This window comes from Nelumbo nucifera, chromosome 2 (genome assembly GCF_055504915.1).
Source record: "Nelumbo nucifera cultivar China Antique chromosome 2, China Antique-T2T, whole genome shotgun sequence".
NCBI lineage: Eukaryota > Viridiplantae > Streptophyta > Magnoliopsida > Proteales > Nelumbonaceae > Nelumbo > Nelumbo nucifera.
This window is the reverse complement of record NC_142650.1, coordinates 53,238,131-53,382,309: the sequence shown is the minus strand read 5'-3', so window position 1 is coordinate 53,382,309 and position 144,179 is coordinate 53,238,131. Positions and strand designations below refer to the sequence as shown.

Sequence of the window (144,179 nt, the reverse complement as noted above, 5' to 3'; positions counted from 1 at the left end):
TTTATTTTAGTTCGTAATTACCAAGTTAGTGTTAGATCATGATTTTTGAATTTGTATTCAATTAGGATTTTTTTTTGAAGAGATCTATTAGTATTATAATAAGGAGTGTTTTATTAGATTAGTAAATATCCTTGTAAGAGATTTAGTAAGATTATAAAGAATGGATAGGGTAAAATTAGGGGAATTTATATTGATTTTCTCTTAATAATTCAATAAAGATTTCTCTTCCTGTTTATTTTCTCTGCACTTAATTTGTTTCCATACTACGCCATTCCCCATAAACTCTTGTGCGTTAAAAATACACTTCATGTATGCAGCTTGGGTTGTGCTCAATCCGAACCTCCTTTCTTTACATGGTGTAGACAGTACAATTCTGAGTCCAAACTCCAGACTTCAAATTCAATCCAGAGGTCCAAAGCCTGACTCACCTGGAGTGGGTCAGGTTGGTCGACTTAGATTAGGCCAGATTAATATATGGAAGTGAGGACACAGACAAACATTACTATACAGTCCAGAGATCTGGGTCTAGATTTTGTTCCTGTTAATATGAAGCAGGGCGGAACACTTTCTAAGGACTTACCAGCTCTACTTCATGTCCTCCCCTATTGACTGTTGATACCTACTCTCTTTTTTCTGACCTTTCTCCAACCTATTGGACAGGCGTCCTTCATAGATGATCTGAATCGCACCTTGGGATTTAAAACAGGCCAAAAAGTTTGGACAGTTCTCATGTTCAAAGGAATGAATGTGCCAATGGATGCATCCCATCTATGCTCCGTACACGAGACGTCTGGTCTGGAAAAAATAGTTTTACAGCTGAGCTGAGAAGTCCTCTCGTCAGTCTTCACTTAAATGACTTGAGCTGTAACTACCCAAATTCTCCATTTGGGCTGCTGAGAACAGGACTACTTGATCAGCCCAGCCCATTGGAATCCGTCCAGGCCCATTGGAATATGTATAAGGGTTTCAGATCAGTGCCATAATAAATTAAACCATCTAATGGCTAAAGGCTAATGCTGTTTTTCCTTCAGAATCCGTGCTACGTTTCTGCCCAGAAAAAGGAAAAGGAAGCAGTTCTGTGCAAGTTTTTTGACCTGAACAAATTGTGTCCTTCAGTTATCCCCTCTTCAAATTAGAATCGTCAATTGTATTTTCAGAGAAGAGCAACCCCTTTTATCACGTTTCATGTCTTTGATTGTTTATGTAACTTTTCACTTTGAAAAGAGTTTGCTTTCTTTGTCCTAATCATGCCAAAAAGGGGGGAAAAAGGTTTTCCTTTTGGATTAATTAACTATACAATCAATTCAAACCCTTAACTTAAACTTACAAAATAAGGCTAAAGAGGAGACTTCCATCCGCAATTCAATCAAATCATTGCTTTGATCTTCTTCATATTCATATTGCGTAAGAAATCTATATACATATATAGTAAGTGCTGGCTTCCCTTACGTTATCTAACATTTGCTCTAATTATTAGCCGAAGCAGCAGAAAAGAGAAGAAGAAGAAGAAGAGATGCAGGAATGTCGAACTTTCTATTCAGTCGACAGTACTATTATTTATATTATGGTGTAGTACAATGATACAGGAAGTTACTAGAATGCCCCTGATTAGTGATGGGACACCCAGACAACTTAAAACATTAAACAGGATTAGGCCCAGTAACAAAGGCCCAGTACAGGACAACTTAAACTTAAGTATAGACTAATAAGAACTCTTATCAGCCGAATACTCATACATACAAAGACTTCAATCCAACACTCCCCCTCAAGCTAAGCATGGATATCAATCATGTTTAGCTTACCAAGCATGTCCCTAAACTTTGCTGCTGCCAGCCCTTTAGTCAGTACATCCGCAATTTGCATCTCAGATGGAGTATAAGGCACACAGAGTTCACCCGAGACAATTCTTTCTCTAACAAAGTGCCGATCAATCTCAATATGTTTTGTCCTGTCATGCTGCACGGGATTGTTGGCAATGTTGATGGCAGCTTTATTGTCACAATACAGCCTGAGAGGACCTTCGGCCTTAATGCCAAGTTCATTAAGAAGAGTTCTGAGCCATAAGAATTCAGCAACCCCGTGGGCCATAGCTCGATACTCTGCTTCTGCACTTGATCTAGCCACTACATTCTGCTTCTTACTGCGCCATGTGACCAGGTTTCCTCCCACAAATGTACAGTAACCCGAGGTTGACTTCCTGTCTCCAACAGACCCAACCCAATCTGCATCAGTGTAGGCTTCAATTTCAATTCTATTGTTTTTCCTGAAGAGAATTCCCTTCCCTGGGCAAGTCTTCAAGTACCTGAGAATCCTTTCAACTGCTTTCATATGAGGAATCTTTGGAGAGTGCATAAATTGACTGACAACATGCACAACATAAGCAATATCTGGCCGAGTGAGGGATAAGTATATCAGCTTCCCTACCAATTTTTGGTATCTCTCTTTATCATAGTAGTCCTCCCCTACTGATTCCTACAGGCCATGGTTCTGTTCCATTGGAGTATCTGCTGGCCTACACCCCATCATGCCTGTTTCCTCTAGGAGGTCAAGAACATACTTCCGCTGACATATGTAGATTCCCTCTCTTGACCTGGCAACTTCAATCCCAAGAAAATATCTCAAATGACCCAAGTCTTTGATCTCAAATTTAGAAGCTAGAAACACCTTCAGTCTTTTTATCTCTTCCAAGTCATTCCCGGTAATTACCATATCATCCACATAAACAATGAGTGTAGTAAGTTTGCGATCCTGTCTCCTTATGAACAAGGTATGGTCTGCACCACTCTGAGTGTACCCCACTTTCTTCATGGCCCCACAGAGCCTCTCAAACCATGCACGGGGAGATTGCTTCAACCCATATAATGCTTTCCTCAATTTGCACACCTTTCTACTAAAGTCATAGCTTGGTGGAGGTTCCATAAATACCTCTTCATGAAGGTCACCATTTAAGAAGGCATTCTTCACATCCAGCTGATGAAATTCCCATGAAAAATTTGCTGCTAGTGACAATAGAACCCGAATTGTGTTGAGCTTTGCTACCGGGGCAAAGGTTTCTTTGTAGTCAATCCCTTCTTTCTGAGTAAACCCCTTTGCCACAAGTCTGGCCTTGTACCTTTCAATGGACCTGATGAGGGCAGATTTGGCCCTCCAGTGAAGTTGCGACACGTGGCACCTCGTGACAACTAGGCAAGCCCCCAGGCAACAACTTACCAAGTTGGTCCCCCCCGGGCACCGGTCTGGCTGGCCTGGCGCGGCCTGCGCGCGACCTGCGCGAACTGCGCGTGGCCTGCGCGACTTGGCCGGATGAGCCTGCCACATGCGCCGACCTGGCAATCTGGCCTGGACGCAGGCGCCGACCTGGCGATCTGACCCGGACACAGGCGCCGACCTGATGACCTGACCCGGACACAGGCGCCGACCTAGCAACCTGGCCGGACACCGACCCGCCGACTAACAAAGGCGCTGACGTGGCGATCTGGCCCGGCCACAGGCGCCAACCTGGCAACCTGGCCGGACACCGACCCGCTGACTGACATAGGCGCCAACCTGGTGATCTGGCCCGGACACAGGCGCCAACCTGACAACATGACCCGGACACAGGCGCCGACCTGATGACCTGACCCTGACACAAGCGCCGGCCTGGCAACCTGGCGCGGACACCGATCCGTCGACTGACAGGCGCCGACCTGACAACCTCGAGGAGTTCATCACCGTACCCCGGTTCTGACGGGATATGACGTCTTACCATTTGAAGGCTTTTTACCCACCTAACCCGCGAGGGCACCACTATATAAGGACTCCGACCCCCAAAGCCAAGGGGAGAAAAAAAAAGGGTATGGTAACCCCCGCTCTCAAGCTCTCTCATTTCTCTCCAAGCCCTCTGTAATCAGAATGCTAACTTATGCATCGGAGAGTCCTCGCCGGGAAAATACCCCCGGGTCGTCTGATTCAGTTCCCGCAGGTCCCTCAGCTCCCGCCGTCTACAAAGGAGAGAAAATCACCTCACGCGGGGGGTAGTCGGGTAGCGATGCACTAGGGAGCTCCACCATCCTCTGAGTTGCAGACCGCCTAGGAGCAAGTCAAGTGACGAGTTCGCCATCACGGAGCACTACCAGGTAGTTCGTCACTAGGCAGCTCGCCACCAGGCAGTTCGCCATCAGGCAGTTCGTCACCAGGCAGTTCGTCACCAGGCAGTTCGCCATAAGGCAGTTCGCCACCAGGGAGCATTGCCGGGTAGTTCGCCACCAGGCAGTTCGCCATCAGACAGTTCGTCACCAGGCAGTTCGCCATCAGGCAGCGCCACCAGGCAGTTCGCCACCAGGCAGTTCGCCATCAGGCAGTTCGCCATCAGGCAGTTCGCCATCAGGCAGTTCGCCATCAGGCAGTTCGCCACTGGGCAGTTCGCCACCAGGCAGTTCGCCACCGGGCAGTTCGCCACCAGGCAGTTCACCACTAGGCAGTTCGCCACCAGGGAGAATCACCAGGCAGTTCTCCCCCGGGAAGTTTGCCACCAAGTAGCTCATCACCAAGGCACGTCACCACCAGGTCAAACACGAGGTACTTAGCCAAAAAATGGTACGTGACCAAAAACGGTTACATTAATTGGCGCCGTCTGTGGGAATACGCTACGAAAAGCTAAGTTCTCATCCTACCAAAGCTAAGTCCTCACTTTTTTGAAGATATCACTTTATAGTTTACATTTTTTATGAACTCAAAAACTATGCAGGGGGCTAACAGACTAAGTAGCTCTACCAACCTTACTTTCGATTCAGATGATGCCTCATCAGTCCTCTCCGCAAGGTCCCCCTACAAAGATGAGCTCTTTGTGTGTTCCGCGGGAGTTGACGGCCAACAGACTACATAGGCGCCCTTACCGGTCGAGCCTTCCAAGGCTCCCGTGTGAGCTGGCAACCTAAAGTTAGTAGTGCTGCCCCCGAAGGTCGAGCCCCTAGCAGCTTCTTGTAGGAGTGGGTGACCGGCATTACGAAGCTGATGCAGCACAATCATAGCTCAACACCTCACAGAAAAAGCCTACGGGCCACATTACTGTATAAGACCCGGTCGCCCCTCCGGTACGGGCAAAAGTCAAAAAAGAGTAGACTACGAGTCACTCCCAAAAGCCTACGGGCCACATTACTGCTTAAGACCCGGTTGCCCCTCCGACACGGGCAAAAGTCAAAAAGGAGTAGACTACGAGTCACTCCCAAAAGCCTACGGGCCACATTACTGCTTAAGACCCGGTCGCCTCTCCGGCACGGGCGAAAATCAAAAAGAGTAGACTATGAGTCACTCAATAAGCCTGCGGGCCACACTGTTGCTAAATATCCAATCGCTTTCTCAGTAGGAACAAAATCAGCAAAAGTGAACTATAAGTTGCCCCAGAGCCTAAGCTTTACACTACTGAAACCGGCGGAGACCCCCTCGTCTTACTGGCAGCTCGCCACATACAGGCAGCTCCCAAAGCCTAAGGAATTGGATCAAAACTTACTAACTCGTCGACTTACGGGCCAAAAGAAATCTACTCCCTTCGCTGAGTTACTCTCAGCTCGGGAGTGGGGGGCAATTGATGAGGGCAGATTTGGCCCTCCAGTGAAGTTGCGACACGTGGCACCTCGTGACAACTAGGCAAGCCCCCAGGCAACAACTTACCAAGTTGGTCCCCCCCCGGGCACCGGTCTGGCTGGTCTGGCGCGACCTGGCGCGGCCTGCGCGACCGGCGCTCGACCTGGCACGGCCTGCGCGCGCGGCCCGTGCGAACTGCGCGAACTAGCCGGATGAGCTTGCCACATGCGCCGACCTGGCAATCTGGCCCGGACGGAGGCGCCGACCTGGCGATCTGACCCGGACACAGGCGCCGACCTGATGACCTGACCCGGACACAGGCGCCGACTTGGCAACCTGGCCGGACACCGACCCGCTGACTAACACAGGCGCCGACTTGGCGATTTGGCCCGGACACAGGCGTCGACCTGCCAACCTGGCCGGACACCGACCCGCCGACTGACACAGGCGCTGACCTGGCGATCTGGCCCGGACACAGGCGCCGACCTGACAACATGACCCGGACACAGGCGTCGACCTGATGACCTGACCCTGACACAAGCGCCGGCCTGGCAACCTGGCCCGGACACCGATCCGTCGACTAACAGGCGCCGACCTGACAGCCTCGAGGAGTTCATCACCGTACCCCGGTTCTGACGGGATATGACGTCTTACCATTTGAAGGCTTTTTACCCACCTAACCCGCGAGGGCACCACTATATAAAGACTCCGACCCCCAAAGCCAAGGGGATAAAAAAGAAGGGTATGGTAACCCCCGCTCTCTAGCTCTCTTATTTCTCTCCAAGCCCTCTGTAATCAGAATGCTAACTTAGGCATCGGAGAGTCCCCGCCGGGAAAATACCCCCGGGTCCTCTGATTCAGTTCCCGTAGGTCCCTCAGCTCCCGCCGTCTACAAAGGAGAGAAAATCACCTCATGCGGGGGGTAGTCGGGTAGCGCTGCACCAGGGAGCTCCACCATCCTCTGAGTTGCAGATCGCCTAGGAGCAAGTCAAGTGACAAGTTCGCCATCACGGAGCACTACCAGGTAGTTCGTCACTAGGCAGTTCGCCACCAGGCAGTTCGCCATCAGGCAGTTCGTCACCAGGCAGTTCGTCACCAGGCAGTTCGCCATTAGGCAGTTTGCCACCAGGGAGCACTGCCGGGCAGTTCGCCACCAGGCAGTTCGCCATCAGGCAGTTCGTCACCAGGCAGTTCGCCATCAGGCAGCGCCACCAGGCAGTTCGCCATCAGGCAGTTCGCCATCAAGCAGCGCCACCAGGCAGTTCGCCATCAGGCAGTTCGCCATCAAGCAGTTCGCCATCAGGCTGTTCGCCACTGGGCAGTTCGCCACCAGGCAGTTCGCCACCGGGCAGTTCGCCACCAGGCAGTTCGCCACTAGGCAGTTCGCCACCAGGGAGAATCACCAGGCAGTTCTCCCCCGGGAAGTTTGCCACCAAGTAGCTCATCACCAAGGCACGTCACCACCAGGTCAAACACGAGGTACTTAGCCAAAAAATTTTACACATCCCAAAAAATGGTACGTGACCAAAAACGGTTACATCAGGACCCGTCCTCCCTGTGCTTTACAGTAAATACCCACTTGCACCCAATAGTGGTCTTCCCCTCTGGCAGATCCACTAATTCCCAAGTTCTTGCTTTCATTAGGGCTTTCATCTCTTCATTCATAGCTTCTTTCCACCTTGGATTAGACACAGCCTCTGAGTACCTAGAAGGAACACGCACAGAGGAAAGAGCAGACACAAAGGAGTGATAGGCAGGAGATAAATGTGAGTAAGAAACAAAATCAGCAATGGGGTGCCGGGTGGTGCAAGAGCGGATAGGCTTACGGAGAGCAATAGGAAGATCCAAATCAGAAGTATGAGAGTTGAAATTACCTTGGATTGTAGATACAGATTGATCTGAGTCCAATTGATTGCTGTCATGAGGTTGAGGACCCCTTTTCCTTCTGTTGTATGTAAGTATCTCTTTTTGTTGCCTACTGGAGCCTTCAAGAACATCTGCAGCATCAGGAGAGGTAACCGGCACAGTGGGAGCCTCACTGGGTTGACCCGGAATGTCATAACAAGGAGTAGGAGGAGAGGATGGAAGACCCGAGGTAGATAGGGGAACAAAAAAGGAGGGAGAATGAGAATCCTCTTCCTTCCCACTAGTCTCCCCCTGAAGAGGATTCTGAGAAGACTGAAAATAGGGTTGAGACTCAAAGAACACCACATCTCTAGTGACATACTTTCTCTTGGAGATAGGGTCATAACACTTGTAACCCTTTTGTGTAGGAGAGTACCCCAAGAATATTCCCTTTGTAGCCTTAGGATCTAGCTTAGTCTTCTTTGGATCCTTCACATGTATGAAACATATACAGCCAAAGACCCGAGGAGGAAGGGGAAAGTCTGGAAGAGTGGGGCACAAAACAGAGAAAGGGGTTTTCATACCCAACACCTTAGATGGCATCTGGTTTATCAGATATGATGCAGAAAGTACAGCTTGAGACCAGTATTGCTTGGGGACTTTGTGTTGGAATAGTAAGGCTCGAGCTGTCTCCAATAGATGTCTATTCTTGCGCTCAACAACTCCATTCTGCTGAGGAGTATAAGCACAGGATGACTGATGTAGTATGCCAACATCTTCCAGGAATAAGTTCAAGGATTTTTCAAAGTATTCAACAGCATTGTCTGACCTGAATTGCTTAATCTTCTTATTAAACTGTGTTTCTATCATCTTGCAAAATGCCATGGTTATCCGTGGTACTTCATCCTATCCTTTTAACAGGTAGATCCATGTACAACGAGAGTAGTGGTCAATAAAATTGATAAAGTACCGGAAGCCATCAAAGGAAACAATGGGTGAAGGGCCCCAGACATCAGAATGAACCAAATCAAAATGAGCACAAATTTCATTGCTGGAAATTGGATACACAGTTCTACATTGTTTTGACATTTGACATACTTCACAGGTTAGATTCTGACTTGGAATGCCCTTAAACAATTCGGGAAACAACATTTCTAATGAGGAGAAAGACACATGACCTAGCCTAGCATGCCAAAGATGCAACTTAGCTATTGACTCCACACTTTCCGGATTACTAGCAGCAGATGCTTGTAAGGCTGAGCCGATGTCTGCATCAAGGTAGTAGAGGCCTCCATACTCATGACCGCACCCAATCGTTCTCCTTGTCAATCTGTCCTGGAAGACACAATGAGTAGGAAAAAAGGTTATACTACAGTTCAAATTTTTGGTAAGTTTTGAAACAGACAAGAGATTTGAGGTAAGACTGGGAACATGTAAAACTGATTTAAGAGAGAGGTCCTTGCTTAGGTCAACAATTCCCTTTCCAGAGATAGTGGAGAAAGACCCGTCAGCAACTCTCATCTTATCCTGACCAGACAACAAATGATATGAAGAGAATAGGGAAGACATATGTGTCATATGGTCAGTAGCACCGGAATCAATAACCCAAGAAGTAGAGTCAATAGAGCCAGTGGCACTGAAGGTAGAGGCTGTACCTGATCTAGCAAGAGATGTAGAAGCAAAAGAATTATTTCTTAGACGGGCTAATGCCCTACTGAGGATCTCAACCTCACTAGCAGAGAAGCCCAATGTACCAGTTCCAGAGGAATCAACAACCTGTCCCATAGGAGAAGAAGACACTGTTGGTGTATTTTGTGAGTTGTCATCATTGTTGCTGGTGACAAAATTCCCACTTGCCGCAGGCCTGTTATCTCTAGAAGAAACATCTCTGGGGATTGAAGACATCTTGACTGCAGCCACTATGTAGGTGACACTGATTGAGACTAGCCGAAGCAGTTCTGAAGGTTCTGAACCAGTTCTGGAGCAGATCTGATTAGCTGAAATGACCACAGCAGGTTCTGACAGCACTCGACACAGTTTCAGACTTGCCGAGACTGTCACAGTTCTGAAACAGTTCAGTTACAACAGCAAGCAAGGAGTTCTGGGCTGGTAACCGACCTGAAGCTAAGGGTTCTCAACTATTGTGCTATGCAGACTCCACTTGAACTTTGAGTACTGCAACTGTAAAGAGAGTGCCCTTCCTTGCGGCCAATACTAGGACTGCTGACATCAGTCCTCAACTAGGGTTCACAGTGCTGAACAATCTGGAGCTGGCAGCTCCCTAGGTAATCTCACAGCAGTGGTGAGGGGTTTCGGACTGATAACCACCCTGAACTTGGAGCTGTTTGCCACATTGCTATGATGGTAGAAGTGTTCACAGTGCTGGTAGAACACTAGATAGACTTCACTTGGGCTGAACCAAAAACTGCAACAGTTCGGGTACAGTAGTGAGTGAACAGTTCGAGGCCGCAACAGTAGCAAGTGAACAGTTCGAGGCCGCAACAGTAGCAAGTGAACAGTGGGCTCTGTAGAAGAAGCTAAGTCTGTGCGAGTCTTGCTGGAGCACCGAAGCTGTAACTGTAGAAGTAGCTAAGCCCCTTTCGGCTAGTGCTAGGACTGCTGAAATCAGTCCTCAACTAGGTCTGTCCTACACAGACCTCTCTTAGTAGCCAAATAGCTACTATTTGCTGGAAATAACCTAGTAGGACATCTACTTCTGGGTCTTACTTCCCTTGAGTCCCACAACCAAGAGAAACCCTAGGTTCGAACTTGCTTTACTCTTACACCCCTAGGTCTTCTCTACAGCAACCCAGAAAAGGGAGAGAGAAGATGAAAGACAACAAGAGAAGAGAGTGTGTGCCGGCTGAAACTAGGAAGAAGCTAATGCTCTGATACCATGAAAGCTAAATTACTGTAGCCAAAGTAGCAGAAAAGAGAAGAAGAAGAAGAAGAGATGCAGGAATGTCGAACTTTCTACTCAGTCGACAGTACTATTATTTATATTATGGTGTAGTACAATGATACAGGAAGTTACTAGAATGCCCCTGATTAGTGATGGGACACCCAGACAACTTAAAACATTAAACAGGATTAGGCCCATTAACAAAGGCCCAGTACAGGACAACTTAAACTTAAGTATAGGCTAATAAGAACTCTTATCAGCCGAATACTCATACATACAAAGACTACAATCCAACATTTTATATGCAGTGTTCAGTAATCCAACTTCCTCCGTCACTTATTTGTGCAGATATAAATAATTGATCCCATGTGAAGGTGGAACCAGTAATCCATTACGTGACCCAGAAGACAATTATAGCAATAAAAGAGTATTCAAAGGCATATCTCAAAATTCCCAATATGTTGATACACATCAACTTTGGAAAGAACATTTGCAAAACTATATTTTTTTAATTAATTCAAGTTTTTTTTTAAAATAATTATTGCAGCACTTTTTTAATTCTTATAATATTTTATACTATTTACATATGAATTAATTTGATGGGTTGGACTATATATATATGACCAAAACTTATGCCTAATCAACCAGTACCATAAAATCAGGGGGTATTCGTCAAAATTATTCATAATTGGTTACAACTCTTCCCATGCCATGTAGATTTTCCCTTAATTTGACTAAGATTCCAAGGTTGAGTTGTTAAATGGCAAATGGACAGACCCAAGTAGGACTGAAAAAACAGTAGAACGTGAATATGAATTGAAGGAGCAGTAGACGATGCGGATTGAGATATCTAATGCATGGAACTGGTATAAAATTGAGAAGTAACAGCAACAGAGTTACGAGTGTCGTTACTTCCTCAGTTCATTGTTTGTGCTTGCAGAATATGGATAGAATTCTTAAGACCCTCCGAATTGATTTCTGGTTTCCTTTCAAAGATTAAACATCAATCCGCTGGGCGTTGGCGTGTAGATTATTCCTAACGACCGCCGCTAGTTGAGCAGCGCCCAGCACTTTCCATCTTCTAAAGAGTATTAGACAACCTCTCTCTCTCTGGCTATGGAACAAAAGGGTCTTTATAACGTGATAATTTTGACCATATAGAAGTAGTTTAATTGGTTGGTGTTACACAAGCTCTTCTTTTCTTTATATTTATATATTTATTTATCATTTGTGAGTCATTCAATCCGCTATGAATACCTAATTGTGATCATCTCACCAGCTAGCCTCTTACACTCTTCAAGGCTTTAACTACGACTCGGGATCTGCTACCCACATCCATACCCACAGAGTACCACCATCATGTATTGCAGTATTGGGAATATCTCCCCATGAATGACAAGGGAGATATTCCAAATGCGTAGTTGTCATGTCTCATGGATAGCTATAGATGTGGGTAGTAGATTCAATGTCATTTAACTACACATCTAAGGGTATATCCCCACTCCAATAGTCTACCTGATGAAGGAAGATTTGGTCCGATCTCGCAAATCACGGCACGTGGCAAAAAAGCAAGTAGCTCGGCACTTAAAACAGCGTACCGAGGGTACAAACGCCAAAGGGAAGGGACCAGCAGGTCCGAACTCCCTAGCAAGGGGCCCGAACTCTCTACTTAGAGTTCAACCTCCATGCAAGGAGCCCGAACTCCCTGCAAGGTGCCCGAACTCCCTACTTAGAGTTCGAACTCCCTACTTAGTGGTCGAACTCCCTGCAAGGTGCTCGAACTCCCAACTTAGTGGTTGAACTCCCTGCAAGGAGCCCGAGCTCTCCCTTTGGCCCCAAGTCACACAAAGCAGAGACCAATAGAGACCCGAACTGGCTCGTCTTATGACAGTTCGGGGCCCCCCTTATCCGAACTCAAGACTTCGCCTCATGCACCGCTCCAGGCACTTCGCTTCCGGAGAATTGAACTGGACGAACCACACCGTACCTGACACCGAAGGAATCCGTATCTAGGGGCGGCGCACCTGACTGACTTGGGATCTGACGCTTGACGGCCGCATTTCAAACGGCCACCTGCCACCGTCACCTGTCACCGCTACCTCCAGTTACAGAGACGGCTCCGACAAAAGGGGTAGTGACGGTTCTGCCCCAGCAGAGGCGATGACGCCCGAACTGGTAGAAGCACGGAATACTCATTCCCGACTTGACAGGAGTCTAGGAGTGAGTGCGCGAGGTGGTTATAAAAGACTCTCCACCCCTAAAGAGGAGGTATGCAAACTTTGTGCTATCTGGTTTATCTTGCCTTTGAAGGATTCTAACTTAAGCTTTGGAGCCTTTACACCGGGTTCTCCCTGGAGCTTCCTCATCTCCTCCGTTTCAGGTTCTCTACTACTTGGTTCAGAGGCAAGATCGCTGACAACTAAGGCCGGCCGGATTGCGCATCATCAATTGGCGCCGTCTGTGGGAACGCTTCAAAAAAGCCTCCCCCCAAACTCTCATACCCCCTTTTCTTCTTCAAAAAACCCAACACTCATGGCCTCTTCCAGCAACGCCGGACGCGGCACGGAGACAAACACCACCGGGGAACAGCTTCAAGTTCCCGTGGTGTGCGTTGGACAGTTCACCATCCCCCTTTCGTTGGATGGAATCCCCAGTTTGAATGCGCCACAAGCAGTGGCGCTCGTAAACCTTCCCACCACAAGCATCCCCTTTCCTCCCCCTATTGAGACAACCTTTACTGAACTGACTGTCGTCCCCCTGGCAGCCAGCCAAAACCGGTTGGACGAACTGATGCAGTGCATGCGAGCAATGCAAGCCCAAATGCAACAGTTCCAGCAACACCAGCTTCACCAGCACCAAGTGCTACACAACATCTCCCAGTATCACTATCAACAGCAGTTCCCCCAACTGCCACCGAACCAACCACTACTTCCACCTCGCCACCCTGCTTCGAGGCTGGTCAAGGCCTTCCCGCAGGATGGGCGCCCCAACCAAGGAAAGGCCTCCAGGCCCCAGAACCCCCCTAACAGCCAGGCCTCATCCCCAGGCCAAAGAGAGAAAAAAGTCATCCCCGCCTCGCAGCTCGCAGGCGGGTCGGGAACCTCGCCCGCAAGATCGGCACCTCGGCACTCCAAGCCCGAGTTCCCACTCACGGAAAACTGATTCGGCGCACTGGCAGCAGCAGACTGCTAGCATTCCGGGCCCATCGAGCTCGGCAACACGGAGGCCAGCAGCGCCAGTACAAGGCCCACTCAACAGCGAAGGCGCCGAACCGCCACCCGTGTCCTGTTAGAGCTCAGAGGCAAAGAAGAGACGAGCTCGGACGAGGTAGGAGTTGCCCCGATTCTCCCAGTTCCTTCCCCCCTCGCATCAGAACCCCTGGTAGTCCCCTTGCGCAGAGATTTCAAGCTTCCACCTCTGGACAAGTATGACGGGTCCTTCGACCCCAACGACCACGTTGACGCCTTCCAGTCCCAAATGCACCTCACCAGGGTCAGCGAATCATGCATGTGCGTGGCCTTCACCACCACCCTCAAGGGGGTGGCCCGCACTTGGTACAGGAACCTGGCCCCCAGGTCGATAAAGTGCTGGGCTTAGTTCGTGTAGGTCTTCACCGCACACTTTGTCACCAGCAAACGGTGCCCCAAAGCAGAGGAAAGCATCTTCGGAGTAGTCCAAAGGGAAGGAGAATCCATACGGGGCTACATCAAGCGATTCAATGAAGCATACTTGCAGATACCGCGGTTAGACCCCGCGGTGCAGCTCGCGGCGGCAAAAAGAGGGGTAACGCACAAAGAATTCAAATGGCACATGGTAGCTAACCAGCCCGCAACCGTGGCCGAATTCCTCAAGCTCGCGGACAAGTTCATGAGGACAGAGGAAGAAATCAACCAACGAACCGAAGGCGGAAACGAGAAAAGAAAGAGGGAAGGCGAGCCCTCTAACCCAGTCGACCGGAAAAACCCGACCCGAGAGCCGAAGCCGAACCAGTCGTTCCGAGCTCCCCTAGCGGTTTGGACGGATTACACGCCACTGAACACAAGGCGGACCGAGATCTTAATGACGATCAAGGACGCCGCATACGTGAAGTGGCCATCTCGTCTAAAGGGAAATCCGAACGAAAGAAATAAGAATTTGTATTGTAGTTTCCATAGAGACCATGGTCATAGTACCGAGTAGTGTAATAATCTCCGGGACGAGATAGAGGGGCTCATCCGTCACGGATACTTGAGAAACTTTGTACAACACAACAAGAATAACAATAAGGCAGATCGGCCAGGGGAGCACGAAAAGGATGCCCCCGAATCTAGTAGCAGACCTGCCGAACCATTGCAGCGACAGCCTCCGGTGGAGAGGCCAGTTCGGGGAACCATCCATGTAATTGTGGGAGGTTCGGTGGTAGCAGGGTGTACCTCGGCAGCAGCCCGGACTTCAGTTCGCGAAGCGTCCCTCGAGGAGCGGAACCCTCCAAAGAGACCAAAGACCGAAGAACCAATTTTCTTCACGGAGGACGACGCACGAGGAGTCCGCTACCCCCACGATGACGCGCTTGTCATTAAACTAAGGATCAGCGACTTCGAGGTCAGACGCATACTCGTAGATTCGGGCAGCTCGGCGGACATCCTCTTTAAATCAGCATTTGACCAGCTACATTTACAGAGGAGCGAACTGAAGCCTGCGAACACTCCCCTGGTGGGTTTCAGCGGAGAGGAAGTCAGGTCCCCTGGTGGGTTTCATCAGGACCGTGTTCCCAAGGAAAGCCACCCAAAGGTATAAAATAAGCATACTCCCCGGGCAAGTAATGAGGGATTGGAGCTCCTCGGGCATCATGGTTGAAGGGCCGAACTTGTCTAACATTCGATCCCGGCGAGAGGTGGACGCCAAACTACCCGAAGCGCCACGGCCTACAGGCTCGAACTCTTCCTCGAGCTCTACCTCCGGCTCGCTAAGGCTATTGGGGGATGCAAATTGGTTCGTAGAACCTGCATGAAACCCGCTGAAATGACTATCTAAGCCATCCGAGCTAGACATTGGGAGTGACGAGACCCAAGAAAGTACTCACCCGGACAAAAGTTGTAGACCACAGGAGCTCGGACGAACGGAAGACCTTGAGCGCGAGTTGAAAAAACCCGGACGCGAACTGGATGCGAGCTGAAACTCAGACACGAGCTCGAGAGAACTACAAAAGCGACAACAACCGGGGTCCCATCTACTATTTATGCTCACAGTGACCGAAAGGCAACGGCTTAGATCAAAGCCAATCTGACAGCCTACGGCCGCACTGACCGCACGTTCCCCGAGACCGAGACGTGATTGGCGCATGTCTTTCTGAAACTGACAGCGCCGACGCGCATCTTTTCGAAATTGACGGAACACCAGCACACGTCTCCTCAGAAAAAATGGCAGCGGCACGTCTTTTTCGAATTCAAAAAAACGTCCGCTTTCGCGCCCCCAAGTGGCGCGCTTTTTTGAAATTTTGAAGCAACGCGTGCGCCGCCACATCTATCAGTATTTAGACAGGCTGACGCGCTTCCCGCATAAATGGACACTCGAAGAAGCCCAAGAAACCCTGGCAACGCACCTCGCGCCAGCAGAACCAAGATTCAAAGTGCAGGACAAATCTACCTGACACCTTGTGAACTCCCCGTGCCTGGGCAAGACCCTTAGCACGAGGAGTGGGGGGCAATTGATGAAGGAAGATTTGGCCCGACCTCGCAAATCACGACATGTGGCAAAAAAGCAAGTAGCTCGGCACTTAAAACAACGTACCGAGGGTACAAACGCCAAAGGGAAGGGACCAGCAGGTCCGAACTCCCTAGCAAGGGGCCCGAACTCCCTACTTAGAGTTCAACTTCCCTGCAAGGAGCCCGAACTCCTTGCAAGGTGCCCGAACTCCCTACTTAGTGGTCGAACTCCCTGCAAGGAGCCCGAGCTCTCCCTTTGGCCCCAAGTCACACAAAGCAGAGACCAGCAGAGACCCGAACTGGCCCGTCTTATGACAGTTCGGGGCTCCCCTTATCCGAACTCAAGACTTCGCCTCATGCACCGCTCCAGGCACTTCGCTTCCGGAGCATTGAACTGGACGAACCGCGCCGTACCTGACACCGAAGGAATCCGTATCCAAGGGCGGCGCACCTGACTGACTTGGGATCTAACGTTTGACGGCCGCATTTCAAACGGCCACCTGCCACCGTCACCTGTCACCGCTACCTCCAGTTATAGAGATGGCTCCGACAAAAGGGGCAGTGACGGTTCTGCCCCAGCAGAGGCGATGATGCCTGAACTGGCAGAAGCACGGAAATACTCATTCCCGACCTGACAGGAGTCTAGGAGTGAGTGCGCGAGGTGGTTATAAAAGACTCTCCACCCCCAAAGATGAGGTATGCAAACTTTGCGCTATCTGGTTTATCTTGCCTTTGAAGGATTCTAACTTAAGCTTCGGAGCCTTTACACAGGGTTCTCCCCGGAGCTTCCTCATCTCCTCCGTTTCAGGTTCTCTACTACTCGGTTCAGAGGCAAGATCACTGACAGCTAAGGCCGGCCGGATTGCGCATCATCACTACCCATCACCAATTTTGAGTCTAGTTAGGATCTCCTGCGAACAAAATATGTTCCAACACTCAACCAACTTGATCTTACACCACACATCTCATTATGAAGTTGAGGCCACCATAAAAGTGGGGCTCACCAAGTCGCCATGCATGAGAAGTGCGGTGTATGAAATTGAAGCCACGTGGATGGAAGATTTCTGTTGGAGGATTCCTAACTCGTCTATAAAATATAATTTTAATTTTCAAGTAAGGGGTATTAAATATAGGGAAAATTCCACTTTAGTACCTTGAACTTTGGGCATAGTATCAAGGTAGTACCCAAACTTTCAAACATGTCACTGAAGTACCTAAACTTTCAAAAAGCATCAGGTTGGTTCCTTTCATTAACCGACCGTCAATTATTTGTTGAAAATATCAAAACTATCCTTCAAAAGAACACTATTCATTGTCTTCTACCTTGAGACTGAACCGGTGATCTTCAAAGAAAAAGAGAAAAAAAAAAACATGAAATATGATAGAGAAAAACAATAACTGAAGGTAAAGAAATAACTAGACAAAAATATGTTTCAAATCTAAAGGTAGAAGACAATGACTTCATTAATTTAGAATCTCAAACACCTAAACTCGTTTAATCTCAAGGTAGAAGACAATGAATAAGTCTTAGTTTAAACGTTAGTTTTGACATTTTGGTTAATGGTAGGGACCAAGTTGACACTTTTTTAAAATTTAAGTTCTCTAATTACACATTTAAAAGTTTAGGTACTAATTTGACACGGCACTAAAGTTGAAATTTCCCTTAAATTTAAAATTAAAACAGCTATTAGATATTGCGTACAAATATGGCATATACTGATTTAGTATCCATTTATTCCTTCCATGATCAAGGAATATCCATTCCCATGTCCATCTTCAGATTCCTTTTTATCTCCCAACTTTTGATTCATCAAGATACCAAAAATTATAAATGAATCAAACTAACTCAGCAGCAACAACAACAACGAACCATAAGATTATGCGGTTATGCCTTCTTCTCCCTCTCTCTAAATTAAGCTCCGTCTCTTCCTCTTTTCCTTCTCTCTTCCTGATGTAACCGTTTTTGGTCACGTACTATTTTTTGGGATGTGTAAAATTTTTTGGCTAAGTACCTCGTGTTTGACCTGATGGTGACGTGCCTTGGTGATGAGCTACTTGGTGGCAAACTTCCCGGGGGAGAACTGCCTGGTGGCGAACTGCCTGGTGATTCTCCCTGGTGGCGAACTGCCTAGTGGCGAACTGCCCGATGGCGAACTGCCTGGTGGCGAACTGCCCGGTGGCGAACTGCCTGATGGCGAATTGCCTGATGGCGAACTGCCTGGTGGCGAACTGCCTGGTGGCGCTGCCTGATGGCGAACTGCCTGGTGGCGCTGCCTGATGGCGAACTGCCTGGCGACGAACTGCCTGATGGCGAACTGCCTGGTGGCGAACTGCCCGGCAGTGCTCCCTGGTGGCGAACTGCCTGGTGACGAACTGCCTGGTGACGAACTGCCTGATGGCGAACTGCTTGGTGGCGAACTACCTAGTGACGAACTACCTGGTAGTGCTCCCTGATGGCGAACTCATCACTTGACTTGCTCCTAGGCGGTCTACAACTCAGAGGATGGTGGAGCTCCCTGGTGCAGCGCTACCCGACTACCCCCGGCGTGAGGTGATTTTCTCTCCTTTGTAGACGGCGGGAGTTGAGGGACCTGCGGGAACTGAACCAGAGGACCCGGGGGTATTTTCCCGGCGGGGACTCTCCGATCCCTAAATTAGCATTCTGATTACAGAGGGCTTGGAGAGAAATGAGAGAGCTAGAGAGCGGGGGTTACCATACCCTTTTTTCTTCTCCCTTTGGCTTTGGGGGTCGGAGTCCTTATATAGTGGTGCCCTCGTGGGTTAGGTGGGTAAAAAGCCTTCAAATGGTAAGACGTCATATCCCGTCAAAACCGGGGTACGGTGATGAACTCCTCGAGGTTGTCAGGTCGGCGCTTGTCAGTCGACGGATCGGTGTCCGGGCCAGGTTGCCAGGCCGGCGCTTGTGTCAGGGTCAGGTCATCAGGTCGGCGTCTGTGTCCGGGTCATGTTGTCAGGTCGGCGCCTGTGTCCGGGCCAGATCGCAAGGTCGGCGCCTGTGTCAATCGGCGGGTCGGTGTCCGGCCAGGTTGCCAGGTCGGCGCCTGTGTCCGGGCCAGATCGCCAGGTCGGCGCCTGTGTCAGTTGGCGGGTCGGTGTCCGGCCAGGTTGCCAGGTCGGCGCCTGTGTCCGGGCCAGATCGCCAAGTCGGCGCCTGTGTCAGTCGGTGGGTCGGTGTCCGGCCAGGTTGCCAGGTCGGCGCCTGTGTCCGGGTCAGATCGCCAGGTCGGCGCCTGCGTCCGGGCCAGATTGCCAGGTCGGCGCATGTGGCAAGCTCATCCGGCTAGGTCGCGCAGTTCGCACGGGCCGCGCACGCAGTTCGCACGGGCCGCGGGCGCAGGCCGTGCCAGGTCGCGCGCCGGTCGCGCGCAGGCCGCGCCAGGTCGTGCGCAGGCCGCGCTAGGTCGCGCCAGGTCGCGCTAGGCCAGCTAGACCGGTGCCCGGGGGGGGACCAACTTGGTAAGTTGTTGCCTGGGGGCTTGCCTAGTTGTCACGAGGTGCCACGTGTCGCAACTTCACTGGAGGGCCAAATCTGCCCTCATCAATTGCCCCCCACTCCCGAGCTGAGAGTAACTCAGCGAAGGGAGTAGATTTCTTTTGGCCCGTAAGTCGACGAGTTAGTAAGTTTTGATCCAATTCCTTAGGCTTTGGGAGCTGCCTGTATGTGGCGAGCTGCCAGTAAGACGAGGGGGTCTCCGCCGGTTTCAGTAGTGTAAAGCTTAGGCTCTGGGGCAACTTATAGTTCACTTTTGCTGATTTTGTTCCTATTGAGAAAGCGATTGGATATTTAGCAACAGTGTGGCCCGCAGGCTTATTGAGTGACTCATAGTCTACTCTTTTTGATTTTCGCCCGTGCCGGAGAGGCGACCGGGTCTTAAGCAGTAATGTGGCCCGTAGGCTTTTGGGAGTGACTCGTAGTCTACTCCTTTTTGACTTTTGCCCGTGTCGGAGGGGCGACCGGGTCTTAAGCAGTAATGTGGCCCGTAGGCTTTTGGGAGTGACTCGTAGTCTACTCTTTTTTGACTTTTGCCCGTACCGGAGGGGCGACCGGGTCTTATACAGTAATGTGGCCCGTAGGCTTTTTCTGTGAGGTGTTGAGCTATGATTGTGCTGCATCAGCTTCGTAATGCCGGTCACCCACTCCTACAAGAAGCTGCTAGGGGCTCGACCTTCGGGGGCAGCACTACTAACTTTAGGTTGCCAGCTCACACGGGAGCCTTGGAAGGCTCGACCGGTAAGGGCGCCTATGTAGTCTGTTGGCCGTCAACTCCCGCGGAACACACAAAGAGCTCATCTTTGTAGGGGGACCTTGCGGAGAGGACTGATGAGGCATCATCTGAATCGAAAGTAAGGTTGGTAGAGCTACTTAGTCTGTTAGCCCCCTGCATAGTTTTTGAGTTCATAAAAAATGTAAACTATAAAGTGATATCTTCAAAAAAGTGAGGACTTAGCTTTGGTAGGATGAGAACTTAGCTTTTCGTAGCGTATTCCCACAGACGGCGCCAATTGATGTAACCGTTTTTGGTCACGTACCATTTTTTGGGATGTGTAAAATTTTTTGGCTAAGTACCTCGTGTTTGACCTGGTGGTGACATGCCTTGGTGATGAGCTACTTGGTGGCAAACTTCCCGGGGGAGAACTGCCTGGTGATTCTCCCTGGTGGCGAACTGCCTAGTGGCGAACTGCCTGGTGGCGAATTGCCCGGTGGCGAACTGCCTGGTGGCGAACTGCCCAGTGGCGAACTTGCCTGATGGCGAACTGCCTGGTGGCGAACTGCCTGGTGGCGCTGCCTGATGGCGAACTGCCTGGTGGCGCTGCCTGATGGCGCACTGCCTGGTGACGAACTGCCTGATGGCGAACTGCCTGGTGGTGAACTGCTCGGCAGTGCTCCCTGGTTGCGAACTACCTGATGGCGAACTGCCTGGTGACGAACTGCCTGGTGACGAACTGCCTGATGGCGAACTGCCTGGTGGCGAACTGCCTAGTGACGAACTACCTGGTAGTGCTCCCTGATGGCGAACTCGTCACTTGACTTGCTCCTAGGCGGTCTGCAACTCAGAGGATGGTGGAGCTCCCTGGTGCAGCGCTACCCGACTACCCCACGCGTGAGGTGATTTTCTCTCCTTTGTAGACGGCGGGAGTTGAGGGACCTGCGGGAACTGAATCAGAGGACCCGGGGGTATTTTCCCGGCGGGGACTCTCCGATGCCTAAGTTAGCATTCTGATTATAGAGGGCTTGGAGAGAAATGAGAGAGCTAGAGAGCGGGGGTTACCATACCCTTTTTTCTTCTCCCTTTGGCTTTGGGGGTCGGAGTCCTTATATAGTGGTGCCCTCGCGGGTTAGGTGGGTAAAAAGCCTTCAAATGGTAAGACGTCATATCCCGTCAGAACCGGGGTACGGTGATGAACTCCTCGAGGTTGTCAGGTCGGCGCCTGTCAGTCGACGGATCGGTGTCCGGGCCAGGTTGCCAGGCCGACACTTGTGTCAGGGTCAGGTCATCAGGTCGGCGCCTGTGTCCGGGTCATGTTGTCAGGTCGGCGCCTGTGTCCGGGCCAGATCGCAAGGTCGGCGCCTGTGTCAGTCGGCGGGTCGGTGTCCGGCCAGGTTGCCAGGTTGGCGCCTGTGTCCGGGCCAGATCGCTAGGTCGGCGCCTATGTCAGTCGGCGGATCGGTGTCCGGCCAGGTTGCCAGGTCGGCGCCTGTGTCCGGGCCAGATCGCCAAGTCGGCGCCTGTGTCAGTCGGCGGGTCGGTGTCCGGCCAGGTTGCCAGACACCTGATCCGACAGTTGTTTTGTTTTGAAAAACAAAACCAATCATGTTGCTGAAATATGTTGGGATCTGTTGGTTACCTATCGGCAGGATCAATTGCTGGATCCCCAATAGAAATTTATCTTTGAGCATGTAAACAGAGGCTGCATACTGTATTGATATGGCATTCTATACTTAACACTTGAAGGTGCGTACTGGGGGATCCAACAATAGATCCCACTCAGAGTCATAGGTAACCAGCGGATCTAAAGCGACTGAACAGCCCCTAAATATCCTCACCAATCTATCCACAAAAAAAAAAAATCATTCACCTTAAAACAACTCTCTTCTCCTCCAAAGGGGGAGATATTGTATCTATTTTGTTTCCCCTACTGCATTTATGGCATTTGCCCATGCCATAGAAAAATTTGTTTTCCCTCTTTATTTTTTAAGCCAATAAAGCTCACAAAGGATGAGCAATATCTATTGACATTCCCTTCTGTTCATAAAGCATGTTTTCTATCCACACTGGGAAGAACTGGAAAAGATGTTCTCAGGCATGCCTGTGGTATTCACAGGAATGTTACAAGGTGAAGAGCTCTCTCAGGCGTATGCTAGTGGGGATGTTTTTGTAATGCCTTCAGAATCCGAGACCCTCGGACAAGTTGTATTGGAGGCCATGGCATCAGCGATTCCAGTGGTTGCTGCTCGTGCCGGTGGAATCCTTGACATAATTCCCACAGCCCAAGAGGGGAAGACAGGTTTCCTTTTCGACCCTGGAGATGTTGAAGACTGTCTAAGTAAGTTGGAACCTTTACTATCCAACCATGAATTAAGAGAAACCATTGGACAAGCTGCGCGTGTGGAGATGGAGAAGATGATTGGAGAGCTGCCACATGCAAGATAAGGAATGAGCAATACAATGCTGCCATTTGGTTCTGGCGAAAGAAGAAAGCACAACTACTGAGACCTTTCCAATGGTTGTTTAGACGAACTTTCCAACCACCGGAGGTTTAACTACCTGGTTCAATTTCTCTTAGGCTCAAATAGGGATTGTTTATAGGAAGATGGCTGTAGGTGTGTAAGCCAATCTCTTTCAAGGATGTGTTGGTGATTGATTGTTTGTATCCATTTATTGTATTGTGATAAAAAATTATACATTTATTGTATATTGTAGACAGATGTAAATTTGGCAATGTGTGCTTTGCTGCATGCAATAAAATTGATTAATTTGAAATTGATGTTGGAAATATCCAGCTTTCAGATCTTATGTTATGTCTTGATATCCATGTAAGCTTCCATTCTGATACACAACTTACGATCCGTTTGGTTCATGGGAATAGGGTTTGGATTTTGGAATCGAAGTCGAACCAATGTTTGGTTGGGCAGAATTGAAATCTAATTTTTACACCTTATCGAATCAAACAGACTGGAATAGACCATACCCATTCCGATTTCAAGGAATTTCGACTCCAATTCTGATTTCAATTCCAACTGTGAATCAAATGGGCCCTTAGTCCATCTAGGTTAATTTGTAGATCTACAAAGCCTGGGTGCCTGAGGTAGGCCCATATAGAGCAAGGCGAGTACTTAAATTTTACGCCCAGTATAGGGTGTGTGCTTTAAGCCTGACCTGGCCTCGCCCAATGATTACCCCTACTCCCCTATATTGTTGATTTTCTAAGGAATGACCATTTCCTCCAATGGGAAAATGCCATTCCAGCAGGAATGAAAATAGGATTCCGATGCCATCGGAATAGCCCATTCCAATTCTGATTCCAAACCCCTCCCATGAACCAAACGGGACCTAAAAATAGTTTAAGCTGTCATCTTCTTCATGAGTTAGCAACCATGTGTTTTGTCCATATATATTTGGCAGAAATTGATTATATATAAACACCCAGGGTTTAGCTTGGGCGGGCTTATTTATTTCAAAACTTCTCCGGTTGGGCTTTCATTTTGGGGCCTTTAGCATTAGGATTCTCAACCTAGCATAGAATGGGCTTGAAATGAGGCCTCAGGGCCTCAACGCCCGTGCAAACTTATTGAAAGCTCTACCGTGTCTACCACCCATTGGTTGGTTGTGAAAAAGAAAAATAAAAGGAAAAAAAACCCAAATTTATTTCTACTCATGGGCAAACAAAACAAGTGCACACCACAGGGTTATTATATCAAACTAAGGCTCAAAAGTATTCTCATTTGATCGCCACTCTTATCTCCGAATAATCCCAACTTATAAACCTCATTTCATAAACAAATTGAAATTAATCTAGGTTATATTTAATTTAGTGAGATATGCTTATGCTTAAGTACATTAAAGGTAAATCCAAAACAAGCGACATTGCAAATGAGAAGCATGTCAGTGTTACAAATGATAAACCAACTCAAGGCATGTCCGGAAGGAAAGAGAACTGATCCTGCAAACATAACAACACAAGTGTGCAACCTGGTTATCCGACCAATTGCGAATGAACTAGAGTTTGACCTGCTGACTACAACACATTGTTGACCACATTCATCTCAGACATACATTGAGAATATCTGTGACCACAACACATTGTTGGTCACGCTCATCTCAACTGTATGTTGAAAATATTGGTGACCACAACACAACCAATGTTCCATATGTGCGGCTGGGTTAACATGGCCAGACTCAAATAAACAAGCTAGTGTTCTGTACACACAGAATATGCATGTCCTGTGAGACCCATATTTATAGAACACTGGTACCTATGATCATTCATGATTGGATACATAGTCAAATTGACACTCTTGTAATTGCAGCAGATCCTCTTATTTTGGCTCTGTTTGGCGTGTCTTTTCATGCAGTCTGTCAGTTATTTATAAGCCCAGTAGACCGTGATTTGGTCTTTTTCCGTTTGGTTCGCGGTAGATTTAACCGCCAAAGGCCGATATGCCGAAAAGATGCCAAAAGCCCAAAACATGTGATTTTTGGAAAGCTCCAAATAGAGCTTTTGTGTTTTTTTTTTCTATTCGTCTTCGTGCAAAAAGACGTGCAGAAAGACATGCCTTAACCAAATGGGCTTCAGGCTGTTCACATCTTAATGCAAAAACTCAATGCGTCTTTTGATTGTCAGAGTTACCAAAAGATCTTTCCAAAAAGACTTTGCCAAACAACCCCTTTATTTTTTATTTTTTGATATCTTTCGAATGATTACACAAAGAGAATAGCTCATCCCCCAACGGCCCCAACCCATAACCCCCCAACCCAGATATAGGTGGGATTCAATCCTGAGACCTTACCAACCAGTGGTTGGCACCTTATCCTGTGCAGTTTGGAAGGGCTGAATTGAAGATTCACCTGAACTGGTTCAATTTTTTGAAGAATTCCTGATAAATACTTCAAAGAGGTAGAAATGGGCAGCCTTTGAAATGGCTGTCAGCCGATTGGGGTTTACTGGATTTTCACCAGTGCATAGGCTGTCTGTGTGACAGTGTGAGCCTCATCTCAAAAATCCAGAAGCTGCTGCGCTTTAGTCCTCCAAACAGTCACTCAACATAAACATCATTAAGCTTATTTTTTATTATGGAACAAGGTTTTTTCTGGGGGTGAAATATATCGTTAACGAGAACAAATGAAGCTTTTCAATATTGGGAAAATCTATGATGCGGAAAAGGTATGGTATAAGAAGAGTTTTGACCAATTAAAATCCACCCATAAATTTTGATAAATAACAATTGATTAACTATCATAAACTAAGAAGTTTTTCAGATATCATATCTTTTCCATATCATAGTCAAACCCACAATATTCTATAAAATGAAAAGTCTATAATGTCGGAAAATATGGTATCGGAAGAGCTTAGTGGTCAGTGGATGAACTTTTCTAATTTTCTCTCCAATACTTTTCCAATGTCATCATCTTCAACGTCCAAATTTTCATCGAACTGTGATTCCCCACCTCTTGGGGCCGAAAACCATGGGAATCCTTTCACTTTCTAAATATGAATTACTAGTAGGGCCCCGTACGATCCACCGGCTTTGTTAAATTTGGGAACCCTAATTTATTTGACATGTGTAACCTAGCTTCGCACTCGTGCGGTGCATGGGTTTTGTCAAGTAAGAATGAAATAATACAAACCCATAGGCAAAATAAAGAAAAAATATCAAATGAAACCTACCAAGTTCAATTAGTTGACAAAAATATAAGATGATCCATGATAAAAGTTAGGGTAAATTGCAGATTAGTATCATGTACTTTGGGCCTAATCTCATTTTGGTACCTGGATTTCAAAACGTGCCAATCTAGTATCTAAACTTTCAAAACGACCAATTTTAGTCCAAAATTGTTAACCACCGTTAAGTGGCATGTGAGATGATGCAAATGCTCTTCGGGTGTCATCTAATTTTCTTTATCAATCACGCAAATGCCCAAATTCAAATGTCCTTCAGGTTGTTCACCACTGCATTGGCTCAATCTTGATTCTTGAGGAAGAAGATGATGAATAGTGTCTTATTTTGAAGGATAATTTTGACATTTTTAAAAGTTTTAAGTCGCACATGTCATCACGTGATATAGATAATTAACAGAATGCTAATGGTAAGGACTAAATTGGGACGTTTTAAGAGTGCAAGTACTAAATTGGCACATTTTGAAATTCAGGCACCAAAACGAGGCTAGGCCCAAAGTACAAGATACTGATATGCAATTTACCCTAAAAGTTAATGTGCTTTAAAGAAATAATTGTTAATAGCATAGCTTTGGAAAAAAAATTATTGTTGCTCACTAATGTGAAAAAAAAAAGTTAATTGAGCTCTAAAGATTAAAATGATGTTTTATATTGAAGGCTTAAAGCATATTTCGTTCATTCAAGAAATTGATACAAGTACATAGAATTGCTAACAAGGCCAATCAGAACCTAGATACAATTTCTCAAAAAGAACAAAATATATAAATGGATGTAGGAGAACATAATGAACTTCTGCAATCAAACAAAGGTGAATTTAAAATCACCAATAGAAGTAGATAGGCACAACTCCAATCCACCACGAACGGCGAGAGAAATTACAGGAGAGGTTCCCAAAAGAGACTGCAAAGAGCGAGTAATAGTATGGTTGGGGTAGATTCGCAAAAGACGACAGAGCCCCAAACATTACAACCACTACTAGAGACTGTAACTGCTTTCCATAATTGCATCTGCCGGAGAACTGTGAACGGAACTGACTATGAATTACATCTGTTGGAGAACTGCAAACAGACTTAACCATGGACTGCAAAACATAAAACAACATCCACCGGTATCGAATGCCCAATACAGGATCCAAGAGAAAGTAACCTCCCTTGTCAAAACGCCTGCAGAAAGAGAAAAAAGCACAAAAAGAGGCAAAGAATGGAGAGAACTAAATGGGAAAGGCAAGGGAAATAGATAGGAGGAAGAACAGTGAGAAATAGAACAATGGAAAGAATGGAGAGAACCAGATGGGAGGAAGAACAAAGAATGAAAGTAGAGGAGGAGGGAAGAAAATAAACAATAGAAAGAGAAAAAAAAAAAAAAAACAAGAAAAGAAAAGAGAGGATAGTGGAAAGGGGGACTCCCCGAAGGGAGCCACCCCAACAAAGAGGTCGATAAAATCTCGAGAATGAACGGTCTTTTAGAGAGGGAGCGTAGTTGGTCTCCCTAGATTAAAATGATGTTGAACCATATTTCTAATAATTTTGGACATTTTTATTATTTTATGATTTTTTTGTTAATTAATGATAATTTACGATGATATAAAATTTCTACCAAATTATGATAATTCCTTGGTAATTTACTATGATTCCCCCACCTCTTAGTGCCGAAAACCATGGGAATCCTTCCACTTTTCAAATATGAATTGTTGATCACGATATTGATGTAGAACCGAAGAACTATATTTTTATTCAGGACATGAGAGTTGGATTCTGACTCCGCTCAACCAATTAGTTGGAATTGGAAATGGGTCATTTTAATTCCAAGTCCAGACCAATATTTCCATAAGCCAAATGTACACCTATAACCAATAAACAATAGCAATTGACCCAATCACCCAGTAGCTAAAATGGTCACTAGACCTTCCTCCAAAAAAATTAGAGGCACCCACATAATTGCAAGTTCCCTATGATAAGGGCAATCGAGCCAGGATGTTCTTAAAACAAAAATTTTAAGGCACATGGATCCAGCTGAACATTAGAAATATCTCCTATACAAGAATGTTAAAGTCATGGGGAGAATGTATCCAATGTGCGGTTGGATGCTTGTGTTCTTAGAATGAATACAAAGTACTTGCTTATAATAATAATAATAATAATAATAATAATAATAATAATAATAATAATAATAATAATAATAATAATAATGTAGAATAGGTTAGAAATGAGTCAGCAACTAAGTGAGACCCAAATCAAAAGGCTTTTTACTTAAACACCAACCCAAGTGAAATGAACGACTGGATTGCTATGGGACCCATCGACATTGGGAATTAATATAGAGAAAGAGACAGAGTAGGAATGGAAGAACTGGGACAAGAGTTCCTCCAACCTTTCTTTCAAGTAGACTAGGCCAGACCTAGCGCTTAAGTCGTGGTATCACCTGATCAAATCGCAATCTGAAGCTGAAACAATCCCATAAACTACTGATGGACGAACCATTGAGCCAACCCGGTCACTCTTCGAGGGGACAAAACAGCAAAGAAAAAGGCTAGCAGGGAGGGCAAGAGGGAGAGTATGGATTATGGTGGGCTTGAATCAAGCGTAGGATTGGTCCTATCTAAAGAGAGAGGGGGAGAGTCGCTTTCGCTCACCTTCGTTTCACGAGCAGTGGAGACAACGTTTCACACGTTGCCTTCACTAACTGAGCTGACAAGTGTATTGTATGAATGAAGTCGACGCAACAAGTGTACTTCGAAATAATGAGATGGATTAGCAACCTAGTTTCTCCTATTCGGACCCTAGGTGAGGCACTTGCGACGTAGGCTAAGTTACCATATAATATCCCCTTTCATATGCGATAGCTCCTCCATAGTGTTTGGGCCCTAACGCATGCGACAAGAAAGAAACCACAAATGGTATTATTATTATTATTATTAAAATAAAAAGAGCAATTGATCGGATGGTATTCACAAAAATTCACAGGGTTGATTATTATAAGTTAACCCTTTTCTTTATATTTAGGACAAGGGAAAATATTAGGCAGTCAAGAAACATATCAAAAAAAATGAGTGTGGTAGAAATGTATATACTAAAATAGATTAATAAGAAATAGATTAATGAGTGTGGAAGACATTCTAAAGAACTTAGGAATAATTCCAATAGTTGATAAAATGAAAGAAATTAGATTTAGATGATTTGGTAACATGCATAAAACACCACTAATTCTCATAAGAAGTGATCTACTGCAAATGGCTACAAGATTTGATCTCAAAACCCTATTGGAACGAGTCGAAAACTATATCAATTAAGCCACCCATAATTTAGTAATGAATATTGATATTAAACAAAACAGAATTAGCCAATCCCATATAACTGGGACAATGCTTAATGATAATGACGGGGAGGAGGACCACCTGATGGTTATTACTCTTATGACATTGATTTATTCGTTACAAGACTTTTATGGTATCATGTCTTTTTTGTTATTAGACATTCATACTGTTAGGATAGATGTATGTCAAACACGTTTTTTGTTTGAGCATAAATGAAAAAAAAAAAAGGAAAAACAATCTCATCCATTATTAATCATCATAAGAGCAAGACCAACTTTTGTGTGAGATTATATCTGTCGGCCACTCCAAACCAAATAAATACACCATAGCCTATATTAGGGCTGTTCATAAGAATGCCCAACCTGACCAAACTGACCAATTCGGACCGATCCAATCTGAGTCGGTCGGGTTTTCATCAGTACCGGTCGGTTTTGGGTTGGACAAATATATAAACTGATATATCGGGTCGATTTCGGTTTTCTTGTGTGAAAATCGAAATCAACCCGACCCGAACCAAACTAGTCTTCTACTAGTTCGGTAGTTCCTAGTTTGAGTAGTTTCCTACTTAACTATAACTAGTCTTCCATTAGAACTAGAAGGCCCATTAGGCAATTACAATTAGAATAGGCAATCTATCATAGTTTCTAACTTTCTATAATCTTTTACACCAAATACGTAACCCATTAGGCAATTACAATTAGAATTCAATTAGGTGTCATTTTGTACAGGAGCAAAATCGAAACCGACCCAAACCGATCCAACCCGACTCAAACCGACTAGGTCAGTTTAGCCTATCAGTGGGTCGGTTTCGGTTTCCACCTCAGGTAACCCGACCAACTCGGGTCGGTTGGGAAAACTCCAATAAACCGACCCAACCCAACCTGTGAACACCCCTAGCCTATATTCCCAAGTCCATCTCGTCTTTTTTATTTTCCGAGATTTTGGGTAATAAATTGAAGGTGTTTTTATAGTTAAATCCACCCATAGGGTGGAGTTAGGATTTCTAGGGGTAGACTGAATCCTGCCCGTGGATTGATGTTAAATTCATGGGCAGGATGCGGTTTATAGGGGGGGTACTAGAAAACTAGGAGGGGGCTGTAAATCAGAATTCTGAGCTAGAGTGCACTCTCAAAATCCCTAAATTGAAATCCACAGACTATGTACACGGGTGTACGGTTCTCAGTGCATTGTTTATCATGTTGTAACACACTTTTTAATATACAGGTATACGGGTTCTGAGAGTCATCGCATGTTATTATCCGCACCTCCGCTGCCACTCTGGATCTGTTACCCACGAATTGTTCCCATATTCAAACTTATACAATACCAACGCCTGTGTATTGGGAACATCTCCCCATGAATGATAAGAGAGATATTCCCAATGCACAACTGTAATTACTCATGGGTAGGGATGTGGAAATAATTCCTAGGTAGCATTACAAAGCCCCTCCACAGTTCTACCTAAAGTAGGTTTAACATATTAAATAGTCAGAACCCGTGCGATGCACATGATTTATTAAGTGAAATAATTGAAGTATAAGGAGTCCTGTGATATGCTTAATTGAGCCAAGCCGGTCTAAGCCTAGCCCAAGTATTGCTTTTAGGTTATGTTTAGCCGATCCAATTGCAACCAAATTTGCACCCCCAATGCCCAATGAGAGTGGTCAAATTCGTATGGTCTACTTTTTTATTGAATAATCTTAAAACTTTATTAATGTAGTTATTTTCAAATGTAATACAATCGAACATTAAATTATTAAAAAATAATTCTCAAATTAATATTCTTTCTTATTTTATTAATTTATATTATTTTAAAATTAATTTAAATGATTATAAATTATAGTTAAATTAAATTTATTAATATTTTTTCTTAATCTTTTTAAAAATAATATTTTATTAATTTCAATAATGTTATTAGTAATATTAATAAAATTACTAATGCTACAACTAAAAGTCATTATGGGAGCTATAAAGCTGGATTCCTTGCATAGGTTAATGATGGAAAATGGGAGAGGTAGGTTTTATGTTTCTTGGTGAATGGGGTGATAGAAAATAAAGCATGCATGGGAAACAAAAGGTCTACTCTCAATAAATAAGAGAATGTTTCAAATAGAAGAAGACAAAAAAGCTAACGTGGATCAATAATCAATTGCGGGAGAGGTAGGAAAGTCATTAATGGGAAAACAAATCTCTCTCTCTCTCAGGCTCTATTTGCTTTTCATTAAGTTACTTACTCAGGTAAATAAAATTATCTAGGTAAGTTTTTCTTGGGAAACATTTATCCGGGTAAGTGTATTTACTTATATTCTTTTATTTCTCAGGTAAACAAGGTTATGGTCATTTTAATCATAAAAATCTATTATTAAAAGGGACACTTTTGTCTCAATCAAGTGTTAGCAACTTTTTTCCTAGGTGGGAAAGTAATTTACCCACGTAGAAGATGAGTATCACTTACCTCTTTCTCTGGTCCTCACATTAATATGAAAAAATGAACATAAAATTCTTAGTGAATAAGAACCAAAATGGACTAATCCTATTAACCAACTTTTCCCCTCTTAAAATCCCAAAAAAAACGCCTATGAGTGTTTTTATAAGTGGACTATGTATAATGGACTAATTACTAATGGTGCATGTCCATCATAAGAATGGTTCTTCTGAGAGACCTGGGATCTGCTGCTCGAAAGGCTGCGTGGAATTCGGATATCATCATAACAAAATTCGTCTTCACTCCATTGTTGGGAATATCTCATCAATAAAAAAGTACTACTGTAGAGATGTTCCCATGCAGGGCTGTAAAGTCTATCAGGATGGTGTGAAGGATAAAATCTAAACTAGACTGTGCGTAAGGGTGCGAATTAAGTGGGTCCTATATATATTTGTAGAACACTAGTATGTATTTAACGTAGTCTGATTTATACACTTCCCAACACATCCCTCGGTGAATATGTCAGTGTTTGTTATGGCACATAATTCATTAGAAGAGCGCTCCACAGAATGTGTGCTATAGCACAATAGCACAATCTAAGTGTTCGGCACCGTGTATTAACATCTGATCGGCTGGTTGTAGTCGGGATCGATCTGTGCTATATCGTGGATCGGTTTTGTTTATATCCCAATTTAGAGATAATGGAAAAAACTCGTGGATAGGATTCGTCCATAATCTATTTTTGATTTCTTGCTTCACACTTTCTTTGAAAGGCTGAAACCCTATATTGTTTTTTTCACATTTTACCATTGGAAGTCTTCGCTGCCTGCTCGCTAAAGCTCTACACCACTGCAACTCTCCACCACCGGTCCACCTGCCGGTGTAAGTTTCTCTCCGCCCACTGAAGTTTCTCTCTTTCTCTCTTTATCTCTCTCTGTTCAGTTCCATTGCAACGCCACCATAAACTTTGTACTTGTGAAATTACCTTCTCTAAAACTTTGTGCTTGTATTAGTGAAATAGACTTTGTGTTTATTTTTTAAATTTTAAGTAAAATTAATTATTTTACTTAATTTTTTAATTTTTATAAATTTTAATGTTTTTATCAATAAAATAATATTTTTAAATATTTAAAATATATTTTTAAATTTTTAATTATTTTATTATTGTTTTTATAAAAAATTAATATTTATTGGTTAATATTAATTCATTGATGCATTTTTCAATATATTTATCATATAAAATGCAAAAATTAGATATTTATGATTAACTGTATAGATCATTCATAAAATGTATTTGAGATACATGGAATCAAAAAGTGTGGTGCGAATTGATCCACACCACACCTACAGAATGCCACTGTGGGTGTGGACTGGTCCAGTCTACACAGTTTGTCCATAATTCAGAATAACTGTGGACTGTGGTATAGTGTTGATTGGTTCCAACTACACAATTTCTCATCCACACTATAGAACACCCTCTAACTATCCCCATAACAAGTATTGGAGATGTTCCACACTTAGGTATGGCAACGGAGTGGGTGGGGGGGAACCCGTCGTACCTGCCCCAAAATCTATAGTAGGTTGGATTTTGAAAATCCAAACCCACTTCACACATGAAAATGCAAAACCCTTCTGGACTCTACTCTCCCCGCATTCAAGGATAAGGGTGGGTTGAGTTTAGAACCCCATCTAATTTCCTATTTTCTTGTTATACATAAGAAATGATAAGTAAAATAACACAAACAAATGATGGCATTTTCAATTACTTAATTATGACATTTAGAAAACATATAAACTATCAATTATCCTTCACATAAGATTCAAAATATTATTAAAATCAACACCTAATACATAAAAGCTTATACGATTTTCAACAATATGCGGATCGGAGAAGATCAGGTTTAACCTAATATCGTACTCTATCATACTTGTATAGGGTGTAGAATCCCAAAACCCATCCTCGATCCAAAATCTATCCTTCAAAAAAAAAAAAGAAACCCACCCTATTAGGATGGGTACCCACTGGGTAGGATAGGATAGGAATTGCCATTCCTATCCACGCTGAGATGTGGATATGCAAAAAGGTGCCAATTTGAATTCTCATTACACAGCCTTTGCCATCAGATCCAACAGGTTTTGGCATGCTATTGGTACATACAGACTAAGGCATTCAAACAATTCATTGATCTAAAGCAATGCTGGCTGCAAGACCTTACAGCCACATATCGGAAATGAGTTTGGATCATCTGCCAACGAAATGCGCTCCAACACCCTACTATATTGATCTTAAAACAGAGATCGCATCTCCGCCCCACCGTGCCTCACCTCACATAACGTGTGACTGACACCTGTCCAGTCGCAAGTGGTGGGGCATTTCCGCGTGCGAGGCTAACTGGATGGATGTTAGCCCCAAAACGATCTCATAAGGGCAAAGTTCGAGCTTCTCTCATATTCCGGCCCCCTGAACTTCAAATCTGAGTCTCTGACCCCGTTCTAGCCCGAACTTGAATCTCCGCCCTCATCTCCGGCACCGGGGATACCTCCAGTCACCAAGTAAGTTCCAACCATCGTCTTACCTGGTGATCTTCCTGAATGCCCGCTGGTCTTACCCCTGAGATAGACAATGAGGTGACAATCCCGATTACCAATCTGAAATCTCCTGCTCTTGACACACAGTCCCGTGATCTTCCTCTTCTTCAAAAGGCCTTTTAGCCTCGTGAAGTTATCAATCCTCCAAGTGAACTTCCCCATATGCCCATCAGACTTCCTTGCCCCACCACCACTCCTCCCTCCAAGCAATCCCCCATTCTTGAAGAAGCTACTAGATTCCTTAATCACGTGGAACGAAGCACTGAAAACAGCAGTATCATCGAGAAGAAACCCTGTATCCGATCCAATAAAGTCCAACATCTTCGTGTAATCATTCCACCCAAGACTAGTGTTATCCCCACTCTTGCTATCAGCTGCAAACCGCCCATAAAAGTCCCTGTGCATGTGATTAAACCCAGGTTTCTGATTCAATACTGACATTCGGAACAAACACCAGCAGCTCCGGTTGAAAATCACCATTTACGGAGATCTGATAAACACTAATCCGGAGATTGCATTGACAAATACTCAACCTAATTTACACTTAGCACAAAGATACAGTAAAGACTAAAAGCTTGGATTTTTTTTTGGGTAAATTACAAATACCCCTGTACTATAGGGTATGTGATAAAGACCCCTTTTGTTAGCCTTTCGTTAAAAAACGCTGTTAAAATATTTTTTAATCCCCATACTATTCTTGTAATAATTATTCTAGGAAGAAAAATACTGTTTATCTTCCCCAACCTCAATACACGAACAGTGGCGATAATCCCTTCTACCATAGATTCCTTCACATTTTTCTCTATCTCTCCCTCTCCCCCTGATCTCTCTTCTTCCCCTTCCCTTTCTCTTCTCCTCTTTCTTCTTTCCGCTTTCCTCTGTTCTGTACAAATTGTCTAGTCTTCAGACTCTCCTTGGTCTTCTCTCTCCACCGCCTGAAATAAGCTGCTAGTTCTGCAATCCCGCCATGAGAAAAAGGAAGTTGTGGTCTTGAAATTCCATGTTCTGCATTCTTACTATCCATTGAGTGCTGAGACATTCACATTGAATATTACGAGGGTTAATGGGTCGGTGGCGATTGATACGGGGATCATTCAGGTGTCGGTAACCTAGACAGCTTTTGATCAAAACCCAGTTTCCATCTTTGTAGTTTCGAAGGTTTTATTTCTGAGAGCGATTTTTGGGAAGGAAGCCCTTGGGGCGACGAGGAGTGGCAATGAAGGGGTGGGAGCTGCACCTCCAGAAATTTCGTTTTCGCCAGAGAATTCACCTTCTCTGGAGATCCCACTAACCCATCTCTCCTCTCCTCCAGGTTTCCGAGAGGAGATCCTATCGGGTGCAGCCATTACTAGCGTACAAAGAACCGCCCTTGCTGTTGCTCTCTGTTGTATAGCATTGTACTAGTGGTATGAGATTTTTTTTCAAAATTTCTTTTCATTTTTTTTACTTTTTTACTTTTGTTCTGGTTTTGATGTTTATTTTTTATTTTTTTTTCTTACACGAAAAATTGTATGTAACTGCAAAGCAGCATTCTTTTCTTGCGGGTGGGCTTTACTGCTTTAGTTTAGCAGGGAAGATTTTTGTCAAAATAATTTGAGAACAAAAATACCAAATTTCCCCTCTGGGTAGTGATCTGATCGATGTGTCACTGTAAAATGTTGGGAATCAATTCTTTCTACATATTTCTTTTGGCTTGTATGAGTTGTTTAAAAGGAAAAAGAATGATTTTGTTTAAATCTCTTTGCTCTGTTCTGGGGACCTGGACCTTAGATATATCCTGCATGCTTTGATTCGTAAGAAAAAAGTTTGCTGGGGATTACCCTGTTGCTGTTCGTTTATCGTGAGGTTGGAAAAGATAAACATGTTTTTCTTCCCATTGTTAAAATAGTTATTACAAGGGTAGCATGAGGATTAAAAAATATTGTAAGAAATGTGAAAGAATCTGAGGTAAAAGGGATTATCCTGTTGCTGTTCGTTTATCATGAGGTTGAAAAAGATAAACATGTTTTTCTCCCCATTGTCAAAATAGTTATTACAAGGGTAGCATGAAGATTAAAAAATATTGTAACAATGTTTTTGGAGGAAAAGCGAATAGAAGGGGATCTTATCATAGTACAGAGGAGTCTTTGTCACAAAATAAAATACAGGGGGCTTTATCACATACCCCATAGTACAGGGGAGTTTTATAATTTACCCCTTTTTTTTCACAAAAATGATTGCAGAAAAGGGAGTGGAGATCCAAGCTTGGAATAAAAGGGGTCAGAGACTCCAATTTAAGGTTCAAGGGGCCAGAGAATATGGGAGAAGCTCGAACTTTGCGTTTTAAAATCGTTTTAGGGCTAACGGGTGGGGCTAACATCCACCCTGTTAACCCCGCACGTAAGAACGCCCCACTACGTGTGACTGGACAAGTATCAGTCGCATGTTGTGTGGGGCGGTAATGCGAACTCCTTAAAATACATCTCATACATGAAAAGTTCTAGTCCTATTTTTAGGATAGGTTTCAATCACGGTGAGATGTGGCCTGTCAGATCTTGTTGGTAAAGAGTTGGAACGTGCTTTGTTTTGTTGGTAGGAGATCGCAAGTCATCAGAAACATTTCTTATACTTGATGTAATAATTCAGAAGAAGATGTTCTTGATGTGGCTCTAGTGTTGTGACCAGCGCTTTGGGTTCATCAGATCTAAACTCTCAAATAAGTGCCAAATCAGGGGCGGAGACAGGGGGACCTAGGGGAGCCATCCCTTCCTGCCTCCGCCCTTGGATCAAATTTGATCCTCTCCTCTCCTCTTTTTCAAAAAACAAAAAAAAATGATCCTCTCCTACGGTTAAGGTTTTCCATATGCCAAACTAATCAAGTGAAAAGGGTTTCAGAAATCAGAACCTTCGCAAAAAGCGTACTTTGCAGGAGTGCACTTAGATAAAAGTCCTCTGGAACTTTTAGATTCCACGTTTAACATTTTGACATTAAAAATATTTTTAAAACCTCAAACTACTCTTATATTATCAAGAACCTACTCTTCTTCTAATTAATTTTAAGAACCAAATAAAAAATAACTAAATAAGGGTCTGAAATCCAATTTCAACTGTGTTATATGGAATTGAAATCCCATTCTTATTTCTGTTAAAATGAATTTCTTCCATTTGAGGGTATGACCATTTTATCCCTCTCTTGAGAATAAAATCTTATTAATATTAATTTCAATTCTCATTCTTATTCTTGTCTGAACCAAATAAATTATGAAAATAGACCATTTTAATTTCAATTCCAGCTGCTAACTAAAATGGACCCTTAATTTTTTATATTCCTGATTTACATGATTTTTTCAACAGAATTCTTAAAAAAATGCTTTGAGAATGATCTCTTAAATCTTAATCAATGCATTAAGAACAATTTGTGCTTTAATATGATTATTTTTTTATATTATTTTTATCAATCAATATTGAATGGACAATTTGGTAATTTTATTTTCACCGTCAACTCCATCAATGGACTTAAGGGGAAAAGTGTTAGAAATCTAGAAGTTTTGAGGGGTTAATGTAGCAAAACAAAATCCGGGGGCTAAATGTTACCACTTCCAAAAGTAAAATCATAAAACCAATAGGGGTACTACACTATAGTAATGAAGTCTGAAGTCTGAACGGACGGTCGAAAGGAGGTGCTCTGAGATTAGTGCTTATTGAGTACAATGTAGCACGATTACATGTTATCAAATCTTATTTAATTTTTTAAGACAAGATCAAGACGCCGAAGGCTCGAGGCGCCAACCGCAACTTCGGGTCAGATGGGGAAGAAACAACCCAAACCCAACAGGCCAACAGTAACACACCATACATCGGCAATGGACGGATTCTCGTCGTCTAAAACTAAAAGCCATTCACGGTTCTCTCTTGAAACGAATCAGACCGTCCATTTGCATCAAGATCGCAACAAATGTGGCCTGTGGGAGTTTCTTCGGTGAACAGTAGTAACCTTATTCACACGATCGGACGGTTAAAGCACAAAACTTTCTATGGGTGAATGGGTCATGTCTCCTAGGAGCTACGACACATACTGCATGAATTCGGAGTCGTTCTCTAGCCCCGCCATCGTTTCGGGAGCCAAGCACACCTCGAGATCAACGCTTCCCCCGCCTTCCCGCCCTGGAAACGCCGATATCTTACCGTCGAACTTGTTCGCTCTCCCGCTTCGGACGGCCATCGGTTGGCCCCACCCAAAATCGTTATCGTACATAGGGAATCTGGGAGAACTCCCCATGGTGATCATTGCACCGTCGAAGTTCCCTAGTGGGAAGCAGCGGGGGTTCTTCTCCCAGTCATCCACCACGCGGCGCACGGTAGCGTCGTTGTACGCCACCACGTTTCGGTTCAGCAGAATTGCGCACGCCCGCAGATCCCCGGAAAGGACCTCCCCAACAGAAGCAACAGAAGGAATGCTCTGGATCGCGTTCCCGAAATAGTACGGATCGACCTTCGGTTCGATTCGTTGGCGGCAGTTCACAGCCATCCGAAAAGTGGTTGCCTTGGAAGGGGGAAACTTTCTCGCTCGTGTGACCGAACGCCATAGCTGAGCGCAGAGAGACTGGAAGGATGAAATCTCGACTGTTTGATCGGGGCTCTTGCTTTCCGTTTCCGTGTATTGAGATTTCGAGACCGCGTTTCGCAGCCAGCTCCCAAGAACAGAGGCAATCTTCCCGTTCGGGTGGTTGTGGTTATCGCCATGGGGCTTCCACCCGTCATTACTTTGCTTACCCAAAATTTCAGTCTCGATTGCGAATTCGTTGTCAACTTTTCCGTTCGCTCTGGATTTTAGCTTGAGAATTGCTTCTCGGCTGAAATGGAAGATCCTCTCACTCAGAGGGGCATCGACGGAAAACGTCACCTTGGGGCCGCCCTCAGGGAATCTAAGGACCGCAAGAGAACCTTTGAAGAAATTGCGGCGAAAATCCGGCGGCCTCGAGATTTTGCTGACACCCCTGCACACCTCCGCAAAGGTGTTGAAGAAGTTCCAGAAGGACGTCCCGTCAGTAACCGCGTGGTTGACGGAACACCCAATGAAGACTCCGTCCGCCAGCTCTGTGACTTGAACGGCGGCCACGGGCTTGAAATGGCCGTCGTAGCTGATAGTGCGGTCGAAGGCGAAGAACTCCTTGACAGAGTCGGGGACATGGGCGGGGGAGACAATGTCGCGGAGGGTGAGGTGAGCAGCATTGGCATGGAGGAAGTCGACGCCAGCATCGTTGCAGGCTATGAATACATAACCGTCGGAGTCAGTGACGAGACGGCCAGCGAGAGCGGGAAAATGGGTCAGAGTCTTGGAGAGGCCGCGTTTGAGGAGGGAGATAAGGGAGTCGATGGGGAGAGGAGGGCGAGTGAACACAACGCCCTTTTGGATGTAATGGCAGGAGAGCATGGGGAGATCAGACACAGAGAGCTTCAGATTCCCAATTGAGGATTTTTGTTCAGGAAGAACAGTACATTTGGAAATGAGGGTAAGAGAAGCTGAGAAAGGCATGGCTGCTGTTACTGTTCTCACTCTCTAACTCTCTCAGAAACTCTGCAATCCAAGTGCAAGTGAAGAAGGAGGGGGAGGGATAAGGGTTTATAAAGGGGAGGGTGGTTACTTGGGTTCATGCACTTGAGTGGTTGATTGATTGCTTTTGTTGATAGAAGAAAAAAAAAATCAAAAATAAAATACGAGAGAGTGAGTGAGGAGTAGTGGGAGATGGCATCAAAAGTAAAAGGAAAAGAGCTCTCTATCATCAATTGAATTCATCACCTATCTAAAAAATCTGTATGGAAGGAAAGAGAAGTGGGGAGGAGTAGGAAATTAGGAATGTGGAGAGGACAGGTGGAAGATGATAGAGACTACAGGTGGACTCGTAATGATGGCAACTGTCATTAGTTTAGAAGAGATTTGTTTAATCAATTAGTGGGTTGGGCGTTGGGCTTTTGGGTAATATGATGGGGATCATGGCGTGCCCAATGTGATTTTTTTTTCGAAGTTCTAGGAATCCTCTGGGCCCGCCTTTCCACAGTGAATCTAATAGTTTATCAATTTACTTGTCACCACTCGCTCAACCTTGGTTTTCACAATGTCCAGCACCAGCATGCAAGAGAGATAAGTTATGGGGACTTTTATGGAGACTTCTTAAGACTTGAAATCATAATTTATTAATCCAACCTGTTTACAGTTTTTTCCCAGCTCAAAACACTGACCAAAGTACTTCTTACAGTTCACATCACAACTTGGAGTCTTTTGTCCACGCATTGTTACTAACATCAAGGCCACGTGCATCTATACGGGGGTGTTCACTAATCGGTCTAAACCGTTAAAAATGAAGCGGGATCGCCTTACAGGCACATCCACCGTGCATTGGGAACATCTCTCATGAATAATAATTAATAAGTATAGGAGATGTTATCAAGGGATAGGATATATCTGTGAGGCGTCAGGTGTGATGAACAGATTTAGAATTATTAAAAATATAATTTCAATTAAATATTTAGGCTTTAATATCAATAATTTTTTTTTAATATAATTTTTAGAATGGATTAATTTTTTCTTTAAAATATTAAAATAAGGGTAAAAATACTGTTCATCTCCTTCCTCTAGACCACCAAATAAATCTCCCCACTTCCGATCTCTCTCTCTCTCCCCTTTTTTCTTCTTCTAGTTGTTCCAAACTTAGAACATAACTGCTATGAGTTATTCATCTGAAGCACTTAGAAGAATACATAAAACATCATACCAAGTACATGAATTGGAAGTTTGGTTTCAGCTACTTAGCCTTTTAGAGGTATCTCAAGCAGTTTTGAATGCTATTAATTAAAGCTTGAAAATAGATAGTGATGAGGGCGGATTTGGCCCTCTAATGATATTGTGACACATGACACCTCATGACAACTAGGTGACACCCGGGCAACAACTTGCCAAGTTGATGGTGTCCCGCCCGGCGACCTGCGTGCGGCTTGGCGGCCTGACATGCGCCAACCTGGCAACCTATGAGACTTGCTCGCCAACAAACTCGACATGCGTACCCCACAATCCTTGGAGGTCAGCCCACGTTCCGGAAGATGGTCAACATGCATGGCAGTTACCTCCAAGGATCTTGCATCAGTTAGACACGACCTCCCGGAGATCTCGGAGGCGTTACATGAGCAAGGCCTATATAAAGGCACCAACCCCAATGACTCAAGGGGAGCAAGTAAGCAAATTTTAGCTCTCATACTTTGTGATTTTTAGCTCGCAGTCTACTATGAGAGTACTGACTTAAGCATCGGAGCGACCTCGCCGGGTTAGCCATCCCAGGTCCTCTGACATTTGGTTCTTTGCAGGTCTCTAACGAGCAACGAAGCTCATCAATCCAGCTCACCACCAGGCAGCTTGGCACCTCCCAGGAAACTCGCCATCAGGTCAGCTCGGCACCTCATAGGCAGCTCGCCACCAGGCAGCTCGGCACTAGACAGCTCACCACCAGGCAGCTCCACTTCGGCTTGAGTCTTTGGCCACTTGGAAGCAGACCAAATGACAAAGTACTTAGCCACAAAAAGTTGGCCATCACCAAAAATTGATTCATCAATTGGCGCCGTCTGTGGGAAACGCTGCAATAAGCTAAGTTCTCCTCCTCTAAAAAGCTAAGTCCTCTTCTTCTAGAAAGCTAAGACCTCAATTTTTAGAAACTAAAGCTCTCGCTTTATACTTTTCATTTTTTATGAACTCAAAGACTATGCAGGGAGCTAACAAACTAAGCAACTCTACCAACTTTACTTTCAATACAGATAAAACCTCAACAGTCCTCTTCGTGAGGTCCCCTCTACAAAGATGAGCTCTTCGTGGCTTCTGCGGGAGTTGGCGGCCAACAGACTACATGGGCTCCCTTGCTGGCCGAGCCTTCCAAGGCTCCCGTGTGAGCTGGCGACCTAAAGTTAGTAGTGCTGCCCCCGAAGGTCGAGCTCCTAGTAGTTTCATGTAGGGGTGGGTGACCGGCATTACGAGGCTGATGCAGTGCAATCATAGCTCTAAGGCGCCCACCCGGCAGCTTGGCGCGACTTGGCGCAGCCTGGCGGCCTGGCAGCCTGGTAACCTAGCACATGCGCCGACCTGGCGCGACCTGGCGCGACCTGGCACGGGCGCCAACCTAGCGGCCTGGCTCTGGCGCGAACTGACGAACTGATAAAAGACTTCCTCATCACATAAGACCCAGTTGCCTCTTCGGCATGGGCAAAATCAAAGAGAGTGGACTATGAGTCGCTCCAAGAGCCTAAGGGCTAAAATACCACATAAGACCTAGTTGCCTCTTCGGCATGGGCAAAATCAAGGAGCGGACTGCGAGTCACTCCCAAAGCCTAAGGAATTGAATCGATGCTTACGAGCTCATCAAATTATTCATTTCGGGCCAAAAGGAGAAATCTAATCCCTTCGCCGAGTTACTTTCGGCTCGGGAGTGGGGGGCAAATGATGAGAGCGGATTTGGCCCTCCAATGATATTGTGGCACATGGCACCTCATGACAACTAGGTGACACCCGGGCAACAACTTGCCAAGTTGATGGTGTCTTGCTTGGCGACCTACGCGTGGCCTGGCGGCCTAATGCGGCCTGCGCCGACCTAGCGCGGCCTGGCGGCCTGACATGCGCCAACCTGGCAACCTATGAGACATGCTCGCCGACAAACTCGGCATGCATACCCCACGATCCTTGGAGGTCGGCCCACGTTCTGGAAGATGGCCAACGTGCATGGCGGTTACCTCCAAGGATCTCGCATCAGTTAGACACGACCTCCCGGAGATCTCGGAGGCGTTACATGAGCAAGGCCTATATAAAGGCACCAAACCCAATGACTCAAGGGGAGCAAGTAAGCAAATTCTAGCTCTCATACTCTGTGATTTTTAGCTCACAGTCTACTATGAGAGTACTGACTTAAGCATCGGAGCGACCTCACCGGGTTAGCCATCCCAGGTCCTCTAACATTTGGTTCTTTGTAGGTCTCTAAAGACTAACGAAGCTCATCAATCTAGCTCACCACTAGGCAACTCGGCACCTCCCAGGAAACTCACCACCGGGTCAGCTCGGCACCTCATAGGCAGCTCGGCACTAGGCAGCTCACCACCAGGCAGCTCGGCACTAGGCAGCTCGCCACCAGGCAGCTCGCCCCTAGGCAACTCGCCACCAGGTAGCTCCACTTCGGCTTGAGTCATCGACCACTTAGAAGCAGACCAAATGACAAAGTACTTAGCCACAAAAAGTTGGCCATCACCAAAAATTGATTCATTTGATAGTTTGAAGAATGAAGGAGATGAACAGTGTTTTTGCCCCTATTTGATATTTTCTTAAAAAAATATTAACCTATTTTAATAATTAAAAAGATGATTTTTATTGATCTCAGGGCCCAAAAGTTGCCTTTGTTGGCGACAATCCCTATATATTATCTGGATTTTTCAATTGGGTTAAATCCAATGATCCAAATCATTTTATTATGGTTTGATCTGATGCTATGTGATGGATTTTACGGTAAGTGGGTTAGAAGCATTCGTGTGTACTCTGATGAAGGAATTACAGATATCCGTAGCTAGGGCGTTGGTTTGTAGTTGGAATCGGAATTAAAATCGAAATCAAAATCCTCCGAAATCGGAATCGGAATAGTCCATTCTCATAGTTTGTTTGGTTTAAACAGGAATAGGAATGGAAATTAAAATAAGCAGGAATGAGATTTTATTCCCAAGAAAGAGATAAGGAATGGCCATTCCCTCAAATGGGGAAATGTCATTCCAGCAGGAATGAGAATGAGATTTCGATTCCGCCCAATCAAACAGTTGGAATCGGAATAGCCCATTCCGATTCTGATTTCAGACCCCTATTCCTACAAACCAAACATACTCTAAATCTGTATCAATTGGATCCCTTTCCTTTTTAGCCAAGGTGTTACCCGTTAGTCAGATACCATGTGAGGTCATTTCTAGGAAGTAACCTTGGAATTCAATTAATCCATGCTGGGAATCTGTGTATTTAAAACCAAACTCTCAAGTCTAAACAACCTCGTGAGAAAATTAGTTAGGGCGGACTAATGGAGATTATGATTAAGATAATTCTATTGTTTATTGTTTCTTGGAGTGTGAAGTGTAAAGCTGGGTCATCTAAGTATCTGTGGAAGGCCGCCCAATCTGATTTGTCGGTGTCTGTGGATTCTCTCTCTTCTAATCACCACATTCTCATGTTTGACTTGGAAGAATTTCAATATAATTATGGTCTAAGAATGGTTAAGATAGTAAAATAATTGCTATCAATATGTTTAATTAATTAATCTTGTGAAAATTGCTGGACATGAACCCTGTGCCAGCCGGGACTTGATCTAGTAGTTACAATAAAATAAATACGTTAAATGAATACTTGGTAAATATTTTGAGAACTGTCAAAAAAAATTTCTAACCAATCATTGACTGTACTTGCAACGTTGTGCCTACCTGATTCGAACTGATGCCAAAGACGTGGTCTAGTTGGTCCGAGCATCCTTCAACATGCAGAGAGGATTGGCCAGTCGTTCAGTGAGATGGGAATGGGATTTCCTTCTGCTCGAACACGGCTTTTCATTGCACGTTGACAATATCTTTCTCATGAATTTAACATACTAAGTATTAGAAGATATTCTTCATTTGTGGCTGGATGCTTTCAAGAGATCCAGGCTCCAGAAATGTGTGAAGCTGGAAATGTGGAACGGGAACTGGTATAAAATGATGAAATTCATTTAAACGGTACTCCATCAAACAAATGAAATGCCACTTAAGTCTCTTTGTATGTCCCGACTAGGATTTACTCACCCACGCCTATTGGATCTAATCTTTTTTTCTGTATCATTTTGGTACTTGTCATTGGACCCAACTCATTAATCCTTTTCATTCTTTTTATTGGTCTGTGGCGTTAGTTTACTTGTCATTTCTTCTAGTTTTTTATTTATTTTAGTTTTAATGAAAGAATAGAGATGCTGCACCAACTGATTGTGGTTCGGGCCAAATTCTCTAGCTGGTTGCAGCAGAGGCTTGGGATCAAATCCCACTGTCACCAAGGGGGGTTATGGCCTTATGGAGGACGTGCCTAAGCTGCTACTCTTGGGAGCCCCATCTCTCTCTCTCTCAATGTTTATAATATCCCTTCATTATATCTCTCCTTTCCTCTTAGGTTCTGTTCGTTTCTTGGTAAGTTATTTATTCAGGTAAATGTAATTACCTAAGTAAGTTTTTCTTAGGAAACATTTACCCGGGTAAGTGCATTTACCCAAATTCTTTTATTTCTCATGTAAATAAGGCAATAACCATTTTAACCATAAAAACCCATTATTGAAAAGGACATTTTTGTCCCATTCAAGTGTTGACAATTTTCCCCCTAGGTGGGAAAGTTATTTACCCTCTTATGAAATGGGTATCATTTACCCGGGTAAGTGATACCCAGGAAAATAAACTTTTCCTCCCCACGCAAACCTGAAAAATGAACATGAAATTTTTGGTCAATGGGAACCAAAATCCCATTGACCAGCTTTCCCCTCTCTCAAAATCCAAAAAAAGATTAGGGTGGAAGAAATAACAAGATTCATATAATTGATCTCATATAGTTGAGACAAGGCTCAGATGATGACGATGGATTGGGTAAAAGACCAACTGTATACATAAACCTTGACATGGAGTCTTGGACCAATTAAACAAATGTCAAAATCCAAATTTGTGAAATCAAACCTAACCGAATTTCTATTCAATCTCATGTATCAATCAGTGGGTCTTTGCCTCTTTGGATGGATGGGTTCAGTCGGGGTTGCGGGTTAAGGGGTTTTGGGGGATATGCTACCCCATTGTGAAACCCCATGAAAAAAAAGGGTAAAAGGCTTAAACCTCCCTTGAATTTTCACATAAATATTGAAACCTGCCCTCTCATTACAAAATGGATTATAACCTCCCCTATTAGGTGATATCATTGGACAAAGACCTCCCCTATGTTAGTAATCTCTTAAGATTTGCTTACATGTGATGTTAATTTTTTTTCAAAAACCCATTTTTGCCCTTTTCATGGTGAAGAAAGAAAAAGAAAAACAAATCTGATATCCTTATTTTCTAGTATTTCCGATAGATGTTGGAATCGCTGCAAAATTTGATGATGCAAATGAGATTCAATCGGTAGAACCTTGCAAAACTGGAATTTGGGTGTTTTACAAATGGATCTTTAAACTTGTAAAGATCAACTTGTACAGTCTAAGATTATAACGTATCAGATAAACAAATGAGATTCAAAGTATAACGTTTCAGATCAACTTGTAAATATCCACTTGCACAATTTTAGATTAGATTGTTAACGCCAAACCCGTCATCTATCATTATGAAAATCAAATGAAGTAGCATATTTAACAATTTGAGCTCACTGGTTTAGAGCCAATTAAGTCTACACCGTGATGTAGGTGCATGTGGCAAGGCCTGGGATGGCATCACGTGGCATCGGTCGGATGCAATCCTGGCCACCCATCACCAACCACCTTCAACCATTCCCAAGGGAAAGTCAAGTATAAATAAGAGTGCTCTCTCTTGGTAAGATTATCTTGTTCACTCGCTCTTTAATTTTCTTGCTTTCGAGTGGCTTTATCTGAGCTCTCACCTCGGACCTCATCCAACCCTTCATATACACTTGACTAACTTGACCGTCGGAGACTCCGCCCCTAGGATAACACCTGGGGCCTCCGACTTGCTCTCTTACTCTCAGGTTGGGCATGTTAGCCTCGGCCACAAGAAACGGATTTATTTTGTTGTCCTCGGCCCATCCTTAACAGCAACAACGAGCATTAATTACTATCTTTTATCTTCTCAAGGAAATGTAAATGTTGAAAAAGTGCAACAAATGAATTCTTGATCTTGATATTCAGTATCTAAATAGTGATTATAATTTATAAAAACGAAACCAGCTTATTATATGGAAACCCTAAATCTCTCAAAACAACCAAACGCTGCAAATCGAACAGCAAAGAATCATGAGCTACGAATCCTCCAGCAAAATTAGAAAATTATCCCTTCAACCCTTTTGGTTGATCCATCTCCAAAGCCCTTTTCCCTAAACAACAAGGATTGATGAACGAAAGCTAAGACACTCCTAAATAGACGATTAGGGCCTCCACTCCCTGTGCCCCCTCATCGGATAATTAATTTTCAGAAAGACCATTCTTTATTTCAAAATTCAAAGATTTCATCAAAATTTTTAAGGGGGTATAGAGTTGCTTGGTTTCAATTATTGTTGCTTGTAATAGAACGGAAATTTGATGAAGGGACACTTTCTGTTTTTTATGACAATTTCACTCTTTGAAAATTTAATGATTTAACAAGGATAACAGAGTCTTTTCAATCATTCTATTTGATATATTTAAGATAGGGGAGGTATTAATCCATTTTAAAAAGTAAAGAGAGGCTTCAGTATTTATAGGGATGAGCATTCAGTTTATTCGATTAAAAATCGAATTTTAATAATATATACTTTATTATATATTATAATATATAATATATAATATAAAATATATTATGAAACCAAATTTTATTATATTATATATTATATGTTACATATTGTATATTATATATTATATATTATATATAATAATAGAAAGTTCCATTAATTCGGTTAACCAAATATGTAGTTCTAAAAACTGAAACTGAAAATTGAATTAGTCAAAAACTGATTTAATCAAAAACTAAAAAGACCGAACCAAATAAATTGAAATCGAAATTTTCAGTTTAATTTTTTGATTTTAACCGAATAATACTCCCCCAAAGTATTTACGAGAAATTTGAAAGGAGGCTTAAGTCTTTTACCCAAAAGAAAACCATGCATGTATTACATGGGTTTCCTTGCTAGCATAAAAATATCTCTAAAGGATCAATAGAATACATATTGAAATCTAACACATGTTCTATATATATGGACACTTCATCCATTTAAGAAAAACCATGCAACACTGCTGAGGATATTAAGGAAAAGCGAGATATGCAAAATGCCACCTAAAACTATGATCGGTTTCCCAAGAGCAAGACACCTTCCTGTTTTCTTTTTTGGCTCTATCTGTAATCAGGAGAGACCTGATGGTGAACTAATTAAATGCCCTGGATAAGTGGCTCAAGCTCAACCAAGAACATAGATCAATCCTTACCAACTCTGCATAATACGCCAAGTGATATCAGATAATTAAGGGAATTATATGGGTCACAGGGGGGATGCACCTCTGCACATCCAAGTAATGTTGTTTAACTATATACGAAATTAATCTCACTGTTATCATTGTATATAGGTTAGGTGTGTAGGACTTATTGCTCTTCTCATATGATCGTCCTTATCCATAAGGAGAGCAATACTAATAATATAACTCAAAGTCAATTCTTTTCCCAACAATATGAGACAAGAATCTTCTACATGAATAGGAGGGAAAGAGATAAAATATAAAACCAAATAAAGAAGGGAGAAAGGAAATTCTTGAAAATTTGAATTTCCTTCCAACAATATGATCTCCACCTTTTTATCTACCCATGTGGGAAGTTTCACCCTAATAGAGTCAATAAGAGAGCTTTTTGCTTTTAATTTGTTTCTTTGTTATAAATTAAAATATGAGTTAGACATGATATGGACGTATACTTTACTTAGGGATTCAACTTGGATGGATCCAATCTGAACCTGAACCTGAACCAAGTCATTCAGCAATTTTACATGGGTTAGGTAAATTTGGATTTTCAGAGGCCTTAGGTAGCTTGAACCCCCCAATCCGACCTTATCCCAACCTGAGAAATTTTATGGTTGGGTCTGGATTGAGATAAAACCCGGACCACCGATCCGGGTCCGTAGTAATAGAAACAAATAGAAAAGGAGTCTGTAGTGGTAGCATTCTTATTCTTCTGCATTAACGCGAGTAGATCAATCAATAATAGAGTGAAGATGAAGAGGGTAACATCATCTAAAACAGTGCAGTGCTTATGGAAAGTCCATCCAAATTACTAGTCAAGAAATTATAGCTTGTTTTGTCTCTAGTTAACGTAAAGGGCCAAACATTATCCTTCTCTTTCCTTCCAAAGTTACAGATTCGCCACTTGGATGGAGGCCATGATTAACGAGGATATGAAACAGGGAAAGGGACAGAACCTTCTCTCTGGGTTGCATCCCTCACAAGTCAAAAAGGTAGTGCCCGTTTCTAGCTGCTCGTTGATGCAAGCATCCATGCATCTTTCCTGTGCTACGCCATTACTCTCGTTGACGACATAAGCCATCCTGGCCCTCTGCTAAATTTCGTCGGAGACGTCATTCAACTGATCGGATCAGCTTGCTAACAGAAGAGAAAAAACATAAAAACCAGAGCCTCAACGACCCTATTTCTGGTTTCAAGCGCTGTTCTTCAGTTTCCCTAAGGAGAGATTGAGAAGATGTTTCAAATAAAAGCAGGGATTCTTTTATGTCATTGAACTCAGTCCTTCTCATCCACACTATAGTACTATAGTACTAAGCACTAGCCTTACCACCTGTAAATGGAAGGAAAATAAAAGATGTAAGCAAGTTGATCAAGTATGTAGAAACAAATTTTAACTTATTAAGCAAAAAAAAAAAAAAAAACAGTGATTATAAATTGCGTCGTTCAGGAAAAAGAAAAGATAGTATTAAATATTAAAGACGGCCTTCTCAAGTGCTACAGGTGATGGAGAGTCTTTCTCGGAGCTATTCTTCTTCTTCTTCTTCAAGTTGTTTCTTGAGATTATTTTAGATATATTAAATGCGTTGCCTCCATTATTATTTAGTACTCACTCAAATATCAACAGGTTCCGAGGAATAAAAAAGAAATGGAGGGTTTGGATATGGTCTGAATGTAGTCGTTTCATGTCCCCTCAACTCAATATGTCATTACAAATTAAATTAATCTAAATACGTCTCTCTGATCTCTCTCTGAATGGAATGAAGATGATGATATTAATTAGCACGCCTGATATTTATCGAAATGTTACAACAAACCCATTGAATTGGATGGTCTTCTGTTTGGAAAATTATCTATGGGGTATTTGTACATCCCTGCTAACAGGACCTTTCTACTATTATGAGAGGTATGGAAAATTAAAAAAAAAATATCTAAAGTGCATTCTATGGAAAATTCTTCCAACATGACTCACATGTGAATGGAATAGTGATAAAGCTAAGACAACACATTAGTGGCCTCTTTAATATAAGCTTTGTAAAATATGAAAAATACAGAAAGCTAAATAGATTATATGACATTTTTAACTTGATTGATTGAAATTTTGATGTAGCATGTCATGTAAATTTCAAAATGCACTGTAGTTAGACTTATCAAAATATACTTAAGATGCTTTGCCCAGCAATTTGACATACATACCCCGATTGCAACAAATTCAGATGATTTGATCCAGTGCCTAGAGAATTTAGTATTAATTACTGGATTATTTGATAAGTCTTTTTAAAAAGATATTCTGGTAGTTTTGACAATCAAAAAATGCATTGAGTTTTTGTATTAATATCTAAGCACTCTGAAGTCCGTTTGATTAAGGTGTGTCTTTCCGTGCATCTTTCATTGTACAGATGAATACACAAAAACCATAAAAACTCCATTTAGAGCTTCTTGAAAATCGTATGATTTAAGGTTTTCACGTCTTTTTGATGCATCGACTTTTGATGGCTAGATCTGCCGTAAACTAAACGGGAAAAGACCGAATCATGGTCTTCCATGATTGTAAATAGCCGACAAACCATGCAAAAAAACACGCTAAATGGGACCTACATTTCTTGCTCTAAGGGGTGAAGTATAATCGTTCTACTTGAAGTGATTTTCACATGTATGGTGATATTTCATTATCTCTCACCAATTTACTTTAATCAATCCAAAATGTTTCAGGTAAGAACAGTAATAGTAGCAAACACGTATTTCATTATCTCTCTCCAATTTATATTAATCAATCCAAAATGTTTCAGGTTAAAACAGTAATAGTATCAAACACAACCAAATTTGATTGTAATTCCTTATCTCCATTTTGGCTGTAATTCCTGAGACAGCTTATGAAGTTATTGGTTGTTTAGATAAGTTTCAACACGTGCTTTTTAAACCCAAAAGCAGCCTCAATTTTAGGCTTTGTGATTTGGGGCTTAGAACTATTGACCTTACATTATAGTGTTTTTAAAATTAATTCCTAGCTACTAAATGCTCAAAACACTTTTGACTTGATTTTGTTTTCCACAGCCCAAACCATAAAAACTAAAACTTATCCAAGTGAAGCCATTATTAGTATTTCATTTTTAAATTCATGGTTTAGTCTATTAATTAATTTTTCTCTTTTGTATATATATCCTTTCAAATTGGATGGAAACAAAATCATGCACAACAGACTGAATATCATGAACAAACATGCTAGTGTTCCTAATGTTCTATATGCATAAAGTGTAGGGTTCACATGAGCTCATGTATACAGAACACTGGTATATTCACTTGTGATAGGCTGTCCAACCTAATTTGCATGATTTTTCCTTCAGCCATCCAATCCCACCTATCTTTTTATGATAAATCTATACTACTTCAAAAAGTACAAACGGCTCCAAGAAAATTTCTGCAATTTTTTAATGACAATATTTACCCTTTTATATTTAAATTTAATGATAAAAAAATGAGGGCAAATAGGGTAATTGGTTCTTGATATTAAATGGGTTGAAAAGAGGTAATTTAAAGATATTTAAGTCATTTTTATTTTTTCTCATCATTAAGTTCTATTAATTAAATTCATACTTAATAAATAAATAATTCCAATAACATAAAAGTTTATACCTTTAAACTTTACCTAGCAAAAATAGTGTTTTCATCTAAGTGGTGGTAAGAAATTAAATCATTTGGGTCAAATGGGTTAATCCATGCGGCCATGATTAAATAATAAAATTAAAAAATAGATAAAATGAAAAAAAAATTAAAAGAATTGGAAAAATTTTTAACATACATATTAAACAATAATAAGTATGTTAAATAAGAAATGTTTTTATTAATGATGAAAATGGAATGTAAAATTTAAAACCAATTGGAAATAAAAATATTTTCCTATTCTCTCATTAAATCCTATATTTAAAATATATTTTTCTCATCATTAAATTATTGTAATTAAATCCATAATATTCATTTTAATAGTATAAAAATAAATATTTTGAAAAGTAATTTGAAAACAAAATCATTTTCTTCCCTCCCGGTGGTAGGCGCAAGCAATTTGACCATTTAAGGTCAAATGGATTAATAAATAATGTCAATTAAATAATAAATAACTATGAAATGTAAGAAGTATTTTTATTAAGGATGAAAATGGAAAGTAAATTTCGAAATCTACCTAGAAATTAAATGATGGCATAGTCAAATAATAAAATTTTTAATAATAGAAAATACAAAGAATCACAAAAGTTAAAAAAAAAAGATAAGAGAAAGTTTTGGGTACATATCTAATGTTATATATTTATAAAAAAATAAAATATTGGGTACATCTCTAATATTGTACATTCATTATATTGAACAAAAATAAGTCTTGTACATAAGAAATAATTTTATTAATGATGGAAATGTAATACAAAATTTAATGTCAACCTAGAAATCAAACAATTTTTATTTTTAGATGGTGGGTTAGTAGTTTGAGTAAAATGATACCATAAACAAACAAAATTTAAGTGTGATAAGTAAAAAAATATTTTATATAATGTAAATGAAATACATTTTAAAGGAAAAGATATAGTCAAAGTCGGTTGTACATTTAAAATTAGGTTGCAAGTTGGTCTAGAAACCAATCAAACTCTAAAAACTGGCTCTACATTTCAAATTATAAAAAGCCACGCCATGTCATTAGAGGTTTATCTAGCTGTTACCAACGTGGGATTCTTATTCCATGTTGGACACAGCAGAAAACCTATATCGAAAATAGGTTTTCAGTTTCTTTCTCACTCCCTCTGTCTCTCAATCCCCCTTCTCTCTCACTCTCACAGTCATCTCTCGATCTCCCACTCTCTCTGTTTTGGTCAGTAGTCAAATCAAAACCTCTATATCTATTGTTCTCCCTCACTCTCCCTCTCGGTCAAAATCTCCTTCTCCCTCACTCTCCCTCTCGGTCAAAATCTCCTTCTCCCTCAATCTCCCTCTCGGTCAAAATCTCCTTCTCCCTCAATCTCTATCGTTCTCCAATTGGTATAAATTTCATAGTCAAGAGTTTTTTGTGAATTTTATCAAATTGGTGTAATAATTTTGAACCATACCAAGTTGGTCTCATGTTCTTTTATATGATCTTATTAATACCATACAAATGTGTAAGAAAATAAGAAAATAAAAAAACAAGAGAGTGAGAGGGAGAGAATATGAGGAAAAACAATAGAAATTAAGGGAGAATGAGAGATTGAACAAGAAAGAGAATGAGAGAGATTAAGGAAGAATGATAGGTAGAGAGAGAGAATGAGAGAAATTGATATAGAGAACGTAAATATAAAAACCAAAAACTATTTTTATTTATTTTCAAATCACATAGTCGTTGAGCAGATAAAGATGACTATGAGTGAAAGAGTGTGAGGGAGATTGAAAGAGAGAGAGATAAACTAAAAACCCTTTTTTTATTTTCCAATCACCCAATATTAAAGGGTAATTTCAGTATAAGCTTTTTATTATGTCCAATATGGATTAAGAGTCCCATGTTAGCAATAGCTACATAACCCTCCAATGACATGGCGAGGGCTTTTATAACTTGAAATGTAGAGTCGTATGTTAGAGTTTTGTTGGTTTATGAACCAACTTGTAACCAAATTTTAAATGTACAGCCGGCTCTTACTATAATTTCCTCTAATTTAAAACTTATTCAAAAGCAATGCTATTTCTTATCTAGATGGTGGGTCAATGACCCAACTTTTCAAAAGAATGCATGATGTCATAATTGAATAATAAGTATTTAAGTTTATTTTTAATCATATTGTTACTTTTTTTTTAATTTTCAATTTCTATCTTAACTATGATATATCTAAAATTCAAGTAACTAATATGAAGAAAAAATTTTCATATACAACACGTGCTTAATTACTTGTTGAGAAAAGTTTTCAATTTTTAAATTTGCAAATTTGCATCCACATAAACCACTTTCTTGATGCTTCGATTCATAGTTTAAAGGTAACCCAAGCAACGTTTAGTAGTTAGAGTCCTTGTATATTTGACCACACCATATGCACCATGCATATATAATAATTAATTCAAGTGTGTAGCTCTCGCATCAATTTCACATAGTAACTGCTTGTCATATAATGAAAGGGCCATTGCTTGGTGTAATAGTAAAAGGCTCAAGTCACTTTGTAAAAGTAACTGCCAAAAGTCTTAATCCATTCCACTTCTCTCATGAGGCGGCCAGATAATTAGAACCAACAATCAATAATGGCTCCTTTTCCAAAACAAAATTGGATGGCTTCTTTTTTTTCTTTATAGGGTTAATAAAACATGAAGTCAAACCGAGGGTTTACATGAAAAGAAAGGTAGGTGATGACAAGCTGAAATGAATTATTGCTTTTCCTTTGCTAGTGGAAACGAAAGAGACATATATACTATAATATGGATATATTATTTTAATAATTAATAGTTATTTATGTTTTATATATTTTTTGCAATATAAAAATAATAACAAGTAATTTTATTTATGGATATTCATCAAATTGATAAAATTGACCCAAATTGGTCACTTTCTAGTATTTCTGGTTGGCTTTGGTTCAATAATTTCTCAATTCAACCAAATCAGCTTAGTTTTGGTTTGGCCATTTGCAAACCGACCAAAATTGAACCAACCCATTTATAAATATATATATTTTATATTTCAAATATAAATTTTAATGCAAGAAAATGAGAAAATTCCCATTTTTCTTAGTCTAAAATATTTTATATTATAAACTTAATTTTTTTAATTTATTCTTTTAGTAATATCATTGTGTTTCTTAAGTGTAATTTAAATTTTTAAGTTTAATCTTTTAAACCCACCAACCAAATTAAAAATTGGCCCAAACCGATACCAATGTTTTCAACCCACCATTGACCTGATCGGTTGAACTGTTCGAACCGTTACCGAACCTTGATTTCGGGTCTAGTTCTATTGAAATCCACCTTTCGGTCAAAAACCGTTAACTTGGTAAAAAAACCACCCGATTTGGAAGGTTGAACTATTAGCCCATTCAACCCAGTCACTAGGTGACAAGTTGCATACTTAATGCATGTGCAAACTTCCAAAGGCCACAACTTTGTACTTCGATGTCTGATTGAGGTGATCTTTTTTTATTTTGGGTAGCTTTTCAAGATCTATGCATCTTAAGGTGTCGTTGGTGCCTTGCCCTGCTATTTTTGTGAAAAAAAACCTTTTTTGTCCTCAAATAACAATTTTAATAATTTTTTATAAACAAAAAATTAAAAATATAAATAAAATATAAAATAATACATATTTTATATGTAAAAAATAATTATACACTATTTATTGATAAAATATATATTTGTACACAGATATACATATACACATTTATACCTGATGTGGAACGACCTAACCCATTCAACCATGATGGTTGAACCAGTGATCGTGACCCATATGCAAAAGCGGGTTGGTCTCTGGGCTGCTTTCTAAAACATTGTCTGATACAACTCGAGTTGGTTGGTTTTCACTAATGATTGGTTAGTTTTTTGTGACCAACTCCCCAACCCGATCGGATCAGTTTGGTTGGCCAAACAATCTGCAACCGAACGTAACCGCCTAGTAAAATGCTCCTAATTTAAGCTAAATTGATAGTTTAATCTCTAACAAATAACAATAGTTTAATCTTCAATAATTATTGAAAATTTATAGAGAAAATACAATAAATAACTAATAAAGTTTCAATACCTCTAAGTTATTTAATCCAAGGTTCAAAATTTCGATACGTAATGGACCGTATTAGTCGATACATATCGTATTGGGGGCTTCTCGATCTGCCCCTACAAGGGGTGTTTCAGGGTTTAACCCAATTCAGGGGGTAGAAAAGCCTTAAACTGATCCCTTTGAACCAGGTTTAAAAAGACTAAAAAAATAAGGGACCAAGCCCCTGATACAATCTGATATGTCCCTATCGGCGTATCAGGCTATATCGAAATTTTGAACCTTGATTTAATTTACTTTCACTATTTCAATAATATTTAATTTTTTGATTATTTATATTTTTTATTCTTATTATCGAATATTATTAAATCTATTATAATGAATTTTGTGTCTTTGATAAAATTTTAAAGTTATTACATAATTTCATTATTTAATATATTTTTGGTTTTTTAAATAATGGTTAAAATATGATTTAGTATTAAATTTTTTTATATTTAAAACATTTAAAAAATAGTTATTTATAATATTATTTATTTTTAAAATATTTATATTTTATATTCTTTTGATCAAATATTATTAAATCTATTATAATTATTTTTGTGTTCTTGATAATTTTTTTAAAGTTATAATATGATTTCATTATATAATCTATATCTTGTTTTTAAATAATATATAAAATATGATTTTGCTATTATTATTTTTTAATTTAAAGTATTTGAAAATTAGTTATTTACAATATTATTTAATTATTTAAATAATTGTTAATTTTTTTAATTGAAACATTCTTTAGATAAATATTGATGAAAAGTGGGGGAGAGGATAAATAGGAATTAGAGATAGTTCGAGATAAGTTTGGAGAAAGTGGGGGATAGTTAGTTTCTCTAATAAAAAGGAGAGGTAGTGTGACATGGCATGTTCTACTTTAGTATATATATGGATAATATAATGTAATATATATTAACATAACTCTTAACATATTATATTATATTATATTATATTATATTATATTATATTATTAAAAAAAAAACAATTTACAATTAGGACAAGAATGGGGTGGGAAAAATTTGGGGATCCCTAATCCCCTTTGGGACAAAGATGGGATTGGAATTTCTAGCCTTGTTGGAATATGGTGCATAAATGGAAAAGGTCTTTTGATTTTGCGGTTGGGGACCGGGATGCAAAACCCGGCCCTGTCCTGCCTTGTTGCCATTGCTATCCCAATACATGGCTACAAATACTGTGAGAGGTGGGTGTGATGAGGATATCTTGATTTGGCTAGGATCTATTTGAAGAACAAGTGTCAGTAAATTAGAGGTTGTCTAACAATTGAGGTGCCTAAAGTATGGTTTATTTATTCGTCTTTTAATACATATATAAGTCAAGTAGGTTGTGAGCTCATTGAATGTTAAGTCAGATTCATTGTTATAACCTTAAATTAATATAATATCTATACTATATATAAAAGTGCGGATGAAGAGTGGAAATTTTTTTGGACTAAAATTATCCTTTATTTCCTCGTTTGAGAAAGGGTATAAAAGTTATTTTCTTATAACCTTAATGGCTATTAAACTGCCCATATTTGTCTATTAAGTTCATCTCTAATTGTAAGGATTGAAAATATAACATCAATTATTACTTTCCACCTCATTTAATCCCCTCTCATTAAGTATTGTATTTGAGGTATTAACTCCCATTTTCTCTTATTAAATCTTATATTTTAAGTTATTTTTTGTTAATAAATGCTACTAATTAGATCTATGTTACTATTTTTAATAATATAAACCCATATGTTTTAAAATTGGCTCAAAAACAAAACCATTTTTTATCCAATTGATCAACCTATGAAGTCATAGTTAGGTAATAAAATTTTTAAAATAGAAATAAATGTAGAAAACTACAAAAATGTAGAAAAAATTAGACACATTTATGATATTTGTATTAATCAAATTAAAAAATGAGTGTAATAAACAAGAATTAGTTTTATTGATAGTGAAAATGAAATACATAATTTAGAATTGACAAAAAATTAAATTATTTTACTGTTTAGCAAAGATCAATAGTTCAACTTTTGGGTCAAATGTTTTAACATTTAATGCCATAAATAAATAATAAAAATTAATAAAATATGAAAATACAAGAATGAAAAAAAAACATCAATTTTGCAAAAAAAAAAAATCTAGCACATATATATCACATAATTATCATATTAAACAAAAAGTAAGTGTGACATGTTAGAATGATTTTTACACATAGAAAATACAAAACAAATTGAGGACATTTATAATTCTATATTTACACTACTATTAAAAATATGAATAGGATTGTGAAACTTTATTTTAACTAAAATACTCATTTTTTAAATTTAGTTTCTATTTAATTGCGAGGTTGAAATTGTAAATTGAACTACTACTTTTTATCCCATTAAATTCTCTCTATTTCAATCTTGTATTTCTTTGATAAATGAATAAAAAAAGATACAATAAAAAGATAAAACATTACAAAAAGAATAATCTAGCCAAGTAAGTAGGCCTATCACTAATACTTGGAACTTCATAACTCGATCCAATTATCACATCTTTGGATGAGGTGTTTATGTAATTAGATTTGAATTTTTGCAATCTGCATCTAATTAATAATAAAAACAAACAATATATATATATAAACAGATACACACTTACTAGTATATTGAAAACACTTTATTTGGAGTAAGTTAAGGGCCCAGATCAGGGTGGATTGTATAAATATCATCTCCACCAAAGTTCCTGGTTTCCCCAAAATACATCCCAAAACCTGATATGTGATAAAAAACCAAACCATTTCAGGTGAGGCAGATCAAAACCCAATGGAGCCGGGTCCAATTATTAGAAATAATGTTTAAAAAAATCAAAACCGTTCTAGTCACTGGTTCTAGGTCAATGGTTCAACTGTCCGATCCAAATAGATGACCCGTTCTAACAAAATAAATTAAAAAATAAAAAAAAAAACATAATTAAAATTTTAAAACGACCAAAAATCATTAAACAGGTCGATGTTTCAACTGCCCAAGTCACGGGTCATTAACTGATTCAATGGTTTTTCACCCGGGAACAGATTTAGGGTAAAACAGAACTAATTGCCTAAACAGTTATCGGGCCAAACAGTCCAACCGTCTGAATCAACCACAATTCAAAAACCATGATTAAAAACATTCCCCCATGAATCAAACATAAAGCATTGGAGATGAGGAAAATAACGCGAGTAGGAAATTGAAAAGCCTCCCAACCCACTTTAAACACATTTTCGAGACAGGTGTGTAAAAATTAAAATGGAGAAGATTCAATTCACGGTCAGATTCGATTTATAGGGGGCTATTAACAAGATTAACTCAATATGCTGAATGTAGCAGCCAACCTGCGTGTCAGTGTATTATTGAGCGCAGTGACAAAATCTGTTGGTCATGACCACTTGATGTAAGCAGCTCTATTGATGAGAGACAGAATCAACAAAACATAAAATATAAAGGAAGTCATTCATGGCTGCTAGCCCTGCTACTGTTATTAGTCTTTGATCTTGACAAATTCCTCCCGTTGTGTTGTGAATGGTTTTGAGTTTTGACCATGTCATCTATTCATCACATGATCCCTCCATCTTTGTCATTGTCCCCTCATTGGAATCTGCTCCTTACCGAACGCGCCTCAAACCGGCCTCACACATTCTACCCAGCATTTGAAAAATACTGGATGAGAAGATGTCGACGTCCACCGTCCACCCACAAAATGCCACTACCACAGTTCTCATCTCCCTCCCTCTCTCTCACTCACTTTATCATCTTTTTTTATTCAGGTGAAGTTATTAAGTAATGTACATGTACGCCCCTATAATACCCCCAATCGCCACCTAAATTCATTAGTCCTGACACGTTATGTCCACGTGTCAATATAACATTCTGTAATACCTACGAGCAAAATCGGCTGCCCTGTCAAATGTCAATGTCAATCTCCACTTCACGTGTGCTCCCGTGCCATTTCCCACGTGGCGGATCCTGAATGAATCATAACGGATATAAAGCCCCCACTTCACGTGCGTCCCCAACTACCTACCTATCTATCACCCCCTAACCCTTACAAACTGTTTTACATTTCGTCCAAACTCCAAATCCTACTGCATTTGTTGCTTTTCTCCATCAAATGATAGATCTAAAGCTTCTATTTCCCTCGCGACAACAATTGGTTATAGGATCATCCACGTCGTCAGTTCGTGGTTCAATCTCCAATCTATTCACTAGAAGGACCAGATAAATGGCACGCGTCCCATCTATGATCTATTCCTCCGTTGACCGTATCTGCCAATGGGATGCCTACACGTCTTACTACTCACCAAAAGTTTCTACGTGGCACATGATGGATCTTCTATACCCAACCCAGAACTTGTGGTCTAATTGTTGTTGGTACAGGACAGAACCAGGGGAAGTCACATCACACCACAATTTTCTCCTTAGTGCTCTGTTCCAACTTCCATGTGTGAAGGAAAAGTGCAGTGTGGAAAGATACATTGATGTTCAGTGAATGAAAAGTGCAGTGTATCTGTATCTGGTGGGATCTCATCTCATCATGAACCCACAAAGGAGGAGGATTCTATGAAGCAATTCAAGCCGTTTCAAGGGAAGAAAAGTACATGGGCTGCATGATTATAAAGTTGGGCTTCAATACAGGTCCTTTTTCACAAAAATCCAAACTTAGTGGTTGTGAACAACAGGGCACACACAATGTTGGACATTGGGCCCACTCACCGTAATTACTAAATACTGAGTCTCCACGGCCCACCCTCTCACAGCCCACCCCATTATAATGGAATACCTTTTCCTTACCCACCTTCATCCACGTATGGATGATTCATGTTTTCCTCCATGGAAGATGTGTGGCATTCGTCACCACACAAACATGGGCCCACGATGTTCAATATAATGGATAGGTGGAAATTAAGATGAGGCATCTTATGTAATTTTATTTCTTTTCTTTATTAATTGGAAAAATACTGGGTGGTTCCCTTGGAACCAAACACAGCCTTAAGGGCTCAACTTTGAACTTTTTCTTACAACAACATGTACTCTCTACTTTTAGAAATCAATACTTGAGTCCAGTTGTTAGAATTTCATCAGTTATTTGCAACACGTTATATCCTCCTGTACACCTTAAAACATTTATGATTTTATGTTTTTGCAAGTAAAAGTTGAAAGAAAAAGTACATGGTATCTCCCTGTAATTTTCCCTTTTTATTTCCTCACTCCACCAAGTATTGCTTATATCAAGACTCCCATCCACTCCATTAATTCCAACTACAAACCAAGTATTGCTTATATCAAGACTCCCATCCACTTGGATCAGGTTAAGGATTGTTCTTTTGGGCTTGAGCCATTCATTGAGTTTTGACAAAAATGGATTTACCTTGGGCTTTAACTCGGTTATATTAGGCCCATGAGAAAAAAATAGCTCATATACATGGTTTTCTTCTAGATTTATTGATTTTTTTTTCGGGGTTGAATCAAAGCTAAGAATTAGGTGCGCTTCCCCTTTTTATATCTTTTTAACCTTTAAATTTATGGGCGTGCCATGCATTCTCTTCATTTCTGCTGGAATTCAGGGCCTGTTTGGTTTGCAGGAATAAGGGTCTAGAATCCAAATCAGAATAGGTCCAACTGTTTGGTTAGGCAGAATTGGAATTCCATTCTTATTCTTACTGGAATGGCATTCCCCCTTTTGAGGGAATGCACATTCCCTCCCCCTCCTTTGAGAATAAAATTCCATTCCAGATTATTTCAATTTTGACTCCGATTCCTATTTGAACAAACTGATTATAGGAATAGACCATTCCAATTCCAATTCTGATTCTAATTCCAACTACAAACCAAACGGGCTCTCATCTAACTATATGTAACATACATAATCTAACACAGACACATTACCTGACTTCATGCTGGTCCAGTTACTCGCAAAATCCAGCACGGGTTCAACGTCAGGCTTTCAAATTAGGCCAGGCCCGCTCCTGAGTTCTGAGCTAAATTTTTTAGTGCTTGGCTTACTTTAGTTTAATTTACTAAGGGGGGCAAGTTAGGTTTGGGCTGGGCCTAACAAAATTTAAATATCCACTTACCATATAGAACCAGGCCTTATTCATTTTAGAATAGTGATGGGCCACCTTATCTGTAGGAGCAAAAGTAGCATACGGACTAGGGAACTACCATGCCCTTCCGACTAATAATTTCTTGACTCAAACTAAAGAAAATAATGGTACAGTATTTTCGGATTTATCAAATTAACTTTCTATCCTTTCCATGATGACCATTCTGGGAAGATCTCTAAATTAGATGCCTAGATTGATGAATAGTTTCGCCAGTTGCTGATGCCCCATCATTCATGTTGAGGAATCCTTCCACCGCCCAAGTGTCCCTAATAATATCAAAACATTGTGACTATACTTGTATATTTTGCTAAGTAAAGATTTCTCTATTTAGAGCAACTACAATGTTGGTTTTGTTTGACAAATTAAGGGAGTGTTTGTCAATATGGTTGGTTTGTTTTCTGAAAACAAAAAACTGATACATCAGCAAAGTTGTATTGTTTGTGCTGACATGGCAATTGTTTTTGTTTCCAAAAACAAACCAACCATGTTGACAAACACCCTCTAAGTTGTCTGGGCAAGACATCACGTAGACACTATGAAGTTTTTGGTTGCAGTGTAAATCTTGACCAGGTGCAAAATTCCTATCCGGTTCAATTTTGCCTGTATTTATTTGCAATTATTATTTTGCATTCCTTCCTGATACAAGATTTGTATTTTTTTTGTCTCCTTTGCACTCACTGGCAGTGCAAATTTCACATCCCAAAAACTGATGTAAAATTTTCACTACGTTCAGTTCCTATATAAAGTGGGGATCACATCATCTTCCATCCTACTTTACTCCTAACATATAATCCTCCTCTTACCTCCATTCTCTTTCATTTAAAATGGAGGTCACTTCATTTTTAAATTTACAATCATCCTTTTGCACCCTCATTCATTTACACCAGTGGAAATGAAATTTGTAAAAAAAACTATAACCCTAATAGGCATTAGAAAGTAAACGTCCACCAGAAATGTGAAATGAGCATTGCCGGTAAATAACACCAACACATAAATATATATAAATGTAAAAATTAAGGAAAAAGGAGAAATTATATGGAAAAAATCAATAAAGATAATAAAAAAGCGTTACATGAAAAATTATTAAACTATATAAAACGGCATCCCTTGTGATATTATCACTAAAGTCCAAGTTGATCTGATTTACTATAAATATTTGGAGTCTAAAATATGCCAATTAGGGGTGTCCACGGTTCAGTTAATCGAACCATGGCCCCTTTTTGTTTATCGAATCGGTGGTATCGGTTTTTTCATTTCATCAAACTGAAACCGAACTGGTACCACCAGTTAACCGGTCCGTCGGTTTCGGTTTTTGATCGGTTCGGTTCTTCGGTTTTTTATATTTATAATATATTATATAAATATTTGTATAATATTATATTATAAATAATAAATGATATATAATAGATTATAAATATTTTAAAAATATATAATATATTTGTAAATAGATCATTATAAATATAATATAAGTATATATTTATATATAATGAATATATATTTATATAAAATACATAGAAAATATATGACATATATTAAAAATATATATAAAATATACATATAAATATATATACCAGTCAGTTCGGTTAACCGTCGGTTTTTTATAGGCTAACTGAAAACCGAACCGATCTTTCAATTTGTCAAAAATTCCAAACTGAAACCAAACCAACCGGTTCGGTTAACTGCATTTTGCGATTCAGTTTTCTCGGTTTAGTTCGGTTTTTCGATTTTTCATGGACACCCCTAATGCCAATGGAAAAAAAAAAAGAGTGAGAAAGATCCTTCCACTTAGATAGGAAAAAAGCTATATGAGTTTAAGTAGTATCCAATTTACAATAATATCAAAATAATAAAAGATAAAAGTGGCAAAACATGAATGAGAAGTCTAAATAACTTGAGCAATCTGCCCAGGCCCAATAAAAGCTGCCCAAGCCCATTCTGAGTTGTGGAGAATTAGTCTTGCTTATGCATTTGCATCATGCAAATATGTTCTTATCTCAACCATTCACCATGTGTTTTTTATACCTCCCAATCCCCAACCATCGCTGAACTTACTGAACCTTCCAACTATCTGTTGGACAAGGAGATTGCCTTCAGCCAATCTTCCCATTTCACCATTGTTTTTGGACTCCTCAGAGGCCAATGATATTTTATCCATCTCATCATGGAGGGACAGTCAGGTTACAAGATTGAAAGCAATGTTTGACTGGAACAGTTATTTAGTACATTGCCAGGTTTTGTTTTATGGAGATTTTAAACGATTTAGATTTAGGTTGAATTTGAGGCTGAGACAGTTAATAGGTCAATCTCACATTATCTGCTGTTCAGTTCTCGCCGGTCTACGGGAATCCGATTAGAAAAATTTGATATTCAAATTTGATTCGATATCCGACGGATATTGAAAATTAATATTTGAATTCGATTCCGATTAAATATTTGAATATTCGATTCGATTCAAATTCGATTAATTAATTATTTTAGATAATAAATAAATATATAAAATAAATATTTTATTGATATAAAGTACATAAATATATAAATTATATAAAATATTTTATAATTATATATAAGAATAAAATAATTGGTCGAATTCAGATATTTATTGAATCGAATCAGATCATATCCGAATTCGAATCCGATTAACTATTCAGTAAGAATAGAATATCCAAATTTGACTGATTAGATATTCGAATTATCCGAATTCGATTCGATTATATCGAATATCGAATTCGAAATTAGATTTTCGAATACCGTTGACACCCCTTCTCGGTCTGCCACTTTGTTCATTCCAGAACTATTTTGCACATTGCACACTACTAGCTGAAAGCACCTTCGCTCTCCCTCCAACACAAACACTATATATATGATCAACATATACTACAATTGCAATGGTATGAGATGAGTTTCTTCACTTCTTAATCTTCCGGTCTGTCTCTGTTCCAAAGTTTCCAAGAAGTAAAAATCAAAGCTCAAACGGAACTTTCATGGAGGGTGGAAGTGAGAGGGAAGGAAGACAAAAGAATCCTAGGAAACTACGATTTTAAAAACCATACGTCAGCCACTTCATACAGAGAATAGGAGTCTATTTGAACAAGGCACAAATCCCTATTAAAACCGATTCCATCTCCAACTAGGAAGTAGGAACCTTCTTATACATGCCTAAGTCCTTATTTCATGCTTTACAAATAACGACTAGTAACCTTCTTCTTAAACTCCTCTATGCTAGATCTAAGTTCTGTTTTTGTAAAGGAAGCCATGGTAGTGCAGATAGAAGGTTTTTCCTCCCATCCTTTTCCTGTTTCTAGCTTTTATCCTAGTGATTTCTCGTTGGAGAAGACTGAAAAAGCCAAAAATGTGATAGTAGACGAAGAACAAGAAGAGGAAGATGATTTTGAATCTTTTCTTGAACTCGGAATCGGATCTGTCACAAATATTGAATCTTCTCCCTCGCACAAGAGTATCTATTATGTGGTTACATGGGTTCAACCCAATGAGAGATATATAACTCCGGTCACCGTCGGCACACCAAACTCCTGTTGGAGAATGGTGTTTAAGATACAAAGTAGTGATCAACCCATTCATTGTGCTTCATTGAAATTAGAGGTCATTAGAGTCGGCTTCTTCAGCGAAATTGGTACCTCCACGGGTGAGATAGTAGTGGGCAGAGCTCGAATTTTCCTGCATTCGTGGCCCTCATCCTCGGTACATGTAGTGGAGCTCGTGAAGTTTGAAGAGTCTGGCTGCAAATTTCAAGGACAGATTGAATTGAGGATGTCATTGAAAAAGAAGAGAAAAGATTCCTTCGAAAGTTACAGGTAGCTTGAATTATGGGATATAACATATCTTGATTGATATTCATAATTCATCATAGGATATAGAATTTTTTTTTTATGCATTAGAATGTAGAATGATTAAACTCTTTTTTTCTGGTATGAATTTGGGTTTCTAGATTGGACCCATATTGAGTGATTTTTGCTTTCTTAATTTTCTTTGGAGTTTGTATATGCCGTAAGAGATGAATGTTTGTTCTATTGAGGGGATTTACTTCTTTTCTTTTCTTTTCTTTTTTTTTTCTTTCCTGTAGAGCAAGAAAAGAGATGGTAGAGTGGTTCACAAAGAGGAGAAGCAGTGATTTAAGGCAGCAGCAGCCTTTGTTCGTGGCAATAGACAATCCAATAGAATTGCTCATTTTCTAGGAGGCCAAACCAAAACTGTTTTAGAGGGGAATGGCTAGTTTGATTCGAAACAATGATTTAATATATCTTTTTTGATTTTTTTTTAAAGAAAGTGGTAGACAAAAAGGAAATGGGATGAAGAGAGAGAAATACTGGGAGTGAAGAAGATAACTATTACATGGGTGTGTAATAGTTGTTATCGCATACACTGATTGATTGGTGCGGCAAGTGCAAAAAAAAAAGATGTTTGGGCATGAAACACTGTAGAATATTTTATCATAGTTTCATAATCAAACGAAGGAGATACAAAGCTAAGAAAACAAACAGAAAACCAGCCAGTCTAAGGGGGAAGATGGGCGGAGAAGGTAGCAACCAATCGGGAGGACAGTGCCAACTATCCTCTAAGCCGGAAGCACCTTTGGAAGCCAGCAAATGCGCTGAGGTATTAGCATCCCTGCGCACAAAACTAAAGGACAAAATATCTGAAAGAAGACTGTAGATATCAGTTAACAAACTCCAAACTTGAGGATGAAATCTAAATGGTCTTGATTGCAACACTTTAATCACAGTCTGATTATCACTTTCCACAATTAAGTTTTGGAAACTCAACCTGGCAGTTTCCAAACAACACTGCTTAATGGCAAAGACCTCAGCATAAAGAGGAGATACTACTTTGCGCAGACCACAACTTCCAAAAAGAAAAGACAAGTCTCATATCTGAACAAACCAAAGCCAGTAGGGGGAGCCCACCTATCCACCGCATCATTCTGAACCAACTTAGTGGAAGAGTCGATTGATCTGAGAGGGGAAGCTTTCATCACTTCCTCCATCCACCTGCTTGCAATAAGAATTGACAGCCCTAGACTAGGAGTTACATCATTAAAAACAAAGGCATTTCTAGCTTTCCATATGCACCATAACAGATAAACAACAAAAGGGAACAAACGAGAGTCCACCGCTTCTAGAGGTTTGTCTTGGCCAAGCCACCACTCCCACCACTGTGAGAAGGTAGATAAGTGAGAAAATTTATCAACAATGAAAGCCAAAGGAGATCCAAACCAAGATGCTCTCGCATGGTTACAGAAAAAAAGGGCATGCATGTTAGTTTCAGGTCCCTCTAAGCAAATAGGACAGTGATTGTTTTGTTGTATTTTTCTTTCTGACAAAACTTGGTTCGTTGCCAAACTATTTAAGCAATTAACACCTCCACAAAAAGGATTTCAGTTTGGGTGGGACTTTCGGAGTCCAGGTTTTGTTCCACATACTAGGTTGCATCACATTCTGACTGGATTCCCTAACAATTGCCTGTCTTCTGCATCACTAAGTAATATGCTGACTTCACTGAGAACTGGCCTTTGGGGTCTGGGAGCCACACAAGCCTGTCATTATCATCAGCCATGGGGACCCCTCACTACTAGAAAAATCACCTACAGAGGCAACAAATAATGCCCTCTAAAGATAGAAAAAATGACTCTAAAAGGAATTAGAGGCACTCAGTTGATTGCCTCTAAATGTTATAGAGGCACCTGACTTATAATTAGAGACACATCTGATAAGTGCCTCCAAAAATGAGATATTGAGGCACATAATCTTGCCTCTAAAACACTGACGCTAAAAGCATTTTACAGAGGCATGTATGAATGCCTCTGAAAGTAATTTTAAGAATCCTATTTAAACTTTATGCAACACTTAAAACTGCCACTAAAGTATTATTTGGTCTTATTTAGAGGCACTTGTGACTGCCTCTAAAGATCATTTATTTGTGTTTTGAAAAGTTGTTTTATCATATGCAAAGCTTATGTAAACCTATATACAAACATTTAATTTGCTATCTAAAACAATTCATTCACATATTTATTAAAAGATAACCATTGTTTCTGAATATTGTTTCATATTAATTGATACAAATTCAAAGAGTAAATAACAATTCATCTACAAAAAATATGGAATAAAAAATACAAAAAACAATTCACTTCCTACTCTAAGAAAAGAAAAAATATATTTCATTTTGACACCATCTACATTCTCTTTCTTCTACAATCTGCAAGAAAAAAAATAATACAACAAAAAGCAAAAAGAATTAGTCAAATTAGTAACTATAATTTTTCAAAAGCACAAGATCTTTAACCATCTAATTACATATATATTGCATGATTCTTACCTTAAAAACAACCTTTGGAATGTAGCCTATTCCTAGTCTTGCATCAAAACCTTAAACCCATAACCTAGTATATGTCAAAGTAACCTTAAACCCATACCCTTGCATCAAAACCTTTGGAAGGTTACCTTCAGTCTGAAACTCTTGAGAGTCTCCTTCAATGGGTCAAGAGAAGAATGTTTCATAGAATGCTCCTTCCATTCATCAGACAGCTTTTGTAGAATGACAACACTCACCTCTTTGTTATCCAGGTAAATCTTGTCCTGTTTTCACCATGTTAGCAAGAAAAAGACCAAAAGTCATGATATAGTAGCTATGAGCCATCCTCTAAATGTAAAGTGCAATACTAATGATTCAAGTTGCTTACCCAAATTTTGTAGCAATCAGGGTTTTGAGTCAAACACCAGATAAAAACAGCAGCTGCTTCTTTGGATAGTTCAGAAGTTCCTGCAAAAGGGAGTTTTTGTGTCAAGCTCTGAGGTATTATCTGACCTGATAAGAAAAAGGAAATAAAGGGTGTCCATGAATAATGGAACATACTTTCCTCTGTTGCTTGAACTGCAATACTGAGTATTTGCTGAGAAACTTGCTTCATTGCTTTACTTCAGGGGCACCAGAAAGTGACAGCTCCTTCAAGGAGGGATATATTGCCTCAAACCTTTCAGTAGCCTGCACAGAAACAAGTTCAGAAGACTGCCTACAACTCCTACCAGTATAACAGGACCAATCAGATTGCATTTCAATGATCTAATCCTACAAATACTTCCTAACAAAACCCACCTTAACTTGAGCTGAAGGAGCACAGGGAAAGTGCTTCGCATCAACATCTCAAAAGCTGAAGGTGGCACCAACCACTCCCCTTTTCTGACAGAACCATACAATAAAATAGATCGAGCTTTGGGGGCAGACAAAATTCTGCATCAAAGAATACAAGGAGCTTTCAGATCCACAACACAATATACTAATGGGAAGATTATATTTCAATCAAACATTCACACCTTTCGACTAATTGCAAGACCAAGTCTCTGGATTGTGGATTACAGTTTTTCCCATTGACTATAGCCAGGAGGTTATGTAGCTATGCAAACATTCCTACAACCAAGTCTCCTTGACATGCCTAAATAAATTGATTTCAATATTAGGTATAAAGAGAATATAAACACAATTTATTTGTAGAAAATCCATATGCCAAATGATCAATTCTTACTTGAGCAATCATCCATACAAGAAGTAGAAGTTTATCTTGCTCTTGATACTTGACATTCTCCCTCAGTACTGGCAATATACTGATTAAGATATCAGGTTTACGTCGCAGAACCATTGCTAAAACTACAAATATAGCGACCTGCAACTCAAGATAGATATCAATTAAACATTAACCTGTGAATATGCTAAATAATGAAATAAAACATTATCAAAAAAAATTTTTGCTACTGGATGCAAGTAAAGATAGCCAGGAAATAGCAATTACATTACACATGTCCATTCACAACAATCTTTTCTGGGACAAGTTACAATAAAATTATTGAGAAAGAAAATATACTTCACTACTCTCCAACATACTTATAGGAGTAGGATAGTAGCAATACAACAGCCATTAGCTAACAGCTCCGTAGCCTCCATACGGTACAAAAATAAAACAAGTTTTTCCCTAGACCTGGCATTCCCCATTATAGCTCTCTCTTGTTAACTCCCATCCTAGCTAGACTATCTGCTAAACTGTTAGCAGACTTGGAGATCATCCAACCGAACAAGCAATTCAGATTGGAAGACAAAGCTGTAGTTTCTTTAATTTTAGATTCAAGAAACCAAGGTTCTTCAGGTTCTTTATTTTGATAATTTCCTTTGCCCAAATGCAACAAAATCACTGAACAGGTTCTTTCATACTCATTTAGGGGTGATTTAGTCACTAACAATACAGTGCCAGATTTATGTTGCTTTACTTCCTCCAAGGTTAATAGTACACTAGATTAGTAACGAACAATGATGACAGGTCAATCTTCAACTTGGACTTTTTAAGTTGAAGATTGATCTTACAAGATTAGTAACAAACATAATCATAGCAATCACTTTCCTTTTACAAAATACCAAACTTTCATTAAGTTGTCATAGGAAACAAAAAAGGAAAACAGGTTCCACTTACTAGGAAAAATTAAAAAACAGAAGCATATAATGACTAATTTTTATTTTATTTTATTTTTTTTGAAAAAGTGAAGTATTTTATGTCTATTACTCTAGGAACATAAGACAATATGCAAGTACTCCCTCAAATTACATCAAGATTGATCTTACAAGCATGCCATTTCTCTGAAAAGCAACAGCGAGAAGATTGCACTCAGTGTCCACACCTTGTCTGAGCAGTTCCACTTAGTTTTCCAATGCAAATTGCTTTCATGTCGTGAGTTCCAAAATTAATTAAAACCACCTGGTTTGGAAATAAATTTGTTCCCAAGACAAAAGGTCAAATTACAGAAAACATGCTCTTGGTTGTACGTGTTCATTTTCAAAACTGAAACAAAAAAAAAAAACATATTATTGAATCTCTGGTTAAAATAAATCATATGATTTCTATACTAACAATATTTTATTTTTTGTTTTGAAAACCATCATTTTGATGGCTTTAAAAACATGAATTGTCTTTTAAAACAAACCCAAATTGATTTTGCTTTCAAAACAAAAGCACAGATCAAGAGCGAGTTCTTGTTTTTTCACTGATGTAGCAATTTCAGAAACAAATGAAAATAAAAACATTCATGTTGTAGAACACCCCCTAAATGGTTCATCCCAATTGCCTTACACTTGTTCAACGTTTATGGTCAGCTTATTGCTGGATGACAGGATTCCCATGAGAAATATTTACTTGAAGATTAACCACATCAGCTCCAAAATGCTGTCTCTTATTCCTTGAAAGCACGGATCTCCATTTATTTTTCCCATGTGACCTGAATGCTGATGTAGCATTTGGCAATAAGATGGCACACTACTGATGATTCCACATGCACATCAATAGACATAATTAGCTAGAGTGGATTCTTGAATACATGGTGAAAAGACAATAGACAGACCTCTGTTTTGTGTTGTTGACTTAGGGCAAACAGAACACAGCTGGTCATTTCAGCAACTTCATGGGAACTGCAACACCTCAACAGAAGATCGGATCTCACTTCAATATATGATCAAACAAATGAATCAACTTTTTACCTCTAGGTGTGCGTAACAGAGCCCAGTGGTCCACAATCTATTTGCAGGAGTGTAATGCATAGCACATGCAGAGGGAATCATCTCTTCAACTTCATCCTATCCAAGATGTATCAATCTTATACAATCAATCTATAGAAGTATTAACCAGATAAATCACTTTTTCCTCACAAAGAAATGCAAGTTCATGTTTTGGCCCTGCCCCACCTTTCACCAAGTGAACATCATGAGAGGTGTGTTCTCTACCTACAGTTGCTCTCAAGGAGAAAGATACCACATTTGGAGTCCTGTAAAAGGGCACACTAAGTGTGACAGTCCTGACCTCATCACAACCTCCAAATTGTTCCAAATCTATAAAGGCATATTGAATCGAATTCTCTACAGCCATCATTATCCACAATTTGTCCTCTAATGAAATATCATATAGAGAAATCTGGAATGGAATGCCCACAGGCAATCCTGATACAAAATGAAAAGGGATTTCAGAGTCATTACTAGGGATATCTAGTTCTACTCTCATATGCTTGAATCTTCCATTGTATACAACCTGCTTGAGGGAGAAGAATTCAAGTAACCTCTTAAAACTCAAAGGATCATATGAAGCTCCATCATCCTAGGGACCCAACTGAAGGAACAATTTCTGTAGTTCTTTAACAAAATTGGAGGGTTCAATAGTTCCTTTCCCACAAAGAAGTTCTATAAAGGAAATTGTAGTATACAATCTATTGAGTGCGATAAGGTGACAGCATATTTCAACCTTGCACAATCTCAACACACAAGTCAAAAGTATCAATTCTAAGACATGAAATTCTTCTTCTATGCTCTAACTTGAGAACTTGTGCCTCAATCTGCTGAGACCAGATTCTAGTTTCTCCAATAAAAGATCCAACCTTCCAACTCCATAAAATTGGAACATTTTCTTTCGCAGAAAATGCTCCATATCTTTGCTAGCAGTTGGATTACTCGAAGATATTGGGATGTAAAGGCCAAAACATCAAAAGATCCAAGTGAATTAGTGGTAATTGTAGCCAACTCTTCCTTGCAGCTCCTGTATATCATAACAGAAGGCAGTCAACAATCAGCAAATTTACCATATTACTCTAAAAGGAGGGAACTAACCTTACATACAGATACAATTATATTCAAGTATTAGCTTGAAGATGTGATGCACAGCCAAGGGGTTCATGACATTCCAATGGTAGTTGATGGACCAATACTAACTAGGGGTACAAATTGGGTCAGCCCCCCCGGAAACAGTTAGGTTGGATAAACTGGATTAGGCATAGGAAAAATGCTAACTGATTTAAACCTAGTTGGATTAAGGTTGTGCCCCTTGAGCAGTGCACAAAAGAACTAAAAAAACAAAAACAACCCAAAGCTGATCTCAGATTATACTAGTAACATCAATACAAACATATGTATATTATGTGCTTATTTAAATGTTACCTCTGATATTGTTTTGAATAGTTAATATCCATGGTAAAACATAAATTAGTAAAAGTTTTTCACAGCAGATAAAAACTACCTAAAGACCAAATCCTAACCCATGCATTTCTTATCCAACATCACGATTAGACCTGTTCACAGGTCGGGCTTCGGGCCCGACTTTACACTATGTCGGGCTCGAGCTTCGGGATGGGCCCATTCAAAATTTGGCAAAAGCCAAGCCTGAGCCCAGCCCATGAACAAGTCTAATCAGTAATCATGATCCATAAGTATCCACTCAAAAAGCAGAAATCCCTATTGTTCTGTCTGCATCTCCACCTTCCACTCTGCTTTCCTTGCCTTGACTAACAAAAGTAGCTCTTTTGTTTTTTCCTAATTTCTCTTTTTTTTTTCTTTTTGCAATTTAGGGTTAGTTCAATTGATAGATATCACAATTTCTATGGCACATGAGCTCATGGATGAATTGAATGATTTATTGCTTTGTCTTTGTGAGCTTTTTAATGACTGAATCTAAATGGGTTGTTTACTGTACCCTCAACTATGTTATTATTTAATAATTGTATCCCCAAAAGACAAAGCAATAAGTCATTCAGTTCAGCCACTTCACCCATTCTCAAATGGCCCCTTAGGTATAGCCCCTTGGGTTAAGGTTGAGGTTTTATTACTTTAGGTTAGGCAAGGTTAACCTCAACCAACCCAACCAGGCCCAAGTTGCACACTACACTGACTACATTGACTACATAACCAATAGAAATGATCAAACCAGCCAAACAAAAAGTAAGATACAAATCCAAAAATTGACTCTTAAGATGGTCAAGTTGGGCTGGTTTTTGACCAAGGTGATCTTTATGTCAGTTAAGGTCTCTTCCCAAACCTACATGGAAAAATGCAAGACAGAAAGAAGAAAAAAAGGAAAAAGTGGGTAGCCATATCCTCCTTATGGCCCCTTCAAATCTAAGTGATTGCTGTCTGCATCACGTCCAAAATGCATATAGCTTCTCCTGGAGATATTTGTGTATCAAGCTTCCACAAAAGAGAACATTCCCACAGACCAAATGAAGGCTTATGTTACAACCTACACTATGACAAGGGTTACATGCTTCCACCAGGGACCAGGAGGAGAAGGACTACAAAATGAAGTAATGATTGAGCTATTTAGTCTGTAAAAAAGCAAATGATAAAGTAAGATTAGAACCTTAATGTCCTTAGTACTTCAGTGGTGCATCCTGACTGTATGTATGGCCAAGTTTCTGCAACTCCTTTAAAAATATGTTTCACAGAGATTGTGACCCATTCTTCAAATTCGGTTGATGTATGACTTGGGACATACATAGATTGAGCATCAGAGCTATTACCACAGTTACTGATTTGTTGCAAGAGAACTTCTAGAGGATTAGCTCCCTCATGATCACTGTGACTTGGGCCACCACCTTCAGCAACGGGTAAGACAAGCTCATTTCCCCTAAAAGTTCAACTCTGTGGCAAGAGGTAGAATGGATCCACTGTAGTGAAACAAGTAAGCTAAAATGGCATCTCAATTTATAGAATCATTCAATGAGCGAGAGATCCTTCCAAGAAAAGGAAGTGCATAGGAAAAAATTCTTGGTGGAATGTTGCAGGGACTATGTTCATGTGAAAGAGGTACTGAGATGGCTAACACCAACAATGCAGCTACATTTGCACTATCAAAACACAATTCTCCTTCACAGGAAGGCTCCATCTGAAGCAAGAGAAAAGGAAAGTTGATGCAATTAGCATTTTGAGTTTGATTGTGGAGAAAGCAGAGGCAGTTTAGTAATAAGACAATAAGGAAAACTCTAATAAAGAAATAGGGGAAAATGAATGCAAGGAAAAGAGAAAATATAGCAGTAACTCTAAGCTTCACAAAGGAACCTATTTTGAGACATTATATTTTTGTATAAAGAAAGACAACCCCAAGAAGGCAACAAACCAGTAAGGGAATATATATATATATATATATATATATATATATATATATATATAAGGATTCTTCTAAAACTTCCACATTTACTTCTGAGCAATAGTGGATGTCATAATGTATCACATCTTGAATAATTGAAATCTAGTAAATTGCAAGTTATATCTGCACAAAAAGTTATGCAAAAAAGATGTCTATTATATATGCTCATCCAAAATGAGTGAAAAATTCCAATCATCTAATTGTTTAGAATATCTATTTTCAGATGCTAGTACCCAATCACTATGTGAACAAATGAGTGAAAAATGCACTGCTTTTACTTGTATGATAGCAAAATACTGAACTATTGACGGTTTAAAATACCAATACTAGCCAGTTGATTACACAAGTAATCCAGACTGTTCATTCACCTGACAACCAGAGAAAGGACAAAAGTTGTATGAATTTAGCCTGGAGAACAGATTCATGTATTATTAGTGGGTTTCCTTTTCTTCTCTGGAGAGGGTGGAGGAGCACTGTGGTCATGTCAGAGGGAGTCATAGGTTTCAACAAGTTAGCTCCTGCTTTCAGAGTGGCTTCCAAGAGGGGAAATGCTCCCTAAAAGCATCATAGCCACCTCCAGATAGTTGTATACCCCATATTAATAACAAAACCAGAGGCCAAAGATCAACCAGTAATCCATGCAACCTCATTCGTGGTGCTGCCTTGAGATGGCATTTGACTATTTGAGACAGGTTTGATTAGCTTCTGGTGAGTGGTGAAAATAGTTTCAATCTTCCAAAAACTGCTATTCTCATTGATCAAGCTAGGACTTGACTCTTTTTTGTTTATTCATGACAATTGAAAATAAGTTCCACAGTTAGGTGATAATATGCAACATCTGACGCCAGAAATGAAGCTTAAGAGTAAAAATTGAGAGAGGAATGCTAACAACCTCTTGAATGACCTCCTTTATAAAGCTGACCACGAAGTTCCCATGATTTCTACCAATATCAAATAATAAGGGGAAGATATCAGCTTCATCCTGTGGACAATGACAGAATGATGAGATTATGGATCATTGAACAAACACAACATGTATTACCAAATCAGTGCATGTTGGACTTAGATATTGATCCAATAAATCATGGAAGTCAAGGGCAAAATCATTGCAATGCATTAGCCAAGAAACTGTGTTCTGTTCAGAAAATTCTGATGCAAAAATTGATTAAGCATTTTTGAAAGCAGAAACTACTCAAACCTTTCCAATGCTTTATGAAACCAGCTAAAAGTTACCCCTGCTTTTGAACAATAATCTTGGACATCCCTTATCACATATATTTTACTTGGCATAGACCTCCCAGTTTTCTGGTTTTCTCTCTACACTTTATCCCATCTTATCTTTATGAGAAATGTGAGTCTCATCTTGCTCTCCATTTGGGTATTTTTGCCAGAGTTGTCTGGAGAAAGAAAGGTTATGAGTGGATGAAGAAATGAAAGCTGGCCTCAGTACTGTCAAAGGTAAAGCCTACTTGGGTATTTAACTCTCCATCCATGTATGATTTCCATGTAGCCATTAATGTTGAAAATTACCCTGTTTTATTCTTTACCTACTCTGCTTTCCGTACACAGTGCTCCATCATTTGCCATATCTGGTCCATGCACAGGACAAGCTGCAGAAAACCATGACCACATTCTACAAAAAATTAATCTCTTTTAATCCATTAGATGCTATTCTATTTAACTTGTTAGATATTTTCAATTGTAGATTTTTTTGTATGAATGGCACAAATTTGCTAGTCATAACTAACAAGGTTTGCTCATAGTAAGATACAAGACAGACAAACAAAAGACTTATCATCCACGAGATTTCTGAGTTTATGGGACTTTCAATCACTCAATTGGATTGATTTTGGCACCAATAATTTCCATGAATGAGACCCACTGAATGAATAGCTCTACTTGCATTCATGTGTTCCACATTTCAGCTATAATGGGAGAGAAGTCTTGCCTTATTATCCAGTACTGTGATCAGACAAGCTTTACATGAACATACATTTCAAAATTATGTCTGAGTTGTGCAATCAGATAGGCTATTGTGTGAGATCAAGAACATTAAATTTCTATCATGGTCCCCCTCCTTTTTATCATCATCTCCTCTCTAGAAAAACATGATAGTGACTACTTGGCCCTTGCCTGTAGCTCTTTTGCAAGTGAATTCTTCGGAACTTTTGTCACCAGACGACACCGACAGGATGGAAACCCACCACTGGTTGGCCATTGAAGGTGTAAGTCAATAGCAGCCAATTTGGACCAACTTAACCAAGAAAAAAACCTGTGTATTACTTTTGCTGAAACATGTGGAGTCTAGTCCTCCCAAATAAAATTCAGTTCTAAGTGGCTAAATTAGACAAATTATAGCCTAGAGCCCACCAGAAATCTAGTCAAGTTGAATTCATTTGGCTAAGTTCAGAAATGACATCAGAAGATAGTTATAATCTGTCGTCGTTCAAAATGCTCAACACCATCAATTGACAATGTATTTATATATTAACTAAGCTGGATGACTATCAAACAATCAATCACGTCTCTTTCTAATGGTCTCATATTTTCTGCAGCTTATGCAATCCCTGATATGTCTTGAAACTGCACAGAAACTAAAGGCTTTGTCTTGATGTGGCATGCTCAGATGGAGGCCTTCAATGTCAAGGTTCTGTTTGACAACACTGTAGATGTTTATGGATTTTGGTACAGAATTTTGTTAGTATTAGATTTTCTTGATTATTGTCATCTTAAAATCAACTCTAATGAATCATTCATCTATGATACAAATAACATCAATATTCCTGAATTAGACTTTGGTACAGAAATAGTAAATCATGTTCCATCAAAAATATTTAAATCAATAAAATCAATATTCCAAAATACTAAATCTGGAATATGAATTTGAAAAATAGAAATTCATATATGATATCATCAGAAATAGCAAGCATAAATTGCAGACAGTGCAGAGATGTGAAGGAATGAAGGGAAATTGAAATAACTCATGGAGATTCTCGGAGCTGTGCGTAGAAAGAGATGTTAAGTCTGTGGATCCAAGATTTGGAATCCTAAACTAGCACCAACGTCCATTCTTTTAGTCTAGTGTCTTTCTTCAAATCTGCTACTGATATTGCTTTTGCCTCATTCTGCGTTACAACTTCCTATCAGCTAAATCCTTTGGAATGGAGTGGGAGGAGGTGAAGATTGATTATTTAGAGGAGGAAAAAGAGATTAGAATCAATCTGCTTTCAAAAACAGACCTCAAGCGAACTAAGAAAAAACTAAAATTTCCAAGCCCTAACCTGTTTCGCTGTTGTCGTTTTTGAGGTGATTCGTTCTTCTTATCCACTCAAATCTTAAAAGAATGGAGGAGGAGATGTTAAGTCTCACTGCTTCGCTACTGAATGGAGGAGGAAAAGGAGAAGCCGAACTGTGAGTATCATCATTTGCATTTTGGGCATAATCGCATATAAGAATGAAAGAAAAAAATTAAGTGTCGTAAATTATATTTAATACCTAAACTACCCTTAGTAGCATGAAGTACAACTACAATAAAGAGGCTTTATATAGATGCCTCTAGATAAGTTCAGCTGAACTGTCGTAATTGACTTAGAGGCATTTTTCCCTCCCGCCCCTAAAAGCAATCCTTCTAGTAGTGCCTAATGCCTTAGAACAGATCTTCTCAGCCAGGAAGCTTCCAAATAGAGCCGAGATTACCCGATTCTTCTAGGCTTTAGAGTCTGAGTCAATCAAGTCCTTAACTTTCAATCCTGACCTCTCAGAGTTGTGAGGGCCAAAAGGTTTAAAATAGGGGATGTCAGGGATCCAAGGGTCTTCCACTGGGTCTACATTAAGGCCACTAGTTATTTTCCAATAGCTTCCTTCCTACAATCATACTCCTAAAACCCCAAGAACAGTTGGTGGGAGATTTGACTGACCAAAAGGATTTACCTCTAAGATACTTACCTTCTACCAATCTGCTCCACAAACTAGATTTATTCTCAACAAATCTCCATGCAAGCTTAGTTAGCAGGGCTAGATTAAATAGTTTGAGGAATTCTGTTGCTCATATGTGTTGGCCCAACGGGGTCTAGAAGAATCTGGCTCTCTTTCTGGTAATTGCCCCGTTTGGCTAATCAAGACTGGATAAACCTTGGGATTAAACATGCTCTTTTGATCTCTAACCCTTGCTTTCCCTACGTTTTCTTTAAAACCAAACATAGTCTTATTGTACCTCATGATGTGTTTGGTTGCAGTGCAATATTATTTGCATTAATACAAACGTATAAGAGCGCAAATGAAAAAAATGTAATTTCTTGTTTAATTTTGTTTTGGGTTTTATTTTATTCTGATTTATGTCTTAATTTACTTTATTTCTATTGCAATCAAGCAAAATAAGCTAAAATTTGAAAAAGAAAAAAGGTCAAATTTACACTAAAATCATTTGCACTGCCATAATTTTGCATCAATGTAAATTTATTTGCATTGCAGTCAATTAAAGACAACCTCAATTCCTTGTAAACTCTTCAAAAGAAACCCGTGTACCGAGTAAAATTGATATATGGATTGCCTTTAGGACTGTTCATAAGAAGATCCACCCCGACCAAACCGACCAACCCAGACCGACCCAACCCGAATTGGCCGGGTTTTCTTTAGCATCGGTCGGTTTTGGGTTGTAAAAAAATCATAAACCGATGGTTCAGGTCGTTTCGATTTTCACATATGAAAACCGAAACCGACCCGAACCGAACCGACTTAATAGTTAGTAGTCAGTTCCTAGTTAGTATTTACAACCTACTTAGTTCCTACTTAACTAAGTTGTCTCTATCCTAGTTACAACCTAACTTAATTTCTAGTCTTCTAGTTAGAAATGACATTAATGGCAAGTATTGTAAGACAACTAAACAAGAAATTTTTTTGGAAAAGTTTAAAAAAAAGAATTAAAGGATCCTAGTTTTTATGGTCTTTTACACCAAATAGGCAACCAATTACAAATAGAATTAGGTGTCCATTTTTACTTAGATCAGAAGGTTTCTTGAAATATACAAATTTCAGACTTCTTTCTCTAATACAGTTTGACTTTCTATTTTCTTGATAACTTCTATTCTAACTTGGTCTGCCCCCTACCAATTTCAGTCTTCTTTCTCTAATAGAATTAGGTGTCATTTTTTACATCAAATTTCAGTCTTCTTTCTCCAATCTACCAATTTATTACCATGGTTGAACTTAGAGCCGAAACCGACCCAAACCGACCTAACCCGACTCAAACCGACCAGGTTGGTTTTGCTTAACATAGGGTCAGTTTTGGTTTGAATTTCAGGTAACCCGACCAGGTTGGGTCGGTTGAAAAAATCTCAATAAACCGACCCAATCCAACCCGTGAACAACTATAATTGTCTTGTTGGGCTTCAAAAAGAAAAAAAAATAATAAGAAAACAACGGGAAAGCAACACCATGATTTTTTGGTAGATAAAAGGAGGAGCTACACAAGCTGAGGTAGATCGACCCCAAATATCACTCAAATAGATACACAATAGATTACTAGAGAGTGATGAAACATTGAAGGGGAGGGAATTATAAGAGGAAAGGAGAGCTTGACGCACCAGCCAATCCATTCCTTGATTTGCTTCCCGATAAGAGTGAGTGTAAACAACACCATACTGCAGCCACTCAGCCATCTTCCAGCAAGAGTCTAGATTACCTACTCACTTTTCCTATCCACTCTCTACTCGCCGTGAATTGGAGTTATACATATCTCAATTCATAATAGAGATGTGTGGCTCCAATTCACGGCGAGTAAAGAATGGGTAGAAAATCCCGAGTATTCCAGCAATCCTTCATAATAGACTCCAACTTTCAAGGAACATCAACTTGATGCTTCAAACAAGAGATCACAAGGAAAGAATGACCTTCAATAATAATAGAACGGTTTTTGAAATTTTAAGTTAGGCTTCCCAAACAGCTCAAGCCTCAGCAACATTTATCGTGGTCGAACCAATAGAATATGTTTTGGTATCAAGGACATTCCCCACGTTGTTCTTAGCTATACAAGCAACTTTTTTTTTCAAAAACACAGAATTCATTCAGTACTATTTGAGAATGCACATGTGCTGACTATCTCCTCTGGCTATGGGCGCAAAATGTTCTGATAGCCACGTAGGAGGAGTGCCAAGAAATTCAAAAGGCTCCTTACTTTTACATGCTTCATGAGCCATTACATGGGCTAAATTTAAAGTACATGATATTGATATATATTGAAAATTACAATATTCAAACTGTTTGACCAGCTGTTGAATTAAAATAAAATAGTAGCTATACAAGCAATTGAGCACACCCTATTATCATTTTTTGAGGCATCAAAGTTGATTTTAATGATCCCCTCTTTTGGGATATAATTTGTCTCCATAATTTGCTTTTATCCAAACTTGGGTCCCTAGCATCGTAAGACTTTAATTCCAAGTCCAAATTTGTAGCCCTTCCGATGATGACGGATGGTGGGGAGCTTCAGTTCTGAAAAATTTTTTCATTCTATTTTCCATAAAAACCATAAATGAGACAACTCTCTTTTCTCGAGCCATAGTTTTTCATCTCCGCTGTCTTTATTCAAACCGGTCCACCAATCTAAGATTGAAGACCCACTATCCTCCGGGCCTGCTGCAATACTAGAGTTAATTGTAAGCCAAACTTGCTTTGCTAAGGAGCAATTCTTAAAAATATTATGGATGTCCTCTTTATCCCCACAAATACAACAATCCTCGTCAATGGGGACTCCTTTAGCAGCAAGGAACACTTTAGAGGGAAGCTGATAATTCAACAGAAGAAGCATAAAGGTCTTGATTTTAGGGGGGACCCGAAGACCCTAAATCCTATTAAAGAGCAAGTTATGTTCGCCAGAACCTCTTTCAATCACACTAGCCTCCTTATAGGCCGATTTAATAGAGAATTTTACTTTGGGGTCCGGTCTCCATAGGGCCTTTATTTAAAGTTTCATTTAAAGGAACTGAATCATCCATCTATCTCCCCAAGAATTTATTTTATTGTCATTTCCAGCAATCTAACCAATGTCCCTCCTTAATAGGAGTCTCCAATTAAGAATTCCCTTCCTTAAAAAGCAACGCCATGTTTGATTAATGGATATGTATCATGTGTCACTCGCTTTTGATTTGAAAAGAAAAAGAAGAACAAAATCACGCACCCTAATAATGTCACATAAGAAATTTATTTCAGGAAAAGTTACTTAATTTTTGGCAAAAATGCGTAAATAAATACTAATACGTCCCCTCACCTTATTCTAATTTCTTCTATTGACTGACATGGCAAGGTAAAAAGTAAAACTACCCTATATTGTCCTTCCATTAGTTGCCATTTGCATTTGATCATAATAAGCAACATTTTAAAACTTAATAGTGCCCCTAATTCACTTTTCTTATATTAAATGAGCCAAAATACCCATCATTACCTTTAATTGGTAGATAATTTATAGCCACATAGTAGATGTTTGGTTAGAGGATTTAATTTGTTGAAGTAAAATTTCCTTGGGGTTGCAATACAAATTTCATTTGCACCAGTGTAAATGCATGCATGGGAGTGCAAAGGGTTGAGTTAGGAATGGGAGCCAAAATACCCAACCCCAATTCACATCGAGGACCCAAATCCCCGAATTTTTTTAATTAAAAACTTGTTTTGAGAAAAAGATTCACTTAAAAAAAAAAAGAAAAAACACTAATCTAATTTGGTTTAACACTTAATTAACACCATTCATCATTAATCTCTAAGACAACATAAAAAATTGAAATTTGTATAATGGTATTACTGTAATTTTACAGATTTGCTTTAAAAATTTAATCTGTGTGTGTTATGTGTGTATGTATGCATGTATAATTACACTTAGGGTTGGGTTAAGGTAGGGACTTCACTCCCCATCTCCCATCAAGTATCTTAACTGGTCCCTTTCCATGTCCTTGCCCCCATTAAAGTAGTCTCCATCCCCAACCCCATCAGGTCAAGGAGGCCAGGTGCCCAAGAGAAATTTGCCATCCCTAAGTTGAGGGTAAATTTTAGTTTACTTTTGATTTAGATTTGACTTTTTGATGACAACCATCATCCAAAAGAAGATACAAAATTACAAGAGAGGATGTAGCTTGCCTTTAATCACCATCTCAATCCAAACCCATATAAAGCTTAAAAAAGAATCAAACATACAACTATTAAAAAAAAGCAAAAGCCATTAGAAAGTCTAATAGTCTTTGCGGAGCACTTGCAAAGTAGGATGCGATGATGTAGTTCCACTTTGTATGAGATAGATTTGAAGTAAAAAGAAAGTGGTGCAAGTTTTGCTTCAGTTTTTGAGATGTAAAACATGCACCACTAATGAGTTAGAAAGAAACAAAAAAGTACAAATTTTGTATTAGATAATAATGCAAATTAAATCACAATTACAACAAACAAAAATAAAGGCAGTCTTAATACAAATTTTGTGTTAGATAATAATGCAAACTCTGAGCTCAATCAAGATTTGCACGGCAACCAAATGCAGCCTTAAGAATATTAATGATGGTGGGGCTAAGGAATCACTAATTTCAAAAAAAAAAAAAACAAAATATACATTTTAGAATAAGACAAAAGGATTTCATGACATCAGAATGAGGCATCACCTCAGTTGCAAACGCAAAGCTATTACATAAAGCTTGAGGCATCACCTCAGAATCCAATGACAAATAGAAACGAGTCGAGATTTCCTTCCAACAAAAATCCCAACCAATACATTTTAATATGATATGTGTCTCGACATCACATGCATGGTGGATCCCAGTCTCGTGGGAATTGGAAAACCAGATTTACTCCTCACACCGACCTTACATCTAGATGGGTTTCCCCACAGAGCTCGCCTTACAGCTACAAGCTTACAAGTGCCGTACAGCCCATCCCTCCCGTGAATTGGGAACATTTCCCATAATTAGCAGGGAGATGGGCGTGCTGTGTGCAGATCCCATCCTGTCTGATGAATCGTTACAAGTGACCATGAATCCAAACATTTAAATGATGTGTGAGATCACATCTGCGACTCACCAGAATCGATGATATCATTGTCAGAAAATGTTCTTATTACATGGCGGGAATGTGTTGTGGGGCGCCCCCAGATCTGAACTCATGGTGTGTGTTAAATTGTCAATTGATGAATGGGCATTGTGCAGAGCTGGGAAATCCTGCCAATAAAACATATTCCAACACCTTTTCAATATGATCTGATAGGGTACATCACATCGTATTATGAGACTAGGACCCACCAGATCCAGTCATACATGAGATGGTACTGTTGAGAGGGTGTCTTTCTTCGCAGATGATTGAGTCGGCTAGACTTTAGTATCGGTTTGAGATGACTTTCACACAACAGCTTCTAGCATTACATGATCTGAGGAACCCCGAAAGCTGTATCCTGTTTGGGAGGGTTTCCACGTTAAATACAATTTATGGCGTTCATGTCTGGGCCCAGATCGAAACCCCTTAAGATGCGTGCCCGACTGCAGAAAACCCTTCAAAACAGCCCTTGATAAAAAAATCTGAAAGTCAAAACAAATATCGTGTTTCTCAAGTGGCTTAGTAGGTATTTGGCATTGATGTCATTGCTTTAGAGATGTTTTTTAATAAAATGATACTGTATGTATGAGTGTTTATTGCATCATCTTTTTAGAAAATGACTTGTTTTTTATGGTTTGTTTGGCATCAATACTGCTATATAGGCTGTTTTCTGGACAAATAACATTGGTTTAATTTGATATTAATGATATATAACCGTTTTTAATATTGGTGTACATTATTCAATGCTCAAGATGATGCTATATTATTGCACCAATGGCAGCAATAGACTATTTTTTTAAAAAATATTGAATATGATATTTCTTTATACTACACTTTCCCAATTTCTAAAATATAGTCGGAAGCACCGCTTTTTCTGAACAAACAATGCCAAATAAATGATATTTTCTGAAGCACCGCTTTTTATAATGTGATACCATTTTCTGTAAAAACGGCATCGATGCCAAACCCGGAAACATCGTTTTAATTAATTAAGTCAACGGCAACACAGAACGGCAGAAGCACTCACAATCACAAACGGCGCCTTAGACTGGAGTGAGCTCGGTGATCCCAACCCGTTTTGAACGCGAGAAGCCGCCGTTGGCACTTGGCACGGACGCACGGTTGCGCCACAATGGACGAACACCAACTCACAGCGCTGTAAAAGCGCAGCAGCGCTTGCTCTTGCACGACCAATTACCTAACAAAACTGTCATTGAAGTAGAACGAAATTTCAACCGTGAGAAAGGGTAAATTGTCTTGTGGGGTTGGTCAGACCGTCAGAGTGTCACTGTGACTCGAGAGAGCAATTCACCAACGTCTTTTGTTTTCTTGAACGGAACAACCAAAGAAAAAGGCTCGTGGCTCGACCTCGAAGCCTCCTCGAACCATGGGACTCTGAGTCTCTGAGTCTCATCTGACAGCGAACGATATCCATAATATCTTAGAAATAAACCCGCTTACGCCCAAATTCTGAGATATTCCGATATCTATATTCGTATTCTGTCTCTCTTTCCCTGCTTTTTATTTCCCTCCTTGATTTGTTTCTGCGATTTCCAGCAGAAGTTCTTCCTTTTTTCTAGATCTATACCTTTGAATTTTATTTTTTCTGTTAATTAAGAAAACATGTCAGACGCGTTGATCAATGGGTTGGCTGGTGCTGGAGGAGGGATTATTGCTCAACTCATCACATATCCCCTGCAAACTGTAATTTCCAATTTGTTTCGATTCCTTCTTCCATCTCGGAGTGGAGCTGGATTTTTAGACTTGTCTACCTCTTTCCCTTTTCTGGACGGTATTTTGAGTTATTTGTGGGTTATGGAATCGTGTAGGTTAATACTCGTCAACAGACAGAACGTGATCCGAAGAAGACGAGGAGGAAAGTTGGAGCCTTAGAACAAATGTGTCAGGTTTCCTTTCTTTCTTTCTTCGTCCTTTTTTTTTTCATTTGTTTATTTAAGTAATAAAATAAAGCTTGGTTTTAAATATCCTGTATAAGATTGTCGAGGATCATTTTTCTCCGTGTGGTTGGTTTAATGGGATACAGGTGGTTAAGCAAGAAGGATGGGAGCGTTTGTATGGAGGCTTGACGCCGTCCTTAGTGGGTACTGCTGCATCGCAGGTAATAAGCGCATTTTCCTGGTCTTCGAAGTTCTGCTTGACATGAACTGCACATGCCCCTGGTTTCGTATTTCTACGTGCCTACCTGTTGGTGCACTGGTTATTTGGACGATGGTTTTTCCTGCTTATCTTTTTTTGTGCCCCTTTGGCGTGTTTTAGTCTGTACCCTGGCATTTTAAAGAAGAGATTAATTGGGAAGTTTTCCTACTTTGCATTGCTTAGATCATGAGGCAAGATTACCATAAGTAATTCATTTCTTCTAATTCAGTTGAAGCCCATGGAGATCTCATGCTTTCATAGGTTTAGTAAAGAAAGAATAGCTTAGCAGAATTTAAAAACATGGCATTGCTTGGATCATGATTCAAGACTCAGCTACTCAACTCAACAAAGCCTTCTCCCAACTATATGGGGTCAGCTACATGAATCCTGTTCCTCCATTCTGCTCTGTTCAGTATCATATTTCTCCTTAAATTAAGGGGGATCATGATTCAAGACTCCACCATTAGTAATCGATGCGTAAAAGTCATGCTTTGGTGGCTTTTCAGAGTCTAGCTTTTCTATGAGATCATTCTAGTTTTTTAATGGTATCCTTTTTCCTCCAAGTTTATAACTTGGACAGTTACAATTATAAATTGAAGTATGAAAATCTATGTTCAGAAAGGAGTACCTATGGACAAATTTATTAATGTTAGCAAAGGCATTATTATCAAAATGAGACTACATGGTCTTTTCTATGATGGATGAAGCATCATTCTCCATTCTCTGCTTATCAACTGTACATGGTAGTTTACATTTCCCCTGTAAAGTGAGTTCTAGGGTTCTTATAAGGCTTTACATGCACTATGTTCTATTACATAAATCTCTGTCTCAAATAGCACAGAATATATATCATGTCACCAATCATATTCAGCTCTAGGTGGTTCCACTGTTGAGTAACAAACTCAAGTATTACATTGCATTCTTGTATCATATTATATGTACATAATTATGAAAATAATTTAAAATTCAATCCTTGATCCTGACCGTAGTTTGACCTTGTGTTGCTCTTCTTTTTTTTGGATGATACTATCCTTAAATTTGCATTTAATTATGCTCCATGCTATTGGAACAAATGGATTAAAATTGCTTGTACAATTATCTAAAGTAGCACTATGTGGCTTCAGTGGATCTTAATAAGAAGTTAGGCTTTAATGCAAGATATCCATTTTATATTTCCACATGAAAGTTTGATGTTGAAGAAATACTGTTCCTAAATTAGCATTTAAATAGTTTTCCATGTTATTATAAAAGTGGACAAATATTGTTTATGCAATTATCCTCAGTAGCTCTTGGAGGCTTCACTAGATCTTAATAAGAAGCTAAATTTTAATGTATGATAAGATGTTCATTTTACATTTCTGAGATGCAAGATCAAGAAGTCGTATAGGATCCCTCATCTGAAAGATGTTTAGGCATGTTTGCTTTTGTTGCTGCTGCTTCTGTTGCTCTCTTTCTCCTCTTGATGAAAATTGACTTGTGTGGTCAACTTAGTCATGGTGACTAATTATCATAAAAAAAAACTCAGTCATGGTGACTGTCCTAAAGGGGATAATAAATGAATCAGCATATTTAGGCAATTTTTGAGTTGGGTTTTCAGCTCTTTGCTCATTTATTCAATGTTATTTTGGTATAGGGTGTTTATTACTACTTCTATCAAATATTTAGGAGCAGGGCAGAAGTTACTGCACTTGATCGTTGGAGGAAGGGAGTTGGTGATGGATCAGTAGGGATGTTATCGTCACTTGTCGTGGCTGCATTAGCAGGGTGATTTATTCTTATGAAAAATTTTCATGATGATAGTTTATCTTTGCAATCCTAATTTTACTCCTTGTAAAAGGATATTACTTTTCAACCTGTCTGTAAACTCAATGGTCTCAATGGTAATAATTAAGCGATGTGGTTATGTTTCCCTTTTATAGGTCAAAAAGAGTCATTACCCACGGTTGTCCCTGGTTATCTGGAGTCTTGGGAGGGTGGATTGGATATGGACCTACCTTTGACATTTTTTTTTTCATTAGGTGGCTTCTCTCAGACTTGAACTGATTTTCTCATGATTGTCAGTCTGAGATTTTACCTTTGCACTGAACTATGACCCATGTTATAGGTTATACCTAAAAGAGATCAAAGCATTTCTGTATGTGGAAATTTACAGGCTGCACTCACCATTCCACCTAAACAACTTATATCTCAAAATGGGTGTAATTGGATGATTGCATCCACCCAGTCTCTGGCCACTTTTTTCACCATTTAGAAATTTGTTCTCAAGCTTTCAAAGAGTTTGTGTAGATCAGAGTTGACAATAATCCATTTAGATTGTTATTCCTTGGACATTTTGTTGTCACAACCAATCAAATGATGATTAGTGAACCTCACATATGAGATTCATGTATGACTATATATACATGACTATAGAGCTAGACTATATGTTTTATTACCACCTATCCACATTTACCAAATAGGTAAGCATATAAAAATAAAATAAAAATTTATTGTAATAACCAAGCCATAAATTTCCCTTAACCACTGCAACCTCTGAAAGCATCTTTTCCTGTAATGCTGCTTGCGGGGTAGGCATATTGCCCTTCAGTATACATTATACGAGTTGGAAAACCAAAACCAGAGAAAAGTCATAAAATCAAAGCAAAGAAACAAACTGAAAATACAAGATTTATGTGGTTTGGCAACGTTTGCCTATGTCCACAGATGAACCCTGCAAAATTCTACCATATTCTCAACTGCTATAGTGCTATTAAAAATCACAACTTCCTCTTTCCAGTTCCCAAAGAGTAGAGTTTCTCCTCTCATATGCCCCAATTCAACCCCAATGAGAATAAAATCTTGCCTACCAGTTCACATACCTCCCAACCTGCATGTCTCCCTATACAAGACATCTACACAATCTACACAATATCATGTGGTCCATATCTTGCCTATTATATTAGCATGGTTTTAGTCTAATGAAGTTATCGGTAGCACTGCTACCAAATAACAAAAAAAAGTTATCAATTTGTGGTCACTTTTAGCTTATAACCTATTGCTGCCTGAAGTTTTCCTTACACAATTGTTTTTGTAGGTGTGTAAATGTGCTGTTGACTAACCCTATATGGGTAGTTGTTACTCGTATGCAGGTAAAACTTGTTGATTTCACTGCCATTTTCCTTTTAACATTATCTCTTTTAACTCTCTAAATTCAGATGTCATCAAAATTTTGTTTATCTGTTTTATTCAGCCAGGTGGCTCAGGTCCTTTCAATTTTGAAAATTAGGCCTTGTGAATCTTTCGTTCACTGATTTTCTTAAAATTGGATTTGAATTATCTAATGAAATTGCAACTCATTTTGAGCTATCTTATCTACATTTCTTCTCAAATAATGATTTTTAAGCATGGAAAAGCATTTAATAATGGTACCAAGGTAGTGTGCACAAGATTGGAGTTGCCTTCTATAAATAACCTTTTACCTTTTCTTGGGAATTTCTGGTCTTATGGAATTCTTGAATGACTCAATAGTTTCCTGTTGCACCAGCATTGATTCTTCTATAAAATTATGTACTTTTTTTTTTCAATTATCACTGTAGATTGATCTCTGATTAGTGGATTGCCCATATTTTTCAACTACTCATGGTTTCATTCCCCAGTTATTCACTGAATTAGTGAAAGGTTCAGTTATTATACAAAATAATCTTTTTCTCTAATCAATCTAAAGAGTTGGGATCTGTTCCCAACACAACTCCAAGATCTGTGTTGACACATCTCACCATGAGACTGGGATCCACCATGTCTGAGATGTGCAGACACAGATCATGTTGGAACGTGTTGGAATGGTTTTTTACTGGGAGCAGATCTGGACTCCAATCTAAACAACTAGGAATAGAATGAAAAAAAATATTAATTTATTTTATTGTGTTTAGTTTATCCAACTGTTTTATTTATCACAATAAAAGTTTATCCAACTGTTTGGCATGCTTGATATGTGCCATCATCTTGCAGACACACACAAAGATGACAACAAAACCTAGACCCAGTCATAATCTATCAACTGTTCCAGATGAAGCGATTCTCGCTGTTGTGGAGACTCCACCTTATGGAACTAGCCATGCTGTATGTCATAGGTTCCTCCCGCCCTTCTTGAGCTTCTGTCATTCTAATGTGCTTTATGTCTGAGTCAAGTGTTTACTTTAATAAATCATTTTTATACTGTAAATATACAATAATCATGCTAGTGGAATGATTAAGTATAACCTGACTTAACAGCTACCTTAAAGCTAAGTTGGCAGTGTCAACATGGTGATTTTCACGATGAATTGTGCCTGACAATTGGATGAGCTTAATTGCTAATTCATGTACTCTTCATGTTTTACATTGAGTTTGTGGAAACCTTAAAGCTTTTTGCAGTCTTTAAAGTTGAAGAATTTTTTAGCTCATGGGGATCAATTGCTCACTCATCATCTAGAAGACAAAAAATAATTGAGGTTTGGTCACCTCCATGTGCTGGATGGAAGAAATTAAATTTTGATGGCAGCTGCATGGGAAATCCTGGACCTTCGGGTATTGGTGGGATAATCAGGGAGGAAAATGGAAATATTCTAGCCATGTTTTCAGGACCTATTCAGCATGGAGATGTGGTGAGATCAGAACTGTTGGCAGCTGTGTATGGGGTGGAGAAAGCTAAAGAGTTGGGGGTCGACAGATTGATTATTGAAGGTGATTCCAAAATTGTTGTGGACTGGCTGAAAAGGGGGGAAGGAGTAATATGGCAGTTAAAGAATGAATTCAGACGTTTCAAGCAGGTTTCTAAAGAGATGATAATCCAAATAAAGTGGATTAGAAGATCTGCAAACAGTGTGGCAGATGGGTTAGCTAAATGTGGAATTCAGAGACGGTCCATGTTTTGGGCTGTTTTGTAAATATTGATAGTGGTTTTGGGCTTAATCTTTGCCCGCAACTCCTTGTTGTGCTCCTTCTTTTTATAATTAATAAATCTTTTTTTTTTGTGTGTTGCTGATCAAAATAAAAACAAAAAATTGAGTTTGTGGATGTAATGAAAAAGGGCCATTACCCAATGTTGTTCCTTGCTATCTGAGGTCTTGGGAGCGTGGATTGGTTATGAAGCTAACCTTTGGCATTTTCTTGCATGAAGTGGTCGCTCTAAGACTCAAATCTATATTGTCATGCTTGTCATCCTGAGATTTTACCATTGCACCAAGCAATGACCCCTATATTTCAAGAAAGATAAGTGTAGCTTTAGATGGAATTTGTAGCAGAGAACCTATATTTTTAATCACAGACACAATAATTAATTTGTAGCCGACTCCATATAGTTGGGATAAGGCATGGATGATGATGAAGACAACAATTAATTTGGTAGTGACTTGAACATGGTTCCTAGCTGAAGAATAGTCTCCATATTCTTCTGGCATATGGTTGGTGTAAACTGATTTTCTCTTTTTTTTTTTTTCTTTGTGATGTGATTTAGTCACTGATGAGTTCCTATTTAGCTGAATCAACAAGATAAATTGGATTTTATTGCAGATCTGTTTGGGGGTAAAACATGGCCTCATATCATGCATTATGTGATGAACATGACATGTTAAATACAGTAACAACTAGAAACTTGACTAACTATTTACATTTTAGACAATCCCGTGCGGATGTTGGAAAAGAAGAGTTGAAATAACTCGATGTGTTTAATTGCTTTTCTAATTTATTATAATATCATGAAACTGGAAACTGATGATTATACAGAAGGCCCCCTTGTAATTTTATATTTTATAAATAAATAATTCCTATAATAAAAATTTTAAAAATGAAACTTTATTCCATAGTTTTTAGAATGTCTAATAAAATTTTTAGGAACAGTTCCTGTATCATTAGTTTTTAGAATGTCTTCTTTGTTTCTCTCTGAACATTATTAGTGTACCATATGGTACTTAAATAACTAAAATATGTAGAAAGGAATTCCTTCAGTAAAGATCATTTTGGTGTTTGTTCAAAGACAATTTTAGCATATACTTTTTATTTTTAAAAATGAACATCATAAAAGGATAAGAAATTGAGGCAGCCTGTCTCTCCTAAAACTTGTTTCCCATTCAGAAGAACCTGGGCTTATGGTGTTTTTTCTACCATTCTTAACCTTTTCTCTTTAAGTTAGACAAAGACATGATGCCTAATGAGAAGTGTAATTTCAACACAACTAATAATTTCTAATAGATAATTAAATCTCTTTCCACAATGATTTTTGGTTATTGGAGGGTCTACTGTATATCACCTATTCTGTAGTTTTAGAGTTTAAAGTAAATGGGCATGAACAAAGATGGTTCAATTATTTGTAATTCGTGGTTAATGATAATAAGAAGCATATCTGGATGCTTCTTACAAAAATATTTACTATCTTTCATTTGAAAGATATATGTAATTTGTTGCTGATAAAAAAAAATATATATGTAATTTGTTTCATATTTCTTTCTATATTTGTCCCAATTTTCTCATGTGGGTGAAGGAGGATGCTTTAATGTGCACAGGTCCAGGAAGTCTATGATGAAGCTGGAGTTTGGGGTTTTTGGAAAGGCGTATTTCCAACACTTATAATGGTAAGCACTAAGTCTTCTAGGTACCAAACAAGTGAGAGGAGTTAAAATTTGTCTGCTACCATTGCAGGTGAGCAATCCATCCATACAGTTCATGTTGTATGAGACCCTGTTGAAAAAGTTGAAGGGGAGACGCACCACAAGTAAGAAGGGAAATGATGGGGTAACCGCTTTGGAGGTGTGCTTTTAAGTCCAAGTTTTTAATGTTACTTCCTTTCTAGTTAGGTTTTGCATAATTTCCTGCTCTTACACTGCATGGATTTTTTCTAGATTTTTCTTCTTGGAGCTGTCGCTAAACTTGGAGCAACTGTGGTGACATATCCCGTTCTTGTTGTGAAGGTAACTGACATAATCTCTAGGAGTAGTAGTATGGTTTAGAATATTGCCAAAGTTGCTTGTTAACTTCTCTAGATCAAATTTCAACCTTGCGAGTCAAATCATACTGAAGCTCATTTATGATTAAGACAACTAATACCTTGTGATTCAATGAATTAATTAAGGAATCTAATGGACTCCACTGTAGTGAATTGATCGGATTTTTCTGTTTTAGAATTTATTGGGAAAAAATTCATACTGATAAGGGGATTTTTGCTTTACAAAGTAGTAGTCTCTTAATGAACATATATTTCTAATAATTTTGAATATTCCTCTTCTAATTATTCTCTGTTTTACTGATTTCTGAAAATGCAAGTGATCAACATCTTCATTGCAGCAATTCCTGTTCCTAGGTTTGAAATATTGCCTTGAATTTGATTTAGTAAATCATTTTTCTTTTTTTTTTTTGTTTGTTTTATATTTCTGCATTAGCTAGAGTTAAGTACCATGGTTGAGGTGCAGTATGCAAAAACCAATTTACCTATGGTTGAAGTGCAGTAGGTCAACCAATTACTCCTTATCTGGTTGGCATATGCTTGTATATCTATTTTAGGATGGATGCTTCCAATTGATTTGTATGTTTTAATTTCAAATTTCTTGTAATTTGTTCGTGCACTGTTTTTCATTTTTGAATCATTCTATCACATATGCAGGCGAGGCTTCAAGCAAAGCAAGTTACTGGTGGTGACAAAATGCTTCATTATAAAGGTTTGGAACTTCATATTACTATTTTCTTTTGATTTATTTTTGTTTATCCTTTGATAAGTAGGAAATAGTTATCATGTAAATAATTAAGAAGTAAAAGGATCTATTCCCCATATACAGAAAATTACATGGACACCATACAGAAATTCATGTAAATAGATGTACCAAATCACAAATCAAAAGAAGAGTGGAAAATGACTATTGTTAAATCCTGACAAAAGTAATCCTACTTGAAGTCTTCAACCACTTGCATTCTTCTAACTTAAGGACCAGATAGGATTTTTTTTTTTCAATTTTCCTGTAACTGCCTCACAGGAGAATCTCATCTTCAAAATGTGGATCTTACATTCCTTCAACAATCTTCAACATAAGTGTAAAATGTATTTCATTTCTACAAAATGTGTCCCATTATACTAGGTTACTGATAAATTCGAGAGTAGCTGTTATATGAGGAAGTGGTATACCTTCCAGATGGCAAAGAATAGCCCTGGCCTTTTGCAACCAAAGGTCTACTTGATTGGATTATCTCAAATATCGAACAAGTAGACCTGTTACTGAGATCATTTTTCTTAATAGATCATTTTACAGAGAATTTCAATTTACAAGAATTTATGAGATGGTCAAACTATGCATTGTGCAGACATGGAACCGAACAGATCAACTGTTCTCCATAGTCATTCTGCTAATATTCTGATGGAATGTTCCTTTAATGCAGGTACTCTTGATGCGATTATGAAGATGATCAACCATGAAGGCTTTTCTGGCTTTTACAAAGGGATGAGCACAAAAATTGTACAAAGTGTGTTTGCTGCTGCCATTCTATTTATGGTTAAGGAAGAACTTGTTAAAGGGGCCCGTATGTTGGTGACAAGGAATGCCAGCTTGATTAAAGTGGCAAGATCTAAGCCCCCATGATTTTTGTGTTGTTCTTATCTTTTTCTTTCTTGTATTAAGTTTTGGTTTTCTTTAAGAATCTTGGTAGCAATTGCTTGACCTAATTTGTACATTGGAAATGAAATGCCATTGCGGCACAGCATTGTAACTTTTTCTCGGTAAACATGTCTTGTAACTTGAAATAGAAGGGGAAAAGGAATAAGATGATGCATCATCATCATCCATCCCTTATCCCAACTATATGGGGTTGGCTACATGAATCCTGTTTCACCAATCCATTCAATTTAAAACCATATCCACTATTAAATTATTAGTGCTTAAATCATTTCTTACCATTTCTACCCATGTATTTTTTGATCTACACCTAGCTCTTAGCCCCTTCCACTTGTAATAAATCACAACTTCTAACTGGAGTTGTTGGTGGTCTTCTATGCATGCGACCAAACCATCTTAGCCTACTCTTATCTCATTTTATGGTTTACTGGAGCTACTCTTAGGTTTCTATGGATGGCTTCATTCCTGATCCTATCCTTTCTAGTTTTTTCTACTACTCATTTTCTGAATAAAAGGAATAAGATGACTGTTGACTCAAAATAATTCCAAATATTATATATCTCTTACCCATTTAGATGTTCTTATTTTTTACATTGACATGTCTTCAAAGTTGTTCCAATAGGTGTGATAAAATAAGAGAATGTAGACTAAGATGGTTTGGTCATGTGCATAGAATCATTTACAGCACCCCAGTAAAGAATATGCAATCTGTTACAAGTTGAAGGACTAAGGACAGACCAAAGAGGACATTGGGTTGAAGTAGTAAGAAATGATTTGAGCACTCATAATTTAATAATGGCCAATGATTTGAGCCACCAAAGCTAAAGACCAGGAAAGCAAACTACCACTATTAACAGACACTACAACTACCACTAACTACAACAAGGAACTCTAACAATTCTACTACCCAGCTGAGAGTTCTGCAAGTCAGCAAACAAAAGGGGAGAAAGCCAATCTGGAGTACAACCAATGAAAGTAGCTGAACCAATGAGATCCTGTTTGATGTTCTATGGGCTACCATATTAGCATCCCTACGGACCCAGATGAAAGAAGCATCCATATCTCAACTAAGGACTTCAATATCCTTAAGAAAAAAGAAGATTTCTTTCGGACAACCTTCACCATGCTTTGAATTTGATAGGCAGGAAATTAACTGTTTGCAGTCGCTCTCAAACTCCACTTGAGTACAGTTCAATTGTCGAGCTAGCTTGACCACTTCCAGCACTGCTATGGCTTCCCAATGGTCAACAGAACAAGTTTGACATGAGCCACAATGGACTGCAATGCAACTATGCAAGTGCCTTGATCATCACGAGCTACCACACCAAAATCTGTCTGCCTTTTACTACTAAAAGCTCCATCTGCATTAATTGATGTAGTTTGACTTTGGTGGCTTACAAAAAGATGGGTGCTTCTCTGAGTCATTCTGAGGGAGCGTTGTTGATTGCTCCTCATCATTATCTCCTTCTGTTCCTTCACTAACTTGTTCATCAAACACAGAAAGAGGATCAGGCTTTTCATTATGAAAATTACAAATTACAGTTGTTTCTTGCCAACCAAATATTCCACATCACAATAGCAGATTGCATTAACATAACAGATTTCAAATCACCACCACTATTGCAAATATTAATCTACTCTTTAAAGTTTAAACCAGTCCTTGAAAGAATTAGGGTCGGTTTGGTTCACAGTCGGAATTGGAATAGTCTATTCCCCTCACCTGTTTGATTCAGACTGGAACTGGAATCAGATTTCACTTATTAAATGGATTCTCATTCCTAGGGGAGGGGGAGGGAATAGCCATTTCCTCCATGGTTTTCAAAACCGGACCGGGCCGGAAAAATCGGGAACCGGTCAGGTGACGGGTTCCATTTTTCCCCAAAACCGAATTTTTCTCAAAAACTGTTGATTTTGGTCAGCAAACCGCTGACCCGGGCGGTTAACCATTCGAACGGTTTTGACCGCTTTTTATTTTTTTGTCAGAACGGGCCAACTGTTCTATCTGGGAACTGGGCCCCTGACCGGTTCATTCTCTGGGTCAGTTTTAAAAACCATGATTTCCTCAGATGGGGGAATGCCATCCCACCAGGAATGGGAATGGGATTCTGATTCCGCCCAAACCAAACAGTTGGAATTCTGGATCCCTATTTCCGCAAACCAAATGGACCCCTAGTTGAATTCATGTTAGTCATTCTCACACCTAACCCGCACCCGCAGCCAAACCATATGCTACGAGCCAAGTCACAAGATAGCAGGGCTGATGCTGAACGGCTGAAAGTTTCTCAACTTTTTTCTGAGTTGGGTTGGGTGTTATACGTGGGCTGCTAGCTGTTGCTTTGCCTTCTTTGTAAGTTCATGGGCCTCAAAGTATCCTGGGCCGGGCCATCGGCCTAGCTTCTGTCTATTGTAGTCAATTCCCATATTACCCCAAACCTGTCACTCCGGCAAGGCGGCAACAGATAGCGGATAAGGCTACCAGGCTCTTTTTCTACTCTACAATTACAACTACAGACACTCTCATCAGTGGAAAAGTTTACCTCCGAAACACCGAAAAATGGCGTCGTCTTCAACTTCCAACGCCATTTCTTTCTTCTCCTCCTCGATTTTCCTCACTTCTCCCCAGCAGAACCCTAAATTCTTCTCAGTCCTGATACCCAATTCTCAGAAAACACTTAGGCCCCTCTCTCACTCGCAAACATTAAATCGTCATGCGCCCGGAACGCTGGTAATCCGTTCGGAGGTTGCAACACTTCCCATTCTCTCCTTCGATGGCGAGAAGATTGGAGAAACCTATATCGACCTGAAAACAGCACAACCGGAGACGGCACGGGCCGTCGTTCACCGCGGAGTCGTCACTGATCTACAGAACAAGCGAAGGGGAACAGCTTCGACCCTGACAAGAGGAGAAGTTCGAGGAGGTGGTAAGAAACCATACCCACAGAAGAAGACCGGCCGGGCTAGGCGTGGGTCTCAGCGGACTCCTCTCAGGCCTGGCGGAGGTGTTATTTTTGGTCCGAAGCCGAGAGATTGGAGCATCAAGATCAACCGTAAGGAGAAGCGGTTAGCTATATCCACGGCGCTGTCGAGCGCAACGGTGAATGCGATTGTTGTGGAGGATTTCTCCGATAAATTTGACAAGCCCAAGACCAAAGATTTCATTGCAGCGATGAAGAGGTGGGGAATCGATCCCAAGGAGAAATCCATGTTCTTGTTTACAGAGGTGTCGGACAATGTGAGGTTGTCGAGCCGGAATATCGGGACGTTGAAATTGCTCACACCGAGGACATTGAACCTGTTCGATATATTGAATTCGGATAAGCTGGTATTTACTCGGGAGGCTGTGGATTACCTGAACAGGATGTATGGACTTGACTACGAAGGAGGAGAAACTGTAGATGAGAATGAAGAAGATTATGATGAAGAGGCTGAAGGTTAGTTCGTTGTCTTTGTGTAGCTTTTCTGTAATTATATTTCTTTCTGAGCCCATAGTTTTACTCGTTTTAGTTTTTGTAGGTTAAGTATCTGTTGGAATTGTTCAGTTTATTTCTTTTGGTTACTTGGGCTTGAACTGACTGAACTTTCATGTTTCTTTAGAGCTCTTCTCTTTGAAATTATACGCAATATCATCACCTAAAATCAAGGCTTTCAATGAATTATAATCTTTGGATCCATTACGTTGACTTTGAAATGTTAGCGGCATATATGTATATGCGTAGCAAACACACCATGTTGCTACATAACAGATTTATATCGATACATGTCTCTGGAATTTTATAGGGAAAGTTCCTCATTACAGAAAAAGCATTTCCTTATTCTTTTCTTAGATAAACATACGTAAAGGCATCTAAACTTATCTGCTTTCATGCACACATTCACATGAAGGTGGAATATTTTCAGGAAAGGAGGAAAACTCATAGACAGATGGAAGATTGTTAATGTGCACCCCAGTGGGATAGTGCCAGTCTTTTTTTGAGGTCGGCTGTACTTTTGCACTGAGAAACAAAAATGTACATCATGAGAATTTTACAAAAGTGATATGTCCTTACAGGCACTATTCATTAGAAGTATATGCAATGAAATGACAAATCACATACATAGGGAAGCACCTGAATACTTAGTGTAGCCACATACATGTTAGACACGCATGGATAATCCAGACCATTCATTTGATAGTTCACCATCTGAATTAGCCACATATGGGGTGTTGTCCATGTTGACTCCTAGTCCCCATCATGTATTGCAATATTTTCTCTTAGGGGGTAAAGGCCTTAATGTATTGCCCATAAATTTTCAACTAAACAAGTTTTAAGCAAATCCTACATCAAAAGAATGAAACGTGGCAAAAGAGGCTTGGACTATCTTGAGTTGCCAAGAATATTTTTCTGAGCCACATACCTGGCCTAGTTAAATAAAATCAACTCAGCATTGATCTCAATTTTTTGAGGGTTGTTTAACAAATCCTGTCCTGCCATTTTGCTCTATCAAGAGCCATGTTTTGATTGTTTTCTGCAAATTCTAGGTTCCAACTTCAATAGCTCATTTAATTGCTTACCTAGAAGTGCTAACATCTTTCCAGCAAAAAAAAAAAAAAAAGTGCTAACATATTGGAAACTCTTTGGCAAGGGCTGGGTGGCAAGGGAGCAACTAGAATGGGGATGTCCAGGGCTGGGCTGTAATTTGTAACAGACTGTTTTCTTTTGTTTTCCTTTGTTTTCGTGCTCCATGTCTTTTGGAGTCAACCTTGTACTATTCAGCCTACTGCCCACTTTGGTGAGGTTTTTCTAATGAAAATTTCAGGTTATTGATAAAAAAAGGTTAAAAAAAGGAGCCTTGTACTGAGACTCTCCTCACTAGTACAGTCATCTGCCATCTATGCACATGACCAAATCATCTTAATCATTTTCTTTATCTTGTCACTAATTGGAGTTATTCCGAAGTCCTCTTTAATACACTGACTTCTGATCCTGCCCTTTGTAGTCTTTTTTTTTCAAGGTAAAAAAAAGGCTATTACTTAATATCAATCCCAGCTATTTATGGTTTTTGGAGGGGTAGACTGGATATGAACCTAACCTTTGGATTGTTTCACAAACTCATTTGCTTCTTAATTGCCTAGCACTTTGTCTCATATAGTAATGTTGGTCTTAGCTGTTTTATAGAGTTTCCCTTTGTCTCATTGGTATGTGTCGGTCAACACATTGGATGCAACTCTCTGCTTCAGCCACCTTGCTGTAACTATATGACCAACATCCTCTTTAATTTCTCCTTCATTATGGATGATTGATCTAAGGTACCGGGAATGATTAGTTTGGGTTATCTCCTGATAATAAGTCTTACTTGCACCACCATTATTATTATTGTTTTTACTAAAATTGCAAAACAGGTATTATTTTGTCTTAGTCCAACTTATCTTGAAACTTTTTTTTTATTCTAAAGCATCTCTCAATTGTTCTAGCTTTGCATTTAGCCCATCTTTGATTATCAATCAATGCTATATCATCAGCAAACAACATACACTACAGGACCTCCTCCTATAAATGTTTGGTTAACTTGTCTTAACTAATGAAGAAAAGATACAGACCAAGTGCTGACCCTTGGTAAACCCATTGTCCTTGAAATTCTTTTATCTCCTGACATAGTGGGAAGTGTGAAAGAAGAAGAGCACCATCTTCTTCAAAAGAAAAGAGAAGAAATGAAAAGAAAAAAAAAACTTGAATCCACAAGGAGAAGATTGTAAGAGAGAAAACTCAAAGATAATTGTATTCAATTCATTGAAATTGATCTTGTACAAGGACCTATTTATAGGCAATTCCCAGCTTTCTCGAAATAGTAAGGTCATTAAAATAGTAAAATTCCTAATGAGACTCTACTCAAAGTAGTAAAACTCCTAATTGGACTCAAACTCTCTAAAACATTACTGAAATAAGGCTCCTAATCAAACTCAGACTCAAAATATGCTAAAACGACTGAGATACAAAACTAACCATAAAAGGAAGGTTTCTAGAAAATTGCCCTTTGGAGTTTCAGTGCTTGTTTGGGCCTCTTTTCTTTGTGATCTTGGGCCTCCAAAAACCTTTCAGCCACTTGTTCTACATCATCTCCTCATCTCCACCAGTTTTAGCTTGTCCTAGAATGCTGGTCCCAAGCCCAAACAAAGGAGGAGTATTGTGTCAGGTTGATTATCAAGACAACCGTTTTCCTTTCCAATATAAATACAAGTTCTGAAACATGGCTCTTGATAGAGAAAAATGACAGAACAGGATTATTGTAGCCAACCCCAAGTAGTTGGGATTAAGGCTAAGTTGAGTCAAGTTAGGCTATAAGCTGAAATATGTTACTTAATCATGAAATTTCCTTTCGGTCCCAAGGATTGGAGTTTCTTTATCTGTCCAGTAAACTTGTTAATTGTTTTAGTGATTCTTTATGATAGATAAAAAGTTTGCTTGTTTATTTGTTTTCCCCATAGCTGTTCTTGTGGGTGTAAAGGTGGCATAATGTTCAATTTTCTCCTGAAATTACCTGAACAATTTTACTTTCCCATGCCTCACATCAGAGATTTCTGTTTCTTTTGATGAAGGTAATGAGGCAGATGAGAGTTCTGATGTGGTAGAGCAATGATGTATAGTATTCTGAAGACCTTTTGGCCCCAACTGTTGTAGATTCATAAGGTCCGTATTGATACTCAAAGGAGTGCTTGCTTTGCCAAGACAAAAGGCCATTTTATGTTTCATGCTGCAAGTGCACTACATTGGATGTTGGTTTTTGTAATGTTTCTGTGTATTTTCTTTGTGCCATTTAAATCATTATATCCTAGAAAATTGCATTTTCTTGTACCAGTTAATGATTTTTGTAATGCTCTTTTTTCTCTACTGGTTTCTGTTTCCTAGTATGGTAGTATTGTTTAGCATGAAATTTGGCAGTAAATTACGAAAGTGGGTCAATTTGGATTTGATTATTTTAACTTTTCAATGGAGCCCAACTATTTGTTATCTGGTTGGTTCTGGATTATGTTCTAATCTAATAAGGTATGACCATAGAGAAGTGTTGGAATCAAAATTCAAAGTTAAAATCCTTTTCTAGTCTATTGCTTGCTAGAGATGGATGATAGACGACATTGAAGAGGAAGAGGAATAGAAGATCCATCTACGATTCGAGGTGTGGTTTGAAAATTGAAATGGGTGGATGTGTCAGATTGAACCTTCAAATTGATGCTACAGACAAAACTATATTTGGCATGTGCAATCGATAAATTTTTCTTCATATTAATTACTTGAGTTTTAGATATATCATAGTTAAATGCTTGTAGTAAATGTGTACATACATTGCATGTGAAAATTTTAAATTACAAACAATTATTATTATTATATTTGGGTAAATTACAAAGACCCCCGTACTATGGGGTTTGTGACAAAGACCCCCCTGTACTTTGTTTTGCGACAAAGATTCCCCTTGTACTATGATCGTGAGACAAAGACCCCCTTCCGTTAGCCTTCCGTTGAAATTAGGGGTGCAACTTGGGTAGACCCAGTCCAAGCCCGAACCGGCCCAACCCAGAATTTTACACGGGCTAGGCTTGGATTTTTGATCCTCAAGTTGGGCTTGGGCCCAAGAAGTTGGGCTTTTTTATTTTTCGGGCCAGGCTCGAGACTAGCCCTTAGGTAACCTAAACCCAGCCCGAGCCCGGCCCAATTATATACATTTATACATATATATGTAAATGTTGCATACATATTTACATATACATACATATTTGTATAGATATTTTGCATATATATATTTACATACATACATAAATATATGTATATATATTTGCATAAATACATTTATATATGTATAATTTTAGAGTGAGTTCATTGACCAACCCGAGTGCATCAAATTATAGGATGGGTTGGGCTCAGGTTGGGAAAATTGGGCTTGACCTCAGGCCCGGGCCTTAAGCCCAAATTTTAGGGCCGGGCTTGGGTTGACCATAAACCTGACCAACCCGCCCAACTTGCACCCCTAGTTGAAATCCACCGTTCCAATATTTTTTAATCCCCACACTACCCTTGTAATAACTATTCGGAGAAAAACACTGTTCATCTTCCCCGACCTCACGATACACGAACAGCAGCGGCGGACTTCCGAAGTCCTCCCCCTCTCTCTCTCTCCCCCGATCTCTCTTCTTCCCCGACTTCACGATACACGAACAGCGGCAGCAGTAGCTGTTATCGTTTCCTTCTGAATATTATAATCTGTCAACGTTCGCCCATCCTCAAGTTGCTTTCCAGCAAAGATGAGCCTCTGCTGATCCGGAGGGATGCCTTCTTTGTCCTGGATCTTGGCTTTCACATTGTCTATGGTGTCAGAACTCTCCACCTCCAGTGTTATGTTATGGTTTTCCCTGTAAGAGTCTTCACAAAGATCTGCATACCACCACGCAGACGGAGGACCAAGTGAAGAGTAGACTCCTGGATATTGTAATCAGCTAGGGTCCTTCCATCCTCTAGCTGCTTCCCTGCAAAGATAAGCCTCTATTGATCTGGTGGTATTCTCTCCTTGTCTTGGATCTTGGCCTTCACATTGTCGATAGTATCAGAGCTCTCCACTTCCAAAGTAATCGTCTTCCCAGTTAGTGTCTTGACAAAGATTTGCATGCCCCCACAAGGTGGAGGGTGGATTCCTTCTGAATGTTGTAATCGGCCAAGGTACGACCATCCTCAAGCTGTTTTCCAGCAAAAATGAGCCTCTGTTGGTCAGGTGGGATGCCCTCCTTATCCTGAATGTTAGCCTTAACATTGTCAATGGTGTCCGAGCTTTCTACTTCATGTGTGATGGTTTTCCCAGTAAGGGTCTTAACAAATATCTGCATCCCACCTTTCGGAGAACAAGGTGGAGAGTGGATTCCTTCTGAATGTTGTAGTCAGCTGTCAGCCAGTGTCCTACCATCTTCAAGTTGCTTTCCAGCAAAGATAAGTCTCTGCTGATCAAGAGGGATTCCTTCCTTGTCTTGGATCTTGGCCTTGACATTGTCGATTGTATCAAAACTCTCAACCTCCAGGGTAATGGTTTTCCCGGTTAGAGTCTTGACAAAGATTTGCATTCCACCCCTCAATCGAAGAACCAGATGGAGGGTGGACTCCTTCTGGATGTTGTAATCTGCCAAGGTTCGGCCATCCTCTAGTTGCTTACCAGCAAAGATAAGCCGCTGCTGGTCAGGGGGGGTTCCTTCCTTGTCTTGGATTTTGGCCTTGACATTATCAATAGTGTCGGAGTTTTCAACCTCAAGGGTGATGGTCTTGCCTGTAAGAGTCTTAACAAAGATCTGCATCTGTAACCACAGGAAACAAAGAGATTTCAGCAAAACTGGCAAATCAAAGAATAGAACTAAGCGCAAGCATATAGAAGAACATAAAATAGAGACTATTATTTAGATCCACTATGACAAACAAGGCTGTGCAATCAGGAAAACCAAAAGCCCTAAACCACAAAGGAGGAAATTTTCAGTGTAAAAACTAAAAAGGCAACGAAACGATCAATTTTCTCTTTGCAACATCTTCATAAATTTAGGCAGTAGTTGACATAGGTAAGTTGCAAAAGCTTCGTGGGCAACTTTTTGCCCTGAATATTAATAAAAGGTAATATTTTTATAAAATAACTAAAATAGGATAATTTTTTTTTTTGAAAAAATATCAAGGAAGGACAGTAATACTGTTCATCGTCTTCCTCTGCCTTCATGCGAATACAAATCTGAAAAGCTTAGCAGGTTCCTGGTCTGTATTGTTTATATTCTCTTTCTTCTTTAACTTATGCTCTCTCTTGACAAAAACACGACTCTGGAAGCTAGACAGCGAGCCATACAACAGAGTTACAGAGCAGAGCTGCCTACTCTACCACGTACCTCCGAGTCCAACATCTTTGCACCCTTGTTTGTCCCCTCCAGCTTGACCCTTCCCTGGTGACTCCCACACCATCTTCATGCCGGAGAATGCTGGTGACGTCTGCTGGAAAACCCTCCCACCTGTCGGAGATCTGATCCACATCAGTCGATGCACGTGGCGTTGGCTGGAGGGAGTAGGCGTCAGATGATGCATACCCGGATAGCCGGGGGCTGGCTGCCAACTGGTAGCCGAATGCCAAATCGACATTGCAGAAAGCTATATCAGTGTTGCCGTGGTTGAACTCGCGAGGTGGGGTTGGAGTGTTTACTAAATGCGGCCGTTGCCGTCAGTTGCAAGCAATATGGATCGAGTTTGAGCATGTTGCAAGCACACGCCAGTGTTCTGTATTCCTTTGTTCAGTCTCACTGGGGAGTCTTCTGCAATCCGGCACACTCTCAAGTCAACGTAATGCCAACCAACTCGATGGAAGATCATGGCCAGAGGGAGAGAAAAACGAGCACCAAGATCTTAGAAACAGTATCAGCTAGTATGAATTTGGTGTCCATCTGGTATGGGTTGTTCTGAGATATGAAGTGGAATGACAGCACCAGAATAGCAAATACAGCAACAAATCGATTGATGCCGGAGCATTACTCCGGCGTAATTATCTTCCACCACTTCACCGAACCATACGCCACCAACATAGCAAAGTAGAGTGGAACCATCGCGCACATCTCTTGATATTTTTCGCTTGAATAGAGGCCGAGGAAGACTATGAACAGTGTACTGCCCTTTCTTGATATTTTTGCAAAAAAAATTATCTTATTCTGATTATTCTATAAAAAATTATTACTTTTTATTGAAATTCAGGGCGAAAAGTTGCCCTTATCTGCACGAAACCCAAAGAGAAATAAGTCCTGCACAAAAAAACCCGACAAAATAAATAGAAACGATAAACCATAAAGAATCACATATACGCTAGAAGAAAATGGAAACCCTAGGTATTCAAACACAGCTCGAATGGAAATCAAAGGAAAACAATTAAACAAAAAACATAAAGAAAAGCCAATAAATCTAGAATAGAATTTTAGATCAAGAAAAAGAGAAAGGAAAAAAAGCACCAGAGCGAAGAAAGAATCGTTGAGAAGAAGAAGAAGAAGCATGCATACCTTGACTGTGTAGTGTAATCTGAATGAACAAAACAGGACGAAGGGCGCTGGAAGCGAATTTAGAACCGAAGAAAACTGAAAGAAGCGTATATATACCTCTTCGTATTCGATGATATTGCTCACACGTAGAGCTGCAAGGAACGGAAAACAGAGGAAATCGGGAAGAAGAAAGGGGAAAGGGAATAAGAAACATCGGGGGAGAGAGAGGGAAGATTTCGGAAATCCGCCGCCGTTGCAACATCTACCGCTGCTGTTGTTAGTGTTTTGGTCGGGGAAGATGAACAGTATTAGTATGGAATTAAAAAATATTGCCAGCGGATTTCAACGGAAGGCTAATGGATGGGAGCTCTTTGTCTCACGCTTATAGTACAGGGGCCTTTGTCACAAACCCATAGTACAGGGGTCTTTGTAATTTACCCTTACTATTATTATTATTATTATTATTATTATTATTATTATTATTATTATTATTATTATTATTATTAAGTTTTGTTTTTCATTGCTATCATAAAAAATAATTTTTATTTTAACAAGTGTTTTTATTTAATATGATGTAATATTAGAAATGTTCCAAAATGTTTTATTTCAATTATGATATCATGAGTTTATTTGAAAAGTTGTATCATTGGCCCACCATCTAGATAAGAAAATAAATTAATTTGCTTTGGGATTAGTTTTAAATTATATATTTTCATTATATTATATAAATAATTTTTGCTTATTACACTTAATTTTTGTTTGAAATAATTAATTATTTTTGTATCACATATTTTATTATTTTATTATTTAATTATGGCATTATTTATTAACCAATTTGACCATAAATGGTTAAATTGTTTACCCACTATCGAGAAGGAAGAAAATGGTTTTATTTTCAAACTACTTTTCAAAATATTTATATTTATACTATTAAAATTAATGTTGTAGATTTAATTAATAGAATTTAATGATGAGAAAAGTATATCTTAAGTATAGGATTTAATGAGAGAATAGGAAAATAGTTTTATTTCCAATTGGCCTTGAATTTTACATTCCATTTTCACCATTAATAAAAACATTTATTATTTATCATAGTTATTATTATTTAATATGTCGAATATATGATGTTAATAATGTTCTCTTTTTTAATTTCTATATTTTTTGCATTTTATCTATTTTTGAATTTTATTATTTAATTGTGGCAGCATGGATTGGTCCATTTGACCCAAAATGGTTTAATTTCTTACCACCGCCTTAGATGAAAACACTATTTTTTCTAGGTAGATTTTAAAAGTATAAGTTTTTATATTATTAGAATGATTAATTTATTATGTGTGGATTTAATTAATAGAATTTAATGATGAGAAGAAATAAAAATACCTTAAATATATGATTCAATGAAGATGAATGCAAGTTAATACCTTAAATGTTGAGATTTAATGAGAGCAAATTGAATGAAGTGATTATCTTAAAATTACCTATTTTCAACTCATTTAATATTAATAACCGATTATCCTATTTGCCCTCATTTTTTATCAATAAATTTAAATATAGATGGATAAATTTTGTCCTTAGAAAATTCCAAAAATATTCTTAAGACTATTCGTGCTTTTTAAAGTAGTATAGATGTTATCTGTAAATTGGAAATTGAAAATGTGAAGGCAGGATTGAGAATGTGAATGCTCAGCCCTGCAATAAAAAACATTGTTGTCTCCCAAGGATGGGAAAGGAAGCGTTCTAGCTTACAAAATAATTAAGAGGGTGTTTGGTACCATGGTATTTATCTTGTATAATGTGTTTGAAATTTTGAATCCATTAGGCCCCACTAATAAGGATATTGGTTGGAATCATAGTTGAGAGCATGGTGGTTTCATATCACAAGATTCAAAATTTCGTCATGTATCAGTTTGTATTAGCCGAGTATTGGTGATCCATTGACATGTTAAATATAAATGTTTTTTGTATTTTGAAAAATAAAATGTGAATAAAAGGATGCTAGTCTAAATTTTGGTCCAACAATACAGAACTGTTCAAAGCAATGTTTTCAAAACCGGATTGGACCGGAAAAAATAAGAACCGGTCACCAATTCCGTTTCACACCAAAATTGTTTATTGGTAAAAAATTGTTGATTTAGTCAATGAACCACTAACCCAGGCGATCAAACTATTGAACCATCAACCCGGACAACGGTTTTTTTATTTTATAATTTTTTTAATTTTTTTGTCAGAATGAGTCATTTGTTTAGACCAGACAGTCAGATTATTTGACCCAAAAACCGAATAAAAAATGGTTCCTTATTCGGTCCGATTTTAAAAACCTTGATTCAAAAGTCTAAAGTTGATCAAATTATTAAGTCTATGGGATTGAAACCTTCGAGTACATTTTATTCAAAGGTGAAGATAATCGTTTCTTTTTGTTTATTGTTAATGTTAATGGTGACAATAGGTGATCTGGCATCTTTGATTGCAAGTACAATTTTGGAGCTCACTTCAATAACCTAGTGTTAATACGGATAAAAAAACAGTCCATTAGGTTTAAGAAGGCAAGAATTGTAATTTATTTCTTTCATTGGTTTTCTTTAGAAAAAATCTCTTATAAAAAGAGAGCACCGATGAGGCAATAGGGCAAAGGGCCTTGAGTTACGATGTTCTCTTTAATGAGATAAACAAACCCTAAGAATGCAGAAATCAATTTCAAAATTCAGGAAGGCTTTGAATTCTGAATGAGTAAAATTAATGTCGATGACTTTGTAAAACACGAATTGGCTGGAGAAAACTACTCGATGGAGTTAACTGTCATTAGTAAAAGGGGTGGTGATACTTACTGTGTGGTTAGCGGTTACCTTGTTCTAAGTGGAGAAGACTTCTCAACGGCAACGGAATTAACTATCATCAATTTCACACACCTGGAGGCTGGAACAGAGCAAGAGTTTTACATGGCTGAACAATGAGATGAGAAGGAGACTGCATCACTGAAGTAAAGGGGAAGAAGGGAAATGAGAGAAAACGAAAAAGAGGAATTTGGTTTGACTAATATAGTAATGTGTGAGGTTTTAAGGCTCCGTTCATTTTTCAGTAAGTTACTTATCCGGGTAAGTGTATGTTCTTTTATTTCCTAAGTAAATAAAGTAATAACCATTTTAGGATTTTTATTAAAGGGCCATTTTTGTCCCATTCAAGTGTTGGCAACTTTTTTCCTATGTGGAAAAGTTATTTACTCACTTAGGAGATGGGTATCATTTACCTGATAAATATACTTTTTCTAGTCCGGTGGTTTCCACATAAATCTGAAAAATGAATATAGGATTTTTGGTCAATGAAAACCAAAATCCTATTGACCAACTTCCTCCTCTCGAAATCCAAAAAAAAGAACACCCCTTAAATAACAAACATGGGCTGTTTGGTAAGTCAATATGAACTTGTTATACGGTTCATTGGTTTTGCTATTTGTTTCAACTTTCAACACATATTTGATTCTATCAATTAGTAGAACTTTATTATTATTATTATTATTATTATTATTATATTTTTTTTTTGTAAAAAGCCCCTCCCCATTTAATTTGAACATTATTAAAAGCCAAGAAAGAAGGCTTTGTTGGTTGTTGCGGTTAAAGTCAAAACATCAGGAGGATTATATGATTGTCAGAAATTGAGGGGAGGTCTTTCTATTTTACTCGATCTATTAATTTGAAAAGAAGGATGATAGAAGCAAAAATAAATAAATAATTAGGATGTTTGAAGAAATTTCTAAACTTTGAGGCAGCAGATAGGAGGAAACTTCGAAATCAGGTAGCCCCTAGTAAATTTCCCTTTGGATTTGGGCCGGTGAACAAAATCGTCAATACTCGATAGAAATTGGGGTTTTAGTTTGAACCGGCCACTAGCCAGCGACCTTCCCAATTCTATTATCTATCGTGCGCGCGGTTTGTAAAATTGCCGTATCTCCGGCGAACCTGATGGCGAGCAACGGTAGCTCTTCTCCCAAAAATCCTAAAAAGGCGAAACTGATGGATCCAAATTCCATTAAACATCTTCTCGATGAATCCGTTACTGAGGTAAATTCTTCTATTTCGATTAGATCATCTAAACCCCTTAATCTCTCTATTCTTCTTTCTTTCTTTCTTTCTATGAATAGATTAGTCTGTCCGCCCCCCCTGAATGTCTTGGATTCATGAAGTTTTGAGTGTCTAGAGGTTTTCTTCTTGTAGATAGTCACCACTCGCGGATATGTTGAAGACGTGAGGATGAGCAATATCAAATTGTTCATGGGAATCACCATCATCATCATCGCTCTTGTTGCTCAGTTCTACCCGAAGAAATTCCCCCAGAACAAAGATGTTCTCATCGGGTGCATTATATTATATCCTTTTCTTCTTCTAACCCACTTTCCTATGATTTTGTTTTTCTGTATCGTTGCATCGAAAACAATTTAGTCTTTCTGTGGAAGTCCAACTTGAGAGAGTTATGTTTGTGCCTTGACTCTGGCACGTATATTGTCTTCAATGGGTTGTTGCAGCTAATCATCTTCACGAAGGAAAAGAATGCGGTCCTGTTTACTTATCCTCTCCCTGTAAGTTTTCCTAATTCCAGAAGAATTCACATCAAAGATAGAATCATGTGCTAGCAGCTTTCTTCCTAGCGTCTTTTTTGGGGATCAGTAAGCATTCTTCCTAGTGTTACAAGTTAGGATTTGGTTGGTCATGTCGCATTTTAAATGTTGATAATTTCTGTTATCCTATGCTTTGGAGGTTATTTAACTGAGTGTATCCCTTAGAGTGGTTTTAATATGTGGCATGGAAGATTATATCTCTGGATGTGTAATGCATTTGAACTTCTTCCGTATGTTCAAATCTCTGTAAGTGCTTGAACGAATGGTAGCAAAAATGAATTATGAAGATGTTCTGATCAGTGTCAAACTAATTTTTTGGATATTACCGAAAAAACTATTTTTTTGGAAGCCCTGAAGATGAATTCGTAATAGTAGAAATTTTTGTTTCAACTTTTTTTATTGCGTCAAGTATCTCTCTTGGTCGTTTTTTATGTCCACGAAAGAGATGCTCCCATGCTAACTGTTAATTTGAAGTTACAGGTTGACCTAGGAAGCAAAGTTAATTACTGTCAGTGTTTCTTATTAGCATATTGTTGATACCAGTGCTGTAAAGATCTTACTGTTAACAATACATTCCATGACTGAAATCATGAATATTAAGTTTTCTGATGAGAATCTTATGATCAAATCCTTTTCTAAAAAGGCATACCTTCCATTCATAAATCTGATGATTTATCTAACAAATGAGATTCTTATAAATTGGTTGGAACTTGGTTCTGTGCATTGTCATTTTCTTCAAGAGGCTTTTGTTTTATATCTCTTTACTAGAATAGGATTTGCTTGGGTTGCGTTGTTAAAAACCTAGTTAAGAACTTGTTTTTAGTTTATTTTTCATCATTAGGCCACTCTCTATGGGTAAATTGACTTTGTAGTAAGATTTAACTATATAATTTTATGCTTGTGCTATGCAAGTAGTAAACTTTGTTGTTTTTTACGCGTTACATATGGTGGATGTTGGTAAAAATGTGGTAAACTCATTTTTACATATATTAGGATTTTAATGAATATGTTTTTAATCTTTTACAAATTTCTAAAAATAGCAATGATATTATGATATATGATTTGTTTCATTGTTCCGTTTGGTTTGATTCAACATTATGCACAATTTTCAAAACATTGGTTGATACGTCCTATATACGTGTGCGTGTGTAAGTGGGCCCCCATTATTCAGATACAAATCAAATCTTATCTATTGGATCAAATTTAGATATTTAATACCTTTAACAATATGAACTAGAAATAATTAAAATACTATATATAATTAATAAATTGAACAAAAAATGACTTTATATTATCATAAGTAAAATAAATTGGTTATAACTTGTAGGAGACACTGATGAAAAAAAAAGGAACTTTTTTGAGACTTAACCCTAATACCCTATGACTCATTAGTAAACTTACATACAAAATTCAAACTACTTTTACTAATAGATACAATATAAATTTTATGTAGTATATATATTATCAGAAGGATAGGGGTGGATCTGTATTTTATCCAATTAAAAACAGATCAAATTCAGACCACCCTTAACCAGATCATATTCGCATTATGAATTTGGATAAATGGATGCTGTTTTCAGTCCTACATCATCGGATAGCCCTTTTATTTAGCCTGTGTTTGGTTTGAAGGAAAAAGTAGGGAAACCTGTATAAACCTTGTATGGGCTTCCCTACCATTTTCTTCAAACCAAACACAGCCTTAAGGAAAGAAAGTTTACTCCATTATATTAATGAGAAGATGGATGTTACAATTGATGATCATCCGACCGGGGCAGGCTCTTTTTATTGTGACAGCTCTGTACCTTCTTAATTTTTTTTCTTTGTGGTGGGGATGAGGGTGTTACTTTTTGTAAATCCTTGCACACTTTCGTTCCTCTTTTTCTATATTGATACAAATATTACCATGACAAAAAATAAAAAAAAAATGAGAAGAAAGACTACTTTTAAGTAAAACTGTTGTGAAGGGAGATATGGAAATTATCTTTTCTTTATATTGGATTCCGATCATCAACCTGCAATATCCTGAACTACTTTTTTGCTCCTTTCAAGATTTTTGCTAGGAATTTGGTTGCGATGTTCTTCCTAAAATGCATCAAGCTCTGGGGTTTTCAAGTGGTTCGTTCTTATGTACCACCAATGAGCATGCACCCCATGATCTTCCACTTGAAAAGGCGGAAATTGCCTATCTTATCAGAATCTGGAATTGGGATCTATAGATTCTTTTGCTCCATTTCCACATTAAGTGTAGCTCTAGTTAAGTAGTAACTACTATAGTTTACCCACTTTAGTTGAATTTATGTCCAATATGAATCCAAGCCATTCATTGCCCAACTCTGGATTGATTGGGGGATATGATTAATTTCTGTATTTTCCCTTATAGTGTAACTCAGGATGTATCCGCATTCTGATTCCATAACCTCCACAGATACAAACACATTTATACATAGTAGGAATTTTCTGAATTAAAAAATATGAAAGAAAGTAGTTTATTGAAGAGAGAAGGAAGAGAGAAGGAGAAGAAGAGAAGTTGAAAAGAAAAGAGAGCAATAATCTGGCTGCCCCCTTCACTTATTATTTATACTAAAATAATAGAATAGTACAAAGACAACTATGCCCTTATAGGGTGGCAAAACATAAAACAACATATATAACACTCAAAAATATAATAAAATTTGGACTCACATAACTACTGTGGTCTCCACCTCCTATCTAACAATTAACATAAAACATCTACTCAAAAAAACATTATAAAACTAATTAATCTTCAACACTCCCCTTCAAGTTGGGAGTAAATGTCACACATTCCCAACTTGCATAAATCATGTTCAAGCTTGTTCTTTGCCAGCCCTTTAGTGAGAACATCAGCCAGCTACAACTCTGAAGAGACATAAGGCAAACAAACTTCTCCGGTTGTTACCCTTTCTCTTATAAAGTGTCTATCAACTTCAATGTGTTTTGTCTTATCATGCTGAATTGGATTGTGGGCAATATTGATTGCAGCCTGATTGTCACAGTATAACATCATAGGCTCCTCTGCTTTCACTCCAATCTCACTCAAAAGAGATTTAACCCAAAGAAGTTCTGAGACACCATGAGCCATGGATCTATACTCAGCCTCTACACTTAACCTTGCCACAATCGCTTACTTCTTACTCTTCCAGGAGATCAAGTTTCCACCTACAAAGGTACACACTCCTAATGTAGACCTCTTGTCATCTAAGTATCCTGCCCAGTCTGCATCTGTATAGGATTCTAGCTTTAGATTCTCATGATTTTAGATTCTCATGTAAGTATTCTCTTAATAGCTTCTCAGTGCTTAACCCGAGGTGCAAGCATGCACTGATTCACAAAACTGACAGCATAAAAAATATCTGGTCGTGTCATACACAAATACAGCAGTCGGCTCACCATTCTTTGATATCTCCTCACATCCTTTACCAATTCACCATCCACACCATTAATTATGTGATTTGGATCAATAGGAGTGTTTGCTGGTTTGATCCTCAGTTTCTCAGTCTCTCGTAGTAGGTCAAGTACATACTTTCTCTGTGAAATGAAGATCCCATGCTTGGATCTTGCAACTTCAATCTTTAAGAAGTATTTGAGCTCACTAAGATCTTTGATCTCAAATTCTTGCTGCAATGATTTTTTGAGATCATCAATCTCCTCCAGATCATTTCCTGTCACCACTATATCATTCACATACACAATCATAATTGACACTAGGGCATCTCTCCTCTTCACAAAGAGGGTGTGATCAGACTGTGTCTGTGTGTATCCAAAATGGATGAGTGCCCCTCTGGACCTGTCAAACCAAGCTCTAGGTGACTATTTTAGTCCATACAGATTTTCTGAGTCTGCACACCTTTCCTTTACCAACATTTTCATAAAAGCCTGCTGGAATGTCCATATATACCTCCTCCTGTAATTCACCATTGAGGAAAGCATTTTTGACATCAAGCTGGAATAAGGGCCATGAATAGGTGGCTGCTAGAGATAAAAGGATACGAACTGAACTCATCTTAGCTACTGGTGCAAAGGTTTCCAGATAATCAACACCATAGGTTTGAGTATATCCTTTTGCTACCAACCTTGCCTTGTACCTCTCTATCTTGCCATCGGCCTTATACTTCTCTGTGAATACCCATCGACATCCGACTGTCTTCTTGTCTAGGGGGAGATCAACTATTTCCCAAGTTTGGTTTTTGACCAAAGCATCCATCTCATCTTGCATGACTGTTTTTCACTCAGGTTTGGAAAGAGCCTCAGTAACATTCCTAGGTATAGACACAGAATCCAGGGAAGAAAAGCACGGTAGGAGGGTGATAAGACATTGTAGGAAAGATGGTGTGAAATGCAGTGGGCTGTACACTTTCTCTTCCCCTTACGAAGTGCAATGGGAAGATCAAGGTTAGTGGGATCAAGTGCAACAATGGTGTTAGACAGAAACATTATCATCAGAAAACATAACAGGCTCAGGCTCAAGAGGAATACCTGGAACTGTATCTGCCGAATCTGGAGTTTCAGAAGGACTGACAGAGAGTGATGTGGGTTGAGGATGTGTGGAGTCAACCATCACCTGCCAGTGCTGATATTGTTGTGAGGTTGCCCTTAGTGGCTCAGGTAATGAAACTGGAGGTGTAGGTGCTGGCTGAACTGATGTAGATGCTGGCTGAACTGATAGAGGCACCACAGAAACAGGAAGAGGCACCACAGAGCCACTCGAGAAGAAGAATGTGGATTCAAAAAACGTAACATCCATAGTTTCAAATCTGCTCCTCGACACTAGGTCATAACAACATTGCCAAGAACTCAAAAACCCTATTCCTCTCTACCAGTCCGTGATAAGTTGCTGCATCATTTACACTTTCTCATACCACAGTTTCTAAGTGATCTATTTCCTGTCATAGGGTTTTTATCATAGAGAAATACATAGCAAGAGGTTTTTCTCCCTGTTTCATACTTGTCACCTGATTTCTTAACTGATAGGCTCTAGCTTCATTTTGCTTCTGAGAGTAGGTTTCAGTCACTCCATCCCAAATCTCCTTAGCAGTATTAGCTCATAGGAATTTTTTTGCAATATGAGGTAACATAGAATTACACAGCCAGGACATTACCATGTAATTCTCTTGCACTCATCGGGAAGAGTCTGTATCAGGTTTCTTCTCCTCCCCAGTGAAATACCCAAATTTTCCATGGGCACCAATAGTCATCTTAGCTGATTGTGCCCACTCCAAATAATTTGTACCATCAAGTTTTACTATAATAATGATCATTGACCCAAAAATATCACCACACTACCTCCAACACCCAGTCCCACAGTACCGGTAGATTTCATCTCGGTATTCCAACTCTCTATTTTACTTCAAACAGTTCAACAGTAAGAAAAAAAATAGATTGGAGACCTTCAAAAAATAATTTAATATCACACACACAGAAACCAACCCTTCCGGAAGAAGAAAACCCTAGCTAGAGAGAAATTTCTCTCCTCCCCACACCTCCCAACAGAGAGAAAAGTTAATCGATCACTCCGAGAGGCTAGAAAATTCCAGAAACCAAACCGCCCTCTTCAGAAAATCAAAAGAAAACTAACAATACTTGGGCGCCCAAGATCAGATAAAAAACAAAGAATCCAACTTTTCTGGGACTCTTCCCCATACTCCAGTTCTTTCTGATTTTGATGTCGAATAGTAGATCACCTTCCTGATGTCTAGATCCCACTAAAAACTCCAAGAACTGGGCAATCTATAGCAGATCAATCAGTCATTTACTACTTCATGTAGTCGGCTGATTTAGGGCTGCATGAGTATGCTTCAAGAAACCCTAGCCGATGCTCTGATACCAAGTAGAAATCTGTTGAATTAAAAAATATGAAAGAAAATAGTTTTTTGAAGAGAGAAGGAAGAGAGAAGGAGAAGAAGAGAAGTTGAAAAGAAAAGAGTAATAATCTGGCTGCCCCCTTCACTTATTATTTATACTAAAATAATAGAACAGTACAAAGACAACTATGTCCTTATAGGGTGGCAAAACATAAAACAGCATATATAACACTCAAAAGTATAATAAAATTTGAACTCACATAACTACTGTGGTTCCCACCTCCTATCTAACAACTAACATAAAACATCTACTCAGAAAAACATCATAAAACTAATTAGTCTTCAACATACATTCTTTCACATGAATTACTTGATGAAGTTTACAAAATGGTGTTGCTTATAGTTTAATTTTTAACCCTTCAGTGGCTGATGTGTGATAATGGATGAAGTGGCTGAACTGAATTACCTACTGCTTTGTCTTTTAAGTGTATAAAATAATTAAATAATAAAATATTTGGTGAGGAAATCAACCAACATCAGCTTCGGCCATAAGGAGTTAGTGCCTCCTGAAATAACCTATTCACTAAAAGACAAAGCTCAAATTCTGCCACTTCAGTTGCTATCAAACTACCCTATGTTCCTTAACCCTTATGTAATTACTTCCATTTATTTATTTGGTACAGGGGTCCTTCAACAGTACGGGTCTGGTAGTTTCTTCTAAATTGCCTAGATTTTCTGACATGTACACACTGACAGTGGCAAGTGCAGATCCGACATCAATCTCGGCTAAGAAACCAGTAGAGTTTACCAAGAGCGTTACTCAATGGTCTCTCTCTCTCTCTCTCTCTGTGTGTATTGCAATTATTTCAATTCTGATCAGTACAATTTTAAATTTTTTTCTACCTGCGTTTTTAGCTTTTTTGTTTTGACAAGTACCTGCGTTTTTAGCTTTGATGTCAGTTTCATGAACAAAATGCACAATGATGCAGGTTTACCAAGGATGGCGTTCTCGTGGAAGGTCTGTTCTGGAAAGATGTTGATGAACTAATCAACCAGTATGCCGGAGAGTCCAGGAAGAGCAAATGAATTGACGCTATTAACCTTTGTGCAATAGTACAGAGGCAGGGTTCAGCAGCACCATTCCTAGGGTGCTACTCCCAGTCTTAGGAATTAGAAATCCTGGATATCACAGAGGTTTTGAGTGAAATCAACCAAATTTTACTTGATAAACAGTTCACTAACATGCACTCGCCATTAAGCGTAGCATAACCATTTAATCCATCCTCTTTATGAGCTTATTGGGTATCGATTCATTGCATTATATCTGAGGTACGGTTAGAGATTAGTGATTACTGATTAGTGCTCCATTATTCTGATAAATGACTAGATGAAATGAAACACATTCCAAAAAATATTCCTTACCACAGTTGTGGATTAGATTCAATCTCAGAGATGTCACACTCACATTCCCCTCTATATATATAAAACCTCTAACCCAATTAACAAACAAGGACAATCAACCTCCCAAAAGCAATTTAGTTAACAATTGCTTACCACTTTCCCCTCTCCGGGAGAAACTGTTACCGTATTTCTAATAATATCTTCTATTCTGAAGAAAGAAATAGAAGTTGCCCTTGGCCCTTGCCCCTTGCCCCTGCTGTTGACAAAAGACAATGCAAGTTCAACTTCATTGCAATTCCAGTAATATGCTTGGGAAGCGCTCGGTCCGTAATTGACCCGAATATTGAACTGGCTTATGATGCTGCATTAAACTGAATAGTATCTGAGACTGAGTCGCCTCTCGCATCAACAGTCCCCTGTTCTGTACTGTAATTTTAGACGTGCATCGTAGCTCGTAGGGCAATTCAGTTATTTAATTAAGCACTAAAATTTCCAACACAGGTGGCATTAGACCGCAATTAGATGAGTTTCTTTTTGTACGTTGGGCAGAAGCTCCATTTTCATACAAGACATTTTTTCTCATTTAATTTTATACTTCTATGCCAATAGCATCTTAATGGACTGGTAAACACCCGAGCGCTCACCAAACTTAGTAGATTCTTTAGTCCTGCTACTCTTTGGCCGCTCCCATGTTTGAATTCTCTTCATAAGAGTTCACAATAAGCTTACGTCTTGCCGACGTGCAAATTAGGACCCAATTTCAAAAAGAGCTACTTTTATACCGTATACTTAATTGATCATTATAACTCAATGCAAATTAATTATGATTTATGACTATGCAAAGGCTTAAGTTGCTATCTCTGACCTAGGATTCAAGGGCATCAATTCAAAGTGATTTTCAGTTCGTTGAACTTTTCAAATATTAGATAAGCATTTGGGCTACACAAGACCGAGTTAACACGTCCCCAGAATCACAAGCACAAATAAAGGCTAACGACCTAAGGAGGAACAGCCATTCTACTTGTATAGGAATAGAATTAGAATGGATACAGAAAGTCGAGCTAATATTACATTTGCAGATAAACAGTCCCCTTTTTTTTATAAGTGCCACTAACTAAATGATTTTAGGGCCACTTACAAAAACACTCCTTATACTTTGCAACTGATTTATTTAATCGGCCTCGACCTTGTGATAATTTTAACCCTAACATCTGTTTACACAAATTCAATCAAAAGAAAATAAAAATGAAAATATCTTGCCCCTGGTAAAATTTAGCTAAACTCTCTATAAGAGCATAGTCCCAAAGCATTAGGGCATAGAGACAAAAAGGCTTAACCCCTACATTAGGGTCCCACCTCTCCCTTTCCATCTTCCTCAACTCACTCAAACCCTCATATTTACCACGGCTTAATCTCGCTCCAGAGGGTACATAGTCAGCCCCTTCAAGGTAGTTTTCAAGGTAGAACTAAAAAACAACCCAGGCTTAGAGGGTCCAAGCCCGTGGGACGGCAGGGGAAATGACCTAGTATGGCCCAATACAGTGTGTGCACATATGACACATGCTTATATGTATATAAATTTTTATTTTTAATTTTATTATACTACTCTATTCCAATTTCATTATATTATTTCATATATGAACAACTGTATAACTTTAAAAATAAAATTTTGAGATTTTTCAATTTATTGTCTATCTTGTTCATTTTTTTCAAATTTTCGTTATTCTTTTTTAATTTTTCTTAAAAACAGTAAAATCGTGCCAGCCAATGGCCCAACCAGGCACGGCCTGGTTCAATGAAGGCGACTCGAAAAAATTGGGTTATGCCCACAGTAAAGGTCTACTTCAAAGGCTTGGCCACTTCTTAACTCGAGTACCAAAGCCCTCAAACTTTGCACTCTCTTTACCATATCAGCAAAAAGATGAAGACGTCACAATGGGGTTACAATTCTAATTAATGCAAACCAATTGCAACCCATAAAATATGAAACCCCAATCATACACACTCAATATCTTCTCCAAGTTTTGTTATGGGGATTGGTTTTCTTTCTAGAAGCTTGACATGATGAGGTGCTAGGGCCTAGGGGTACGAACAACCATGCATGCCCTTAAACATTTTCCGCTCAATTTGGATAGTTAACTGACCATTTGCAAACCGGCAATACAAACACATCTTAACAGGTCGATTCAAGTAATTTTCTTTTTTTTTTTTTTTCCAAAGCCTGTTAAGGCAAGGAGGGTTTTAATAAAACGCAAATATAGGATATAGGTATTTTAATAAATGACCCTTTTATTTATTCAATAGTGGATTTCTACTGAAAATGTGCCAATAATAGGGATGCTGAATCAAATTCGGATGGCAATGGGAAGTTGAATAGTATAAATAAATTAAACTAAAAATGATCAAAATATTATATTATCAATAAAATGGAAAAAAAAGACTTCAATAGTGTATTTCATGAACAAAATGAATTGAAAATTACTTGTTCAAGGTTGCATTTGGCAATTCTTATTTTAAGGACTTGTATCTTTGTTTTTTTTTGTTAAAAACTCAGTGTTCATAGGAGCATTTTAACTGAAAAAAGGAGATAAGCCCTTAAAATAAGGAATGCCAAATGCAGCTAAAATTTAAACCTACGACAATTTGCCTCTTTGGAGACATCAGATAAAATAAAGTGTAAAAAAAAAAAAAAACTGCGACAAATTAACAAAACACAAAATTCATTGATAAATCAATATTAGATTGGATATAAGTAAATCAATATGGTCCAATTACAAATGAATCAGATAAGGATCAGTGCTCGAGGATTTTCAGACAACCGGGCACTGTCAACATTTAACAGCCCTAGCTAATAATAATCTTTCAGAGAATCACTCTCACTCTCAGTATGAGGCTGACGAAAGACATTTCTGGGCCATCAACTTTGCTTAAGCGGTGTTATCCGGTGTGAATTGTTTTGAGTTTCAAAAACAAATCAAAAGCATCAAGTTTGAAAACAAAATAAATTAAAAAAGCACACACACGCACGAAAACATGTTCCCTATTGGGCTATTATGTGTTTTTAATTTCCACATTGAATTCAAAAGCGTGTAATTTCTAATTTAAAAAACATGCATGTGTGAAGATTGATATGATGTTTCATAGATCATATAATATCTGTACTCCAAATTTTTCTTTTTTAAGAAACCATTATTTTGATAGATTCAAAAACAGGGATTGTTTACAAAACCGACTTGTTTTTAATTCTCAAAACAAATAAATAGTTCAAGGATGTTTCCATTTTTTTTTATTGAGACGCGACGATTCAAAAAAAAAAAAAAAACACGTTCATATCATGGTACTTGGCTTCATTAGACAATTAATGAATCACCAAATGTCAGTTCAACCAAACCAAACTATGAACCTGTCAATTATGAGCATGACAAGGTGTGTGCTAACCAACGGAAATCATGCCAACTTAGGCATCATTGGTCTGAGGGCAATTTGTATCCTAGCCTATATGAATTAACCTCGTTCTTGTTTCTGGGTCTCATGTTGGCGATTCTTAATATATTTTAAAACATGAATGGAGGCAACACTAACACTTCAACTTTCCAAGGTCCTAACCTTACCAGAATAAAACTACCAATGTTACCTTACTGCGTTGTCCCTAAGCATGCATCATGTTACCTTTATCTATCAAGAGTAACAAAATGTTATGAACATACTACCAAGCAGAGTTCATACAGTAGAAATACGGCATTAAGAATCATATATTACTTTCCTTTTATCATATGGAAGATCTGGGATGTGGGAATTTCCCATCAGCATCTGACAATGACGAAACCTTGTGAATTTCAAGGATGGAATTGCACACAGAGAAATCAGCTATTTTAATCAATATCTACAACTCATAATCACAGTAATGCCAGTCTGATTCGTTGTTTGTTGATGTTTTGACCATGATGATGGTTTAAACTATCAGCCGACACAAAGAGACATCAACCATGTTAGTTGGATCTTTTGGAATTATGGAACTACCAATAACCCAATACTTCTTAAAAATCTGTATGACTGCAGCTCTACCAAAAAAGTGCGTTTGATATCAAAACAGTCACTTTTCGTGAGATTTGGAGGAACCATGATATTCAGATTTCAGAAGCATGATACAAGAAAAAAAGTTGAAAAAACAGACCCATTGAAAAATATAAAATATTTTGAACAATGATAAGTTGGTTTGAAAGACAGTAAAGTTGCCTCAGATTAACAAATATCCATATGTACATAAATTATGGTTATTGCCTATTAAAAAAATCATGGTTAAATAGCAATGCAGAATTCCAAGATAACGTGTATGTGGAAAATAGAATAAGTGTGTGAAGAAACGGAAATCGATCCAGGAATATAGATAGTAAGTTTTGAGGTGAAAGAATGCAAAACTAAAGATGACACTAATTCACATGCAGGACCAGCAGCATGCATCCTCTAAATTTCCCAAAAGTTGCAACTAACGTGGCTGATTGGTTAAGTATCCAGCGATGTTTAAAAATTAAGATCAAAGCATGAAAGAATTGAAAACTGAAGCAATTTTAGATACTCCGCAGATCAAGGATAAATAAGCCTGACCATGAAGATGAAGCTGCCCCACATGGATCAGCTAGCCAGAACCATGGATGGAAAGCCTGATCCCTGTGAAAACACAGAAAAAAATGGAGAAACGGAAATGCACACTCCCTACGCAGGCATTATCCTGTTCAGGTTCGAAGGGACTTTCTCAGCCAGCCCTGCCCATTTCCCAGCAAAAAAAGGCCAGGACTGAAGCAGGCACAGGCACCCCCGGTGCGTTTTTTAAGTTAATTGGAGAGTCCAGAAAATAAAGAGAAAACAAAAGTAGATAATACATATAACCCATTTTATTAATAAAGTACTCTAAAACAAGTAGAACAAGAAAGATATGCCTGAAGCTATTAAAAAAAAAAAAAAACAAATCTACTTTCTCACCTAAAGCCTGGAATGAAGACCATAAACCACTATTGAACGCCAATCATCCACCAGACAGGGCTCCAAGAAGCTCAAACGAAACTTTTGAAAATATCCCTGTAGGAATGGTGTGGTAATTAAAGTCTAAAAGAAGTCAATATTGGATGATGCTTGAGAAACTTGTATCACAGAGAATTCTGAATAGTTGTATGATGTGACAGAATTTAGACACTGATAAAAAACTAGAACAAGAAAACAATGGGTTGAGTTTAGAGAGATCCTTCAAGGGAAATGAGTCGTTTTTATTGGTTTGGTGGAGAATGTACATTCATTGTCCGTGAAGTACTGGCATATCAATGAACCTCTACATGAAATGTACTTCATGCCATGCAGTCAGTTGATAAGTAGCTATAAAAACACCCCTTTCTACTTTCCATTTGCCACATCAGATTTTACCTCGTCTAATAAGACAAATTTTGCATGGACACTTCAAAATGGATACCATGCCCGTATCAAGCACTTCAACTTGCATAGTAAATAGTCAGAGAAAGGCAATAGGTGTAGCTCCAGCATAAATATCTCTCTAATCTCTCTAATTGAACTCCACTTATTGAAAGGTCTAGAAAGCTAGTGGCAGACCAAAAAGGACACGGGTTGTTAAAGTAGTAAGAATTGAGAAATGACTTCAGGGGCCATGATTTAACAACAGATATGGCACTGAATAAAACAGAATAGTGGAACAGGACACATCTGGCCTACCCCATATAGATGGGACAAGCCTAGTCGAGTTGAGTATTGAACTCCACTTATTTTGTTGTTGTAGTCTTGTATTTCCTTACCAACGAGGGAAGGCATGTTGATATGCACTCAGTAGACTTTCTTCTTTTCAAACAATAAAAGTCTTAAACTTGAGCAAGGAGTTGAATATTTTTCCACCATCCTAGTTTCCATTATTGTAAACTCGGTTTTGTTAACTACAGTGCAAATACCATGAGTTTTTCTGTATCAGTAACTGAACTCTCATGATAAGGGGTTAATAATGTCTCATCCAGGGAAGAATGCTGTATATCGTTAATGTAACGTTTTAGTTGCATGTCAAGCTATGGCTTAGTCAAGCAATGTTGAGTATGTCAACCTGTGGCTACTTGTACTAGTCCCCTTCTTTCAAGGGAACAATGTTGTATTCAGGGTTCAAAGTATTGATACGATACGCCCAATATGGGCCGTATCGTATCGTATCTTTTGAAAAAGATACAGTCCAAAACGCCTGTTTCCAGGTGTTTCGGACCCCCAATTTTTTTTAATAATAAAAAGCATGCTAAAAGCTTCCCAAAAAACCAAAATGTGAACAAAAACTAAAAAAAAAAATAAAGTTTCGCTGTTTCTAAGTACCGATACGATACGAGCTATGTTGAGTACGTCAACATGTGGCTATTTGTACTAGTCTCCTTTCAAGGGCTTTAGAAGATTGGATTTTTCTTCATAGACTTGAATAAAAATGACTAATAACTGTTGCTGATAAAGAATGAGTGTAATAATCATCTCAAGTGGAGTTCAGATCAGCAACTAAAATTAGCTGCTAATTTTGGCTACTAACTTACCATTGTGTGAGTTTCACTGACGGTCTGAACGAAAATGCATACATAGAAACACACACAGATCGTGAAGGTGGGGGGAAACCAGTGGGGTTTTGGAAGGCATGATTTGGAGTTCTCAGACAAGTGCAGTAACACATTTTGAGGATAGGTGGCACACTGTGGTAATGTTAGTAGCCAATGTTAATAGCAGATCCGGACTTCTCAAAGTGTCTTTGTTGTGGTTATGACCTTATAATAAGCAAGTTATTGGAGAAAGAAAACAAAACAGATATGTCAGGCAAAAGTAAACGAGCTTCAAAAATAAGAATCCCAGTAACACTGACCTTCATCATTCCACTGAACCTGTAACATAGTTTGCAGGCAAATAGATTTCTCCACCAACTTCACCATGCTGCTCCCCACTAACAGTTTTCTTAGCTGCTAAAAATTCTGCACTCATTGCTTCCATTCCATGTTGCATAGCCTCTTCAGCACTACCGTATCCATGTTCTTCAGCATACTTTCTGACATCCTCAGTTATCTTCATAGAACAGAACTTGGGTCCACACATAGAACAGAAATGTGCCACTTTGGCACCATCTGATGGCAGGGTCTCATCATGGAAGGCCATCGCAGTCATGGGATCCAGAGAGAGAGCAAACTGGTCCATCCATCTAAACTCAAATCTTGCCTTGCTCAGTGCATCATCCCAGGCTTGAGCATGTGGATGACCTTTAGCTAAATCAGCCGCATGAGCAGCTATCTTATATGCTATAACCCCAGCTTTCACATCATCCCGGTTTGGTAATCCAAGGTGCTCCTTTGGCGTTACATAACAGAGGAGTGCAGTTCCTAGAGCCCCAATATTAGCAGCACCAATGGCTGATGTGATATGATCATACCCAGGTGCAATATCAGTTGTTAATGGACCAAGTGTGTAGAAAGGTGCCTCATTGCACCACTCCAGCTGCTTTTCCATGTTTTCAGGAATTTTGTGCATTGGAATATGTCCTGGTCCTTCATTCATAACCTAAAATAGCCAAATAGTATTAACAATAGTAAGGTTTACTATGTTAAAATTAGATTTGAAATTTTTTTGTCCATTAACAATTCAGAGAAAAATATACATTGTATTATTGTTAAGAGAGATAGAAAAAGTCTACATAATTCACAAGCACATTAAATTTGGAAAATTTTTCAAACTAAATAGTGAAGTGGAAGGTGAAATGTAGAACAAAGAGCGCATAACCGGTAGTGAGTAGTTCATCTCATTGGATTACCTATTAGAATTTGTTTCTCTTTTTATTTGAAGATATAACATGCCATTTTATTGAACTATATCTCTTGCAATTGAAATTTAGGCCATTAGCGGAGATGACTTCTGTCAAGAATTTCTAATAGTCTCAAATTTCAGTGATTCTTTAGATCAAGAATTCACGCAAGTTCAACAATAATAGTAACAACATCAGTCAAAAAACCACTTACACAATACCAGAAAACAATGATGAAAACAAGGATACCATGTAACTGAAATCTGAAATATGTGGCACGAGGAGCATTTCCCAATATCAAAAACAGTCTTTCATTTTCATTTTTAGGTACTAATATGCATTTTCACAATTGCACTATACTATGGATCCCTAAAATTCCTAAATGCATATGAGCATTTTGCTTGAACTTGGGATCATGAATGCAGAAGGGATTTCTGAGGATGTGTAGCCTCAGTGGGGGCTCTTCAAATTAGTTTGCCTTTATCAAGAGGACCATCTATATCATGTAAACCTTTTAAGGAAAACTTATGAAAGTCTATAATTTCATTACCTGAACATCCTTTTCCCATGCTCTGCGTGTCAGCTCCCCTTGAGTCAAGAGCTCAGCAAATTGAGCAGTGTCATTGGCATCATAAATTGACCCAGGCCTCAGTCCATCACCAATAGATAGTGCGACATCATATTGATTACATATGTCAAGGATATCATCCCAGTGCTCATAAGCGAAGTTCTCCTTGTGATATGCCAAGCACCACTTTGCATGAATAGATCCTCCACGGGAAACAATTCCTGTCATGCGCTTCGCAGTTAATGGGATGTAACGGAGAAGAACCCCTGCATGGATGGTGAAGTAATCCACACCCTGCTCTGCTTGTTCTATCAGCGTATCTCTGAAAACATCCCAACTGAGATTTTCTGCAATTCCATTTACTTTCTCAAGGGCTTGATATATGGGGACAGTCCCTACTGGTACAGCAGAGTTACGTAGGATCCACTCACGGGTCTCATGGATGTGGCGACCAGTAGAGAGATCCATGACAGTGTCTGCACCCCACATTGTTGCCCATTGAAGTTTGTGTACCTCTTCTTCAATGGAGCTAACTACAGCTGAGTTTCCAATATTTGCATTAACTTTAACCAAGAAATTCCTTCCGACTAGCATTGGCTCCAACTCCAAGTGCTTCTTGTTGGAAGGAATGATTGCCCTTCCACGTGCAACCTCTGACCTAACAAATTCTGGATCAAGCTTCTCACGAGCAGCACAGAATAACATCTCTTCAGTGACAATTCCCTTTTTAGCATAGAACATTTGAGTATATCTAGGTCCACCTAACCTTTCACGCCTATCCACCCACTCTTTGCGTATTTTTGGAAGACCTGTTTCACAAAGTTGTAAGAACAAGTAAGAAAAACTAGTAACTTATGAGAGCTATTAAATTTTTTTATTGGTACCACTGAAACAATTTTATTAATTTGACATAAAGTAATTGCAATGGTTGATTAAGTGTTTCACATCATTAGCCTCAGCTAACCCCCAATTGATTACACAATCCACCCATTTGTTATGGTACCCCAAAACATTTTATTCCTGTTGACCCCAGATCTTGCAAATCCATCAGCTAAGGAGTTCGCCAACCTCAAAGTTGATTCATATTGTGTTCCAATTTCCAATGAAAATTTTGTAATTTCCTTTAACAAATGTCTGTACCTCTAAGATCCTGTTTTTTTTTCCAATCAATTCTAAGATCCTGCTTAGTTGTTCTTGATCCATGCAATAAATACCTTTGAGTCTCCTTCTACCAGTACTTCTTTGAAGTTGAGAAATTTCGCCAACCTTATGTAGCATAGCCCATAACTCTGCTTCATGGATATCTACCCCAATTTCTAAGAATGCCATCCATGGTGAATGAAGAACCATCATCTCAAAGCTTAATGAACATGAAAATGAAGAAGTGCAAGAAAAGAAATCACAAATTTTTAATATTCCCATGAGTAAAAAGAGTTTTTAACTTAAATGTTTATTCGATAGGATCATTTTCAACTTTCTAAAAAGCCCAAGTAGAAGAGGAGAAGCTGATACCTTCATGGAGAAGAAAACTAAGAAAAAAAAATTAAAACTTGTATTTTTAATGAAAAGATGATATGGACACAAGGTAGCAAAAACATTTTCTAGAACCCTGTCTGCAGTTCTGCTAAAAGCTAATAGCAAGGAATAGATACAAGTACAAAAAAAGGTTAACACAAACAGCACCTGACTGACAAGAAGAATACACAACACTTAACAGCTTTCTTTAGCTTTGTTGTTGTAAACCCAGGCATGGTGGAGAGTCGGCTAAAACAATAGCTGACAAGGACAACCCATCCTCTGCAGTAAATCTTCTGTCCTAACTATATGATATATACAATTTTTCAATTTGGTAAATACAATTAACTTGTCCCACAATGTGATGCAGCATAGTTCATAAGGGAGGAGTTATTTTCTTTAACTCAGAATCACATTCCTTTTAATTCTGAAAAGAATAATAAAGAACTGAGGATAAGGAAGAAGAGCACAAGAGCATTTATACATACACACACACACACAGAAAGAGAGAGAGAGAGAGAGAATGTCCAATGGTCAAAGGTGTCTCCAGCGAGAGAGGAATCAAACACAGAAAATCAAGAGTTGCAGAAAATAGATATTTATGGAGAAACAAGGCTCTATTTATAAAGAAGTTGTAATCCTAATGTGCTACCCAAGCAATCCTAATAAAATAAGAACAAAATAGAAAAACACAAAATTTCTTCAAAGCATTTTTGTGGAAAAGGAATATTCTCTTTCAGGCTTTTCAATTGAAATATAGTAACGTAATCTTTCTTTGCAATCCCACCTCACTTTTATATATAATCCCACCCCACCCCACTTTTGATATAGTAATACCACCTTTCTTACTAATCCAAAATATAGACTATCATTTATCTTGTTGAAGTATAGCTAAAACACATCCATTTACATGTTTCAGTCTTCAGAAAAAAGAAAATACGTTCAAACCAAAGGGTTGATTAATAAATATATGACCACATGTAAACCAGTTGCCTGTTTGTTCTGTAGAAATAAAATTAAGAAAACATCATATATTTTTATTCATAATATTAAGGGTAGCCCAGTCAATGACGCTCCCAGCAATGTGAGGTCTGGGGAGGGACAGATGTACACAGCCTTACCCCTGCACATACAGAGAAGCTGTTTCCAGGATTTGAACCCTGGTCACCCAAGTCACAATGGAGAAACCCAACCACTGTGCCAAGGCCGGATGTACACAACCTTACCCCTACACGTAGAGAGAAACTGTTTCCAAGATTTGAACCCTGGTCACCCATGTCGCAATGGAGCAACCCAACTGTTCTAGGAATAACACTGTATGGAAACCCTAGTGTAAATTACGCCACAAAAGACATCTAAAACAGTCGGCCCTCGTTATATAGATAGGTCATACTTATTTATGATTTTTTATGAGTTTTAATACTTTAATTATATATTTAAAATGGGATTTTTTATGGATAACTTGAATTTTTTATTGAAATTAATAAAAGAATCTGTATTTACAATGTGGCCAGTACCCCATTTACAAGTGTTGCTAGAACCAAACCCTACACCCAAACTTTAGTTTTTAGTTTTACAACCATTCAGTTTTAAAAATGGGATGTTTTAGGCACTTCCCTTCTTGATGAGCTGGGAAAACAACTATTAATACTGCAATAGTATTTTTTCCAAAGGAGAAAAAAAGGACCCTTGTATACAATATATAAACTCTTATCTCTATAAATAGGGATATCTTTTGTCTTTGCAATATGATGTACTCCAAATAGCACCCTATTTTAGGGACTTAATAAATTATCATACTTCGCCATTTTCTTTAAGTTTTATGGATAGCTTATCCTTTTCTACTTTTATTTTTACAGAAAGAACCTCCCAATCTTATGTTTCTTTAATTATTTTAGACCTTCAAAATGTTTCCATATCTTCAACTGACATTTTGCATATTTTATGTAGTAAGAGTTGTATTTCAAATGAAACAATTCAGAGATCAAAGTCCGTCCAAAACCTTATAATGTTTTCTTTTTTTTGAAAACTGTAAGGTAAAGTATTTCATTAATAATCATAGAAACCATACAACTATGCCGACCCCTGTACAAAGAGAATCTGCACAAGAGGGGAAAAAAAGAAAACCAGTATACCCAACCATCAGCCCCACCCAGAATTATGAACTCCTAACAAAAAGGAAATTCTGATCATAAAAAGAACAAGATTGTCTACTTTTGAATAATGAAAGTCTGCCAGCCATGAATGTATCATTCCTGAAATCCTTTTTAAGACCTCTTCTTTTGATATTCCATGAAGATGGGACGATGACCCAGTAGCTGAGATGGTAACTCAACATCCCTCCAAATATGGAGGTGTGGGATCAAACCCACCTAACTGCAGGCTTTCCGTGTTAAGGTCAGTGGATGTCAAATGCACCCTGCTCTGTCCCTACCCCTTAGTCCCCCTATAATGTGTAATAATACTGGGAAAAAAAATTCCATGAAGATTTTGTTTCAAGTGGAATGGAAGAGGACCACTTGTCTAGCAAACACCTATTTCTTTGCATTGTCTGGAACAAAATCTAGCAAACACCTATTTCTTTGATATTCCATGAAGATTTTGTTTCAAGTGGAATGGAAGAGGACCACTTGTCTAGCAAACACCTATTTCTTTGATATTCCATGAAGATTTTGTTTGCTAGATTTTGTGTAAAATCTAGCAAACACCTATTTCTTTGCATTGTCTGGAACAATATTGCCAGACTCAAAACAGGACCAGACAATTGGACCTCCAGAACTGGGAACTTGCAGCGAAAGGGTTGCCCAGTTTTTGGAAGTGTTGACTTGGTCGAACTAACCCATTTACATGTAGAAATATGTGTTATACACTAATGTTTATTTTTTTAAACTTATTATGATACAAAATAGCTCTAAAAGGTATTCTAGGACCATTCTTATTTTTACTTTTATTTCTATATTTTCACTTCTTTATTTTCTTCAGTTAAATGGTTGAAGCAGGCAGTTGAACCGTTCAACCCATGATCCAGTCACCAAAACGGTTCTCTGTCCAGTCCAAGTCTAACAACATTTATTGGACTACAGCATAAATATTGTTTTAAGCATTTTTTATTGGAAGTGGTACAAATATTGTTTTAAGCATTAAATATCCCATTTGATGAAAAATCTAGTCCAAGGTAAGATGGTAAAGATGGAAAAACCAATTAAACTAATTTAAAAAATACAAAAAGAAATCTTCTGTTTAACAAGTTGGTATTCTAAATAACTTAAGCACTCAGAGAATAAGGATTAAATTATTGTTGGGAAACTTATCATTCCAACAAGTTACGAGATCAAACAGAAGCATTTCTCCAAATATAAAAGAAAAGTTGAGAAGAAAAAAACTAATGATCAAGTCATTAATTGTAAGCCCCCACAATGAATAGACTCAAATAGAGTACAACAAAACAAATAAAAAAAGATGAAACTGAAGAGTATAGGCAACATTCACTATTAAAGCATGTCTATAGAAGAACATAATAGATTATTGAAACAAGTAGACCAATAGAAAAAGGGTGGTGAGAATGGCAAGAAGTTAGTTTCATACCAACATGTGGACTAACATTTTGAGGACCACTTGTATCATAGGTGTCAAAGTATGTGTCATCCCCGGAAAGGTGAACCCGACGAAATGGAACCTTGAGTAAATGACCAGATTCCTCATGAACAACCTCCCTGCAAAACAGATAAAGAACATGAAAATCATTTCAAAGACCTGTAAGATTTTCAACCAGAAAGGAGGATATATCAATCTAAATTTTCAGCTAAAAGAAAAAAAAAAAGAAAAGAAAAAGAAGGGGCACTCATAACTTGCCTGTATTCCTTTGTACTCCTTGGAAAGCATTGTTCAAAGGATGGAAGAGGAAGAAAATCAGGAGCAGCAGGATTAACTGTGTGTTTCCTCTGTTTGGTCTTTTCTGGATTAGAAGTTGAGGGACCAAATGTTAGTGTAGCTCTAGGGCTGTACCTCATGGAAGTAGGTACTTCCTTTTCCCACGCATTTGAAGCACGCCCACCAACATCACAGCCGAGAAGGAAGGAAGTATTCAGCAACTTAACTGAAGGAGAGCTTTTGCTTTTCTTGCACACAACAGGTGTCAATGCAGTGTGTATTGATGCCATCTCTGGAGTATGAAACAATATAAGCAAATCAAGAACGACAAAACACATATGCTACCAGGAGTTATAACTAGAAAACGAAAGAGATATTAACCTCATCATGGATCAAAACAGGCTTGGTATATTAACAACAACACAGAGCTTTATCAAGCTAGAATAATCTTTTAGTAGGGTAGTTGGATTAAAAACGGCCATTACCCAATGTTGGTCCCATCTGGGGTCTTGGGAGGGATCCCAAGACAGACTAGATAGGGTTCTAACCTTTGGCTTTTTTATTGCAAAAACAGGCCTCCTTTAGATTCAAACTCCAGTTCTCATGCTTGGCAGACCAACATTTTACCATTACACCAAGTACTGGCCCCTTGCTAGGGTAGGTGGTTTAAGTTCCCAAAAGTACATGGGTGGATTCACAAACCGATTGGCATAAGTTCCCATTTAGATTCAGAAAGTTATGGTTTTGTTGGACTGCACCTAAAACAATTCCAAGCTACCTTAGCATTTTCATAAAGCTGAGAAATTACAGCCAAAATATCCCTTGGTGCAAAGGGGCTCTGATTTCTCGCTGTTTCTTCTATTTGCACATATAAAAGGCATGCACAAGAAATACCACTAACAATAACAAAACAATCACAAAAGGACAGACAGATCAAAAGAGGTTATACATAAAATAATCCTAAGACAGACAGATCAAAGGGGCAAGACATGAGAAAGCTTGTATACCACTTATATAGTCTACTAGATACATGTATGGTACCTGTATATCAAAGGGTATCATGTAGAAGATTTCCTACATCGAAAATCAGATGAATCCGGTAATGAAAATAAAAGAAACAAATTTCTATCTTTTGTATGTTCAAGATCATCAAAACTAAGCTTTTCTTCTATATTTTTTGAAAGAGCTCTCCAAAATATGGACAATGAGTGGACGGCACTGATTTAAAAGAAACAAAGTTCTATCTTTTGGATGTTAAGTTCATCAAAATCTATGCTTACTCACGACCAACTGATCAGAACTCAATTTAAAAATATATATATATATATATATATATATATATATATATAACAAAAAAACGAACACCTCCAAATTCGTTGTATAGTATTCTGCCATAATAAATAAAATAAAAGCTCAATTTCTCATCCCTATTCTTAAACCAGCACATAGAATATTCCTATCAAAACAGAAGCATAAGATCCAAAGTGTAAGATTGAAGCAAAAGATTCACAAATACTACATAAGAAGAGACAGAAGAACTCTTTTCTCCTACAAAACAGCTTGAGAAAGTTCGATGAGGTCGGAAAGAAGTAAAAGGAAAAAAAAAATGGAAACGAACAATAAAAACCTACTTCAGTTGAAATGCATGAAAGTTTCTCGAAGGTTGAAAGGTGATTCCAGAAGAAATAGAAGATTGCAGACAAAGAACCTCGACAAAAGAAATTGACAGAGAGAAATAGATAAGGGGAAGAGTCGGAAAGAACGTGAACCTGATCAGAGAGAGAGACGATGACTTTCACCGATAAAAAGAGTGACTTCTCTCACCCAGTTAACCTGTGACTGAGAGAGAGGCGCAGTGATAGGAGAAAGGCAGCAAATACGTGAGCATTTAAAGGAGAGTAATGTTGTCATGTTCCGTTTGTTGTGTGACTCGAGTGAGGGATGTCACGAAAAGCAACTTCACCGATAAATAAAAAAATCACGAAAAGCGATTTAAGGTCCACGTGGCACACAGATATTTTTCTTACAAGACGTGGATGACGCTCCATGAACGAACCATATATAGTACATCTAGATAGAAACGTAAAGCAATTTGCAAATGTCAAGAACTTTGATACAAAAATACGTTCCAATCGAATCTCCCATCAACTAGGAATGGCAACGGGGCGGATTAGGGGCGGGGATTATATTCTCCGTCCCCGACTCGATAATGAAATTAATCCCATTCCCGTCCCCGACCCCGTCAGAATAAATTTTGTTCTCATTTCCGATTCCTGACATAAATTTTTTGTGGGGACCGAATTTTCAAGATAATAGTATTTTTTAAAATAAATTTATTTATAATAAATAAAAATTATAAATTATAAATAATATTTTAAATATATTTTGATATATATAATATGAATAATATAATAATATATATTTAATATAAATAACATTTAATATATACATATATATATATTTAAATATATATAATCGGGATCGAGGTGGGGTAGGGATCTCAATCCCCATCCCCCATCCCATCGAGTTGAGGAAGTTAATCCCCATCGGGGATGGAAAAATTACCATCCCTACCCATAAGAATTCTATTCACATCTATCCATGAAATACTATCTTCATGCATTGGTAAGAGGATAAGATATTCTCAATGTGTGACTGCCATGTTTTATGGGGTAGGTGTGGGTAGAGTTGTGGACAGGAAATTCGGATTAAAATATATATATATATATATATATATATATATATATATATATATATATATATATATATATATATATATATATATATATATATATATATATATATATATATATAATTCAGTCCAACTCAGATTTAGATACCTTTATTATGTTTTTTTTTATAGCTAAAATATATCTATTCAACCACCAAAATATTAACATAGTCCGGGTCCTAATAGGATAAGTAGACAAAGAAAATAGGTCCAATATTGAAATTTTAGCCTTTTGGGCTATAGAATGGGCCAGGGTATTAAAACTTCTATTTACATAACAAAAAGAAAAGGCAAAACCAAAGAAGATTTGCTTGCTCCTAAAGCGCTTGAATTGCTTGCATGGGATCCAAGCATATTAAGATATGATCGATTACCTTCTGCTTTACCAACTGGACTCCCAATAAGTCATAGATACACATATAGCTCCACTCCAAAAGTGTAGGAATTGCTTGAAATATATATAACCACCATCTGTGAAAAGAATAGCTTGAGTTTGCAAATCTAATTTCAATGTAATCTTGAGGGGGGAACCTAGTTTTGGATTGAATTAAAAATACTATTGGCCCTCATTAGAATCCAGTGAGGAAGAAGCACTTCTCAATCCTGGCTATCCACATGTAATATAGGGCTAACGCTATCCAGCACATTATCAGTCTCAGAACATTTTTATCATGAATTACTTGTTGGTTGTGATGATGCGCAATCCGACCGGTCTTAGCTGTCATTGACCTTGCCTCTGAATCGAGTAGCGGGGGACCTGAAACAAAGGAGATGAAGAAGCTCCGGGGAGAACCCGATGTAAAGGCTCCGAAACTTAAGTTAGAATCTTTCAAAGGCAAGATAAACCAGATAGCGCAAAGTTTTCCTACCTCCTCTTTGGGGGTGGAGAGCCTTTTATAACCACCTCATGCACTCACTCCTAGACTCCTGTCAGGTCGGGAATGAGTATTTCCGTGCTTCTCCCAGTTCGGGCGTCATCGCCTCTGCTGGGGCAGAACCGTCACTGCTCCTTTTGTTGGAGCCGTCTCTATAACTGGAGGCAATGGTGACAGGTGACGGTGGCAGGTGGCCGTTGGGAATGCGGCCGTCAAGCGTCAGATCCCAAGTCAGTCAGGTGCGCCGCCCCTGGGTACGGACTCCTTCGGTGTCAGGTACGGCGTGGTTCGTCCAGTTCAATGCTCCGGGAGCAAAGTGCCTGGAGTGGTGCGTGAGGCAGTCTCGAGTTCGGATAAGGGGAGGCCCCGAACTGTCATAAGACGGGCTAGTTCGGGTCTCTGCTTTGTGTGACTCGGGGTCAAAGGAAGAGTTCGGGCTCCTCGCAGGGAGTTCGATCACTAAGTAGGGAGCTTGGGCACCTTGCAGAGAGTTCGGCCACTAAGTAGGGAGCTCTTTCGAACTCTAAGTAGGGAGCTCGGGCACTAAGTAGGGAGTTCGAGCTCTAAGTAGGGAGCTCGGGCCTGCTGGTCCCTTCCCTTTGGCGTTTGTACCCTCGGTATGCTGTCTTGAGTGCCGAACTGCTTCCCTTTTTTGCCACGTGCCGTGATTTGCGAGGTCGGGCCAAATCTTCCTTCATCAGGTTGCCTCCAGGCATTAAATCCAAGAGTGTTGAAATAAGGAATTAAGGAAAGGTTAAAATTGCTTTTGCAAAGTTACAATGACAGAAAAGGTGGGGCATTGATTCAATTTCCTGGTTACAAAGAGTATATAGATTGTCTTGTCCTTGACTAAATAGGGTCTCCCTAACTGGAATGTAGTTATTTACCACTCTCCAAAAGAGCAATTGAAATCTAGTTGGGAGAGGGAGCTTCCAAATTTTTTTTTGAACCATTTGCTTTTCTCTTTCGAGATGGGAGTCGTGAACGGTTGAGTTCCACAGATGTAAGCATTTTTGGAAGAAAATTTCCCTGTGGGATGTCCTAACCATAGCCATGAGACATTGCATTCCTCAGGGTATACTGGAGTCTTGATGATTCTTTGCAATTTCCTCCCAATTTAAAATCCTTCTAAGAGAGTTACATTCCAATCTCCATTAGAAATGAACTCAACTATTGACTTAGATTTTAGGACTCTACTAACCAGATTGGTTATTAAAGAAAAGCAATTATATTCTTGGATCTAGGGGACTTGGTCCACTTTAATTTTAGATCCCACATTAAATAGGTAGCCCACTTATTGCAAAAGTTCTTAAAGGATTGGAGCTATGGCCCTTCAAATCGGGGAGCATTTTTTTGTTACATATGGAAAGAAACCCTCATTTCTCAAATATTTCGAATTCCAGATTTGAGCTCAAAGTTTGTGTTGCTCGTTTAAGAATCTCCAGCCTAATTTTTTGAGTAAGACTAAATTAACCCTCTTTAAACTTCTAAAACCAAGACCTTCAATGATTTTGGATTGGGCTAACTTATTCCAGGCACACCATCTATGTCGGTTGGGTTTCACTTCCATTTTAGCTCACCATAAAGCCTTATTTTCTCTTATCCATTTCATTTGAAGTATTTTGACGGAGTTTGACCACCTTCATTACATGGATGTGGAGGGACTGGAGGACAACATTGATGAGTGTTTGTTTTCCAGCTTGGCTCAGAGTTGTAGCTTCCAGGTATTCAGCTTTGCATTTATGCTTTCTAGGAGAAACCCTAGATCATGTTGTTTCTTTCTTGACCAAAACATAGGAACTCCCAAGTACTCTGTATGGTTGTTCAACGTTTTCATGTAGAGTTGTCTTTTTAGCATTCTTTGGTGCCCAGGGTGTATATTCCTACTAAAAGTAACTCTAGATTTCTGAAAGTTGATGCACTGACCCGCTAGAGACTAAAACTGATCTAGAGTTTCTTTTAGATTCTCAATTTCATCCCTATGAGCTCTTAGGCTATGTTCGGTTTGAAGGGAAAGGTAGGGAAAGGAAGGGAAAGACAGGGAAACCAATATAAGATTTGTAAAGGTTTCCTTTCTTTTCCCTACATTTTCCTTCAAGCCAAACATAACCTTAGGAAAAGCATTATGTCATCAACAAAAAAACACAGGAAATTGCCCATGGAGCTCCACATATGACTCACTCCCCTTGAATTTTGATTCATTTCCCCATTCACTATTCCAGTTGTACAAATTGTAGTAAAGTTTATAGGTGGACTTAACAATAAAATCCCTAAAAAAACATGAAATTGCCATCATGTATGAGGATATATTATCAATAAAATGCTACCAACACTATCCCAACAGGCGACTACAGTGACATATTGAAAACATTTCTCTTGTCATTTTATGGAGAGATGTTCCTGATGAATGACTGTCATGGCTAGTTGGGACAGTGTTGTGAGTAAACGGTTGTTGGTAGCAGATATGGCCTTATATGAGATGTGCAATGTCATATCATGTTGGGAGGGTGTTGGGACATATTTTGTTGTGAGATGATCCCGATTCCATTTATGTGGACAGTGGGTTGAGCAAATGATGGTTCAGCCAGTCACATTATCTCTGCCCAATAATTGGTGTGATGAAAGTGGTAACCAATCATGTGGTTATTTGATTGGACAAAGCCTTTTAGGTATCATGCCTTTCAAGCAATATAAACTTTTCGGCCACAAGGATTATTTATGAAGGGGAAAATAATAATAATAATAATAATAATAATAATAATAATAATAATAATAATAATAATAATAATAATAATAATAATAATAATAATAATGGATCTTATTTGAATCTCAACCAATCACATTAAAGTCTATTTATTTTTTATTGATCTAATTTTTTATGTTTGAGAATCTGTATTTACCTTTATGTTCAACCAATCATCTCTTTTGCTGCAACACATAATAGATACATCATAAATTTTGCCATATATTTAAATTCAATGGCGAATTTCTTAAAGTACCCCCTATGATTTAGGAAATTGATCAACTTGTCGTTACTATTTACATATTGTCTTAAAGTACCCTTAAATTTTCTTAAATTTTTTGACAATTATCTAAAACCTCCCTTATCATTAACTTTCCATCACACTCCATTCATATGTGACATCAGTTAATTGATATATTTTTAAAATTCTTAAAATACCCTTTTATGGTTCCACTCCATCTCAATCTTCGTCTCCCATTTCAATTCCATCTCCACCTCTATCTCCATCTCCATCTCCGTTTTTATCTTCGTCTCCATCTCCAAATCATTGTTTGCTACCAGCCACTTTGGTTTCATAATACAGAGCCCACTAACCAGCAGCAAGATTATGCTGAAAGATGCAAGGAAGCCGAGCATATTAAAGATTATGTACCGACCGTAGGCAATGGGAATGTGTACGATTGCAATTTAAATGTGAAAATCATAAAATGTATGCCTCACTCCGATTAAAAATAGAAAAAAATTGAACACCAAAGCCATTAAACATCTGCGAATTACCTAACAGAGTAACTTAATTTAGAAACCAAGTGGTGATTCAGATCAATTAGGTTGAGATTTAATTGGAATTAAAATAGAGAGCTAAAAAGGAGGGGATGGCGACAAAGACGCGGGATTTTTTTAAAACGGTGGCATTGGAGAGAACTAACTACTACTGTGAGGAATTCAGAACAGTTGTTGGGAAAAGGTTTAGGGGGTTGGGCACCAATGGACGCCTATGAAGCTACAAGGATTGTCTTCCTCAACGAATCACGGAACCAGCTGCCAGTTCCTTCATGGCTTGCCTGAAGGAATAGGTAGCGATATCTTCTGCGTTCGGTGGTAGTGATCTGCTTCTCCTTTCTAGAGCTTACTTGTGATTAGGGGTGGCCAAGAGCCGAGGTTTTTACGAGCTACTCGAGGTTGGCTCGGCTCGGTTTCAACCGAGTTTTGAGCCAAGCTCAAGTCCAATTTACAGGCTCAATTAATAAACGAGCCGAGCTCGAGCCTAATAGAACTCGACTCGTGAGGCTCGCGAGCAGAGTTCGAATATATATATATATATAATTATAGAAAATAATATATTTAATAAAAATATTATAAGTTCTTAATTTTTGAAATATCAAATAAAAAATATTTTTATATGTATTTTTTTATTTTTATAAAATATTTTTTCTCAAATCGAGCTCGAACTTACGAGTTTTGACTCGAGCTGAGTTCAAGCTCAAGGTTCTAGTTCGAATCGAGCTCGAGCTATACTGCCTTGGTGAGCCGAGCTCGAGCCTCGTACTATTCAGCTCGACTCATCTCGAATCCACCCCTACCTGTGATTTCCCTACGGCCGTGTCTAACACTGCCTCTTTGGTATCAGATGCCCCCGCAAAGTGAGGCTTCCCTATAGGATTGTTGTTGGAATTGATTGTCAAATCATCTTGCCAAACGCAACCTAGTGGGGAAATTACGCCTTGGAAGGCTACAGTTGCTATGAGCGACACCACCACCACCAGTGCATTTTTCTTCTTGCCCAGCCAACCTGTTTAACTGTGGGCTAGCAACGTGCATGAAAATGGTGAAACTGTAACGGTGGAGATTGGTGGTTACCCTGGTTCAGTTTCAACAGTGATTATGGAGAAAAAATAGAGGGCGGTAGAGATTGAAAGAGTGTATGAGGGTAAATTTGAGTGCAGGAAAATTTGAGCAAGTATCAATGGTTTTTGTGCATTGAAATCACATAGAAGTCTATTTATTTTGAAAATTTGAAGAATAATAGAGGGCAGATGTGACATTTTATTGTTTTCAATGATGATGTCAATTGTTATAAACAGTAGGGGTACTTTTAAGACAATATATAAATAGTAAAAGTAGAATTCCTCAATTAACTAAACCATAAGAGTAGTTTAAGAAATTTGTCCTAAATTCAATTAATGGATCAAATAATGGTGGATGCATGATAGGATCCAATTATCAATTGAAATGATCCTTAACGAGACTCCGGATCTCCTGTCCATATCTACCCACAACACACTACCCCCGTAAATTGGGAACATCTCTCCCTGCATAATACTATGTAGAGAAATGAGATATTCTCCTTGTATGGTTGTGATGTTATGTGGATAGACGTGAGTAGAGTTTTTGTGAGCCTTAACAAGGCTGAATTTTAAATTGAAATTTGGATAAAAGGCTTATTTTGAAAAAAAGTACAAATGTAAATATCTACAGTATAAATATATAAGGTTTTACACATACATATTTATATCTATAGTCCTTCCAAACTGAGTCGAATGGACATCATTTGCAGCCTTAAGGATAGTTCATAAAACTTTGGTTGTCCACATTCAACAGTAGACGTTGGGATATGAATAAAGATATTTTGTATCCATCAACAAAACAACAAAGATATTTTTGTGATGTCCTCTTTTCTACCAAATAACGTGATCTTTTGAAGGATTGGATTGAGACAGCATCGGTCGGTTGGAGTTTGTTGGAATCGAGCTGGTAATTCGAGATCCAGTTCATTGGATCAGGTTGGGTCATGCTCGGTGGTTTGCACTTTTCAGGTCGGGTTGGGTTCCGTAAGTGTGTATCGAACCCAATCTGCTTAGATCCCTCTATGGGTGTCAATGGACCGGTTTGAGTTTGGATCTATTCAAATTAAAATCAGACGGATTGAATGGATTGGCTTTGAGTTTAGATCTGTTCAAATTAAAATCAAACGGATTAATAGTCCAAAGTATTTATTAGATTGGATTGGATTTGGTCTATTCATAATGGATTTATATTGGATTGGGTCGTATTGAATCAATATCTGATCCATTGATAAAAGAAAAGAATACATTTTATCAATCCAAATTAAAACTAATTTGAATAGGTTGAACTGTCCAGCCATTGAATTGGACTGATCTCCAAAGTATGCAACAGATTACATTGGACCTGATCCATCTGTGATGGACTCATGTTGGACTGGATCAGATCAGATCAAATCCGGTCCAATTGACACCCCTATTTGTAATTAAAGAGTAGGTCTATGTAATAATTAAGAAGAGGGACCTTCTCCGTAATACACAAACTATAGGGTAGGTCTTAGTTATTACATGAAAGTATGAAAAAGAAAATCTAAAATGTGAGAAAGACACAGTACCAAAAGAACTTTGACCAATAAAAAATTCAAAACCCACCCATGAATTTTGACAAACACCATCTAATTGGTTAACACATTTATGATGTCAGTTGATTGGTTACAAGTTTTTGAGATATGAGATCTTTAAGGTATCATAGTCGAATTATCAAACAATCATTTTACCAGGCTATGTTTGGTTTGAAGGAAAAGGTAGGGAAACCAATCAAGTGGAATTATAAAAGACAGGGTGAGATTTTGCAAATTGATATTGGAAGACCAAAGACTATTTGGTTGAAATATTTATCATAGATCTTAGGAAAGACCATAAAAGATAGAAGACCGTTTGATAAAGTGATAAAAATGTGTTATGTATATATGAATGCCTTGTGTATAGGCCAACAAACCTTTCATTTAACATGTGGGACCCACATAAATTTTCTAAGGTGGGCCCACATACCATTAGTGGACATGTATGTGGGGCCCACATACATTTTACAAGGTGGGTTTGACATACCATTGGTGGGCATGCATGTGGGGTTCATGTGTGGACATGTATGTGGGGCCCACATACATTTTTCAAGGTGGGCCTTACATACCATTGGTGGACATGTATGTGGGGTTCAGGTACATTTTACAATGTGGGCCCGACATACCATTGGTGGACATGCATGTGGGGTCCATGTGTGGACATGTATGTGGGGCCCACATACATTATTCAAGGTGAGCCCTACATACCATCGGTGGACATGTATGTAGGGTCCATGTATGGACATGTACATGGGGCCCATGTACATTTTACTAGGTGGGCCCGACATACCATTGGTGGACATGCATGTGAGGTCTATGTGTGGACATGCATATGGGGCCCACGTACATTTTATAAGGTGGGCCCGACATACCAGTGGTGGACATGCATGTGGGATCTATGTGTGGACATGTATGTGGGGTCCATGTGTGGACTTGTATAATTGTATGTAGGGCCCATATACATTTTATAAGGTGGGCCCCACATGCCATTGGTAGACATGCATGTGAGTCCATGTGTGGACATGTATGTGGGTTCATATACATTTTTCAAGGTGGGTCCCACTTACATTCAAATAGTTTTTTGTGGAAAAATAACCCATTTTCTCCCAAGCGTGTGTATCATGCCACACGTTCAAAGAAGACGGGGCACTAAAAGATTGTAAAAGCTTCATTTGAAGCTTCCTGAAAAAGCCCAAATTTGAGCTGCTGACATCTTTTATGGGTTGGAGTTTTTTCCCAAATCCCAATAGATCTTTTCATTGTCAAACGAGAAAAACTCAAAATTCAGGCTTCCGAACTTCTAAACAGCCCGAAACCTGCATGAAAAGACTTGCCAAACGTGGCCCATATCTTTTTCGCACCATAGATTTTCTCTTTCTTTTATCCTTTACTTTCTTTTAGGATGGAAAAGAGGTGGTCCTTGGGCATGTGTTTGTTGAGTAATTTTCAGCTCAAGACCAGATCTTTGTCATTTGCGCTTGGATTGGAATAATTTTTGTCCTAGGAAAAGGCAAAAAGTTCCCATGTTCGAGGGCGTCTTCAATTAGTTTTTTATACTTATAGCACCTTCACCTTATAATAAGGAACGATATACTAATAGAAATAGAAATATCTTCTACAGAAATAATATCATATAGATTGTATTATTAATTGTAGTGGAGACTTGGGATCAGACACCATTGCCACCAAGGTTTGGGTAAAAAATCTGATTTATCCAAATTTAATCCAAACAATAACCGAATCATATTTTGGTATTTGAACTCAATCTGTTAAGCACTTGGCATTGATGATAATTCCATTAATTTGCAGGCTTAAAAAATGAAAAAATACAAACATTCACACAAGGAGAGTGGGGTCAGAGAGATATTGATCCCATGCCCTTCACATGTGTTTGGCATCTTACTCATTCAGTCACCAATCAACTTACGACATTCAATGTCATATGTTTGGCATCTTCCCCCAAAAAAATCAGCATATTTCGAGTCATATTCGGAAGACTATATCCCTATTTGCCTTCACTATGCATTAAAAAATAAAGTAGATCTCTCCCAATTTATGATCACTCTTTTCGAGACTATAGCCGATAGTATGTGGGAGGGAGAGGCAATCAGGTCTAGATCAGATAGCAATTGTGGGATCCATTTGATGTAGATGGGAACTTCATCGGTTCATCCATCAACTTACAATTATACAAGAAAGACAAAAATAGCCCCATCATCCTCAATTCCATACTCGAACCACCCATATGACATGATCCACCGTGCTTCAGTCCAGTGACTCCCAGTTGGCCGCTTATGGCCCATCTTCACCTTCTTGAGTCTTGACGGTGACCTTATTCCGTATCTTGGGATGCCTTTTCCTGTGCCAATGTTGCTGCAATGCCATCTGCTTGCGTTTATAAAAGGGGTTTTTATAGTTCAGTCCACTCCTAGGGTGGAGCTAAGATTTCTAGGGATAGACTGAATTCTGCTCATGGATCGATGCCAAATTAACAAGCAGGATACGGTTTATAGGGGGGCTACTAGTAGACTAGGAGGGGGCTGCAATTCAGATTTTTGAGGTGGATTGCAGTCAACTTATCCCTTTATAAAAAGCCCCTATGGGGTGACTAATCACTCAATGAAACTGCAAAATACTGGTGTTTCACTCACGATTGGTCATATAGCCAGGTTCATAGAGTTGTGTTCGGACCAGATCCGGACTTGACTATATATCCTGACTGGGCTTGGAAGAGTTGGTGATGACTCAGAACTCTCTGGTCACTTTATCAGCATACATT

At 38.9% G+C, this 144,179-nt stretch overlaps 5 protein-coding genes and 2 pseudogenes across 10 annotated transcripts; 3 read left to right on the top strand and 4 right to left on the bottom strand.

Annotated features, from left to right (window-relative positions):
* Positions 1-37,876: 37,876 nt before the first annotated feature.
* Positions 37,877-39,968, bottom strand: LOC104601220 (putative acetyltransferase At3g50280). Its single transcript, XM_010264482.3, has one exon. The coding sequence runs from the start codon at positions 39,751-39,753 to the stop codon at positions 38,281-38,283; it is 1,473 nt and encodes a 490-aa protein (XP_010262784.1). The 5' UTR covers positions 39,754-39,968; the 3' UTR covers positions 37,877-38,280.
* A 28,304-nt stretch (positions 39,969-68,272) lies between these two features.
* On the bottom strand, positions 68,273-72,668 carry LOC104601329 (uncharacterized; annotated as a pseudogene). The gene is made up of 8 exons (XR_016082626.1): positions 71,672-72,668; positions 69,814-69,951; positions 69,605-69,723; positions 69,410-69,521; positions 69,147-69,299; positions 68,974-69,053; positions 68,735-68,869; positions 68,273-68,489 (listed from the first exon to the last, which is right to left on the bottom strand). The product of XR_016082626.1 is annotated as an uncharacterized LOC104601329 (transcript).
* Positions 72,669-85,314: 12,646 nt separating this feature from the next.
* On the top strand, positions 85,315-95,166 carry LOC104601219 (peroxisomal nicotinamide adenine dinucleotide carrier-like). 2 transcript variants are annotated; one of them, XM_010264479.3, is made up of 11 exons: positions 85,315-85,992; positions 86,118-86,195; positions 86,333-86,407; positions 88,079-88,209; positions 89,519-89,573; positions 90,433-90,543; positions 92,964-93,032; positions 93,100-93,207; positions 93,300-93,368; positions 94,058-94,112; positions 94,825-95,166. In XM_010264479.3, the coding sequence occupies exons 1-11, from the start codon at positions 85,912-85,914 to the stop codon at positions 95,022-95,024; spliced, it is 1,032 nt and encodes a 343-aa protein (XP_010262781.1). In that variant the 5' UTR covers positions 85,315-85,911; the 3' UTR covers positions 95,025-95,166. The 2 variants fall into 2 exon arrangements, with proteins under 2 accessions (XP_010262781.1, XP_010262782.1); XM_010264480.3 differs by lacking the exon at positions 90,433-90,543 and having other exon boundaries at positions 85,374-85,992.
* A 2,345-nt stretch (positions 95,167-97,511) lies between these two features.
* On the top strand, positions 97,512-102,043 carry LOC104601218 (large ribosomal subunit protein uL4c-like). The gene is made up of 2 exons (XM_010264478.3): positions 97,512-98,488; positions 101,632-102,043. The coding sequence occupies exons 1-2, from the start codon at positions 97,612-97,614 to the stop codon at positions 101,670-101,672; spliced, it is 918 nt and encodes a 305-aa protein (XP_010262780.1). The 5' UTR covers positions 97,512-97,611; the 3' UTR covers positions 101,673-102,043.
* A 1,034-nt stretch (positions 102,044-103,077) lies between these two features.
* LOC104601216 (polyubiquitin-like) lies at positions 103,078-106,472 on the bottom strand (annotated as a pseudogene). The gene is made up of 3 exons (XR_016082361.1): positions 106,084-106,472; positions 104,935-105,803; positions 103,078-104,364 (listed from the first exon to the last, which is right to left on the bottom strand). The product of XR_016082361.1 is annotated as a polyubiquitin-like (transcript).
* A 3,452-nt stretch (positions 106,473-109,924) lies between these two features.
* Positions 109,925-117,795, top strand: LOC104601215 (signal peptidase complex subunit 2-like). The gene is made up of 5 exons (XM_010264476.3): positions 109,925-110,117; positions 110,271-110,422; positions 110,551-110,632; positions 117,174-117,316; positions 117,480-117,795. Exons 1-5 carry the CDS (start codon positions 110,019-110,021, stop codon positions 117,574-117,576), a joined length of 573 nt encoding a protein of 190 aa, XP_010262778.1. The 5' UTR covers positions 109,925-110,018; the 3' UTR covers positions 117,577-117,795.
* Positions 117,796-121,567: 3,772 nt separating this feature from the next.
* Positions 121,568-133,597, bottom strand: THIC (thiaminC). 3 transcript variants are annotated; one of them, XR_016082319.1, is made up of 7 exons: positions 133,421-133,597; positions 131,630-131,943; positions 131,367-131,490; positions 126,249-127,075; positions 124,772-125,457; positions 122,872-122,967; positions 121,568-122,685 (listed from the first exon to the last, which is right to left on the bottom strand). XR_016082319.1 is itself a non-coding variant. In XM_088897483.1 (6 exons), exons 2-5 carry the CDS (start codon positions 131,939-131,941, stop codon positions 124,777-124,779), a joined length of 1,944 nt encoding a protein of 647 aa, XP_088753609.1. In that variant the 5' UTR covers positions 131,942-131,943; positions 133,421-133,597; the 3' UTR covers positions 122,762-122,967; positions 124,772-124,776. The 3 variants fall into 3 exon arrangements, 1 of the variants encoding a protein (XP_088753609.1); XR_016082320.1 differs by having other exon boundaries at positions 133,283-133,426; XM_088897483.1 differs by lacking the exon at positions 121,568-122,685 and having other exon boundaries at positions 122,762-122,967.
* Positions 133,598-144,179: the final 10,582 nt, after the last annotated feature.

Excerpts from the sequence above, each read along its gene's own strand:
- LOC104601220 (XM_010264482.3), bottom strand. The coding sequence starts at position 39,753 with ATGCCTTTCTCAGCTTCTCTTACCCTCATTTCCAAATGTACTGTTCTT.
- LOC104601218 (XM_010264478.3), top strand. The coding sequence starts at position 97,612 with ATGGCGTCGTCTTCAACTTCCAACGCCATTTCTTTCTTCTCCTCCTCG. Across the intron at positions 98,489-101,631 it reads TTATGATGAAGAGGCTGAAG|GTAATGAGGCAGATGAGAGT; the intron begins GTTAGTTCGTTG and ends CTTTTGATGAAG.
- LOC104601215 (XM_010264476.3), top strand. The coding sequence starts at position 110,019 with ATGGCGAGCAACGGTAGCTCTTCTCCCAAAAATCCTAAAAAGGCGAAA. Across the intron at positions 110,633-117,173 it reads TGTTTACTTATCCTCTCCCT|GGGTCCTTCAACAGTACGGG; the intron begins GTAAGTTTTCCT and ends TATTTGGTACAG. Across the intron at positions 117,317-117,479 it reads ACCAAGAGCGTTACTCAATG|GTTTACCAAGGATGGCGTTC; the intron begins GTCTCTCTCTCT and ends ACAATGATGCAG.
- LOC104601219 (XM_010264479.3), top strand. The coding sequence starts at position 85,912 with ATGTCAGACGCGTTGATCAATGGGTTGGCTGGTGCTGGAGGAGGGATT. Across the intron at positions 93,033-93,099 it reads TATTTCCAACACTTATAATG|GTGAGCAATCCATCCATACA; the intron begins GTAAGCACTAAG and ends CTACCATTGCAG. Across the intron at positions 94,113-94,824 it reads CAAAATGCTTCATTATAAAG|GTACTCTTGATGCGATTATG; the intron begins GTTTGGAACTTC and ends CCTTTAATGCAG.
- THIC (XM_088897483.1), bottom strand. The coding sequence starts at position 131,941 with ATGGCATCAATACACACTGCATTGACACCTGTTGTGTGCAAGAAAAGC. Across the intron at positions 131,491-131,629 it reads GTACAAAGGAATACAGGCAA|GTTGTTCATGAGGAATCTGG; the intron begins GTTATGAGTGCC and ends TTTTGCAGGGAG. Across the intron at positions 125,458-126,248 it reads CATGGGAAAAGGATGTTCAG|GTTATGAATGAAGGACCAGG; the intron begins GTAATGAAATTA and ends TGGCTATTTTAG.